This window comes from Artibeus jamaicensis, unplaced genomic scaffold (genome assembly GCF_021234435.1).
Source record: "Artibeus jamaicensis isolate MK-2021 breed Jamaican fruit bat unplaced genomic scaffold, CSHL_Jam_final contig_452, whole genome shotgun sequence".
Classification (NCBI taxonomy): domain Eukaryota; kingdom Metazoa; phylum Chordata; class Mammalia; order Chiroptera; family Phyllostomidae; genus Artibeus; species Artibeus jamaicensis.
The window spans coordinates 156-137738 of record NW_026521837.1 but is presented as its reverse complement, the minus strand read 5'-3'; the positions used below and the strand labels follow the sequence as shown (position 1 = coordinate 137738).

The 137583-nt window shown below is 38.8% G+C and overlaps 1 protein-coding gene across 6 annotated transcripts; it reads left to right on the top strand.

Annotated features, from left to right (window-relative positions):
• The first annotated feature begins 17160 nt into the window (after positions 1 to 17160).
• Positions 17161 to 98751, top strand: LIN54 (lin-54 DREAM MuvB core complex component). Of its 6 annotated transcripts, none has more exons than XM_037154810.2 (13): positions 17161 to 17308; positions 33864 to 34575; positions 38938 to 39061; positions 48930 to 49072; positions 75329 to 75545; positions 81123 to 81193; positions 81782 to 81979; positions 83144 to 83235; positions 84474 to 84545; positions 85334 to 85436; positions 85593 to 85730; positions 93454 to 93656; positions 95781 to 98751. In XM_037154810.2, exons 1-13 carry the CDS (start codon positions 17172 to 17174, stop codon positions 95980 to 95982), a joined length of 2412 nt encoding a protein of 803 aa, XP_037010705.2. In that variant the 5' UTR covers positions 17161 to 17171; the 3' UTR covers positions 95983 to 98751. The 6 variants fall into 6 exon arrangements, with proteins under 6 accessions (XP_037010705.2, XP_037010710.2, XP_037010707.1 ...); XM_037154815.2 differs by having other exon boundaries at positions 33864 to 33915; positions 95781 to 98750; XM_037154812.2 differs by lacking the exon at positions 17161 to 17308 and adding an exon at positions 17493 to 18057.
• The last annotated feature ends 38832 nt before the right edge of the window (positions 98752 to 137583 follow it).

The window sequence follows — 137583 nt, the reverse complement described above, 5'->3', positions numbered from 1 at the left end:
ACAGGAGAATACTCTCACCCCTAAAGAAAAGAGTTCAAATTCCCATTTAGTTTCTATATCAGCTCAAAATCCAGGATGTCTGATTATGTACAATATTCTCCATCAGGTCAGGTTGTGGATTTGCATGGTCCAGAGACATATAGACTATAAAACAAAGTATCTGCCTAATGCCCCCATACAGGTAGAACAAAATGATAGTGGACCAGGAATAGGATAATCACAGTTAAAACTCTGAAAAGGTAAGAATGGTAAATAAAGCAGCTATTTGTTGATAGTAAAGGTGGAATCCCAGGTAGGAATTATGAACAGCCACTATCCTGATAGTGGAGTAAGTTCCTTGGTTAAACCCTAGTTCAGCTCTTTGAGAGGATCTCTATTGTGTATTACGTTCTGTTGGCCCAACCTTTGACCTCTGAATACAGATTAACTGGATGTTGGAGAGTATTTCCTCTTTGGGAGAATGCCTTGAGTCTTAAACAATTGAAGGCTTTTGTGGACCAGGTTCTTCAAGGTTTTTATTTTTATTTATTTATCTTATTATTTGCTTGTTTGTTTTTTAGAGATAGGGGAAGGGAGAGAGAAAGAGAGGGAGAAGATAGTGATGTGAGAGAGAAACATCAATTTGTTGCTTCTTGCAGTGCACCTGAACTGGGAGCTGAACCCACAACCCAGACATGTACCCTGAATGGGAATTGAATGATGACCCTTTGCTTTGTGGGACAATGCCCAACCAGCTTAGCCACACCAGTCAGGGCAGTGTTTTTATTTTTTCAAAAATATAATTCCCCCCAACTGTAGGCAACTACCTAGGTTGTCTTATACTTAGGCAAGTGTTCCACTGTTGGGAGAACAGCAGCCAGTAGCTGGCTGGCATGCTGAGCCTGGTTCGTGCCAACACTGTTGTTAAGTATAGCAGAATGCCAGCATGGTTGCTTAAAAATATATATAAATAAATAAATAATTGAAAATTTAAAAAATACAGTTTCATTGAACATTCAGTAAACTTTGTTTGCTTCCAGTTTCAGGTGTCAGTAACCATACCCAAAGTTGCTTCTAGAAGTAGTTATTAAACTAGCCCTATTCCCTGTTTTTATACTCAACCTATTCTCTTTCTTTTGTTATTTTCTGTGGTTTTCAACCCACTTTAAAAATTCTCCTTTTTAAGTATATTTTTTAAGATTTTATTTATTTATGTTTAGAGACGGGAAGGATGGGAGGAAAAGAGGGAGAGAAACATCAATGTGTGGTTGCCTCTTAAGTGTACCCTACTAGGGACCTCGCCTACAACCTAGGCTTGTGCCCTGACTGGGAATTGAACTGGCAACTCTTTGGTCCTCAGGCCAGCACTCAATACACTGAGCCCCGCCAGCCAGGAATCAAACCATTCTTGCCATCTTTTCAGTGATTGCAGCCTTGAAATCATCTGAAACAATAGACTTAAATGAGAAGAGAGCTCTATTTTTTTCTCTCTTGAGAAGAGAATTCTATTAATTTAGTTTTTGCTTCACCTTATCTTTGTTTTCTGCTCTGTGTGTGTGCACACACATGCCAGAAAGTCTTAACGGATTATGATAAATCTCTAACCCAAGCCTTCCTGTCTGCTATTTAGGGGTACATTAGCATTTGGCTTTTCAACTTAATGAAGCCCAAGAATTTATGCACATTGTATCCCCTTATTACTGTGACTTCAAACTTTACTTGTAATACATCACTGAAAGCAAGAAGAAGCCATGAGACACAAAATTGTCTCCTTCTAGATATCTCCACTAGAGCTATATAAGCTACGGAGGGAGGTTGCCTTCCTAATTATTGTAAGCAGCAATTTTACTAAAATTTTTGATATAACAAGGCTTCCCCTTTCTAGACTGTTAATTATCACTGCCCAATTGAGACAGGATAGTAAGAAGCTAGGAAAATTCCTGGGCAAGTGGAATGGGGAAACTGAGACAAGAAAATTAAACAAGGCCAAACAAACAGTTTGAACAATTACAGCCAGCTGGTAATCACAAGACCATATCTCCCCCAACCAGGGACACTTCGAGAGCAAATGGCTTATACCTCTCCTCCCTAGTCAGAGAATACATAACCTCCCTGGTCATAAACTGTGGTGTCTGGGGAAGAGGGGAATGCTAATGCAAACAGAAGAAATAACATAAAAAAAGGGAGCCAGCTTCGGAAGAAGCTGCATGACTCCCCTTTCAGCTCCCCCTCTCAAGAGAAACAGCATGTCTGTGCTCCCACTAGGAACACAGATTTCCCCCTTCCAAATCCCCATGTTTCCCTTATATAAACTTGCTTCTGAAAGCTCAAAGTAAGGTAGATGTAGGGTTTTTGCAAACCATCTTCTCAGATTGCTGGCCTCTGATATTAATAAAAGCACAATTATAATCCACTAATCTCTGTTTTTTGGATGAGCAGTGACAGACAGCAACAAGCCCTGGACTTGGTTGTCCTCTGGTTTTACAACCTCTGAGAGAAGGCTACATACTTTTTTTAGGTTTTGCTTATAGCAGTGAAGAAAAATTTGCATGGCACTCAAAGCTTATTCTCACCCTCTTTTCAGTTGCTTAGCAGGAAGTTAGCTAAGAATATTTGAATTAATTCAAGGGAAGCGCACAAATCCTATTTCTTTTTCACTGTGCAAAACTGAGTCCCAGCCCTGACCTACTGAGTAAAAATTGTTATTTTAACAAATCCATCTAACAATTCCTTCACATTAAAGTTTGAGTGGCCCTGCTGTAGCAGATGCCAACACTACTGGTATAGGATCTCTTCTCTCTAAACCTTTTTTGGATAAGGCCATTTCCCTAGTTGAATATGTAAAAATGAGGTGGCCAGGACACCTCATTTTTACATATACAACTAGGTGGTCTCTACACCCTCAATTTCCCAACAAATGTGCAAAGAAAGTCATCCTCCGTCCTTTTCATGGTGCAACTTCCACTCTATGTCCCATGTGTCCAGCTCATATATACCTAGCTAGAGAAAAAAAAAAGAGCATTGTGAGTATTCTGCTGTTTTCTGAGCATTAATCCTTACTGTACATTTATTCCACATGTTGCTAATGTTGCATGACAAAATTGTTTCACAGTGATCTTGTGTGTTTCCTAGCCTAGACCCAGAATCAGCCCAGAAACAGGGCTTTTCAAAAAGCCCTGTTTCCATTTCCTAAAAAGATATTTATAGATATCAATATGAGTGCTAAGGATTTTCATTGGTACTGTATTGGCCATCTGGGGAACTCTTCATAGGATAGAACTAGGAAATGTCTACATATTTGAAGGATAAAATAACTCATGAGTTCATACTGATACTCCCAAATTCAATTTAGGTGATTTTACTTAACCTCTTCTGTATTACATTTTTGTATCTCCTTCCACATCTGGGATCCTGGTTCACAAGTACATAGGGTATTATAGAATCAGTATATTCCATAATTATTCATTTCATTCATTTCATGTTATACACACAACAACCTCAGTATAACAGTACTAATACTACCACCCCCAAGATGATTGCTGAAAAGAGCTCAATATTTCCCTGCTATTCCTCCCCTCATTTCCTCTCATTTTTAATTGTATTGTATCTATATTGTGAGAACATATAGCCATTATAAACAAGGCAATTCATCTTAATCTCATTTAATCTTAGCTTTATAAGTAATACATATTTAATGGTCACCATCAGCTCTTATATTGATAACTCTCCAGCCATCTTAGAAGTCTGAAACTAGTTCCTTAACAGGTTTCTGTGTGGAAGGGCTCATGGAAATCACATTCTTGCATGCTTTTGTATGTTGGTGACATCTTGTTGGCTTGGTTTTTTTTTTTTTATATTTAAACATCAGTTTTAGCCCTGGCTAGTGTGTCTCAGTGGATTGAGAACCGATCTGCACACTGAAAAGTTGCCAGTTTGATTCCTGGTCAGGACACATGACTGGGTTGCAGGTGAGGTCCCCAGTTGGGGATATATGAGAGGCAACCAATCGATTAGAGGCAAAAATCAGAGCATACCTGAATTCCTTTTTCAATGAAACTATACATTTTTTCCATTCCATGCCTGCCTTAGACTCTTGATCAACACAGTAATGGTGGCTGAGTCCATTGCTATACAAAAGTCTATATAAATAGCCTTTGCCTGATTTATCTTCATGTTTATTTCCATACCTGCCCCTCTGCCTTTCCAGTTTGTTCCCCTCTCCCTTCCCTTTTCCTCTCCTTCCCCCAGCTTCCCGTCCTCCTTGTTCTTCTTGCTTTTCTTCTTTTTATAAGTAACTTGTTCTTCCCACCTTGAACTTTTAGGATTTCTTTACAGAGGTTTTCCTTGAGTATGCTTAGGTGTGTCTCTCATTGATCTTACCTGAAACTCAGTGTCCATTTCATCTGCAAAAGCAAGTCCTTAGGTCAGGAGAACTCTCTATTATTATTTGTTTAATTGTTATCTCACTTTCTCTCTTTGAAAAATAGACAAGTAAATTTATTGTTGACTAATATTCTTTACTAAACTAAAATTATACTATGTATAAAAGAGCAACATATACAGAGGGATTAAATGCCATAATATATACAATTATCTTTAAAGTCAGGATGCAAGTTACAATGATTATGAATATAAAATTTACATTAATACTTTCTCCATAGTGAATCATTTGCCTGTTCTAGCTTGAAATCATCATTTGAGAATCAGATTATCATTTTTCTTCACTTTATGGTCCCTCAAAATCACTTGGCCAGCTATAGCAATAGGACATGAAGTTTCATTTGTGCCTAATTTCCGTTTGGCCCATTTTCGTTGAGATGCATTCTCTTTATGTGCTTCTATATCTGAGAGCTTTGATGGGCTCATTGTTTCAATTATCTTCTTTGCTTTTGATTGAAGAAATGTTGTAGAACATTGTAAAAAGTCTCCAAATTTTTGTAGCATTCCTTCTTTTTTTCCTTAGTGTCCAAGTGTACATTTATTGCAGATGCCTGACTCCATAAAGAATACATTTTCTGAGATGACAATCATGTGGAAACCTTCTGTTCCTTTTGTCAGAAAAATTTCTATGCTCAGAAACAGGGGGCTTCAAATTAATTCTGGATGCAATATTTTTCTTATTTTCACATTTCACCAAGTTCTTCTCTATTTCATTACTCTTCCTCTTTTGAGCCTAAGGTACAATCGAGGTGTTTTACTGCCATTTTGTGTGGTCATAAAGGTGTAAACTGAATTTAGGTTTTGGAAATCAAGTGCTTTGATTATTTTCTGTTGACACTTCACAAGGGTTAAGGATTACACATTCCTCCTCTACTTCATTACTGGAAATTTCAAAACTTGTTGATTGATATTCAATTTTAACTCCACCAGGATCTGTTGAACTCATAGGTCTGGGCTTGATTGATATCCATGGTTTCTTTTTCTGTTTTAGAAGCCTGTAATGTCATCCTTGTTTAATTGTTCAATTTCATTATCTTTTTTTAAGTTACTGGAGATCGGTGCTTTCAGCTGTATTTCTAAAGCTACAAGCAGTTGATCCCATTCTTCTCACCACTTTTGAAGGCTATGATGTTTCTCTGCCAGCTGTGCTGTAAATATTTCCTGAAAAGACTGTCATGAATCATATGACAAAGCAAGGTATCTGGCCATTTCTCGATGGGGCTCTTGTTGGCTTTGAAAGTCAATCTTAATTCCTTAAAGCTTTTTGGTGACATCCAGAGTCCAGGCATGACTTCATTAAGAGTTGCTGAATTCAATCTCCAGCTGTGTAGCTTGGTGAGGAGGCTGTCCACAGGGTCTGAAGAGATGGAAAAGGATTAGAATCCTCTCTCCGAACCTCTCAGAGATAGGGTTAGAGGGTCAGCCACTGTCCACTGCTCCCCTAATTGCAAGTCTCAGAAGGCAGAGAAGAGGGAGAAATAGAGAATGTCCATGTACAGGCCACCAAAATATTAGGGTGGTCAGTGACACAGGCTGTGAAAGAATTCACTAAGAGATGAAAGTGCAGAGAGTGATGTTTTCATTTTACTTTCCCAAAAGATGGAAAGAGCTAGGTGTGGAGATATGCACCATCCCATCATTACCTCTATTTTATCTGTTTCTTTCTCTTCTTCTGGAACTCCAACTAGTAATACATCAGCTCTCTATATTTTTGCTCTGTGCTTTGAGATATCTTTTACATTTCTCAGGCCACTTAGCAAGATTCATTCTTCCTCAATATATCTTCAATGTCATGTTTCTAAAATCATTACTTTCATATGTTACCTGTGTAAAAATGTTATTGCTGCTTTATTTATAACAGCCTCAAGTGAAAACACCTCAAATGTTCATCATCAGGAAATTGGATAATCAAGGTGTGGTATATTCATTAAATAGAATACTACTCAGCATTAAAAAGAAAAAACTTCAGACACATGTGTTGAAAAACAAAATTCAACTTGGTACACATGAAGATCTAATTGGCTTTATTAGGTGACTCATGAATCAGGCAGCATCCCAACTAACAACTGAAAGGACACTCCAAGGAGTTGTATAAAAAAGGGGGAAAAAGGAACATTTATAGGCAGAAGGAAGGTGGGAGAGGAAAGTTAAAAATTGTTGATTATTTCAAGCAACTTCACCTTCCTTTAGGGGAAATCTTAACAAGCAGATGACTTTACTAATGCTGACCAGGAAATTTTAGACTGATTGGTTTAAAATTCTACTCCTGGGACAGGGTGAAACTGTAATTTGGTTAGCTATTAAGTATTTGCGGGACTTGGCACAAGTGACTCCATTTTGAGTTTGTTGTTTCTTTTGAAGTATGTAATAACATGAATGAATCTCAAAAATAATGTACAGTGAAAGAAGCCAGGCATTAAATGCATATGGTAATATCCCCTTATTCTTAGGAGATATAGTCCAAGACCCCCCCCCCCACTGGATGCATGAAATAGTGGGTAGTACTGAACCCTATATATGCTATTTTTTTCTTATACTTATATACCTATGATAAAGTTTAATTTGTAAATTAGGTACATTAAGAGAGTAACAACAAAAAGAAGCAGTTTCTTCCTGGGAAAGCAGAACACACAGGATTTCAGGGAGCTGGGCCTGTACATGAGGAGGATGCTCTGAGCACTCTGGCAGTGTGACAGCTCTAGAAGCATTGTGAATGTGGCCAACTCAAATGATCTGGGGAGAGCAGGAAAATACTCAGCTCGGGTTTTAGAAAGTTGCAAGATGTGGCGTTCTCCTTGATTACCCGTGCTTTCTCAAATCAGGGAGGACCAATCAGAGAGGAAATATAGATTCCGTTCTAAAGGTTGGAGTAGAGCACTGGTTTCCTGAGGATATTTAGGTCTTAATTTTTCTGCCCTGGCATGTGGAGCTCAGTGGATTGAGTGCCAGCCTGTGTACCAAAAGGTCGCCAGTTTCATTCCCAGTCAGGGCACATGCCTGTGTTGCAGGCGGGTCCCTGGTTTGGGCCATGCAAGAGGTGACTGATCAGTGTATCTCTCACACATGAATGTTTCTCTCCCTCTCTTCCTCCCTTCCTTCCCTTCTCTCTAAAAATAAATAAATATAATCTTTAAAAAAATAAATAGATCTTAATATTTCTGAGCAATAAAATTGTCTGAAGCCCTGGCTGGTGTAGCTCAGTGGATTGAGCGCGGGCCTGCGAACCAAAAGATCGTGGTTCAATTCCCCATCAGGGCACATGCCTGGGTTGCAGGCCAGTTCCCAGTAGGGGCCAGTTCCCAGCAGGGAATGCACCAGAAGCAACCATACATTGATATTTCTCCCCTTCTCTCCTTCCCTTCCCTTCTAAAGATAAATAAATATATATATATATATATATATATATATATATATATATAAAATAAAATAGTCTCAAACTGACATTGTGAAGTTGTGCCCAACTTTCCTGACAGTAACATCTGAGTTTTTGTTCAATAATATTAGCAATAGACTTTCAGTCAAGGTGGAGACATAGACGCACTTTGCCTCCTTGTGCAACCATAAAAAAGAATTACAACTAGATCTCAAAACAAATAACATCTAGAGCTGTCAGAAAATTGGTCTGTACGTAAGTCCAATGACCAAGGATTTAAAGAAGCCACATCAATCTAAAAGGTAGGAGGGGCAGAGTCACAGAGAGACGTAAAGAGGTGTTGATGCACAGTGTGGCACAAAGAGGTAGTGCCAGTATTGGAACATATAGTCCCACATTCACATATGGTGAATAAAAACTGGGAGGGATACCTTGAGAGTGAGCAGTCCCAACCCAGGCCAGACCACACAGCCCAGTGTTCCAGTGTCAGGAAGATAAATCCCCATAACTTCTGACTGTAAAAACCAGAGGGGGTTGGGTCAGCAGAAGGAACTTCCACACTTTCAGGACACTCTTTTTAAAGGGCCCACATGGATTTAGAATGTATCCAAACCTACCAACTTGAACATTCACCACCAGGGCAACAGCTAGAAGGGTGCCAGTAGCATACAGGAAATGGGTCAAATGACTAGAAATGGGGTGAGTGCGAGGCAATCCTCCAGAAGCCAGGCTTTGGCATTGCCCCCTTCAAGTCCTCTCCCAACACAGAACCACAAAGCAGTGAAGCAGGTTGCCCCACCCTGGTAATTACCTAAGGCCAGGTAATTATTAGGTAATTTATTTACCTAATAAATTACCCCCACACAATTTATAAGTACCTTTTTAATAATAGGCCACCCTATTAGGACAGAGAGTCAAAGCAGCCCTAGCTAAAGAGAGAAACAAACACAAGGAGGCTGCCAAATTGAGGAAACAGAAATATGGCCCAAATAAGACCACAGAACAAAACCCCAGAAAAGAACTAAATGAAACAGAGATAACAACCTATCAGATGCAGAGTTAAAAACACTGGTGATCAGGAAGCTCAAAGAACTCACTGAGTATGGCAATGACATGAAGAAACAAAGGTTACGTTAAGTGAAGTAAAGAAAAATCCACAGAGAACCCTCAGTGGAGGGGAGGAAGACAGGATTCAAATCGACTATTTGAAACCTAAGGAAGAAATAAGCATTTAACCACAACAGCAAGAAGAAAAAAAGAATCCAAAAAGTGATGATAGCATAAAGAGCCTGTGGGACATCTCCAAACATACCAACATCTGAATCATATGGTTGACAGAAGGAGAAGGGAAAGAGCAATAAATTGAAAACTTACTTGAAAAAATAATGAAAGAAAACTTCCCTAATTTGGTGAAGGAAATAGATGTACAAATCCAGGAAGCACAAAAGAGTCCCAAACAAGTTGGACCCAAAGAGGACCACCCCAACACAAATCATAATTAAAATGTCAAAGGTTAAAGATAAACAGAGAATCTTAAAAGCAGCAGGAGAAAAGCAAAGAGTTACCTACAAAGGAGTTCTCATAAAATTGTCAGCTGACTTCTCAAAAGAAACTCTGCAGGCAAGAAGGGACTGGCAATCAGTATTCAAAGTGATGAAAAGGAAGGACCTACAACATATATTACTCTATCCGGCAAAGCTATTACTTAGAATTAAAGGGTAGAAAAAGTGCTTCCCAGACAAGGTAAAGCTAAAGGAGTTCATCATCACCAAGCTATTATTACATGGAATGTTAAAGGGACTTATTTAAGAAAAAGAAGATCAGAACTATGAACATTGAAAGGCCAAGAAATGCACAACTGTCAACAACTGATTCTAAAAAAATTAAGTAAATAACCAAAACAGAAACAAAATCATAGATATGGAGATCATATGGTGGGGTATCAGCTAGGGGGGATGGAAATGGAGGAAAATATGCAGGCATTAAGAGGCACAATTGGTAGGTACAAAATAGACAGGGGGAAGTTAAGAATAGTATAAGAAATGGAGAAGCCAAAGAATTTATATATAAAACTCATGGACATGAACCAAGGGGAACTGCTGGAGGGCCATAAGGGGGAAAAATTGGGACAACTGAAATAGCATAATCAATAACATTTCAAAAAGGAGATTAATAATAATAACTAATACTACAGAACAATTATAATATAAAAGTTATGTGAATGTGGTCTCACTCTTTTCAAAATACCTTATTGCACTGTACTTACCTTTTCACTTAAAGGAAGCATTTTACAGCTACTTTTTGGCATATCCAAATTGCCAGCATCACTACTCTTGTGCTTCACAGCCATTATTAAGTAAAATAAGAGTTATCTTGAAAGGATTATGCAAAAGAAACAAAACAGAACAAAAACAAACCAAACCCAAAAACTCATAGGCAAAAAAGTAGTATGGTGATTACCAGAGAGAAAGGGGCATAGGGGAAAGTAAGACAGGGTAAAGGTGGATAAATGGTGATGGAAGGAGACTTGACTTTAGGAGATGAACACACAACACAATATACACATGATATGTTACAGAATTGAACACCTAAAACCTATATAATTTTATTAACCAATGTCACCCCAGTAAATTCAATTAAGAAAAGTTCCTTGATCACAAGCACTCTGGTCTCATCTCAATCAGGTAACCCAGACATCTACTAAGTAACTCACGGGCGATAGCATATACAGGTTGAATGAGTTGGACAAAGGGATGATTCATGTCCTGGACAGGATGGAGCAGATGACAGCACGAGATTTCATCTGGTACTGATGATACAGGGTGCAGCCGGGGGTGGGGGAGCAAAAAAAGATTTGGAATGGTGTCCAGAATTCAAAGTGTATAAGAATATTGGAGAGACATGTAAGATGTCCTCAAACACTCCCCCCAGGGGGAAGGGAAGAATGGGGCAGGGCCATTGAGAGCTGTTTTGCATAGCAATAGTTTTGCAGCTAACCTCTGGAATGATTATTTAACATCTATAACCTTCAACTGGTTTCATAGATATGTTAAATAGTAGTGGCCAAGTTTGGAGCCGGGGAGAAGGTAGTGGCTGGGACTCAGGATGAAACTAGGGGCTGCACTCCTGAGTGAGAAGGCCTGTGTAAGAGCTTGGAAAAGACTGGCTCCAAGACATGAAGGGCCCCCGCTTGGCCAGCTGAAGAGCGAGCCACACGGTTTCAGCAGAGTGAGGACCCCCCTCTTGGTGAGGTGAAAGAGGGAGCCATGTGGTTTTGGCCTGGTGCAGACCCCTCTTTCCAAGGTGAAAGGGAAAAACCACGAAGCTTTGCCAGAATGGAGATCCCTGCAGCCAGGTGAAGAAGAAAGCCACATGATTTTGGTGGAGTGCAAACCCCTGCAGCTTTGGTAGAAGAGGCCCACCTGGCTTTGGGGTGCCCCCTTTGGCCGCGGGGCCTGAAAAGCAAGAGAGACTTTGACTGGAACTTGGTACAAAGAACTCTTGCCAGTGGACCATGGGAGGGTACCACAGTACTTTGGATTAACTTGAGATCCTGCACAGTGACACAGCTGACGGTGCCAGCAGCCTGCAACACAGACGTGTGCTCTTTTCCTGATTTACGGTACCCGGAGTTGGGACAGTGGGAGAAGGGAGAGCTGTGTGGGTGTAGGTGTATACCCTAAAGGACTTTGATATTTTAGTGGTGGCGTTAGGCCTGAATAGCATTAAATAAACATTTTGTTTCCTTTTCACAAATCTCTGGCATTGAGAGATGTCTTTCCAATTGGTGGTGAACAGAAGAGCCCAGTAGATATTAGTATTTTGTCCTTGGGAGGGGCCCCTGTTGTATAGCAGTTTTTGGCATCCCTAGGTGGGCCGAATATTGTATTGCCCCTCCCTCAGACCTCTTGTTCGGTAACACTGAGAAGGGCATGTAATTTAAAATTTAAGAATTGTCAGAGCATTTGAGATCTTTCTTCCAGGCATGTCATCAGTTTGGCTCAAATAAATTCTTATAATAATTCTCTAGAAAAATTGAAAATAAAATTTATGAATTGTTTATTTCTGGAATTTTCCATATAGTATTTTTGGATTTGCCTATATATTATCATAGCTTGATTGTCTCAAGTTGCATTCTCTGTTACTTTCAAATAAACTCATTTTGCTGGCAAAATAACTGGCTATTTTATTTTTGAGATTGCTATTATCGTTCCATCTACATGTTCTAAATCAGACAAAACTAATCTATGGTGACTGAAAGTCAGAAATTGTCAGAGGCGGCAGGGATGGGTAGGGTGGGAATTACTGGGAAATAGTAGGAGGGAGGTGATAGAAATATTCTATGTGTTGGTAGTTGTGTAGGTTTTATGGGTGTATAGATTTATCAAAATTCACCAAACTGTACCCCTAAGATCTGTGCATTTACTGAATATAACACCTTAATTTTAAAAGGAAACAAAACCATGCCATTTGTTTCATAATCTTATGTATGTATTGAATTTAGTCTTTTGAGGTGTTGATTTGTGCTTTATTGTATTTATTTATAGTTTAGATCGTCTTCTGTCTTCTGTACCAGTTTCAAAGGCTAGTGCTTATCCAGCCTCAGAGGAAGAGAAGTTTCAGTACAATTGTTCTGCTTCCCCAAAGCTCCACAAGTGTCAGGATCAGCAGGTCCTCTTATAAAAAGGTGCAGAGCATAAGTCCCCTGAAAATAGGAGAACAACCCCCATAATCCTTGATTGGGTGAAGTGGGGGAATGGATGTTACAGCGTTTAAAGATACATTGCATAACAATGGCAAGTTAATAGCCGTGACTTTTTGAATGGAAGAGGGCTGCAGCCCAAATACACAAACTGTGAATTGTGTATTTGACTGCAAAAACCTTCAGGGCCTCATGACAAGCTGGGATCCAGTGCCTGTGCTAAAGGCAGGGAGTAGATGCCCACCCAGGATGGTCGTGCATTTCTGGGAACTTTTGCCCTGACTAAAGATGGCAGCAAAGAAGGTAAAGGACATGGGGAAAATGGCAGAAATAGTGGACACTAACACGCCAAAGGAAAGGCTGGATATGAGGCCACGCAGGAAGTTTCAGGCCAAGCATTTAAATCAGGATGGGCTGAAAGTGGGGAGAAGCCATGTGGTCCGGAGTAAGAGAAAGGGTCTGAAAGCCAGAAGTCTGGTGAATTGCAGGAGCTGGGGGTGGGGAGATGGGGGCAGTATACTTGCCCAGCCACCCAGATTCGAGTCTGCTTGGAGAAGATGGCAGCAGAGCTGATGGAGCTGCTTGGGACCTGCCTAACCATCCAGAGTCATAAGGGACACTTGGAGCTGAACTGTGACCGGGAATGCTGAATTGCAGATTTCTGCTTTTCTGAAAGACAGTATGTCGGACTTGTATATCTCAAAACTGAACTGGTTTGACAAAAGGAGGCAGGACTGTGTGTTTGGGGCTGGTTTTAAAGGGAGTGGAACTTAATGGCAGAAATCGGCCATTATTCTAAATCTGTATAACCTTTAAATAAATAACCCCTTTCTTTTTTCACCAAACTCTGGCATTGGGAATCATGCTTCTTGGTGGCAGGCAATTGAACCTCACAGCTGTTCCCAAACAGCATTGGCAGGATTCTGTAAACACTCTTGGTCAGGTCCTATCCCTCTTCTTGGAGGTCCATGAATCTTTACAAGCTATACTCTCTCTATCTAGTGCATTATGATCCTCTTCCCTTTCTATCTCTAGACTTGTTATATAACCTTATGTTTCATTCATGCCATCTAGTGCCCACTGCATCTGTCTGCTGGTTCCCACATAGGCAAGTGTGGTCATATAGTTAAATTGTAAGTGGGGATAATTGTGAGAGAGTTGTGATAGACTGATTAATTTTTGTAAACTACCTGGTACCTAGATATGTGCACTTTATATTTAGTTAAGTGCTCAAAAAATACTTGTTAAATTCGTTAAAGTGTAGTGGCCTGCCCAGGAGGGGAGCTAGCCGCTGAATCAATAGGATGAATGTAATGGCTTAATAGCCTGCCCAGGAGGGGGCTTGCAGCTGAGTCAACAGGATCAGGGAGAGCAAGTAAGTAACTGAGGAGTTAGAACAAAGAAACTCGTATTAACTCTTATCAGCAGTTCCGCTTTCTTGCTTTTGAGCCAGAAGCAACAGTCCAAGTGGCAGACCGCCCCTCACCCTATATAGACAATTGTTCCCCACTGATTGGGGCCCAGAATTTGGAGACTGACTCCTAGGGGTCTGTGTGAGTAAAATAAAGTTCCACTCCATACACCTGAAAGCGCCTGAGTTGTTTTCTGTAACAAAAGAACATAGTTGGATAAAGAGGAAACCTAGAAAATCCCAGCCTCATTGATTGTGATGTTGTGTCCATCTAAATCTCACTTCTCTGGGGGGTGGCATAAAATAAAGGAGTACACAAATCCAAAGACTGATTAGGAACTAATGTCAGTAAGGTGGGGGTTATGGTCTGAATATGCCACCAGCTGTGACAAAAAACAGAAGCAGATAGTGAAACTTGGATTATAAAGCAAGAACTCTGAGAGATAGATAAGTAAGAAGGGATGGGTTAAGAGAGTTAAGTGGAAGGACTCTCCTGGATAAAAACTGATGAGAGTTGTGGTCCAACAATAGAGACCCTCAGGTTCTCTTAATAAAAATAATACCTGGAGGAGTTCCAGCTCTTGCCTCAGTGTAGAAAGCTAGAGAAAGCTTTATTCCCACAATTACATAAATAAGCTAGGTAACCTACAAAATAATTACTTTTACTGAGTCAATCAGGGAATTGAGGTCATAGGGCAACAACTAGCCTGAAATGTAAGGAAAGACTAGTGCTTCTAAACAACAGAAGAGGTGCAAAAACTGGGTCATATTGATACAGGGTGCAGCCAAGGGGGTGGTCCAAAAAAAAGATTTGGAATGGTGTGCAGAATTCAAAGTGTATAGGAATATTGGAGAGACATATAAGATGTCTTCACCCCCCCACCCCCAGGGGGAAGAGACAAATAGAACCAGGGCCATTGAGAGCTGTTTTGCATAGTAACAGTTTTGCAGCTAACCTCTAGAATGATTATTTAACATATCTATAACCTTTAACTAGTTTCATAGATATGTTAAATAGCTGTGGCCAAGTTTTGAGCCAGGGAGAAGGGAGTGGCTTCTACCCAGGATATAACTAGGGGCTGGGCCCCTGAGGGAGAGCGCAGGTGTGAGAGCTTGGAAGAGATGGGCTCTGGGACATGAGGGGATAACTGCCCAGGTGAGGAGAGGGCCACGTGGTTTGGGGCAGAGTGAGGATCCCTGCAGTCATGAAGGGAGAGCCACACGGTTTCAGCAGAGTGAGGACCCCCCTCTTGGTGAGGTGAAAGAGGGAGCCATGTGGTTTTGACAGATTGCAGACCCCCCTCTTTCCCAGGTGAAAGGGAAAACCACGCAGCTTTGCCAGAATGGAGATCCCTGCAGCCAGGTGAAGAAGAAAGCCACATGCTTTTGGTGGAATGCGAACCCCTGCAACTTTGTAGAAGAGGCCCACACGGCTTTGGGGTGTCCCTTTGGCTGCATGGCCTGAAAAGCAGGAGAGACTTTGACTGGAACTTGGTACAAAGAACTCTTGCCAGTGGACCATGGGAGGGTACCACAGTACTTTGGATTAACTAGAGATCCTGCCTGCACGGTGACACAGCTGATGGTGCCAGCGGCCTGCAACACAGACGTGTGCTCTTTTCTTGATTTACGGTACCCGGAGTTGGGACAGTGGGAGAAGGGAGAGCTCTGTGTGTGTGTGTGTGTGTGTGTGTGTGTGTGTGTGTGTATACCCTAAAGGACTTTGATATTTTAGTGGAGGTGTTAGGCCTGAATAGGATTAAATAAACATTTTGTTTCCTTTTCACAAATCTCTGGCATTGAGAGATGTCTTTCCAATTGGCAGTGGACAGAAGAGCCCAGTAGATATTAGTATTTTGTCCTTGGGAGGGGCCCCTGTTGTATAGCAGTTTTTGGCATCCCTAGGTGGGCCAAATATTGTCCCCCCCCCCCACACACACCTCTTGTTTGGTAACAATCTTAGCAGAGCATGGAAAGTAAGGTGATGCAGCCTTATGAAAAAGAATACTGCTAAATTTTTTAATACATTGTCAGAGACAGTGTGGGCTGGTATGGGAATCTCATAGGAGCCACAATTATAAGGGGAGTTCACATCCACTCCCAGGCTTTTCTCCAAGGACCTCCACTGGGCACCCAAGACAAAGACTGGGAGCTGGGTGGCAGGCAGGCATAGAGAAGAGGACTGGCTGCCATTGCAGGAAAGGTAGCATGAAGCTAATTTCATGCCACTTGCCTTGCTAAATCCTAACTACTGAATTTGAGGTGGAGGTAAAGGGTGCTGTTGATTACGGCAGAATAGAACAAGCATGTTAGGCAGAGACTGTGTAGCAGCTTGATACCCCTCTCTTCATTTAACCCTCAGGACGCTGGGAAGCTTTATTTTTATTCCGTAGATGAGAAAAGTAACAATAAGTGTTGTACACTAATAATTGGAGTTGCCAGAATTTAAAATCAGGACCGCTTGATTCCAAAGTGAGTGCGCTTCCACTGCATCTCCCCTCCTCCATTGTTCCAGGACTACTGTACGTTCACACGTTGACCTGTATGTTCTCCAGGCTTCATTAGCAATTACAGACTGTACCACACTATTTTGCATTACACTCTTTTGTAATTTCTGTTGTTTCTCCTGTTTAATTCTTGTCTTACACGGAGTAGCTATTAACTGATAATCTCTCAGGGACTGTTTGTCCAACTCCAAATGTAGGCATCTTATTTTATAATAAAGGATGGGGGGAAAATAAAATGACTAAATACAAGGAATTTGATTGCTAGTCTTAGCAGTATACTGCAAAAAAAAAAAAAACTCCCTTTCAAAATAAATATAACTTCGAGTGGTCTCCAGGGGCTTTTCAGCTACCTCTACAAAATTAGTGCCCAAAAAACGACGAAAATTGGCATTTATGAATATTGATCATCTTTCCACGCAAGCGCATCAAACCGTGGCGGGATGCTTAAAATTGCCAAGAACCCTACTAGATCAGGGAGGCCCTCCCCATTGCAAACGCGATCTCGTCCTTGCCCCTCCCAGCCACCGCAGAAAAAGAACGTTCGTTGCAAAAGCTTTGACAGATATCCCACTCAGAGTCACGTGAAGCGGGAGCGTACCTACGGCGCCGTGCGGAATGACGCAGGACCGGGTTGGCAGGGCGGGGCCGGCGGCGCCTAAAGGGCGGGGCGGAGAAAGCCTGCCGGGGAGGCGGGGCGGACGGAATGGAGGGGCGGGCTGAGAGGGGCGCGCAAGCGGGGAGGGCCTAGCGTATTATGGGATGCGGCGGCGGAATGGCGCTGGGCGCGTGATTTTGAACAAACCCGGGTCTGTGTCTCGCAGGCTCCGCCGCTACCGCGGCTGCTGGAGCTCAAGGAACGCGGCCGCGAGGAGGAGGCGGCGGCGCCGCCGGCTTTGGTGAGTGTCAGACCTGGGGTGGGGCATCTGGGCGTGCGGGCGGGAAAGGGCAATGGCCCCAGCTGCGAGTGGTGGCCCGGGCGGAGGGCGCCGGACCACCCCCTCCGGGAACCGGGGCTGCTGGGTCGCGGCGGAGAGCGGGAACCTGCAGGCGGGGGGTTGCGGCGCCCCACCCCGGGGCCGCAGTAGGCGGGAGGATCCTCCGGGTTCTGCCCTTCCCGCCTGCACCCTGGAGGGCGTCTGTCACCCGGCAGCCCGCCCTTCCTGGCGGTCTGGAGGAAGGGCTCCCGCGGCTGTTGACACGCAGACTGTGTGGCTGGAGAAGTCGGCCGTGTCGGCCCCGGTTTTCTGGGAACCGGTTTTGCTGCTGTGTCATTTTGTACGAGCCCCTCCTTTCCCTGCTGCTCGCCGTCCCGTTCTTCATACGCCCCTTTGTATGGTATCTTAGTGTGTGTCCGTTTTCCTCGCGAAGCCCACCAGCCAAATGTCATAAGGTTCCCGAGGTGCACGGGGGAAGGGAGCGGGCCGGGACTTAGCTTGGCCAAGCAACGGTAAATACCAAGCAGGGTTCGGGTGTACGTGGCTGGCGGTGGGCAAATAAAATTTAAAGATGAAGACGCTGGAAAGACTGGATACTTTCAAAGCTCCAGCAGGCTGCATATAGACACGGCGATTACACACTGGTGGTAAATAACACTAATTTAAGCCTGAATCTACCGACTTTTATATGGAGTTGTCATTCAAGCAAGGTAAGGAAATGGAATGTCTTTTTCAGCTTCTACCTCATTCTTCTTAGACTAACTTAAAAAAAAAAACAATATAGTGGCCCTATTTGAAACCTTGAAATTCAATTTGTTCATTTCAGATTGGTCTTTTAGAGCTCATGCTGTAATAGATGTAGAATTCAGACTTTGAATAGGTGATTATCAAATCTTTCTGAAATTAACAAAGGTAGCAAATTTAGGGGTTTTTTTTAAGTCTGATTTTTGTCAGAAGCCTTCCAGCTTATGTTTTCTTGGTGTTTCTTTGACGATTAAAAAATATCTGTGTTCTGTTTTACTTATTCAACTTCATGATAAGAGGGGCTGGTGGGGGTGGATGGGTAATTCTGGGATCTTATTCTAAAGCAAGCTGTTTTATTTTCACTTTATTGAACAGCAGTAGATTTTTAAAAATTTGGTAACAGACCTAAAAATGTAGCAAAGAATTTTAAATGAAAGGTATATTTTCTCTATTGTAGAAACTGTTCATCCATGAATAGGATCAATACATTTTAAACGTAGTTGCGCTTTGCCGTCTTAAACCAGTGATAAACTGGAAGTTACACTTCATTTCATGGACAGAAATGATCAGATGAAATCAAGTGGAGAGGGAAATAGTTCGGAACTTTGTTTAGACTACAGGATCTGCATAAAAATCAATGCCTGTAATTTGCAGATGTGTCAGAAAGGTCAGGTGTGACTATGGAAATAGCTCGTTCTGATAAAGTAGTGCTGACAGTGGAGGAAAATGTCAAGAGTTGGTGCGTAACACTGAAGGTTTTGATCTTGTTTTTAGTGCCTGAGATGAGCATAGTGAATACAGTGCATTCCATCACTTCAAGTTGCTATTTTGAAAATGAAGTAATTGGGTTCCTTATTGTCCTTATGCCGCTTTCCGTATGGCTTTTGCTCTTCAAAACAAAAATAGGCCAGACTGGGGACCCCGCAGATGTCGCGACTTCCTTTGGCGTGGCTGTGGGCCCGCAAGGAGCACCATTTTTCGTTGTGGGGTGGGGAGGTCTCGGCTTGGGCTCCGTGTGTGCATTTGTATCCCCCTGTGCATTTGAAGGTTGGCGGGGCCAGCGGGAGGCTTCCCGGGATACGTGGGTGTGCGCCTCTCTGGAGGGGAGGGTCAAGAAGGGGGAGGTTACTGGCGGCGGCTGCGGCTGCTGCGGCTGCTGGGGCTTGGGCTGTCGGGGAAGCTGCTGAGCTGTGATGGTGATGACGAGGTGAAAATGGCGGATCTTTCGAAATACAATCCCGGCCCCTGACATACCAGAGGCGGCGGCAGCAGCGGCGTCGCCGCCACCCGGGCTCCCTCCTCAGCCCTCAGGTTACCTGTAGCGCTCCACTTCGGGCAAACTGGGAAAGGAAGCATCTGGCCAGAGCTACAGTGCACAAGCAAAACAAACACCACCCGGGGCTCGGAATTGCCTGGGATCTTCTGGAGCCCCCACCTCGAAGCTGGAGGGAGGAGAAAGCAGCAGCCGCTGGAGGTAGAGAAGGGGGTATCCGAGGGCTTCTCTATCTTGAGATCTCTTTATTTTGGGGGTGGCTGGTAAGAATTGCGTTGTGGATCAAGGAATGACTAGTACGTAGTGCAAAGAATCAGTAGCCTCGGAATGACATCAACATTAGTCTTTGAGTGTTAAGAGGGCTCGAGTTTGCTCTGATACCTAAGGCTGCTGCTGAGGCCTAGAGGAACCGCTAGCACTTATCATGATTTCTTGATTTAATATTCAAAATACCCACTCTGGCGGTTATTGGTATGATGATGTTCGGCAGTTTATGGGGTTGTATGTTTCTTTAGGGAAGCAGAACATTGGCATTTTATTTTGCATTTAATTAAGCTCTTAATTTAGATCATAGTCTATTAACTTGTTGGGGTGTTGATACTCACATTTTTTGAACATATAGATCAGTTCTGTAGCAGTTAAAAATATTGTCCTTTTTTTATATGGCTCTGTCGTCCACAGAATGATCCCCTTTGCCCCTTCCATTAACAAATAACAATTGAGATACTGTCACGCGTATTTTATATTTATATTTTTCTCTTCCCCCTCCCCCAACCATTTCATCAATTCAGAGAGTAAATTTATGAAGGATTTTGCAGTAGATTTTATAATCCAAATGAATTACACCTCTGGGAGTTCTATTTTGGTTCACAAGTTTTGCCTTCATTGTTAAGGAAGTTGTGATGGCCTGATGCATGTATCTGATATGAGTCATTAAGTTGGTAAAGATGAACTGTGAATTTTTATATTAAAAAATTCTGGACCCCATTGTTTAAAGAGCTGAAGAATTGGATTGACTTTATGACAGCTATAATTTAATTTTGTTAGGTTACCTAAAGATTCATGTGTCTTTTAGATTGTGCTGCAGATCCCTACGGAGTAATTTTATAGAAAAGTTACAGGTGAATCAAATATTTATATATTAATTTCAAGCCCTGTTTTCTCCCAGATTTTATAGTTGAGGATTTGGGTCATTGTGATTGAGTATATAAGAGGGAATGGAGAGATGAATATTTAAGCAATGCCTACTGGTAATTTCATGATTAGCAGTAAATATCATAAACATCATACATGTATTTTATTCAGAGGGGAAGTGTTTTGTGTGTGTGTGCGTATTTTGGACATTTGGTTTTTGTTCATTAGAAGACTAAGGGACCCCCCAAAATTTTAGGGGAACTGAGAGGTACTCAGAAGGTTTAGTTAATGACTTACTTATTTATGGTCTTCTCTTTTTCTTTATTTTTAAAAAGATTTTATTTATTTACTTTTAGAGAGAGGGCAAGGGAGGGAAAAAGAGAGGAAGAGAAACATCAGTGTGTGTTTGCCTTTTGTGTGCCCTGGCCTGCAACCCAGGCTTGTGCCCTGACTGGGAATTGAACCAGCAATCCTTTGGTTCACAGACCCATGTTCAATCCACTGAGGCACACCAGCCAGGGCTAGTTCATGAATTTTAAAAAATCATTTGATGTCCTTGTATCTAGTAGGAATTTGCTTCTTTTTTTTTTTTTTAAGAGATTTTATATTGCAATTAGTTGGTCTATGCCAACCCAGCTGTTACATTGGAAAGACTAAGAATTTTTAAAATGAGTCCTGGCTGGTGTAGCTCAGTGGATTGAGCACAGGCCTGCAAACCAGAGAATCATGGTTTGATTCCCAGTCAGGGTGCATGCCTGGGTTGCAGGCCAGTTCCCAGCAGGGGACACACTAGAGGCAACCATCCATTGATATTTTTCTCCCTCTCTCCTTCCCTTCCCCTTTAAAGATAAATAAATAAAATCTTTTAAAAAAGAATTTTTTAAATGATCAAGGAGGGGGATTAAATTTTTTTCTCCCATTGGCTTTCTTTTCCTTTGAATCACAGAGGGCTGTTGTCTTTTTTGTGATTCTTTGTGTCAGTGTTAGATTGTTGTGGTTAGTACAGTTGTCTGTTAATAATTAGAAGTGTGTTAGAAATGAAGGAAGATTATGTCCAGTGGCTTTTGGGTGGGAGAGGAGCATTACACATTTCCATTACTTCTTTCAAGTATTACTATTGGTTATCTGTTATCTATTGTGCTTACATACTACTTTAGGGATAGGGGATACCTCAATATCATTCATTGCCTCATGAAATTTTTAGTTTAGGAATTGTTGGAGGTAAGTTGGAAGGATGAAGTTCAGTAGGGCCTTAATGCAGAAGGCCTTGAGAATTATAGAAAAATTTTAAATAGGACAGTGACAGTCTCAGAGATGCACTTGAGGAAAATTAATCTTGTAGCTTTTATGTAGGATATGTTGTAGGTTAGAGGAGATGGAGGTAAAATATTAGGTTAGACAAAAAGTCTGTTACACTTTTTTTCATATGGTGGCTCTAGTAGCATTTAGCTGTCTTTAACTTCATTCAGAACAATTTTGTTAGATTGTACTGTGACATCTGTCACATCCACATGCATTTTAAAAACTTACCAAAATGGGTGAATTTTTGTGCATCCATTGTGATATTGAAGATGGAAGAAGATAAGCAACATTTTTGGCTTATTATGCTTTATTCAAGAAAGGTAAAAATGCAACTGAAATACAGAAAAAGATTTTTTTGGTATATGGAAAAGGTGCTGTGACTTACTGAACATGTCACAAGTGGTTTGTGAAGTTTCTTGCTACTATTGACATTTTGGCCAAATAATTCTTTGCTGTGAGTCTGTCTTATGCATTGGAAGATGTTTAGCAGGAAACCTGGCCCCTACCCACTAGAAGCCAATAGTGGCAGATAGTTGACATACTCAAAATATCCAAGTCAGTAAAGGTATTGGTGAAAATGAAAAATGTGTCTTTTATCTTATGGAAAAAACATAACGGACTTTTAGGCTGAAAGCTTTGGAAATTTGGAAATGTTGGTTGCTGTGGGAAGGAGACATTGTGATATATGACTAGTTCTATAGAGAGACATCAAAGATGACAAGAAATTAAACCCTAATGAATTTTTAAAAATCATTTGTCTGATATCTTTGTATCTAGTAGGAATTTTATTCTTTTTTTTCTTAGAGATTTTATGTTGCAATTATTTGGTCCATGCCAACCCAGCTGCTAAGTTAGTAGTAAGACTAGGAATTTAAAAAATGCTTAAGGAGGGAGATTAAAATGTTTTTTCCATTGGATTTCTTTTCCTTTGAATCACAGAAGGCTGTTGTCTTTTTGTGATTCTTTCTGCTAGTCTTAGATTATTGTGGTTAGTACATTTGTCTATTAATAATTAGAAGTGTGTTGGAAATGCAGGAAGAGTTATAGGATATTGAATGCTATAAAAAAATCAGAAGAAGCTAATTTAGAGAGAGGAAAAGAGTCTTTGAGATATAGTGTACCACATAACTGTCTTCACAGTAGTCCCACAAATAAATGAGGCTTAGACATTACTGCTTAGGTTTACATGTTAAGCTACTAGGAGAGCCAAGATTCAGAAATGGATTTGGTGGGGGGTGTCTTTTTTTTTCCTTTTTTGGTGGCTATTTCTGATTTGAATCTCCATGGTTTTTCCTACTATGTTAGTCTTAGGCATGAATCCAGTCCCACTTTAAAGGGGGAAAATAAATTGTGAATCCCCAGCATTGGACTAAATAATTTTATTAAAATACTTAATTTTAGCCTTGGCTGGTGCAGCTCAGTGTATTGAGTGCCGGCCTGCGAACTGAAAGGTCACTGGTTTGATTCTCAGGCGGGGCACATGTCTGGACTGTAGGCCAGGTCCCCAACTGGGGACCTGCGAGAGGCAACCAATGTCTCTTGCACATCCATGTTTCTGTCCATCTCTTTCTACCTCTCTTCCTCTCTATATAAAAATAAATAAAAATAAGTTTTTTAAAAAAATTATAAATCACAGAAGAAATGAAAAACTGTAAGAAGAACCAGCAGACCAAATAGCAGCAGAATCCACACTCTAAGAGCTGCAACTAAACTTAAAGGGATTTAAACAAAATAACAAAATAATTTTGAAAAAACTTAATTTTAGATATACGTATGTATAAAATTCTTATGCTTATTGTATGCAAGTAACAAAAGCAAGTTTATAAATGCAAAATTATTAAACCAATAAAACAAATTAAAGTTAGAGTGATGGATGATGTTTGCTGAAATGAAATCTTTCTTTGCACAGTGAATATACTGTTGTCTACTTTAGCATGGCATTGGATTTTCTATACACTGTATAGCCTATAATAATTTCTACACCACTTTTCTGTATTTGAATATGCACAGGTCAGGTGGTTTGGCTTTTTCACTTGCATAAATGTATCATTTATCTTGTAAGACTCTTCTGTGCCTTTTTGTTTAGCTCATCCTAATTCTAGTATACCATTGATTGCAGATATGAGGTTGTTATCCAAATGATTCAGAATATACTTTTAAAAATATATTATCAAGATGAAAATATAAACTTTTAAAGTCTTTGTCAGGACTCATGGCTTAAAGTCTACTGCTTTTAGTTAAGTTTGAGAAACATTGTTCTGTATCTAGTTTTTGAGTTGTTGATGTTTGATTTTAGAAATCAAAGCTAAAATCCGAATGGTAGAGTGAACCACTTAGTGTTGAAATTATAGTTCTTGAACACTCAAGATATTTCTGTCTAAACATCTGCAAATTATTCATCTGTTATTGGTGATAGGTTATCACTTCATATTATTATGTGCAGAATGAAAGTTGTCCACCAGGTTGTCCTCCACCTGTAACTAAGAAAAGAACAGTGTTTCAACACTGGTAATATTCTATGAGAAACTCTTAAAATATATAAAAATATAGAGCATTTGTCATTTCTGTCTTAATGTTATTTTTTTAATTCTCACCCAAGGACATGTTTATTGATTTTAGAGAAAGGGGAAGGTGGGCGGGGGGGAGAGAGACAGACAGACAGACAGACAGACAAACATCTGCTGCCTCTTACACACACCCTGACTGGGGACCAAACCAGAAAACTAGGTATGTGCCCCAATCAGGTATTGAACTGGCAACCTTTTGGTTTAAGGGCAATGCTCCAACCCACTGAATCATACCAGCCAGGGCTATCTTATGTTATTTTTCATCTTATATTTAAATCATTCATTTTAATTGTTACTGTTCTAAATAAGACCCTCCATTTGTCTCTGTCTTGAACCTAATTACTGTAATTACCCCCTAACTGGTCTCCCTGCTTCCAGCCCAATAAAATACTGAGGTGAAGCTAACCCTCCCAAAGTACAACTGTGATCATGCCATTCCTCTATTAATTTCTAAGTTCTGTGAAGGCAGGGTCTTTGGTTAATTTCCCATAATGCCCTCCACAAAGTTGGGAAGCAATTGGTATTTGTTAATTAAATGACTGATAAAAAGTCATAAGCTTGTTAAAAGTTAAGAGAACCTTGTAGATTTTCAGATGGAATGTGATTGGAGAAGATATTGGTTAAAAACTTAAATCTAAGCATTTAAAAACATTTGAAAGGGAGTTTGTTATGACAGTATGTTTGTTATTTTAAATATTGTGAAGACTCAGAGCATTGTAATAACCTATCCTGCCCAAATACACAAACCAAAGTTACCTATCTTTCAGAGCCCATTGTAAATAATGCTTGAGTTTTAGATGATACCCATTTTCCATGATTAATTTATTCATCCTTCAGATTTGTATAGAGAGGTTATCATTTGCCAGCTCTGTTCTAGACATTGGGGAAAGGAAGTACAGTGGTGATGAAGACAGACAACTTCCTATCCGCATGGAGCTTGCATTCTAAAAAGTGGGGGAGGAAGAATCAGACTAGAAACAAAGGTATATTCTAATTGTTATAGATGCCGTGATGAAAATACTGGGTAATGTGATAGAATGCCTAGGGCAATGGAGATGAGAGTGGGAGTGCTATTTTAGATAGATCTTAGAAATGTAATACATTTAGGCAAATTTAGAAATCATTAGACCTTTTGAAATGAATAAATATTTTAAATTTCATTAGGCTTATATTATTCAACCATTTTCGGCTGTGAGGGGGGAACCTCAATGTACTGACTTTCAGAATCGTACTTTGCCTTTAGAACATTGTTTTATAAGCAAAAATATTGAGGCATGGGAAATGCATTATATATTCTGTATTCTCTTCCTGCCATCCCTTCATAAGCAATCCTTTAGATAGCCAAGGTGAGCTAAAGCTCCTCAGTCCTGTCGGTTTGTGATGATACTTTTTTTTTTCTTGGAGTGGTCCACACAGCAATGATGAGATCACATGTGCTATTACATATCTTCCATTCCTAAGGGATAAAATTAGAGTGATGATTCATGTAACTAGATGGCCATACCCTTTCTGGCCATGCCCACAAGCTCCTTTTGAGAATTTCTTTTAGCATGGGCTGCTCTGCCTGTGACCATGATTGAAACAGATATGAATGTCTAATCATAAAGTAATTATTGTAGTCTGCTTAGGGGCCCAGGAGGTGTTCTGACTGCAGAACTTTGCACAGCCCCATACTACAGAGACTGGCTAAACTAATCAGACCTTTTCTTGTTAGAAGTTTGAACTTTATTCCAAGTTCAAAGGGAGACTCAGTCCTGTAACTTCTAGTCTTTTTTAATAAGACAAAAAGAAATGTTCTTCCTAATGATAGAGCTTCAAAATACACAAAGTAAAAATGCACAGAAGAGGAGAAATAGACAAACCATAATTGCATTGGGGATTTTAACAGGCTTTCACAGTAATTGATAGAAGAGGAAAAAATAAGTATATAGAAGATCTGAACAACAATGTCAACCAACTTGACCTCACTGACATTTGTAGAACACTACCCTCCATAACTACAGAACACACATTCTTTTCAAATGCGCACGCAATGTTCAAGATAGACCATATACTGAGCCATAAAACAAGTCTCTAATTTCAAATGATGGGAATGTTATAGAGTGTTATGTTCTCTGATAATAATAGGAGTAAGGTAGAAATCAATGTGATAGAAAATCACCAAGTATTTGGAAATTAAATAGCACACTTTTTCATTTTCCAGGGTCAAAGATGAAATCATAAGGAATATTAGAATACACTTGAAATTAATAATAAGAAAAACATTCAAATAGAAAGCAACTAAAGCAGCATTGGAGCACATTCTTAATGTTAAGTGCTTATTTTAGAAAATAGGAGTGTATTGACAAACTTTTTCTCTAAACGGGCAAATAGAAAATATTTTAGGCTTTGCAGGCCATGCTAAAAAAACTTATTTAAAAAATATATATATATTCCCAAGTATTTAAAAATGTAAAAACCATTCTTTGTTGGAGAGTAATATATAAGCAGACCATGGCCTGGTTTGGTCTGTAGGCTGTAGTTTGGTGAACCCAGATTTATTCTTCCATTTTAAGCTTCAAAGAACAAATTAAACCTAAACTAAGTAAAAGGAAGAAGATAAACACAATAGTGAATTAAATGAAAAATGGACAATTGAGACTATCAATGAAGCCAAAATACTTCTTTGAAAAGATTAACGAATTGCTAAATCTCCAGCCAGACTGTTCAGGAAAAAATGAGAAGACAGAAATTACCAAAATGAGGAATGGAGGGTTGAAATTTTGACAGAAATTAAAATAAAAGAATATTATGTGTAACTTTATGCCAATTAGTTCAACAACTTAGAGGAAATAGACAAATTCCTTGAAGGACAGAAACTTGCAAATATCAAAAGTCATTCCCCTGACGAAAGAGGGGAGTCTATTTAGTTGTAACCTAAATAACCTGACATTTATTGAAGAAATTGAATATATAGTTAAAATCCTTCCCACAAGAAACTATTACATCTAGGTAGCTTTACTGGTGAAGTTTAATGTGTTATTTCAGGAAGAAATAGTAACAGTTCTTTGCAGACTTCTGAAAATTGAAGAGAAAGGAACACACCCTTACTCATTTTATTTAGGCAGCATTATCGTGAGACAACCACTACAAGAAAAAATCCTACAGACAATATCCCTCATGAGTGTAGACAGAAATGCTTAAGAAAATATTAGCAAATAGAAGTTGGCAATAATATGTCAGTTGGGATGGAAATCCTGTTCCCATGCAGCATCTACATGGGACTCTCCAGATCTGCTCATTAGGACTTGTGGGCAGTGAGGGAACTGATAAACACATAATGCTCATGTTCCTTGCTGTACTGTGAGTCCTGTGTCTCTGACCTAGGACTACTGTGTGGTCTGCCAGTGTCCATGAGAAACAGTAATAGGCTGCTTCGTTAGCTTGCTTAGAGGATCAAAAATCTGACTCCTCCCCCTTCTTGTCAGCTCTGGGGAGTGCTGACGGAGACGTACATGGCTTTCTGAAAGAGGAAGGATGAGGCCTGTGCCGGCTGAATTAAGGTATAGGAAAAGACTCTCTTGCATCTGGTAGCAATTGTTCTTAGCCAAGTGGTGGGCAAGGGTGAACTGGGTCAGGGAGAGTAAGAGTCCTCCAGTGTTTTACCTCTTAATGAACCTTTAGGGGCTGAGCTGACAGGTAGCCAGGATGGTGCTTTGCGTCTGTTGTACACTTGCCTCCATGGCCTCACATGACTGCAGCAGCTGAAAAACGGAGTCTCCAAAGGTGAGAAAGTAGTGTCAGAAATGAGGATAGAGAGCTTTAGGTGGATTGAAAACATTAGAAGTTCGTTTAGTTGAGCTGCAAGTGTGAGTGCTTAAAACTTAAAGTAAATGTACTATTAGGTCACTATCTCCCTTATGGCCTGACCTTTCCCTCTTCATACCTGTTAACTTAAGGTGCTTTAAGTAGAAAGATGAATAGGGTTGGGCTGAAGTCTCCCAGTCCTTAAGGGAGACTCAAAGGCCAAACTAACATTTCTAAATATACTGGGGGAAATTCAGGGAGAAGTGGGAGTTAACCTTGTATGGCTCTGTTAGATATTGGCACTCAAGTCATTGTCATACTTTATTTTGTGGAGTTTATTGCATGGAGTGTTCAGATGCAACTGATAGGGCTTGAGCAAGGGTTGCAGTTGGGAAGGAAAGGCAGTGACACTTTCCAGGGGATGGGGTTTGTTGTGTGCTGCTGTAGCTTCTATTGCTAAGATGTAATTGGTGTTGATTTTACATGTCTGTACTAAGTGCCAGAGTGTATTCTCCTGGTCAGAAAGAGCCACATGTAGAAAAGTGGCTAGTACTTTGGGGTCCCAAAACCTTAATGATCCCTTTGAGCTACAGATTACTGTGACTGATGATTTTGCAGGGTGTGTGTGTATAACTCATCCAACTCAATAAGAAGACGGAAAAAACAAAACAAAACAGTATTTTAAGAATGCCAAAGATTTTAATACTTTCAAGAAAGTATGCAAATAGACGATACCCATATGAAAAGATGCTCAACATTATTAGTCAGTGGGAATTGCAAGTTAAAACCACAGTACAATATTACTTCATATCCACTGGAATGGCTAAAATTAAAAAGACTGATCATATCCATTGTCGGTGAGGATGTGGAAGAGTTGAAACTGTCATACATTTCCCATGGGTGTATAAAATGGTACAGCCAAGTTGGGAAATTGTTTGGCAGTTTTAAAGTTAAAAATAAACTTACCTTATGATCTACAAGTTTGCTTCTAGGTATTTTTCAAAAGAAAGGCAATTATATATCTATAAAAAAACTGGAACTTGAATGTTCATAGTAGTAGAACTTGAATGTTCATAGCAGTATTATTCCTAAGAGTTCCAAACTGGAAAACAAATGAAATATCCATCAGTGAATGGATAAAAACCAAGTCATGGTAGATTCTTACAGTGAAATATTACTCAATAGTAAAAAGGAACAGAGCTACTACTAAGTGCAAGAATAAAGAGAAATCTCAACATGCTGAGGGGAAAAGCTCATGCCATATGATCCCTTTATGTCAGGAGTAGATAACATGATTCCATTTATGTGAAATTCTAGAATGGGCAAAAGGCAAAACTCATCTTTAGTGATAGAACAGATAAGTGGTTGTGTAGGGCAGGATTGTCTGTAAAGGAGTAAACTTATTTCTTTGTCCACTTAAAAATAGCAGTGGTAAAACTTAAGGCAATACAATATTGTGATTAAAATTATGAAATGGTAATAAAACATATCCTGAGTTTTGAGCCCTGGCTCTTCCATTTACTAGCTATGTGACCTTGGTCAAATTATTTAACCCAAGTTTCTTCATCTAAAAGATGGGGGTGATAACAATACCATCTCGGAGTTTTTGTGAGGGTAAATTAAATTGCCCTCACTGATAGATAGTAAGGGCTTAATAATGATGATCAATTTTGGCAGTATTACTAATTGTCAATGCTAATTATTATAATTTGCAACTCTTCTCTGTTACTCTTAATCTTGGAACAGGTCTTGCATTTTTATATTTTAAAAGAATAAGAATTGGTGATTAGGTTCCTATGGATCTTTGATATTCTACAGACGTTTGATATTCTAACTTACTGCTATTTAGTCAGTCATAAACATGATGTACTTTCTTTAATAAGTAAAGGTAATGATACTGACTCTTATTGGAAATTTTGCAGGACTTTTGGCTAAAAACACAACAGTTCTGATTTGTTCATAATCTGCATTATTATTATTATTTTTTAGAATTTTATTTGTTTATTTTTAGAGAAGGGGTAAGGGGGAGGAGAGAAAGAAAGATCAATCGTTGTGAGAGAGAAACATCAGTTGGTTGCCTCTTGCATGCACCCTGACCGACTGAACCCACAACCCAGGCATGTGCCCTGACCAGGAATCAAACTGGCAACCTTTCGCCTTGCAGAATGACAACCAACCAACTAAGCCACACTGGTCAGGGATCTACTTTATAATTATTACCATTTTTTATGGGGATCTCTCAAGTGGAGCCCTTTTGATACTTTAAATGGCTGAGAGGGATTTGAGAATCTTTTCCCAAATAAAGGTTTCTTTGGTATGACTCTAATTGATCATACTTAGGCCAGATAAGCCTTCTGATGTTCAGTTGCTGACATAGGTTAATCTAGAAACTCTTTTAACATTGAGTATTTAATGGATTTAAAACATAAATACTTATTTTTATTTTACTGATTTTAGAGAGGGAGGGAGGAGAGAGAAAAACATTGATTTGTTGTTCTATTTATTTATGTATTGATTGTCTGATTCTTATATGTGTCCTGGCTGGGGTACCCATAACCTTGGTGTATCTGGGCAATGCTCTAACTAACTGAGTTACCTGGTCGGGGAATTTAATGGATTTTATGAATCCTATTATGCCATCATTTTAAGACCTAGCTCCCTGGAGATTTGAAGATATTTCTCCAATATCTGTTTATATTTTATTTTGTTTTAATTATATTTTATTGATTATTCTATTACAGTTGTCCCAATTTTTCCCCCTTCCACTCTCCATCCTGTATCCCACACTCCCTCAGGCAATCCCCACACCATTGTTCATGTCCCTGGATCAAGTGTATAAGTTCTTTGGCTGCTCCCTTTCCTGTATTGTACTTTACATCCCCATGGCTATTCCGAAATTACTAATTTGTACTTCTTAATCCCCTCACCTCTTCACCCACTCCCTGACATTCCCTTCCCATCTGGCAACCATCAAAACACTTTCCATATCCATGATTGTGTCTCTGTTCTTCTTGTTTGCTTAGTTTGGTTTTTAGATTCAGTTGTTGATAAGTATGTTTTTTTGTGTGTGTGCCATTTTATTGTTCATAGTTTTGATCTTGTTTTTCTTAAATGAGTCCCTTTGGCATTTCATATAATAATGGTTTTGTGATGATGAACTCCTTTAGTTTTTTTCTTATCTAGGAAGCTCTTTATCTGCCCTGTGATTCTAAATGATATCTTTGCTAAGTAGAACAATCTTGTCTGTAGGTTCCTGTTTTTCATGACTTTGAATATTTCTTGCCAGTCCCTTCTAGCCTGCAAAGTTCCTTTGAGAAATCAGTTGACAATCTTACTGCAACTCCCCTGTAGGTAACTAACTTCTTTTCTCTTGCTGCTTTTAAGATTCTCTCTTTAGCTTTAACCTTTGGCATTTTAATTATGATGTGTCTTGGAGAGGGCCTCCTTGCATCCATCTTCTTTGGGATTCTTTGTGCTTCCTGAACTTGCATGTCTATTTCCTTCATCAAAATAGGGAAGTTTTCTTTCATTATTTTTTCAAATAGATTTTCAATTTTTTGTTCTTTCTCTTCTCCTCTAGCATACCTATGATGCAAATCTTGGACATCTTGAAGTTGTCCCAGAGGCTGCTTACACTACCCTTATTTTTTTTCTTTTTTTCTTCTTGTTGTTCTGATTGGTTGTTTTTGCTTTCTTATGTTCCAGATCATTGATTTGTTTCTTGGCTCCATTCACTCTTCTGTTGTTTCCCTTTAAATTGTTCTTTATTTCAATTAGTGTATCCTTTGTTTCTGACTGGATCTTTTGTATGTTGAGGTCCTCACTGAGTTCCTTGAGCATCCTTATAACCACTGTTTTGAACTCTGTACCTCATAGATCGCTTATCTCAATTTTGTTTAGTTCTTTTTTTGGTTATTGATCTGTTCTTTAATTGGGGGCATGTTTCTTTGTCTCTTCATTTTGGCAGAGTCCCTGTATTAGGTAGAGCTGCTATGACTACATGTCTTGGTAGTGTAGTTTAATGTAGTAGATGTATAGGGTCTAGTGGCACAGCCTCTCCTATCACCCAAGCTGGGTACTCGAGGTGATCCCTTTGCATGGGCTGAGTACACCCTCCTCGTGTCATTGAGCCTTGATTGCTTTTGGCAGGTCAGTGAGAATGGTTTACCCAGGCCAGTCAGCTGTAAGGATTGGCTGTGATCACTGACCATTAACCTCTGCCCTTCATGGAGGATCGGCTGTGCAGGGGCAGAGTTGGGGTGCTCTGAAGTGGTCTGTAGCAGTCCAATGAGGGTGAAAGATCCAGGGTGTCCCAAGTGGTATAGGCCAAGGGCAGTCCCCACCTGTGTTCTGCCTGGGGCCACCCTGCATGAGCTACAAAGCGATCTACATATGGATGCTACTTGTGCTGGGCTTGGAGGTTCCCAGGTAAAGCCAAGCTGTGAACCTAGGCTGGCTGCTGCTAGTGCTGGATCTAGGATCACTTAGCAAGTGGTACTGGGGCTGTGGGCTCACAGGCTAGCTGTTGCTTATTTGAGAGGGTTTATTTAGTAAGTTATGATACATGAAGAAAGAGCAGCATTCTTAGGGGAAAACCACTACGAACTGCTGTAAGTTGGGTGGGATGGAGTCTCAGATATGACACCCTCCTGCCCACTCTGTGGCTCCTTTGGGGGAGGGTTCAGAAAAGGGACAATGGCCTCTGCCTGCCTTTCTGTCTGGGAGAAAGCCTTCCCCCAGCTCTCGCCTTGATGCCAGACACTTCATTTCCTCCCTGTATGCCACTGGTGCCTTTTAAGCTGCTCCCCTGTTGCTGGAGCTCAGGAAAAGTGAGTCTGAGTAGGTCCATGTGTGTGTTCTTTAAGAGGAACTGCTTGGGTGGGGCTCCAGAAGTTTCTTCAACCAGCTCAACCCCTGCTGGTTTTTGTAGTCAGAAGTTGTGGGGACTACCTTCCTGGCACCAGAATCTTGGGCTGGGGAGCCTGGTGTGGGGCTGGGACTCTTCTCTCCCCAGATATCCCTCCCAAATTTTTAGCGACCACAGGTGGTTGTTGGACCAGACCATTCCGTGCTTGTGCCCCTCCTACCAGTCTCAATGGTCATGGTTTCTTTAATTCAGTAGTTGTCAGACTTCCATTCAACTCAATATCTGACAGTTCTGAGTGATGATTGTTCTATCAGTTAGTTATAATTTAGATGTGGTTGTATGAGAAGGTGAGCTGTGTTTTCCTATGCTGCCATTTGGCTGGAAATGTACCCTGGTTATATTTTTAAAATCTTTATTTCTTTGTATGCATCAATACTTCCCAGGTCTATCAATGGCGGGGGGGTGGTGAGCTGGAAAGAAAGAAGAGGATTAGACATGTAAAAATTTAAGTTTATGAGTAGACATTGGAAAGGAGTTTCCTGTAATTAAGTGATTTGGTGTTGCCTGAATGCAGTGTACTTTTGGAATGAGACGTGGTGAATGAGGCCGTTTGGTTCTGGTATTATGTCTTGTGTGACTTATAGTTCAGATTCTTCAAAGTTGAAGATAAATTAAAATGGTTTAACCCACATCTGCATCAGGAGTATTCTTCATTCAATTATACATCAATTTAAAAATGTCATTTTTTATTTTGTCATTTGTATTTTTCTTGAAATTTTTTTCTTTCTCGTAAATTTGTTCTTGAAATCTAGTAATTTTTTTATTTTTCAACTTTTATTGCAGTGCCTGGTCAACTTCTAGCAGGAGAACGATCATGGAGGTGGTGCCAGCTGAGGTGAATAGTTTGCTTCCAGAGGAAATAATGGACACTGGTATAACTTTAGTGGATGATGATAGTATTGAGGCTGTTATTGTTTCATCCCCAATTCCCATGGAGACAGAACTGGAAGAAATTGTCAACATAAATTCTACTGGTGACTCTACAGCCACGCCCATTTCCACGGAACCAATCACAGTGTACAGTAACCACACTAACCAAGTTGCAGTGAATACAATTATTAAAGCAGATTCTAATACCACAGTGAAACCAGCTTTTCCAAGTGGCCTTCAAAAACTTGGTGCTCAGACTCCTGTGACTATATCTGCCAATCAGATTATTTTAAACAAAGTATCACAGACATCTGATCTTAAACTTGGCAATCAGACCCTTAAACCAGATGGACAGAAGTTAATTTTAACAACTTTGGGCAAGTCTGGTTCACCAATTGTTTTAGCACTACCCCATAGCCAACTACCCCAAGCTCAGAAAGTTACAACTCAGGCCCAGTCAGGAGATGCTAAGTTACCACCGCAGCAAATTAAAGTAGTTACCATTGGAGGGAGGCCAGAGGTGAAACCTGTCATTGGTGTCTCAGCACTGACCCCAGGAAATCAACTGATTAATACAACAACTCAGCCCTCTGTGTTACAGACCCAACAGTTAAAAACAGTACAGGTAAAAAAAAAAAAGGGGGCTTATAAATTAAAATGCATGTTAAAAATTAAATTGATTGGTAGTTGTGTTTGTAGGGTGATTAAATGCTTAGTTGTTACTGATTTCTTTTGAATGTTGCATTTAGGAATTGTGTGGAGTTTTGGGGTTTCTTTTGGTGGTTTTTTTTTCATTTTTGTAAAGTTTGATATATCTAATTCTTTGAAAATTTTGATAGAGAACTTTGAGCAAATGTGTTTTGGTTAAATTTCAGATGAGTGTATTTATAGCTTTTTACTCCTTTTAAAATGCATTTTATTCTTACTAGTTCTGCTGGTATAAAGGATATTCTGCTGGTATAAAGATGCCAGAATTTCTGATGGGCTGTCAAAAAATCATTCAGACATTTTTTTCAGTTAATAGATGGCCAAAGTCTAGGAAAACTTGCTGCTCTGAGAAACCCTTGGAGCCAGAAATAGTGCATATTAGCCAGTTTGTGCTTTTCTTTGTAGTTCATGGTCCATTGCCATCACTCATTGCCATCACTTTTGGAAAAGTCAGTGCAATGTGTTGGAAGGTAACATATAGCCATTCAGACAAACTAGATTTGAGTTGTCCCTGCTACCCTACCACCTGTGGAACTTTGTATAGGTTACTTATCATCTTTGAGTTTTTTGACTTTAGCTAGAATGATTATTTGATCACAATGACATACATAGCAACATAAAGTACTGGATGTACTTCTCAAAACTTTGAGGATCCTCCAAAATGGTACCTACTGTTAGTATGATTAGGACCTTAACATAGAAGGTTAACAGAACATTTATTAGATAGTTTCACGTTTTTCATGCCCAGATAGGCCTTTTTTAGTCATCACTACTCTTAGAAATACAATGATTCAGTTAAGACCAGGGAACACAAATTCATTCTCTGTTTGAAAGAGTCACGTTTTAGGAAAAAAGGAGAAGGCATGGGTTAGAGAACTAAAGCAATTGTATAACAAAATAGGAAGGTTTGGGGAACTATCCACTCTCAGCTGATATTAGAAATATTGTTTGGCAGAATATTAGAAACTTATCTTTCATGGGCTTTTATTCAAGAACTTTGTAAGATTTCTTAAACCTTATAATTTGACCATGTTCCTTCTGCCACTGGTAAAAAAAATTTTTTTGGGGGGGTACATTATCATCTCACTTATCTCTGGCTTCCATTTACTTTATTTTTTTAAAGTATTTACTTATTTATTTTTAGGGAGAACAGAAGGGAGGGGAGAAAGAGAGGGAGAGAAACATGGGTGTGCAAGAGAAACATCAATATAGGTTGTCCCTGGCACGCCCCCAACCGGGGACCTGCTTCACAACTTAGGCATGTGCCTTGACCAGGAATTGAACTGGTGACCTTTCAGTTTGTGCGATAATGCCCAACCCACTGAGCCACACCATTCAGGGCCTTTTTACTTATTTTGATGTGGGTTTCTTCAGTGAGATATCCTATCATCATCAAGCATCCTGACCTGTCTCGAAGAGTCTTGAAATTTGTCTTGAAGTTTGTTTTTTATTGGTTTACCAGAGTATATATATGGCTTTGGTGATGTAGATCATAACCATGTCACAAGAAACTGATAATGTAAAGCAGAAAACAGAATGTCATATTTCTCATTTATAAGAGCAATGTATACATACTGCTTTAATGACCAATTTATTTGTTTCCACTAATGTTCTACTCTGATCACCCAACTACTGACCAAAAAAAAAACTGAAACATAATTCTAATAGCTTCTTTTATTGTGTTACTTTTATAAATCCTGATTCTATGTATTAAAAGAACTTTGCTTTAAAAAAAAAAGTACACAATAACCAAAACAAAAGAAACTCCATTTAGGATATTGTTCTACTTGTCTAGTTACTTTTAGGCAACCCTAATCTTTCTAACTCAGAAGTACCCTACAAAGTTTGGAAGCACAGAAAAAACAGATAAACTACACATCTATATGTTTCCTTTTTAGGCACCAGAATATTTGGTTTATTATTACACGGTGTATATGATTCTCTGGTTTTTTTCCTAGACAGTCTTCAGCGTTGTCTTAAGTTTAATGAGTATTGAAACTGTTAGGGTATGGACAGCAGGTAAGGGTGGAAGAAGGAGACCCATCTTGAAAAATGAAGGAAAGAGGTGACAGTTGAGGCCAGAGGCAGTAACAAAGAGGTATAGTTATACTTAATTACAGATATATAAACATTTTCCCATGTTTCTTTTGTATAGTATTTAAGAGTGATAACTAGCTGTCTGGAGCAGCATAACTCCTGACTAGTTCTTGTATCTATACAATGCAGTGCCAAAAATTATCTGCTTGTATTATTTGATCAAATATTTAGCTATTTTATTTGTAAATTACCTTTTTGATTCTTTTTTGTCTTAATCTGGTGATTAGATAAATTTGTTATAAAATGATATTTTATGCTTTGTTTTACTTAAAGTAATTTTGTTCTGGGGTAGTTTGGAATTCATAATGCAAAAAATCATGGTTCCTTAATAGAATCAGAAATCATTTTTTAGCAAATCTCCATTAAAGAAACCTAATAAGAGGGGAGGTTGAGATTGTTCATTTGACTGATGACTGTGATTTGGGTTACTGTTTACATTATTTTTGTGATTGCAAGTATTCATAGAGTCATAATTGTGAAAATCAGTTAAAAATAGGTAAATACTTTAAACTCCTAATCTTTACTTTGTAGCTAAGATGGTTTATTTTGAGAAATGGATTTTAAGAATATCAGTACTTTGACATCTTGAGATTATTAATACTAAGTCAATAGATGACATATTCTGACGTACTGAGTTTTAGGCCTGTAAAAACAGTTGAGGAATATATCTTCTTTATGTCTTCCCAATTACATCAGTTTCTTTAAGTACAATTATGAATTTATTTGGTGTATCAGAGTTTTGCAAGTTGAGTATTTTTTAATATAGTACTAGATTCTCTTGTTATCTAAAAAATGATTTATATTTTGTTTTGTCAGTAATTTATTGAGTGTAAGAAAGTGATACATGCTAAGTGTAACAAAATGTGTTATTTAGTTTGTAAGTTGAGCACAAAGCTGATATTTATCTAGGTCTGTGATCTGTTACAGGTTCTGGTGTATTTCTGTCATTCAAGTTAGTCATGTTTATTCATTTTGAGTCATTATTTCCAATAATAAGTAGTACTTTCAGGGCCTCAATATCTTCCCAAAGATAAAATTAGTATTTAATGTCCTTTGTGCTCTAAAAGTCTCTGATTTTTTTTTCTTCATCTTCACCCAAGGATGTTTTTCATTATTTTTAGAGAGAGGGTCAGGGAGCCAGAGAGAGGGGGGAACAATGTGAGAGACATTGATTGGTTCTCTCCTGTATGTGTCCAGACCAGGGGTTATACGTGCCTCAACCAGGGCTTGAACCTGCAACCTGCGTGTGTGTCCTGACCAGGAATTGAACCCACGACCTTTTGGTCTATGGGACAATGCTCCAATCAACTGAGCTACACTGGCCAGGGCAAAAAAAAAGTCTGATTTTTATCATACCTAAATTTCTGCATTAAACTTTTAGAGGAAGTTATGTCTTTGCATGTATTGCTAATTTCATTATCAAAACATTGCTAATTCTTTCCTTCTTGACTGGTGGAGAATTTTAGTTTAAGTCAACAGTGTGCCAGTATAAGAGATGTGTAAAATACTCTCTCTTCAAGGAATTTATAGTCTAGTAAACAGTATCTTAGTAAATAATATTTGAGAGGTTTTGCCTTTAGAATAATTTTTGTTTTGCCAAAGTTGTCTCTTTGTGTCCTAGGGCATTAACATGTTCAATTTTTTGTTTACTACCTACCCCTGCTGTATAGATCTAAAGCTAAACATCTAATCATAAGCCCATCTTTCATATGTATTTACATTTTGCTTCCAGGGGTCAATCTAATTATATTTACAGGTGGCTTCGTCATTTGCACTATTTTTTCTTACCTTACTCTATTCCATCTTTTTATTATTGAATAATTTTCTCTTTTGAAAGACTATTGCTCTGCCATAGTGTTTTATTATTACTATTAAATGTTTATTAAATAAACTTTATTATTAACATTACTTTGGTTTTCATCATATGTTTATATACCAGAGACTAAAATAAGGATTTACAATGAAATGCAAAGGTATTACTATATATTGGCCTAAGGGTGTTATTTTATTAATATTTTTATGAATGGCTACATTTTTAATGTTTTTAACATTAGTACTTAGATATATTTTGTTAAATGAGCTGATTTCGTATGTACTTCTGTATATCAATCTTTTGTCTGATTTTGATTGAATAGGTATTTTATACAAACAAATGGTCTTCATAGTTATTTATATATTTCAGATTGCTAAGAAGCCTCGAACACCGACCTCTGGTCCTGTAATCACGAAGCTGATCTTTGCAAAACCAATTAATAGTAAAGCAGTTACAGGACAGACAACTCAAGTATCACCACCAGTCATTGCAGGTTATATTTCTTTATAGTTTATTAAGCTATATATTTACCCTATAGTTTAAGCTTATATTTAGGTTTAAGAAAAGGCTATTCCTGTCTCTTTGAAATGTATTAGTGAAACAAGTATAGCTTATTATAAACCAAACTCATTAATAAGAAATGTTACATTTAAGTGTGTACTTCAAGCAAAACGACTTGTCTCAAAATCAGTCCATTACTGTAGTTTCCTTAGTTTTGGGTAGAATTTTACCATGAAAGTACTACAAAGTCTTAAACTCTAATAATAGTAGCTAATGTGATGTTTACTAGGTGCTTCTCACTATTCTTAGCTCTTTACATATAGTGACTTCTATAATTCTCTGGCCATTCTGTGAGGTAGGCACTGATACCTGCCCCTTTTTGCCAGTCTGTAAATTGAGGTACTTATCTAGTAAATGGCCAAGCTGCAGTTTGAACACAGGCAGTGTCTCTAAAGCACATGTACTAAGTCTAATAGTTTTACATTAATACACATGAGAGTGTAGTATTTCGTGGTTTCTCTTTGAATTCTTGGTTTCAGTATTTTAATATTTTCATTTTGTTATCTAAATGTAGGGTTTTTACTATTTTTTTAATTGACTTTAGGGAGAATTAGAGAGAAAAACATCAATTTGTTGTTCCACTCATGCATTCATTGGTTGATTCATGTATGTGCCCTGACTGGGGATCCAACCCACAACCCTGGTATATCAGGACAGTGCTCCAAACAACTGAGCTATCGGGTCAGGGCTATATTCGGGTTTCTGTGAATAGTAGATTGTCACAGTGATCTAATTACTAAAGTGATAACAGGATTTTAGCTGTTTTTACCACCAAATTCCTTTAGTGTGACCCAGTTCTCTAAAGTTTTTATCATCACCCAGTAATTGTAAGACCCCAGAAATTTTAATTTAGTATTTCATTCTCTTTATTCTAGATTATCAGCCTTTGTACTCCCAATCTGGCAATTCTTTGACTTTGAAATCTCAGCTCTATTAACCCTCTCACTTTCTCATTGATAATTATCCTCTTCCTGTCATTACATTCTTCCTTACTAAACATTGAGTCCATAGCCCATCATTATCACTTCCTTGTAAACACCATTAATTATCTTTTTTCTATTTCTGCAATAGCTTGGTTAAGTCCATCTCTCTTCTTACACCTTGCCTGGCAAGCAGCTCAATATTTGTAGAGAAAAATCATGTACCTGTGGTGACTGGTCTTTAATTCATAGTTAAATTGTACTCTTTCCACCAATTTAGAGTTCATTTTTTCCATTGTGCTATAAGGAAGCACTTCTGGGTTATATACTTTGACTAGAGAATTTTATATGCTAATTACCCATTGCTGTGTATATTCTTTTTTAAAATTTTATTTATTGATTTTAGAGAGAGAGAGAAACATCAATTTGTTGTTCTACTTATTGATGCATTCATTGGTTGATTCTTTATGTGTCCTGACCAGGAATTGAACCTACATCCTTGGCGTCTAGGGACAATGCTCTAATCACTGAGCTACCCAACTTGAGCCACCCAACCAGGGCTCCAGTTTAAGATTTTATTTATTTATTTATCTTTAGAGGGGAAGGGAAGGAGAAAGGGAGAGAAATATCAATGTATGGTTGCCTCTCATGAGTCCCCTGCTGGGAACTGGCCTGCAACCTAGGCAGGTGCCCTGACTGGGAATCGAACCTCGATCCTCGGGTTCGCAGGCCCACACTCAATCCACTGAGCTACACCAGCCAGGGCTCCAGTGTGTATTTTTGATGAATGTGCTTCAGATGTTAACTAACTATGGGTGGGGGAGGCAGTATATATTAAAACCACCTACTACTGTCTTTGTTAAATTTATAGACAATATAACAGTAGGCAACTCTGAAGTCAATGGTATGATTTGCCATTTTTATGAGGTTTGGAATTGTATGTGTAGGGAAGCTTCTCATTTTAGCAAATCAGAGAAGGCATGAAAAGATTGTGGTTTGAGGACTGTTGGGTGAATGAATGTTCTCTTTCTCTTTGGTCCTCAGTAGAGATTTTGTGATGGCTATAGGAAACTGGTATCTTGAGGACTTTGTGGGAGACAGGTATAGCCCCAGAGGAAAGATTGGGAAAGGGTTGGGATTTGGAGGTGGTTTCAAAAGCAGGCTTCAGTTGGCTGAAAGTGAGCAAGCTTTGGATGTGTTGAGGAAAAGGGGGCTGGCTGTTAGTCACCTGGGAGGTTTTGAGTAAGTGGAAAGAGTTAACCAAGAGGAATGTCTCAGTGCAATGCTCTTTACTGGTTTTGAGTTTGAGACAGAGTCCCTTACAATTTTTTAATTATGTGGGGAAATTGTATGCTAAAACAGTTGTGGTGTTTGCTGAAGTGTCTGAATGCATTTTTGGTTAATGTCCAGATTTCCTCTCTTACAATTGACTATAATAGATGTCATTGCTGAGTCTTTGGGTCATTTATAATGTGTTGCACACTAATCATAGCTTCACCTTTTTTTAAAGAAAATATTTATTTATTTTTAGAGAGGGGGGAAGTGAAGGACAAAGAGAGGGAGAAAAACAATGTGTGGTTGCACTTGTATGCCTCCCTACTGGGGACCTGGCCTGCAACTCAGGCATGTGCCCTGACTGGTGATTGACCCTTTGGTTTGCAGGCCAGCACTCAATCCACTGAGCCACACCAGCCAGGGCTGCTTCACCTTTTAATTACAGATTTATTAGCCCTACCAAAATGTATAAGCTTCTATAAAATTTCACCAGAATTGTTGGCATTAAGTTCAGTTTGGAGGGATAATTTTTACTGTTAACTAGTGCTTTATAGCCTTTTAAATTCGCGTGAACCAAATTTTAAACCACCAAAGCAGCTCTCCTGTTGAATGCTTATCACAGGAGGTTCCATCATCTTTATATTGCAGCTAATGACCTTTCAAAGTACATTTAGATTATTTCTTAATGACATTTGGTATTTTCATTGAAGATGGATTTCTTTTCTCTTTTTGCTTCTCAGTCAAGATAAATTTGTGTATCAATGATTTTTCTAAAAATGGGAATCTGATTTTGTCATAACCTTGCTTAAAATTTTCTCGGCTTCAGGTCATTAAGATTAAGTTCAAAAGCTAGTGCTTTCTTAGCATTAAAAACATTTATTATCTATACATATCTTCTTCATTTTACCTTCCATCAGCTCCAGACCTACTGATTTAACTTATTTTAAGAGGTTAACAAATGGACCACGTTCTCTCAGAACTTAGGATCTTGGCACTGTCTCTTTTCCCTGAAACGCCTTTCTTTGCTAACTCCTCCATTGTATTTATTTGTTTGTTTGTTTGTTTGTTTAATTTCTGGGTTCTTTTTTTAAAAATATATTTTATTGATTATGCCATTACAGTTCTATTCCCCCCTTCATTCCCCTCCGCCCTGCACACCCTCTTCCCCACCATTCCCCCTTTAGTTTATGACCACGTGTCTCAAGTTCTTTAGATTCTATGTTTCTCCTACTATTCTTGCCCTCCCCACTATCTATTTTCTACCTACCGTCTATGCTACTTATTTTCTGTACCTTCTCTCCCCTTGTCTTTCTCCCACTCCCCTGTTGCTAACCCTCCATGTGATCTTCATTTCTGTGGTTCTGCTCCTGATCTAGCTGTCCTCTTAGTTTGCTTTTGTTTTAGGTGTGGTTGTTAATAACTGTGAGTTGCTCTCCTTTCACGGTTCTTTTTTTTATATTCTTTTTCTTAGATAAGTTTCTTTAATATTTCATATAATAAGGGCTTGGTGATGATGAACTCATTTAATTTGACCTTATCTGAGAAGCACTTTATCTGTCCTTCCATTCTAAATGAAAGCTTTGCTGGATAGAGCAATCTTGGATGTAGGTCCTTGCCTTTCATGACTTGGAATACCCCTTTCCAGCCCCTTCTTGCCTGTAAGGTCTCTTTTGAGAAATCCACTGACAGTCTGATGGGAACTCCTTTGTAGGTGACTGTCCCCTTATGTCTTGCTGCTTCTAGGATTCTCTCCTTCATTTTAATCTTGGCTAATATAATTATGATGTGCCTTGGTGTGTTCCTTCTTGGGTCCAACTTCTTTGGGACTCTCTGAGCTTCCTGGATTTCCTGAAAGTCTATTTCCTTTGCCAGAATGGGGAAGTTTTTATTATTTGTTCAAGTAAGTTTTCCACTTGTTGCTTTTCCTCTTCCCCTTCTGGTACCCCTATAATTTGGTTGTTGGAGTGTTTAAAGATGTCCTGGAGGTTCCTAAGCCTCTCCTCATTTTTTGAATCTTGTTTCTTCATTCTTTTCTGTTTGGTCATTTTTTCCTTCCTTCTGGTCTACTCCCTTGGTTTGAGTCCCAATTTCCTTTCCATTACTATTGGTTTCCTGTGCATTACCCTTCATTTCAATTAGTTTAGCCTTCATATGTTCCTCTAATTTGTGACTAAAATCAACCAGTTCTGTGAGCATCCTGATCACCAGTGTTTTGAACTGTGTATCTGAAAGTTTGGCTCTTTCTTCATCACTTAGATTTATGGGCTCTGGGGCTCTGAGTTGTTCTTGAGCCATGTTTTTATGTGTTTCTGCCTGTTACATATGAGGAGCAGAGCCTTGGTTTTTTACTGGGGCGGGGCCACCCAGGTCACTGGTTTGTGACGCTGTATGTGGGGATGGGGTCAGAGAGGGACAATAGCAGTCCCCTCTGCCGCTTCCTGCCACTGGGCCCTGCCTGGTCTGTCTTACCACTCACTCACTGGTTTATCTGCACTTGAATGTGTGACTGTGGTCAGCCCTCAGTGGGTCCGCCCACTACTCCACACCTGGGATCTGCCTACAGCTGCCAGCATGCCTGAGTCACGTGCCTGGGTCTGTCCGGTGGATCTTTCCTGCACGACCCCACTCTGCTGCTGGCTCTGCCCCTCTTACCAGTTTGGCTGAAGGGTTCGTTGTTGTCAGACTTCTGTACAGTTCAACTTTCTGTGGTTTGGCTGCGTTTTTGTTGCTAAAACTTTGTTGTTTTTAAACTTGGTTGTGTGAGAAGGTGCAGTGCTTCCACCTATGCCTCCATCTTGACAGAAGTTAACACCTCCATTTTATATTTGAATTACCTCTGTCTGTCTTGAAATGTTTTTTTTTTTAATTAATTTATTTATTTATCTTTTAGAGGGGAAGGGAAGGAGAGAGGGAGAGAAATATCAATGTGTGGTTGCCTCGTGTGTCCCCTGCTGGGAACTGGGCTGCAACCCAGGCATGTGCCCTGACTGGAAATCGAACAGTGATACTCTGGCCCACAGGCCCGAGCTCAATTCTTGAAAGATTTTTACCCCAGGCTCCCTTTTTCTGACCATCTCCTATGTATTTTCATAAAACTTGATTATACCTACTAAATATTTAAATTTAATTAAAATTCATTAAATTTCATAGAATTCATAGAATTTTAAGTTTTGTTTCACTCACACTGTATTGCAATACTGTCTTTCTTGTGTGCCCACTAAACTCATTGTTTCTCTTAATGGTAATTTTTTTTGTTTTGTTTCCCATCTACTTTTTAAAATTGTGATAAAATATATGCAGGGTCTGGCACAAATAATGCCCTTTTTTATTACAAAATCATAAGCATGTAATTCTATAACATAACGATATCACACTCAAACACACCATATGACTTTATAGATGAAATGTTCAAATTACAACTATAAATTATTACACCCATGTTATTGCCTTAAGAACCACACTCAAGGAGGCGTTACTTCTGCAGAACCCTGTGTAGCATAAAGCTGACCATTCTAATCACTTTTAAGTGGATAATCCAGTGGCATTAAATATGTTCACATTGTTGTGCAACCATCACCACTCTCCATCTCCAGAGCTTTTTTCATGTTGCAAACTGAATCTGTGTGCCCATTAAATAATAACTCCCCATTCTTTCCTCCTCTAGCCCCAGTGGAGGCTTTCTGTCTCTATCACTTGAACTTTGTCCTTTTATGACTAGCTGATTTCCTCATGGTCCATCTATGTGATAGCATGTGTGTATATAGCACATTGATGGCAGTTGTTTAATCTTTATCTTTCCAGTACCTGGCACATAGATATGGTTCAGTGAATGTTTTTGAGTGAAGGTATATTTCATGGAAGTAGTGTAGTGGATGGAAGGAGCTATTGAGAGACTTGTTTGTTAGTCATGGCTCTTCCTTTGATCTTCAGTAAATATACTGTCTGTTCATTTTATTTATTTCTGTAAGATGCTAATACCAACCACTGCACCAGACTTTTGAGATGGTTAAGTGAGACACAGAGGTCCTTGCTATTAAAACTCCCAAGGTACAAAGTTGCCTCAGTGGAGCAAACTTCACTAATGTGAAAATATTCACTAACGAATTAATTTCTTACAGAATTAGTCCTTACTCAGGTATACTAGCTCCCAGCCCCAAGCTGCCTCATCTGTAGCTTTCTGGAATATGTTTCTTGCTTCAGGTGGAGACCACCTGACAGTAGAATGTAAATGCCTTGCAAATTGATTTCAGAATGAAACTGTATAACTTACATACTTGCTTGAATTTGTCTACAGAGCTAAGGATAAAAAGAGATTTGGATGTTAGATAATCAGAAGTGCTATCTGTATGAAAAACAAGCAGGCCCCTCTGGATTTGGTTATCCAGCATCTGCTTGAAACATTTTTCAGTGAATAGAAAGTTAATTGTGTTGAAACAGTCATTCCTTTTTTTTTTTTTAAGTATATTTGATTATGCTGTTACAGTTTTTATTCTCCCCTTTATCTCCTTTCCTCCAACATTCCCACTCCTTAATTCATGTCCATGGGTTGTACATACAAGGTCTATGACTTCTCCTTTTTCTAAACTATTCTTAACTTCCCCCATCTATTTTACATCTACCATTTATGCTACTTATTCCTCTACCTTTTCCCCCATTCTCCACCCTTCCCTCCCCACTGATAACCCTCCATGTGATCTCCATTTCTATCATTCTCTTCCTGTTCTAGTTGTTTGCTTAGTTTGTTTTTGTTATTTTAGGTTCAGTTGATAGTTGTGAGTTTGTTGTCATTTTACTCATCATAGTTTTGATGATCTTTTTCTTAGATAAATCACTTTAACATTTCATATAATAAAGGTTTGATGATGACGAACTCCTTTAACTTGACCTTATCTGGGAAGCACTTTATCTGCCCTTAGATTCTAAATCTAAAAATAGAGTAATGTTGGATATATACTTGCCTTTCATGACTTTGAATATTTCTATCCAGCCCTTCTTGTCTGCAAGGTCTCTGTTACGAAATCAGCTGATGGTCTTATGGGAACTCTTTTGTAGGTAACTGTCTCCTTTGCTCTTGCTGCTTTTAAGGTTCTTGCAGTATCTTTCGTTTTGAGTGATTTAATTATGATATGCCTTGGTTCCTTCCTCCTTGGGTCCAGCTTATTTGAGATTCTCTGAGTTTCCTGGACTTCCATGTCTATTTCCTTTGCTAGATTGGGGAAGTTCTGTTTCATTATGTTTTCAAGTAAGTTTTCAATTCCTTGCTCGTCCTCTATTGGCACCCCTATGATTTGGATGATGGGACATTTCAAGTTGTCCTAGAGGTTCCTCAGCCTCTCCTCATTTTTTTGAATTCTTGTTTCTTCATTCTGTTCTGGTTGGGTGTTTATTTCTTTTGTTCCAAATCATTCATAGAAGTCCTGGTTTCCTTCTTGTCATGTTGGTTTCCCTGAATATTTTCCTTTATTTCAATTCTTCCTGTATTTTCCATCTCTACTCAGCCATTTCTTTCAGCATCCTGATTACCAGTGTTTTGAACTCTGCATCTCATAGGTTGGGTATCTCCTTGTCGCCTAGCTCTTTCTCTGGAGTTTTGATCACTTTCATTTGGGCCATGTTTCTTTGTCTCGGCACGTGTGCTACATTGTAAGGGGCAGAACCTTAGGTATTTGCTAGGGCATGGTAACCCACATCACTGTCTTGGGGCTCTGTATGTGGGGGAGGCGTCGGACAGGGAACAGTGCTGCTTCCTTGGCTCTGGGCTGGTTTTCAGTCACTTTATCTGCCCTTAGATTCTAAATCTAAGAATAGAGAAATGTTGGATATATACTTGCTTTTCATGACTTTGAAAGTCTACCCACAAGTAAACTGAGCCCTTCTGGTGCTGATTCCCAGGTCAATGGGCTTGTGTACATTTTTAGGACCCTGTCAGCCCCTCCAACAGACAATCCTGTGAGACTGACAGTTTCTCCTGCCACCGCAACCCCCAAGGTTTTTACCACCAGAGGTTTTGAGGCTTTATTTCCCCATCCTGGAACCCTGGGTTGTTCAGTCTGTCTTGTTCCCCAGTTGTTCCTCCCAGTTTATCTGCATGTAAATGTGGGACTGCCTAGACTGCCAGCCATGGCCTTGCCTGCCCAGAATGCTAGCCATCACCTTGCCATGCTTCCTTTCTGGCCCAGCTGCCCATCTCTGCCCCTCCTACCTGTCTGGATGAGTGTTTCTTCTTTAGCTCCTTGGTGTCTGGACTTCCATACAGTTTGATTTTTCTGGCAGTTCTGGTTATTTTTTGTTTTGTTTTGTCATTGGTTGTTATCCTTTTGGTTGTGTAAGGAAGCAAAGTATATTTACCTATGTTTCCATCTTGGCTAGAAGTGAAACAGTCACTTCTAACAAAAATTTCTAAATTGTTCTTAGTGCTCAACTGAACATTTTTTTATTTCTATGCATTAATGCAATGCACCTGATTGTTGTAATCCTTCAACTTGTTGGCCTGGAACAGTCAGGATAATCTTGGCTTTCCTGCCACAATAAAGAATCTCTAAATTCAGAAGTTTTTTTAAAAATCCCCCAGTGTTTTTAAATCATACTTAATGATTATCTCCCTGTCCATTGTGGATTAGAAGGAGGTTGTTCTCATGAGTCTCACAAGGTCTCAGGCTGACAAAGGAGCCATCATCTCAGATGTGGCAGAAAGAGCTTTGTAAAGCCTTCCATAGGTGTTAAATATTCTGGCACAGAAATGACACACGTCACTTTTATCCATAATTTGTTGGCTAGAACTAGTCAACCATCGAAAGTGGGGAGGGTTAGGAAGTACAGTTCTAGCAGTTGCCCAGAATGGAAGAGAACCAGAATACTTGGTGAATGGCACTAATGACTATCACAGTCTTTTAAGAATTTAGAGGTGTATCACGTTTTTATTCCTTTCTTGCCTAGGATGAAAATTACTGATATTTCAACTCATTGTGATATGATTTCTCATTCTCTAAGTCATCCAGACATATTATGATTTTTCTGCATTGTACCTGAAGGTTATTGTCAAGAAGAGAATAGAGTGTTTCTTTATTCTTTTTGGGAACTGACCAGGAAAAAGTTCTTTTTTGTCCTTTTGTCAATATTAAACTAAATAGTGTTCAAGTTAGTCCCATAATTATATGTTTTATATATGTGGGTTTAACTGTATCCTGTGGCATAAGTTCAAATAGTAAGACAACTATGGTAATATAGTGAAAACAGAGATTGAAATTTTAAGACTTCAAGTCCTAACTTTCAAGAGCTGTTACCTAGGGCATGTTGCTTAGTTATCCTGAGACTATTTTCTATAGATTTAACAAGATTGTTAAGAATATTACCAGAAGTGTTTTCTTGGGCTTTATTTAAAGTGATAGAAGTTACTGTTACTAGGAGATACTTTTGTTTCTTTCTGTTTATGTTCATCATAATTCATCAGGGACTCATTCGAGTATTTAAGTTCATATGTAGATACATATAAAATAGTAAACATACTATAGCCCTTGTGAGTATAGATCATCATCACATACATTTATTATTATTATTATTATTATTATTTTAAAGTCAAACTGATATGCTACCTCTCATTTGCAGGTAGGGTTCTTTCACAGTCTACTCCCGGGACTCCCTCAAAGACCATAACAATATCTGAAAGTGGTGTTATTGGATCGTCTTTAAATTCTACAACACAGACACCAAATAAAATAGCCATCTCACCTTTGAAATCACCAAATAAGGTAAAGAAATTAACCATATGTGCAAGGTATTGTGGTTAATGCATTTATTTTCTTACTAGTCACTCCAGATACCGAATATATTCCCAGGCAACTGAATAGACATTCAGCGAATACTAGATTGATTTAGTAATCAAGGGTATATGACATCAAAAACTTACTCTAAAACACGTAGTAACCTAGTGATCATTTCACATGCTAAGATGGTTTTCATGGCCCTTATGAAAATGAGCACAACAAAACTCTTTTGAATTAGGTATATTATGTGTTTAGTTCTTCAGTTAATATTTGTGCAAGGTTACTGTTTGTGTAAGTCACATGCATGTATGGTGACTATATAAATCTAAAATGTTAAATGTAACTCTTTTTGATAATACTCTGTGTTCTGCTTAGGTTGTCCTGGATTTTAGGGAGATCTGAACTTTTGCTGGGTAACAGTATAAAGAACACTAGAAATTGGCATCAAATGCTGGTAACCATATTATTAGAGTTTTAAGGTGGCAAAGTACCTACTATTTTACTCTTAGGTTAAGTAAGAAGTCTTAGCTCACTTTCTTAAAACATACAGATGTCATTATACCACCATAACGTTTTGAAAAAGTTATGTTTTAAAGGACACACTAAGTTGGAAACCCAAGTTTCATCATTCTCTAAGGTACCACCCTTATGATGCCAGAAACATACTGCCCTTTGTACTTGCCTTTTCCCTTAATTTGTTACTGTTCACAAATAGAACAGACATTTGCCTTACATTAAAAAAACGTTAGGCTATTGGTCTCTATTCTAATGAGACCTGAATATAATATATAAATATGATGTCTCTTACAGCTTGTTAAAATGAGATTCTACCTGCATAATAATATAGATAATTATTTACTTAAATGAATTCAACAGATACTTGAGTGCTTATATATATTACGCATGGTGATAGGTACTGGGGCTAAAAGCATAAATCAGATAAGTTTTTAATTTCAAGTAGTTTAATAGGAAAGTTAGACTTAAACACTTAAGAATTGCTGTGCAGAATCATTAATGTTCACAGGTAGATTAATGAGCTTTGCTTTGTGTGTCAGAAAAGGTCTACATAAGGGAGGCTATTCTTGAAAGATACTAACTTTTAAGGTGGTTTGGGTCTTAACTGTAAATGAGCAGAGGAGGATTTCTGGGTTGAGGTAATACTTTAGAAAAAAGTCTACAAGTGTGTCCCTTTCAGGAAGCCAAGTTACTTTGGGAGTGCGAGAGCTGAGGGTACTAAAGTTAATGGAAAGTCTAATTATCTTCAGAGGAGTATTGTTCTTAAAGACTTACTGTTTCTTCCTGTTACTACTAGGACAGTGGTTCTCAGCCTTGTTTGCACATTGGAATCATCTAGGGAGCTTTAATACCATTGCCTGGCTTTTATCCCCAGAGACTCTGTTTAATTTTTTTTTAATTGATTGATTTTAGAGACAGAGAGAGGAGAGAGAAACATATATTTGTTGTTCCACTTATTTATTGCATTCATTGATTGATTCTTGTATGACCCCTGACCAGGTTATGTACATAACCTGCAACCCTGGTGTATCAGGACATCACTGTAACCAACTGACCTATGGGAGATTCCATATTTTTTAAAAGATTTTATTTATTTATTTTTAGAGAAGGGGGAAGGGAGGAAGAAAGAGAGGGAGAGAAACATTAGTGTGTGGTTGTCTCTTATGTGGAGCCCACTGGGGACCCAGCCCAAAACCCAGGCATGTGCCCTGAGTGGGAATTGAACCGGCAGCCCTTTGGTTTACAGCCTGTGCTCAATCCACTGAGCTACACCAGCCAGGGCCTTTTTTTTTTTTTTCTTTTTAAATTTTAGAGAGAGAGGAAGCAAGGGAGGAAGAGAAGAAAAACATCAATTTGTTGTTCCATCTAACCAGGGATTAAAACTGCAACTTGTATGTATCAGGACTATGTGTGCTCTAATCAACTGAGCTGCTTGTCCAGGGCCAGAGACTTTGTTTTAATTGGTCCAAAGTTTGGCCTGGAATCAGAATTTTTGAAAGCCAAGTAATCCTAAACAACCGCCCTAGGATAATATGAGGTTTGCATTTTTAGAGAGATGACTGCAGTGACATTATGAAAGATAGTTTGGAGAGAGGTAAGCCTAGATTCTGAGAGAGACCAGTTAATGTTAGCCATTCTGAACCTTGACTGAGCTTGTGAAGCACCTGGGGACCTCTTGAAACAACTAATGCTGTGGGCTACCTGGACCCCTTTTAAATCAGAGTCTCTAGGCTGGGGCCTAGGAATTAGATTTAATATTTAAAAAATCTAAGGTATAGGCCAGGTTAGAGAATCACCAAATGAGATTGTGGTAGTATCACTGGTATGAGCTAAATTAGTAGCCATAGGGATAGGGAGGAAGAGATGTGTTGGAAGAGGTTTAAGAAACAATGAGTGGACATCAGGGTCTTAGGAAAGGGATTAATTGATTTGAGTCCCAATTTCCTTCCCTTCCCTTCACTGATCATTCCCTGTGTAATTTTCCTTTATTTCACTTTGCATAGCCTTCACTTCATGTATTTTGCGACCATACTCAGCCATTTCTGTGAGCATCCCGATTACCAGTGTTTTGAAGTCTGCATATGATAGGTTGGCTGTCTGTCTCTCCATTGCTTGGTTCTATTTTAAAGTTTTGATCTATTCTTTCATTTGTCCCATATATTTTTGTCTCCACTTATCTGTTATGTAGTAAAGGGTGGAGCCTTAGGTATTGCTGGGTGAGGCAACCCATGTACCTACGTTGTTGGGTAGGGGTCTGAGAGGAAGCAGTGCTGCTTGCTCATCTCTTGACAGGCTTTCAGTCACTTTTCCCACTACCCACAAGCAACTTGGACCTTTCTGGTGCTGATTCCTGGGTTGGTGGGTTTATGTACATTTTAGGACCCTTTGGATCTCCCCAAAGGATTCTCCTGTGAGACTGGGAGTTTCTCCCACTGCCGTAACCCCCACAGGTTTTTACAGTCAGAGGATTTGAGGCTTTGTTTCCCCATGCTGGAACTCTGGGTTGTGCAGTTTGTCTCACTCTCCAGTTGTTCTTCCCAGTTTATCCGTGCGCAAATGTGGAACTGCCCTGTCCACCAGCTGCCACCTCACCCACCCCAGTCCTCCAGCCACCAACTTGCCTCCAGTCTTCTCTGCCCAGGCTGCCCACCTCCACCCTTCCTACCATTCTGGATGAATGTTTCTTCTTTAACTCCTTGGTTTTCGGACTTCCATACAGTTTGATTTTCCTGGCAGGTGTGTTTTTTTGTTTTGTTTTGTTTTTAAATTTGTAGTTGTCCTTTTGGTTGTGTGAGGAGGCACAGTGTATCTACCTACACCTCCATTTTGGCTGGAAGTCCAGTTCCTTTCTTAGTTGTGTGGAGTTTGCTAGTGGGCCCATTGAAGGAGTTTTTCATCTCTGGTAATTGTACGTACTTTATTTCTAGCATTTCCATGTGACTTTTTCTTAAAGCTTCTGTCTCATTGCAGTTCCCCTCTGTTCATTGTATGTTGTCTTCCTTTCCTACTAGGTCTGTTAACATATTAGTTCTAGTTATTTTAGAGTCCCTTATCCAGTGGTTGCAACATCTAGGCCATTTCTAAGATTGCCTCTCATTTTGTTATTGGAATGATTATCTGGGTTTTTTAAACAATTTTTGCATTTTTAAACTTACACATCTAGGGTAGAGAAAATAATCTATTAAAGGTAAGTGACTGATTCTTGGGACTTCCGCCAAGATGGAGGTTTAGCTGGATGTGCCTGCCTCCTCACACAACCAAGTTTAGGGACAACTAAATATTAGCATCAGAAAACACAACCAGAACACGGAAAACTGAACTTTTCGGAAGTCCGCTAACAACAAATTCTTCAGCCTGACCGGTAAGGGGCGAAACCGGCGTCGGGTGAGGACTTACAAAGGAGGGCTCGGTCGGACTGGGCGCGGAATCCAGACGCGCGAATCCAGTCGTGAGGGTTCCAAACCCAGGATTGGACCTAGTGAGCCACCGAGCAGCCCACCGGGGGAGCGACTACAGAGGACACAGTGGGGAGGCGGTGGCAGCGAGTTGACTGTGGTTGCCTGGTTGCGCGCGAGTGAGGGAGTGAGCGGTTGGCCCGGCACCAGCGGCGGCGGGCGCCATTTCCCGCTCTGACCACGCCCCCACATACAGCGTCACAACCCAGCGACCTGGGACTCCAAGGCGCCGCTTGTCCCACTTAAAGGGCCAGAACAGACCAAAAATGTCGCACGCAGAACTCAAAGCCCCAGAGATAAATCTAAATGACGAAGAAATAGCAAATCTCTCAGACGCACAGTTTAAAACACTGGTCATCACCTTCCTCACAGATCTGGTGGATTACAGCCACAAATTAGAGAAACATATGGAGGCTAAATTAAGGGAAATGAATGGAATTCCACAGGAATCCCATAGAGATGAAAAGGAAACTGGGACTCAAATCAATGCAGTGGACCAGAAGAAAGCAAATAATGGCCAAACAGAAAAGAGTCAAGGAGCAAGAATTCAAAGAAATGAGGAGAGTCTTAGGAACCTCCAGGACATCTTTAAACGCTCCAATATCCAAATTATAGGGGTACCAGAAGGGGGGAAAGACACAACCACCAGTGGAAAAACTATTTGAACAAATAATAAAAGAAAATTTCCCCAATCTGGCAAAGGAAATAGACTTCCAAGAAATCCAAGAAGCCCAGAGAGTACCAAAAAAGTTGGACTCAAGAAGAAACACACCAAGGCATATCATAATTACATTAGCCAAAATTAAAATGAAGGAAAGAATCCTGGAAGCAGCAAGAGCTAAGGGGACAATCACCTACAAAGGAGTCCCCATCAGGCTGTCAGCAGATTTCTCAAAAGAGACCTTACAGGCAAGAAGGGGCTGGAAAGAAATATTCCAAGTCATGAAATCTAAAGACCTACAACCAAGATTGCTCTACCCAGCAAAACTTTCATTTAGAACGGAAGGACAGATAAGGTGCTTCTCAGATAAGACCAAATTCAAGGAGTTCATCATCACCAAGCCCTTATTATATGAAATGTTAAAGGGACTTATCTAAGAAAAAGAAGTTAAAGAAACATGAACAGTGAAAGGACAGCAAACTCACAGTTATTAACAACCACACCTAAAACGAAAGCAAACTAAAAGGACAGCTAGATCAGGAGTGGAAACAGAAATGAAGATCTCAAGGAGGGTTAGCAACAGGGGAGTGGGAGGAGGAGATGGGGGGAGAAGGTACAGAAAACAAGTAGCATAGACAGTAGATAGAAAATAGATGAGGGGGGCGAGAATAGTTTGGGAAACATAGAACCTAAAGGACTTGAGACACATGGACATAAACTAAAGGGGGGTAATGGTGGGGTTGGGGGGGCAGGGTGGAGGAATGGAGGGGGGAATAGAACAACTGTAACAGCATAATCAATTCAAAAAAATAAATAAATTTAATTAAAAAAAAAAGGTAAGTGACTTAGCACAAAACGTGAAGCTGGGGTATTAATTTACATAAAATCTGATCAGACAAGCTTCAGAAGAGTTGATCTTTTGGATAATTGAAGTTCAGGAAAGGTAAAGTCACTTGATAGTGAATACACAATGCAATATACAGATGATACATTATAGAATTGTATACCTAAAACCTATATAATTGTATTAACCCATATCATCCCAGTAAATTCAATTTAAAAAATTTTCTAATCATTAGAGAGGGGACAAAAGAAAAGTAAATGTTTGCAGACCTTGGAAAACTAGATCAAAGTAGCAATGGTTAGAAACCTTGAAAGTCCTTTTTTCTCATGAATTTGGTTAGTAAATATTCCTAAAATGTAAGGCCTCGTTATACTTGATGTATGATGTTGATGGGTACTTTTTTCCCCCTTAATGTCTTTTTTTTTCCCAGTTGTAGTTTACCTTCAGCATTATTTTATATTAGTTTCAGTTGTAATTTTCCCCTTAGTGTTTTAATGATTAACATGGATATCTTCAAAATATCCTCCTCTTCACTTTTGAGAGTTATGCGAGTTATCCTGAACATCCTTGAATTCACCTCACTCTTCTTGCCAGTTTTGCTTTTCTGTCTAGGGGAGTGGGGTTTTTTGTTGTTTTGTTTTGTTTTTTGGTTTTTTGTTTAGTTTTGGGGTTTTTTGTTGTTGTTGTTTTTTGCCGGAGGAAGGGAGTGCTATTATTTAGCAAACACATTTTCTTGTCTGCCCTATCTGTGCTAAGTAATTGAACCATCTTGTAGCCATTCAGAATGCAGAATGTACTTGATTACAATGTGAGGAATTTTGAAGCATAAGCAATGTATATGTGGTTTAAGAAAAGTTTCTTACTTTTCTAATTTCTATAACTTCTTGAACTTTTCCTACTTCTGGGTCTTCTTAGTTTGGGTAGAATTCTATTTTGCTTGTATAATTAAATTCTAGATTCAACATTTTTTTTGAAGATTTTATTTATTTATCTTTAGAGGGGAAGGGAAGGAGAGAGAGAGAGAAATATCAATGTATGGTTGCCTCTCGTGAGTCCCCTGCTGGGAACTGGCCTGCAACCCAGGCATGTGCCCTGACTGGGAATTGAACCATGATCATGTGGCTCGAAGGCCCGAGCTCAATCCACTGAGCTGCGACAGCCAGGGCTAGATTCAACATTTTATTGTAGTTACTTTATCATTTATCTGTCCATCTCTCTATCCATTAAACATTTTTAAAATGCATTTCAAAGAAAGTTGCACATGTTCAACTTTCTTCCCAATTATTTCATCTAGTATACCATTAACTAGAATTCACTGTTTGTTCAGGGTTTTTTCTCTTTTGAAGTAAAATTACATATACTGAAATATCCAAATGTTAAAGACACCATTGAATGCGTTCAGATGAAATGCAGACATCTGTGCAATCCAAAACTCTGTTAAGATAAAGGACATCATCTTGGCAGGACGTTAACATTTTTTTCCTATTTCTGAATGCATCAGGATAAACAAAGCACCTGTCTTTTGATAGGTTTTAGTAATAAGTTTTTTTGATATATATCTTTGAAATTGAAAAATGAGTAATTACAGATTATTAAAAATACTTTCCTTTATAGTTCAGATAGGTTCTAATTTTTTTTAAGTATATTTTCTTGATTTTGCTATTACAGCTGTCTCATTTTTCTCTCTTTGACCCCCTCCACCCAATAGGCCCCTTCCCTTCAGCAGTCCCCCCTTTAGTTCATAACCATGGGTCATGCATATAAGTTCTTTGGTTTCTTCATTGCCTATACTATTCTCAACGCTACCCTATTTTGTACCTACCAATTATGCTTTTTATTCCCCGATGGGTACTTTTTTCCCCCTTAATGTCTTTTTTTCCCAGTTGTAGTTCGCCTTCAGCATTATTTTATATTAGTTTCAGTTGTAATTTTCCCCTTAGTGTTTTAATGATTAACGTGGATACATCTCCAAAATATCTTCCTTATCCCTGATTCTCCTGCTTCCCCTCCCAGCTGATAACCCTCCAAATGATCTCCTATCTATAATTCTGTTCCGTTCTGGTTGGTTGCTTAGTTTGGTTTTTTAGATTTAGTTGTTGATAGTTGTGAATTTGTTATCATTTTAATGTTCATAGTTTTGAACTTCTTTTTCTTAGATAAGTCCTCTTAACATTTCACATAATAAGGGCTTGATGGTGAACTCCTTTAGCTTTACCTTATCTGGGAAGCACTTTATCTGCCCTTCCATTCTAAATGACAGCTTTGCTGGATAGAGTAATTTTTGATGTAGGTCCTTGCTTTTCATCAGTTTGAATACTTCTTGTCAGTCCCTTCTTGCCTGCAGAGTTCCTTTTGAGAAGTCAGCTGACAGTCTTATGGGAACTCCTTTGTAGGTACCTGTCTTCTTTTCTCTTGCTGCTTTTAAGATTCTGTGTTTATCATTAACCTTTGGCATTTTAATTATGATGCTTCTTGGTGCATTCCTCGTTGGATCCAACCTATTTGGGATTCTCTGTGCTTCCTGGACTTCTATGTTTATTTCCTTTGCCAGATCAGGGAAGTTTTCCTTTATTATTTTTTCAAATAAGTTTTCAATTTCTTGCTCTTCCTCTTCTCCTTCTGCCATCTCTATAATTTGAATGCCTGCACTTTTGGAGATGTCCCAGAGTTGTCTTATACTCTCCTCATTTTTTAAAATTCTTTTTTTCTTCATTCTGTTCTGATTGAATTTTTGTTTCTTCCTTATGTTCCAAGTAGTCGATTTGTTTCTTCCTTCCCTGAAACTATTGTTTCCTTGTGGGGTTTTTTTAATTTCGCTTAGTGTAGCTTTCATTTCTTCCCTTATCTTTTGCTGTATTTGATGAGTTCTCAGAGCATCCTGATCAGTAGTGTTTTGAACTCTGCATCTGATATGTTGGTTATTTCCATTTTGTTTAGTTCTTTTTCTAGGGTTTTTTGTTTGGGTTTTTTTTTTTTCATTTGGGCCATATTTCTTTGTCTCCTCAGTTTGGCAGCCTCCCTGCGTTTGTTTCTGTATATTAGGTAGAGCTGCTTTGACTCCCTGTTTCAGTGCACCTGCTAACTTGTATGAGGCTGAGCGTTCAGTATTTGCCAGGGTAGGGCAACCCGCTTCACTACTTTGTGGTTGTTTTGTGGGGCAGAGGTGGTCAGAGAGGATACAGTGCTGCTGCCTTACTGCTGTAGGCTTGCTTGGTACTCACCCAGTTTCCAATCAATTCACCCACTTCCTACATGCAACTGGTGCTCCTCTAACTGTTGCCCTGATGATGGTTCCCAGAGTGATTGGGTTTGCTTACAGTCTAGGACCATGCAGTCCTGTTAAATAGACTCTCCTGAGACATCAGCAGTTTCTTCTGCTGCCCCAACCCCCACTTGTATTTTCAGCCAGAAGTTATAAGGCTTTATTTTCTTGGCGCTGGTACCCTGGGCTGTGTGGTTTGGCCTGACACTGGGATTGCTCACATCCAAGGTATCTCACTCGATTTTTATCCACCGCACAGGAATGCGGGATTGCCCATTCCCCAGGTGTCTGCTGCCTTGTCCCCGCCGCTGCCTTTTGTACACCAGCACTGCATCCTCTCCACCCCAGCTCCCCATCTCTGTCCCACCTACCCATCTGGATGAATATGGCTTCTTTAAATCCTTGTTTGGACTTCCACACAGGTTGATTTTTCTGGCAGTTCTGGGTGTTTTTAGTTTTGAAGCTAGTCGTGATCCTTCTTGTGGTTGTGCCAAGGAGGTGAAGCATGTCTGCCTATGGCTCTATCTTGACTGGAAGCCCCTAGATTCTCATTTTTTCTTTCTATTATATTGAAGAAGGACTTAAGTGAGTTTCAGATCATTATAGTTTTCAATGGTAGAATATAGTATGATTTTTGGTATAAAATTCAGAAAGTAATTCAAGGTATTAACATATATTATTACAGTTAATATATTTCTGTTAATATATGTGTATTTGTGAAAGTATTTTTGGCATTTATATTTCTTAAAAAAATAGAAAGAGAATTGGTGCTAAAACTCACTTTAGCAATATTAAGATTCACCTATGGGTACAGGAAGCAGTCTTTAAAAATGAGTCTTATTCATCTTATTAGAAGATGCATTACCAAAAAAATTTGTATTATAGTAATTGCAATTTGTAATATAGTTATATTGCTTTGATTAAGTATATACAATAATTGTATTAACTCACTCCAGATGGAATTATTTAACATTTAGAACTATACATAAGAGTAATAAGAAATAATGTTTTTAAATTTTCAGTTTATGTATAATTATGATAAAAGAAAAGCATAAAAGGTTATACTGAAATATACAGGTTTTCAGAGGAAAAGGAATAATAAAAATGTCTGAAGACTAAAGAATGGTTTCTTGTATTAAAAACATGTATAATAGATACCACTGAGTATCAGATCATTATGTTGACTTGATTCCAAAGAATACATTTCAGAAAATGATATGACAGTTTTATTTTAAAATTGCTCTGGCTAATATTGTTCTGGCCAGTGTGGCTCAGTTGGTCGGAGCATCATCCCATATACTGAAAGGTTCCAGGTTCAGTTCCTAGTCAGGGCACATCCATAGGTTGGGGGTTTGATCTCTGGTCAGGGTACATATGGGAGGCAACCAACTGAATTCCCCTCTCTGTCTCTCTCACTCTCTCTCACTTTCTAAAAGCAGTGAAAAAAATGTCCTTGGGTGAGGATAAAAAATAATAATAAAATAAAATGCTAATATTTATAATAGGCTAGAAATAAATAAAAGCTGAATGATGTTATCAATCTCTCTGAGGGTTATCTTCCTTCCAGCCAGCTGGAATGGAGAAAAGCACATGTGGGAAGTTTTTAGGGGCCAGACATTGCATCTATTCACTTCACTAGCTAAAACTCGAATCACATAGCCTTCTTACCTTACTGCAGGGGAGGCCAGGGAGTAGAATCTGGCAATGTATCTATGAAGCAGAAAAGAATTGATAGTTTGGTTATTAGCAGCAATCAGACTGTATCATTATATAGTATTATAGTGCTGTTTTAACACAGGTAATTGGCATTAGGGAGGTAGGAAACTGGAAACTTGAATAAAATGGTTTCCTATAATAAAGAGATACTCTTTTTATTCTGTGTTTGTCAGTTTCTGTCAATATTTACTGAGTTCTGTGTGTGCCCTGGGCTGAAGCTTTGGGAACTACAGAAGAGCTTACAGTGGTTGGGCATACAAAATTGAATGAAGTAGGCCAATAATGAATAATAATGAAACAGGTGCTAAGTTGTGTGGTAATATGATATAGTAAGGTGATATGAAACTAAAGAGAAAGAGGTAAGTCCTCGCATCCCTTCATTCACCAATCAGCAAATACTTATTGAATGCCTACTATGGGATGGGGTCGTACTTTTGGGGAAAACAGTTGAGACCAAAAATAGACAAATGGAACCAAAGTCTGTGGAGGTGTAGAAGGGAGTGTGACAAATGAATCAAATAATTAAACATGTAAAATTGCAAAAATAAGGAAAGATGTGATGGCACAAGATCATATGTAAGAGGGATTCAGCCACAATTGGGATGAGTAGAGAGCTAGCATCCTTGAGCTAAAGTTTTGGATAGATCTGAATTAGAGTGGATGTCAGCCACAAGAGTAAAAGGACTAGAAGTAAAATAGATGTACACATGGGAAAGTAAAATAGCTACTCTATTTGGAATTAATAATATTTTAGAGGGAGTGGAAAGCACATAAAGACAGGGTTATATTATGATAATTTTCAAAACAAAGCCAATTTAGGCTTAAATGTGTCATTAAATGGAGACTCGTGGAATGTTTCTGAGGCAACAGGTACTGAAGTTTACAAAAAAGGTGGTATTTGTATGGTGGATTCAAGGCAGGTGAAGACGAATCATGAAGCTGATTTTGAATTTGTTTTGCAAATATCCAGGCAGAAAGTGATATGAGTAATGATAATATCAAAAAGCTGAGAGAACACTTTTGGCACACAGGTTTTAGAAGGTGATAGCTTTTGCTGTGAAGCTCTTACATGTTTGGGTTGGCAGTAGTCATGGTGGTAATGAGTACAATTTGAAGGGAAAGGAATCTGTTTTCTTAATAAACTTTGACATAGATTGTTGGATGAATTGGAGGTGAGGTAACTCCAGGTAGCAGGCTCCATTGATTTTGTTATCTGAATTGTTATTTAGTATATAGCTCTTTATACCAGTACCCATTAGCCAGGATAAACAAGCAGAAGGAATAAATGATTGAGACTGTAGTCTATTTTCTATATTAGTATATAGGTTTTGTTTTATGCTTTTATAACTGTGTTGATTGAATACCTGTGGGGTACTGTTATCATGTTATTAAAAACTTTTTATTACAGAAATTAAAAATATATAAAGTTAGAATAGTATAATTAACTCCTTATACCCTTCATCCAACTTTAAAATTATCAACTTACTTTATTCTCATCTATAACCTTCTCTGTACTTCAGGCTCCTTTTCTTTTAAAGTAAATCATGTCATTATATCTATAGATGTTTCTTTGTGTATAGAGGTCGGTGCAAAAGTAGGTTTACTGTTACAAGTACTTGAAACAGTTTATTCTTTTATTGTTTATGAATTATTGTATTATTTTCCATATGAACAATTGTAAACCTATTAGCCAAACCTTTTATAATAGATATGGACACTTTTTTTAACTTGCCCATATTACTTTAATGCCTTTAAATACCTACTTAATTCACATTTCACCAATTATCTTTTTTGTTTTCACACTATGTTTGGATTGGTAATTCAGATAAGTTTACGAATGATTGATATTTTTCTTATTTTCTTCATCTTCCTTTTTTCCTTCCACCACTTCTCCTTTCAAAAACAAAATTGGGTTATTTATATCCTATAAATTATTCAAAATGTTGTATAGTATCTTCATGTATGAATCTTGAGTTTTTGAGCTATTCTTAGACAAGTTTTATTTACTTCAGTATTTTAAACTATCCATTTTTAAAATCATTTGATTTTAATATTATTTATTTTACTTAAAAGTTTTTATTACAAATTAAGTACAAAAACATAAAGCTTTATTTTTATTTTTTCCAACTTCATGAAATCGTTAAATTAATGCTAGCATCTATATCATTTTAATCCTGACTGATTTCCATAAGCCATCTTGTAAGGCAGATACCTGTAACCATTTTTAAGTATATAGTTTACTACTATTAAGTGCTTTCATATTGTTTTGCAATCATCTCCATCATCCAGTCTCCACAACTCTTTCCATATTGGAAAGCTGCAAATCTGTACCCATTACATGTAATACCCTACTTTGCTTCTTTCAGCCTTTGGCAACAACCAGTATACTTTCTGTCTCTAAGTACCTCATATTAGTGGAATCATACAGTATTTATTCTTTTGTGACTGGCTTATTTCACTTGGCATAATGTCCTCAGGGTTCAACAGCAGTGTATAGCATGTTAGAATTTTCTCCCTTTTTAAGGCTGAATAACTCCATTGTATGTATATTCATCTGTCTGGATACTTGAGTTGCTTCCACATTTTAGCTTGTGAATGATGCTGCTATGAAAAAATAACTCTTGGAGAAACTGCTTTCAATAATTTTGAGTGTATACCCAGAATTGGAATTTCTGGATCAAGTAAAAATGCTCTGTTTAATATTTGGAGTAATCACCATACAGTTTTCCACAAATGGCTGTACCATTTTATATTCCACCAACAATGCACAAGGGTTCCAATATATCCATATCCTCGCTAACAATTTTTCTACAGTAGCTATTCTTATGGGTATGAGGTGGTATCTCACTGCAGTTTTGATTTACATTTCCCTAATTATTAGTGATGTTTGTGTATCTTTTCATGTGTTTATTGGCCATTGTTATCTGTCTGCTTTGGAGAAATACCTATTCAACTCCTTTGCCTATTTTTTAATTGATTTGAGTTTTAGAAGCTCTCTATACCTATGTATTCTGGATGTTAATTCTTTGTCAGATAATATGATTTGCAAATATTTTCTTCTATTCTTTGAGCTGGTGTTTTACTCAGTGGACAGTGTCTTTTGAGGCACAAAATTTTAGTTTTCATGAAATCTAATTTGTACAATTTTTTTAAATTGCCTGTGCCTTTGCTGTCATATCCAAGAAATCATTCCCAGATTCAGTGTCATTGAGCTTCACCCTTTTGAGTTAACTTTTATATTTCATGTTAGAAAAGGGTTTAACTTCATTCTTTTGCATTTGGCTTTCCAGGTTTTTTTTTTTAATGGATTTTAGAGAGAGAAACATCAGTTTGTTGTTCCACTTATTCATGCATTCGTTGGTTGATTCTTGTATGTGCCCTGACCACAGGTTGAACCTGAAACCTTGGAGTGTCAGGACAAGACTCTAGCCAACTGAGCTACTAGGCTAGAGCAGCACTTATGTTGAAAATCATCTGAATATATATGCACAGGTTTATTTCTGGACTTTTCTAATCCTTTTGTATATGTGTCTGGCTTTATGCCACTGTTGGTTTCATTTTTTGTTAAATCTTTGATCTATTTGGAATTGTAACAAGGATTAGGTTATTAGGGATCCAGCTGTTTTTCTTCACATTAAATGGCTAATGTGTACAATTTATTGAACTAGCTCATCAATTTCCATTGATTTGAAATGACAGCTTTCCTCATGAATTATTCTTTACTAAGAGGGACCCCAAAAAAACTGGAAGTTAGACTTCCGCCAAGATGGAGGCGTAGGTGGAAACCCCTTGCATCCTCGCACAACCAAATCTAAAAACAACAAAGTTTTAACAACAATAAATGCAACCAAACCACGCAGAAAATCGACAATACGGAGTCCGAAAACAATAAAATGCTCAGCTAAACCGGTAAGAGGGGCGAAGCCAGCAGCGGAGCGGGTTGGCCAAAAAGATCCCCGATCCGGGGTGGTGCACAGGAAACCTAGGGCATAGATCCCAGGTGTGGGCTAGCTATGAGCAGGCACAGGGAAGAGGCGTGGCTGGGCTGTCTGCAGTCGGTCAAGCATTTGTGTGCAGATAAACCGGTGAAGAGGCGAGCATTGAGACCGCACAGCGCTGGGTGGTGGGCTCACACATTTCTGCTCAGATAAACAGGCGGGGTCAAGCGGTGGGACAGACTGGGCGAGCAGAGAGGACCACCATTGCTCCCTCTCTGACCACACCCCCACATACAGCGTCACAATCCAGAGACCTGGGTGGCCCCGCCCTGGTAAACAACTAAAGCTCCGCTCCTCATATGTAACAGACAGAAACAGATAAAACCATGGCTCAAGAACAACTCAGAGCCCCAGAGCCCATAAATCTAAGTGATGAAGAAATAGCCAAACTTTCAGATGCACAGTTCAAAACACTGGTGATCAGGATGCTCACAGAACTGGTTGATTTTAGTCACAAATTAGAGGAACAAATGAAGGCTAAACTAATTGAAATGAAGGGAAATGCACAGGAAACCAATAGTAATGGAAAGGAAACTGGGACTCAAATCAAGGGAGTAGACCAGAAGGAAGGAAAAAATGACCAAACAGAAAAGAATGAAGAAACAAGAATTCAAAAAAATGAGGAGAGGCTTAGGAACCTCCAGGACACCTTTAAATGCTCCAGCATCCGAATTATGGGGGTACCAGAAGGGGAAGAGGAAAAGCAACAAGTGGAAAACTTATTTGAACAAATAATAAAAGAGAACTTACCTGTTCTGGCAAAGGAAATACACTTTCAGAAAATCCAGGAAGCTCAGAGAGTCCCAAAGAAGTTGGACCCAAGAAGAAACACACCAAGGCACATCATCATTATATTAGCCAAGATTAAAATGAAGGAGAGAATCCTAGAAGCAGCAAGAGATAAGGGGACAGTCACCTACAAAGGAGTTCCCATCAAACTGTCAGCTGATTTCTCAAAAGAGACCTTACAGGCAAGAAGAGGCTGGAAAGAACTATTCCAAGTCATGAAAACCAAAGACCTACATTCAAGATTGTTCTATCCAGCAAAGCTTTCATTTAGAATGGAAGGGCAGATAAAGTGCTTCTCAGATAAGATCAAATTCAAGGAGGTCATCCTCACCAAGCCCTTATTATATGAAATGTTAAAGGGACTTACCTAAGAAAAAGAAGATAAAAAAGATGAACAGTGAAAGGACAGCAAACTCACGGTTATTAACAACCACACCTAAAACAAAAGCCAACTAAGAGGACAGCTAGATTAGGAGCAGAACCACAGAAATGAAGATCTCGTGTAGGGTTAGCAACAGGGGAATGGGAGAAGGAGAAGGGGGGAGAAGGTACAGAAAATAAGTACCATAGACAGTAGATAGAAAATAGATAGGAAGGAGGGTAAGAATAGTAGGGGAAATACAGAATCTAAAGAACTTGAGACACGTGTTTATGAACTAAAGGGGGGAATGGTGGGGGAGGGGTGTGCAGGGTGGAGGGGATGGGGGGGGAATAGAACAAATGTAATGGCATAATCAATTAAAAAATATTTTTAAAAAACCTGGGATTTGCTTATAAAAAATTGTATGTTCTTACATGTTTAAACTTCACACACTTTCAAAGTACTTTCCATTTGATGCAATACACCTATTGAGACATTTTTTTTCCACTGCTTGTAAGAGTTTTTGAAATCGTCAGTTTTGAAGCCTTTTAGTGCTTCTACCATTTTTCATTTCACCTCTTTCACATTGGCAAAAATGTGTCCCTTTGGGGTTTTTTTTCTTCTAAGGAAAGAAATTAAAAAATTGCTCAGGTCAAGATTGGGTGAATAGGGAGGGTAGGGCATGTGGTGATGCTGTTCTGAATTAAAAACTGCAGAACACTAAGTGCGGTATAGGCAGGTGAGCTTGTAAATCCCCCATCGTGAAATGGGCAAACACTTTGAAAGAGTTTACTGAACTCTTTACTGAAGATTAAAGTTTACTGAAAAAAAAAGTTTACTGAAACCGAACACAGCCTCTCACAACAATGCCACTGGTACAGGTGGGTTTCTAGAACACTCATCTAGTGGAAGAAGCCTGTACTACAAGGGGCCTGCCCTCCAGAAGATAATTCTGGCTTTGGGGTCCCCCCCATGCTATATGATTTCTTTTATCTACTCCTTTGATCTTTAGCATTCTGTTCCTGGCCAATCCCATACTATTTTATTTACCCTATGTTGGTAAATATTTAATATGTTTTAAGCCTTAGTATGATCGGTTTCTGATTTTTATAAGGCTTATACCTTATAAAGCAAATTATCTAATTTTGTCTGAGAGGGTCATTTGACCATTTCTTTAAATGGTTCTGTCTAGTATATCATATATAAATTATTCATCTTTGCCACTATAATTCATAACTATGTATAAAATATATTGGCTTAATCCATGAAAAAAATAGCAAATGGCTGCTATAACACAAGAGCCCCAAACAGGGGAGCTGCAAAAGTGTTTGTGATATTCCTTAAAAAATTTAAAAAAAAACAAACTTACCTCATGGACTAGCAGATGTGGACATGCCGTTTATTACTCATATTAGATATGAGTATACCAATGGCATCAGGTTGGTGCCAGACACATCGTACTCCCCCTGGGTCTGAGGCTGTTTTAAGGGGTCCCAGACTAAGGAGGCATGGGTCCTGCTTGAGATTCCAAATTACATTACCTCAGTGTAAAGAAAAGGTCAAGAAGCAGTCACAGGATGGGAAGCCACTCCCAAAAGGGGATAGAGAGAAAGTTACAATCCATTTCCAAAAGAATACACATTCCTTCTGGCAGGGGCCCCTTGATCAGCCTTCAGTCATGGGAGGGGGAAAAGGACCATGTCCATTGACCCCCAAAATGCCTTAAATCTATTTAATAATATTTTACCAGCCAGTAAATCTGTGCTGAAATTTCTGGTATTCATTTCTGTTTGTCACTGTCATTAGTCATGTAATACATATAACATTTATCTCTTTATTTTCATTTGTCTCTTCCGGCTTGAAAGCATTTTATAGCTTGCAGATTTGCTTCTTGGTAGGCTTATTTATTTTAATAACCTAAGCTTAGGGAATTAAGATAATGTAAACATAGTATTTCCACGATGGTAGCTCTATAAATACTGTGTCACAAATTTATTTTACTATATTTTATTGATCTTACCATTATAGTTGTTCTATTTCCCCCCTCATCCCCCTCCGCCCTGCACACCTCTCCCTCACCATCCCCCCCTTTAGTTTATGTCCATGTATCTCAGGTTGTTTAGATTCTATATTTCCCATACTATTCTTGCCCTCCCCCCCCCATTTTCTACCTACCATCTATGCTTCTTATTTTCTGTACCTTCTCTCTCCTTCTCCTCCTCCCACTCCCCTGTTGCTAAACCTCCATGAGTTCTTCATTTCTATGGTTCTGCTCCTGATCCAGCTGTCCTCTTAGTTGGCTTTTGTTTTAGGTGTGGTTGTTGATAACTGTGAGTTTGCTGTCCTTCCACTGTTCATCTTTTTTATCTTGTTTTTCTTAGGTAAGTCCCTTTATCATTTCATATAATAAGGGCTTGGTGAGGATGACCTCCTTGAATTTGATCTTATCTGAGAAGCACTTTATCTGCCCTTCCATTCTAAATGAAAGCTTTGCTGGATAGAGCAATCTTGAATGTAGGTCTTTGGATTTCATGACTTGGAATACTTCTTTCCAGCCCCTTTTTGCCTGTAAGGTCTCTTTTGAGACATCTGCTGACAGTCTCATGGGAACTCCTTTGTAGGTGACTGTCCCCTTATCACTTGCTGCTTCTAGGATTCTCTCCCTCATTTTAATCTTTGCTAATGTAATGATGATGTGCCTTGGTGTGTTCCTTCTTGGGTCCAATTTCTTTGGGACTCTCTGAGCTTCCTGGACTTCCTGGAAGTTCATTTCCTTTGCCAGATTGGGGAAGTTCTCCTTTATTATGTGTTTAAATAAGTGTTCCACTTGTGGCTGTTCCTCTTCCCCTTCTGGTACCCCTATAATTCGAATGTTGGAACATTTAAAGATGTCCTGGAGGTTCCTAAGCCTCTCCTCATTTTTTTGAATTCTTGTTTCTTCTTTTCTGTTTGGTCATTTTTTCCTTCCTTCTGGTCTACTCCCTTGATTTGAGTCCCAGTTTCCTTTCCATTACTATTGGTTTCCTGTGCATTTCCCTTCATTTCAATTAGTTTAGCCTTCATTTGTTCCTCTAATTTGTGACTAAAATCAACCAGTTCTGTGAGTATCCTGATCACCAGTGTTCTGAACTGTGCATCTGATAGGTTGGCTATTTCTCGGTCTCTTAGAGTTATTGGCCCCGGAGCTTTGAGTTCTTTTTAAGCCACAATGATTTGTTCTGTTTGCGCCTGTTTCGTATGAGGGGCAGAGCCCTAGGTATTCACCAGGGAGGGGCAACCCATGTTGCTGGGTTGTGATGCTGTATGTAGGGGCAGGGTCAAAGAGGGGCAATGGCAGTTCCCTCTGCTGCTTCTTGCTGCTGGGGCCTGTACGGTCTGTCTCACTGCTTGCTCTTTCGCCTGTTTTATCTGCGAGCAAATGTGTGACCAAGGTCAGCCTACCGCCTTTTGCCCTCACTGGTTCTGCCCATTGCAACCCACACCTGCGATATGCCAACTACCTCCTGCGCGCCTGGGTTGGTCTGGCCAAGTTTTCCTGAGCAACCCCGCTCCGCCAGTCGCTGGCTCTGCCCCCCCCCCCCCAGTCTGGCTGAATGGTTCCTTGTTGTCAGACTTCCGTGTAGTTCAATTTTTTTGTGTTTTGGTTGCGGGTTTTTTTGTTTTTTGGGTGTTTTTTGTTTTTTACTAAAACTTTGTTGTCTTTAAACTTGGTTGTGCCTCCATCTTGGCCAGAAGTCCTGTGTCACAGTGTTTTGAAAAGCATATTTTTATGGAACCTTACAAATCCCTGGTTTCAACTATAGCACAGAGCTGTAGTAATCAAAATGATGTGGTGCTGGTATAAACACAGCTACTTACAGGGTCCAATAGAAGTAATACCTGCTCGAGTATGGTTGGTAGGATAGTAATATGGGTGTAATAATATATAGTCTTAATCTGAACATTTTACTTAAAATGTCATATGGTGTGATTGAGTGCAATAATGTTATGTTACAGAATAACAGGCTAATGATTTTGCAGTAAAAATGGGGCATTATTTGTGCCGGACCCTGTAGTTCAATATAAGAGAATGGAGAGCCCAGAAATAAATCCATGCATATATTGTTAATTAGTTTATGATGAAGCCAAGAATATCCATAGGGGAAAGGATAGTCTCTTCAATAAATGGTGTTGGGAAAATTAGACAATCACATGCAAAAGAATGAAACTAGACCACTATCTTAAACCATGTATAAAAATAAACTCAAAATGCTTTAAAAACTTGAACATAAGACCTTAAACAATAAAACTTTGAGAAGAAAACATAGGGCTTAAGCTCCTCGACATCAGTTTTGGCAGTGACTTTTTGGATTGGACATGAAAAGCAAAGGAGGCAGAAGCAAAAATAAACAAGAGGGGCTACTTCAAACTAAGAAGATTCTGTACAACAAAGGAACCGTCAATAAAATGAAAGGCAGTGCATGGAGTAGGAGGAAATATTTACAAATCATGTATCTAAGAATGAGTTAATATCTAAAATGTATAAAGAGCTCATACAACTGAATTAAAAACAATCTAGTTAAAAAAATGAGCAGAGGAACTGGAGAGACACTTTTCCAGACAAGCCAGACAGATGAACAATAGGCACATGAAAAGGTGCTCAACATCACTACTCATGAGGGAAGTGCAAATCAAAACCACATTGAGATATCACCTCACACCCGTTAAAATGACTTACCAAAAATAAAATCTTCAAAAGGAAAAGAAATGTGTTGATGAGGATGTGGAGAAAAGGGAACCCTGGTACACTCTTGATGGGGAATGTGAATTGGGGCAGCCACTATGGAGAAAACAGTATGGAGGTCCCCCGCCAAAAAAACCCTGAAAATAAAATTACCATATAATCCAACAATTTTATTTCTGGATATTTATCTGAAGGAAATGAAATCACCATGTTGAAACGGCATCTGTATCTCCATGTTCATTGCAGCATTATTTACGATAGCCAAAGTATGGAAATAGCTTAAGTCTCCATCAACAGATGAATGTATATAGAAAATATGGTGCTTACTAGTACACACATGCACATACACAATATTATTCAGCTATAAAAATTAATGAAATCCTGCCATTTGCAACATCATGGCTGGACCTTGAGAGGACATTATGCTAAATGCAATTAGTCAGACAAAGAAAGACACATACCATATACTCTCACTTATTTGTGGAATCTGTAAAAATTAAAATGGACTCATAGATACAAAGAACAGATTGGTGATTTGCCAGAGGCAGGGGGTGTAGATGAAATGTGTGAAAGTGGTCAAATGGTACAGACTTTCCGTTGTAAGATAAATACATTCTGGAGATGCAGTATACAGCATGATGATTATAGTTAGTAAAATATATTATAAAATGTATGCAGAAACTCAAAAAATAAATACTAAAAAATATTGTATGTTTGGAGGTTGCTAAGTAGATTTTTCAAGTTCTTATCACAAGAAAAAATATTTGTAATCATATGCAATGATGAATGTCATCTAAATTCATTGTGGTCATCAGTTTGCAATATATACATTTATATACATATATCATTATTGTGTACCTAAAATAAATTCAATGCTTTATGTCAATTATATTTTAGTTTTAAAAAAGCAAGCTCTTTCCTCATAATTTTGTCATAAAATTATTCCAAAATTAACTGCCAGTTATATAGATTTAAAACTGAGTCTTAAGTCATATTCTAGGTAGAAATGCATGCATGTGAATTGCTACTTTAAGAGATTTCACACATCAGACTTTTATGGTTCCAGTTGTTTAGGATTATTATTTTTGTTCTGTTGTTTATTATAACTTCTGTGAAAAGGTATTTCCTGTAAGGTATCTTTACATGAATTAATGCTATCTGCTCTTCTCTTAGCATCCAGAGATTATAAACAAATTTTTTAAAAAAGATAATTGCTCCAGAAAATGCTGTTGCTTATATAAATAAGTGTGAGGAATACCATGTACCACATCCTTTTAGGAAATTTATAATGCTCATTAGTATACTAAAGGCTTTAAGAGGCTCCACAACAAAGGCCTTTGTTTAACTTTCTTTACTGTAGAATTTTACCAATGGGTTTGACAAAAGTCAGTCATTTCATATATCTAATCCTGCAAAGCTACTGTTTTGTGAAACAAACACACTGTAGTAAACACTACCCAACCAGCACTGAGGAAACTGTTATTCTCATTTTGAAGTAGATTAAACAAATGCTGGGGTTTTTTTTTAAGATTTTATTTATTTTCAGAGAGAGTGGAAGGGAGAAAGATTAGGAGAAAAATATCAACATGTGAGAGAAACTTGGGACCTGGCCTACAACCCAGGCATGTTCCCTGACTGGGAACTGAACCAGTGACCTTTGGTTTGCAGGCCAGTGCTTAATCCACTGAGCCACACCAGCCAGGGCCAAATGCTGTCTTTAAAAAAAAATTTATTAAATGTATTGGGGTGACACTGGATAATAAAATTACATAAGTTACAGGTATACAATTACATAAAATTACATAAGTTGCAGGTATACAATCATCTATGTACTATATTGTGTATTTACAACTCCACGTCAAGTCTCCTTCCATTACTATCTGTCTTCCCCTTACCCTCTTCCACCTCCCCCACCCCCTCTTGCGCTGGTAATGACCAACAGCATAATGTGCAGGGTCCCAAAGCATTATTTGATTTTCATTTAGTGGTAATGTTCTCCCTTATACAATTAGAGAAGCAAAGGTATAAAGATGCATTAGGTTGCTTGCCGGAATGCATACAAGACTGAGACAAACTGCAACCAAAGCTCATATGTCTAAATAATGACTTATAAACTATGTTTACAAATAGACTAAATTGCAGATTGTACAAAAGGGGGGGAAAAGCAAGCACATTAATATGGAACCCTACAAATTCAGTGTTTTTGGATATTGGCTGAAACATCTATATATGTGTCTCCAAAATCGCCAGATAAAATAAGAACCCTCATTTGCAGAACAAAAAGTTTTACTCTATTTTTTCTTTTAGATAAACCTTCAGTTGAGTGAGGACTTTTGGAATTTGCTGATTGGAAAATGAACAAAAAATTTATTTTAAATATATAATGACATTAATCTGTAAATAGAAATGGCTTGAACAAATAGAAAAAATCTTTCAAGACCATGTTTTTTACAGCAGCCACTAATACCTGTTAAATATAGCTATTTTTAATTTAAGATAGATGCTCTTTTTTTATTCTCACCTGAGGACATACTTGCTGATTGTACAAAGAGGGGAAGGGAGAGAGAGAGAGAGAAACATCCATCAGTTGCTTCTTGTAGGTGCCCCAATCAGGGACCAAACCTGCAACCAAGGTGTGTGACCTGACTGGTATTGACCTTTGGTTTACAGGGCAGTGCTCCAACCAACTGAGCCACATTGGACAGGGTTGTTCATTCATTTAATTATTCATTAAGCATTTATAACAGCAAGCATTATAATGTCTAACTTAAGAGAATCAGCTTTGGAATTGGATCTGGTTCAAATCCTGGCTCTACTACTTGTTAGCTGGTATGACCTTGGAGAAGGTACTTAATTTTTCTGAGCTTCAGTTTCTCCATCAGTAATTGGCATAATTATGATGATACAAATAGCAGTTTACATTAATTGAGCATTGTAATATATGATGAGTTATTTGCACTTTATACAACAATCCTTTGATAAAGTACCATTTTCACATTCTCAGATGAGGAAACTTAGACACAGAAAAGTTTTAGTTACACAAGGTCACACAGGTAGGAAATGATATAGTCTAGATCGAAACCCAGGAACTCTGGATTTTCTGTTTGGCCTATAGAACTAGCTTGTTGCAGACTCATTCTGCCAAGAACAACTAAAAAGCAAAGTAAGGTGTATTTTAAAAATCCTTTTGGCATTGGAGAAATACCAGGGAACTGGAACATCAGAGGCCACCACTCTGAAGTAAAGGGAAGCCTACAGAAGTCCACCCAGTGTTCATTGCGACACTTCCCCTCAGTGTTCGCGTTGATTTGTTAAGTTGTGGCTGAGAGACTAGGAAGGTGATCAAAAGGTGCCCACAGAACAGTGGAGAAACTGAGATGATCTGTTAATCTTATAGTTCTAATGGATAAAAATTTAGGGTCATGCCCCAACAAGGATAAGGAACCCTGTGAACACATCAACCCTGATTAGGGCCATTGAAGTATGATGGGGTGAGAGTGAACCAGAAATAGACAAGGCTTGTTGAAGATCGAAGCTCAGCGTCAAATCAGCTCAGTTTGTAACTGGTATAGATAATCTGTCCTCACTCCTCACTGCCTTCCAGCAGTCTAAGTGAATTCTCTCTGGAGGAATATAATATTCAGATCCTCAGATTATCTCCTTGATTTTTCATAAACAGTATCTGGCACTTAGTGACAAATCATCAGACATACCAGGCAACCAGGCCAAATTATTGAAAACCAAGAGATGTAGGCAGTAGAATGATCAGACTCAGATTTTTAAAGTACCTGAGTAATATATTCAGAAATTTCTTTAACAAGATGAGAAACTTCAGCAGATAATTAGAAACTATGAAAAGGAATCATTAATATTTTTATGATAAATAGCAAATGTTTTCAAACTTAAAATGGAGATTAAAAATTTTGTAGATGAGTTTATCAGATACAGATAAAGGATTAGATGTTTTGAAAAAGTAAGTGGATAAAATTTCTCATCAGCAGAGCTACACATAAGGAAAGGACAGAAAGGGTAAATTTGTGCAGTATACATAAATGGATGTCTTGTGGAGTTTAACTTATATGTAGAATTAAAATACTTAACACAAAGGTGGGGCAAGAGTAAATGATATTAGTGTTCTATGGTTCTTTCATTGTCTGTATGATGTGTAAAGTACTAACTTAATTTCTACATTGTAATCTCTAGAGTAAGCACCAAAAGAATAGTAATATAATATGTAAATCACAGTGGGAATATGAAATAATAAAACATTTAACCAAAAAGAAAGCAAGAAAGGAGAGAGAAAAAGGAATAGAAGAGTAAGTAGTTCAAATAGAAGTATAATATTTAACTTCAAACATTTAAAGAACTATGTAAACAGACATGCTGATTAAAAATATAGTCAAATCTGATTATTTTTAAGACCCAATTTTATGCAGCTTCTCAGAGTTGTAGGTTGAAGTTGAGGATACAGAAAAGCTGAAAGTAAAGAAACAAGGAAAGGCACACACAGTACTGTGCACAGTTAACTAAACCAGCCCCTGTGCGTGTGCCATGGCTGTGGTGAGCTAGTGAAATGGTCACTAGCTTTAAATCAGACCATCTTAGAGTTTTTTAAGCATTGGCATATATACATATTAAGTAACCAATACACTTAACTGCTAGGTTTGAGGCACTTTGTTTCTTAAGACAGTATTTTTCCCCCCTTTAGAGCTGATACAGGAAGGACTGTGACTTGCACCATTGTATGTGTTTGTCTCAGGTTGCTTGATTTTTCAGTAGTTTCTTAATGTATGCATTTTATCTCTTCAAGTTTTATATTCTCATTTAACTCATCGACTGTAATGGCTATTATCTCTTTATTTTAAATCTGCTTTGTGGTCCCTCTGCCTAATGATAATATGTGAATTATTTTATGCTGAAGTAATCTCTGTTGACTATTACCTGTAGAATTTCCAAACTAAATGATATTTTTCTCTTTTTTTAATTTTTTAGGCTTTTAAGAAAATGTTCAAATTCTTAAGAATTATTCTTTAACAAATTATTATTCACATAATGATATAGATATCCTCAATCATATTAGTTACCTTTTAGCATGAGGGTTTTTTGAAGAATAGGTGGGGATGTGATTCTTTATAAAATACTATAGAAGTAGTTAAGAATTTTGTTTGGACCTTTGCTTTGTATGATAGTCTGTTATGCATTGATTAAACATTGATTAGAGAAACTTAAGAGATGATTTTTCTGTTCTGTCTCTGATGTTTCATTTAGTTTTTTTAGGAACTTGAACTGAAGGAGAAAATTAAAAATAATCTCAGATCTGAATCACCCAAAAGTAGTTAGTTTCCCTAGACAACGAAGTTGGTGTGATTCTGGGCTGAATTTGGTCTCCTACCCATGTGTTAGTGGGTACGTTTGTATCTTTGGAGTGCTCTAAGCCTTTCAGAAATGACTAGACTTAAGGGGGCTTTTGGGGGGTTTCTTTCTCCTTTAGAACATGGGAAATAGTCAATTTGGTGGATAGTGATAAAGCCAAATATCTGTATCCCTTTCTTATGTATTGAATATGAGGCTTAATTCTGGGAATTTTAAAATAATCTATTTCTCATAAATTTCACCTGATAGTAACAAAACTGTATGAGTTTTTGTAATTTAAGTAATAATTTCTTCATAGCAAATCATCTGACCTGGATTATCAAGGATGTTAACCACTAGAGATGGAAGACAGAACTCAATCATTGTGGGTTTCTCACCTGTATTCATTACTGTTCTTCTCATTTCTCTTTGAACAGGTTATTTTTTTCAACAGCTTTTGATGAAACACAGGAACATACTTTTACTTGAGCAATTGTCTTAAGTTAAAAGGTATAGGAAAGTTAAATACCAGATTAATGATAGCCATGTTGTATTGTTTAATAGGCAGTGAAATCGGCTGTGCAGACCATTACTGTTGGAGGCGTGAGCACATCACAATTTAAGACAATTATTCCTCTGGCAACTGCTCCCAATGTCCAGCAGATCCAAGTGCCTGGAAGCAAGTTTCATTATGTCCGACTTGTTACTGCCACAACAGCCAGTAGCTCAACCCAGCCAGGTAGTCAGAATCCCAGTACAAACACTCAGCCTCTTCAGCAAGGTTAGTAACCTTTTTTTTTAATATAGTAATCAATGCTTTGAACATCAGTCCTTGCTGAAATCCTGAATAAGTATGGCATTTCTCTTGAGAGTTTGAGTCAGCAGCTGTTATAGAAAGCAGTGAAATAGAATCGTGGTTTTATACATTCTGTTAGGAAGGTGGTACACAGTATGCTGTACCACCAGATAATCATAATTATTCAATAATTTGTTGAATAACAATTATTCAACAAATGGCAGTTGGCCATTTTATTGCTAGTTTAAAAGCCTACTGTTTTATGCCAGTGGGATAAATTGAGATAGAACCAAATTATTTATCTTATTTTCTAAACTATGAAGATGCTTGATAAGGTTTGGGTGAGCTGAAATGACCAGTAGGCAAGGTATAAATGATAAGTAGGAATTTATATCATTTATATTCTTATTTTGAATCTGTAATTGCTAATAAAAAGCCATTTCAATGATCCGTTATTTTGCTCACTTGTATTTTTTCTGGAAGGTATTCCTGTTTATATTCCTTTTATTTTCTGATGATGTTTAATCCTTTCTGCCATATGAAACACAGACTCATGCATATAACCTTTCTCCATATTTATACTTAAAGTGAATTTTGTGAAGGAATCAGGGCAGTTTATAATTTAGGACCTAATTTTTTTCCCTTGGAAGACTGATGTATATTCTAGTGACATCAAAAAGTAGTTGATGGCAAGTGAATGATTTATTGTTTACTGGCTGTAAATAGAATTGAAGACCTATTCTTTCCTTTTTATTAAGTAATCAGAGGTATCTATTGGAGCTATCTATTGCTGATAGCTACTTTACCTAAGGGGAAAATCTATTTTTTAAATTAGTGATGGGAGAAAAATGGAGAACGCACGAGGGCAACTATTTTAGTGTATATTCCATTAAAATTAGACATGTAATTATATTTTCAAATGCTTCTTTAAACTGATTGTGGAAGAAAATTCACAATCAGTACTCTTAATAAGAGGGAAAATGAAACATTGCTGACTAGGGGAATCAAATTTTATAATCTCTTAATATTTAAACTTATCAGGATACTAACAGAAGTATTGGGTTGGCCAAAAAGTTCGTTTGTTTTTTGCTGTAAGATGGCTCTAGTAGCACTTAATTGTCTTTAACTTCATTGGAAACAATTTTGTTAGACTGTATTGTGATAGCTGTCATATCAGCATGCATTTAAATTAAAAAATCAGAATTGGAGAATTTTGTGTAGCCATTTTAATATTGATGAAAGAAAATGTGTGACATTTTTTGGCATGTTATACTTTACTATTTCAAGAAAAGTAAAAATGCAACTAAAATACAAAAAAAAAGATTTGTGCAGTGTTTGGAGAATTGAACATGTCTTAAGTGGTTTGCAAAGTTTCGTGCAGGAGATTCCTCATTGGATGATGCCCCATGGCCATGGGTAGACCAGTTGACATTGACAGCGATCAAACCAAGACACTGAGAGCAATCAGTGTTATACCACCTGCAAAATAGTCAACATACTCTAAATATCCAAATCAATAAAGTTACTGGTGAAAATGAAAACTGTCTTTTTACAGAAAAAACATACAAGGACTTTTCGGCCAATCCAATAATGCTACGAGTTCAATTTCCTTAGATATAAAACAGTCATTAGATACAATTGATTATATTTTATATGTGTATTTGTATGTACACAATATGCTGAGTGTCCATTTTCAGTATAATGTTAAGACTGATTTACTCATTATCAAGAATAAACCTTTGGTATAAGCAGAAAAGGGAGCTGAAGATGCAGGAAGAGCAGAGGGATGGGTTAGACATTCCATAATTCTAGTGTATTTATTAGCACCTTCTTTTCCAACTTCGTGTCTGTTTTTCTGCTCCTCTACCTCTCTATTCTCTTTGCCTCCTGGAAATTCCTTATTCCACCCTTCCCCCTCTTCTACTTCTCTGCTTTTTCCTTTTTTGCTTTCCACCTTCAACTTTCCTGCTCTGTTCTCTCGTCTCTCTGGCTCCTTCTCTTTATATAACCTCTTTCAGGCACTCACACACACTTATTACTCATGTGATTTCCCTTGTAACCACCTGTATTTTTCTCTTTTTATCTTTCCTAGCCCATAAAAGATCTGGGTATATATATTATTTCACAGGAATAATGAGTTTAATTTACAGTTTTTATTAAGAGATACACTAAATAGTTTCTCTAACTTATCAAGTATATCATTATGCCTTTCTAAGGGCTTGATTTTCTATGAGTGATTTACATTTTCCCACTAAAGCCATACAAAAATCAGTATTCAAAGGCTACAACTGTTAATTGGCAGGAAGACCCAGAAGAGTACTTGGTTAACCTTTTTAAATTATAATATACCATCTTGGTGAGGGAGGAAATCAATTTAAGAAATTTTTAAAATCTTAAGAACTTGCAGGTATGGTTTTTGAAGTTTGGAAGGGGCTATTCTGAAAGTATTGTTTAGAGTTCCTGTTAAAGATTAAAAAATAAAAGGTTATGCCAGCTTCTGTGAAAACTGCAATAGTAGTAATATTAAGGAGGCTGAGAAATATGGACTGCTAACTTATATGACTCACCCCTGCAGATAATTTATAGTGTTCTGTTTTCTTCATTACCCAGGTTTCAGTTAAAACTCAGAATGCAGATGCCAAGCTAATGTAAACCCAGAGTTCCCTAATTTTCTAACTCTTTGTATGCACTGGAGCACATGGACAGTTACCCTTTCTTTATTATCCAAATAAGAATCATCTGAGCCTGAGGACAGGCCACACACTCCTTTCCCATTATTTCACAGACCATTAGGAAGTTCTTACATTCTTCTTAATTGAACTAGTTTCATAATCGCTGTTCTATGTGCTATTGGTGTAGGGAGTCCACTCTTCTATACGCCTAGCATGAATTCAGATTTTTAAAATTTCATATAGTATTGCCAAGACCAGACTATAATAGTTATTATAACTTTACTAAAGATAAAGTAACTGAGGAGAATCAAACAGAACAGGAAACTTTCAAATCAGGTGTCAGATGTCACTGCTTCTATAATTTATGGTCATATATATATACCCTTTGTATAGCAACTTTATTGAGATCAATTCATACCTACTGCAAACTTCATCCTTATTAAGCATACTGTTTAGTTTTTTGTGTTGTTTTGTTTTGTTTTTTGTATGTGTATTCAGAGATACACATTTATCACCACTAATCATACACTTTCTGGAGGTTGTTTTTCTTCCCCTTCTCCCTAAGTTGTCACCTTACTACAGGAGCCCACTCCCTTTTAGGTCAGAGTACTCTAATGTTCCAAGACTCTTACCTTTTGGTCTTAGGCCGTCAACCCTCCCAGCCTTTCTATCAAGGGAAGACTGTTGTTTTTTGTTTTATGGTTCAGAGCAATTTAGAGCCCTTTTTCTTAACCTCTGTCTTCCAGACCAGTCTCTAGACTGTCTGCATAGATAAAACCTGAAGGGATTTTCTTTCTATCTTTCTAAATCCCTTTATTTTAGACTCTGGAAGTGGCAGTAAGCAGTATGAATGTGTTTCTTTTGGTCCAAACATAACAGGTGTAGTGCCAGTCTGTCTCCTGAATTTCTTCATGGCATTTTTCTATGTCAGGTTTCATCTTTCCTTTAAACATTCTCTTCCCTGAAATTTTAGCTTTACTAACTGTCATGTTCCCAACTACTTGAAAGCTTAGCAATGACTTCTTCCCTTACACTTACATTTTCTACCATCCAAATTGTTGATAATTCATGTCCTTTCATCTCCACTATTTCTCTGTGGCTGATCTCTTTTTTCCATTCCCAGTGCTGTCACCCCAAATGAGACCCTCATTTTTTGCATTCTTCTAATTTTCCTTGTTTCTTGTAACTCCATTCTCTTACACACTGCTTCCAAACACAATTTCTTTTTGTGCTGTTTCAATAGTATTTCTGTACTTCAGAACCCTCAGAAACTACTGAATTAAAAGTACATGTTTCTGCCCTAGCTGGTATCGCTCAGTGGATTAAGTACAGGCCTAAGAACCAAAGGATTGTTGGTTTGATTCTTGGTCAGGGCACATGCCTGGTTTACAGGCCAGCTCCCCAGTAGTGGGCACACGAGAGGCAACCACACATTGATGTTTCTCTCCCTCAGTTTCTTCCTCCCTTCCCTCTGTCTAAAATAAATAAATAAAATCTTTAAAATAGAGAGAGATTTCTACCCTAACATTCAAGGTTTTCAGAATGGCTGCAGTCTGCCTTCTTTGTGCCAGTGCTTGCCTACTTTAACCCTAGACTCTAACCGAATTGGTCTGTTCACCAACATTTTGTGAAATGTTTTGCAGCTTCCCGGCATCCAGCTTCTACTTCTCAAGCTTCATCCTCAGGAAGGCATGTCCTCCAGCCTGTGTGCCCTCTCTGCAACTGTCCACTGATCAGGACCCTCCTTAGACACAGTGCCTTCAATGCATTCTTTCCATACTCCCATTCTCTGCCAGTCACCTATATTTTCTGTCTGCTTTGAACTGCCACAGGACTTTCTCTTTTTATTTTAAACAGTATTTATTTTATCTGGGTACTGTCTAATCAGCTCTACTTGTATGTTATCTCTTTGAGCAGGTATCTAGTTCTTTAGTTTCCCTGGAACTCTGTCCACAATGCCATGTATATAGTAGTAATGTAGTAATACAATGACAATGTCATCTGACATTTATTCAGTACACTTACTATTTCTTGGGCACTATTCTAATAATTTTCTTTTTAGATTTTATTTATATTTAGACAGGGTAGGGAGAGAGGGAGACAAACCTCAGTGTGTGGTTGCCTCTCTTGCTCCCCCTACTGGGGAGCTGGCCTGCAACCCAGGCATGTGCCCTGGCTGGGAATCAAACCAGCAACCCTTTAGTTGGAGGCTGGCACTCAATTCACTGAGCCACACCAGCCAGGGCCTAATAAATTTTTATGAATCAATGTATTTTATCCTCATACTCTTTAAGGGAGATACTACCTCTATATTGTAGATGGAGTTATAGGTAAAGAGAATTTAAGCATTTAGAAAGGATTTGAACCCCCAGGGTTTGATGATTTATGAGCCCATACATATTACCTTTCATGCTATGCTGCCTTTTAGTAGGTACTGTAAATAATGAATTACACAAGAATGATATATTCTCTGGCTTGAATATAAACACAGCAACTAGAAACAGTATAGAATAGCATTGTTACCCCAGGCTCCTCAAAGGCAGGTTTTTAAATTTATGCAACGTTTCATCTGACTGTATTTAGCAGTGATTGTATATGTCATCTGAATACAGATTGAAGTACTTTTGGAAGAATGTCTTAAATGAAAACAGTCCCTCATAAAGTGACTAAATAACTACCAGTAGATGGGCTAAGGAATTAGATATAAATTCCCTGGTAGATGGATTAAGGAATTTTGAAAGCTAACTATTCTGATTAAAGATTGCTCCAATAGGAAGCAGGTGGAATTTGTTAAGCTCTTTCATGAGGGTGTCTTGAGAGAACTAAGTAAGATACTTTAAATATTATTTTCTGAAAGTAAATTGTCCCTTTTTCCTCCTCTTTAAAAAAGCAAAGCCCACTGTCAGCACCACTCCAGTGCGGATGTCAGTCCCACTTGTGTCTGCGCAGACTGTCAAACAAGTGAGTGTCAGATAACTTTTTTCTCAGTCTCTGTCAGATGGAAAGTTTTTAAGTTTGTTTGTTTGTTTTAAGCTCTGGCCAGTTTTATTAAAGGCAAATTTTGCATGATTTGTTTTAAACCAGTCTGTTTGGCATGCTTCTAATAATACCAGAATCACCTTGATCAGTGATAGCAGTATGCATATCCTATAGTATTTTCCACACCCCTGTGCCCAATTCAGTATTATTGCCACTGTATTGATGTACACCAATCTTAGCCCACATGGCTTAGTGCTCTGTTTTAGATTTCCTCAAGGCAGAACCAGTTTCTCTTTGCTTTGTCTGATCATTTTCAGAGTCCTCTTGTACCCCAGCACATATTCTTTACTCTTCCTAACAAGTTGGAGTATAGAGTTGATCAGCTCCAGCAACTATTTTGTTTTATTTGCAGCTACCATCTCCTGCCTTAGGTGCAGAATGGACCCCAACCAAGAACAGCCACCTAGGTGGCCACAGGAAAAAGTTAAGATTTAATTACAAGAGATATATACTGAATTAGAAGCTATAAAATTTATTTTTGTAATGATTGATATACTTTCTTTTGTTTAGGTTGTTCCAAAACCAATCAATCCAACTTCACAAATAGTTACTACTAGCCAGCCACAGCAGCGGCTCATCATGCCTGCCACCCCACTGCCACAGATCCAGCCAAACCTCACTAACCTGCCACCAGGCACTGTGCTGGCACCAGCTCCGGGGACAGGGAATGTGGGTTATGCGGTGCTTCCAGCTCAATATGTTACTCAGGTATGAGGCAAAAATGAAGTCATTGCATTTCCCAAAGGATAATTGGGTGTAAGATATTGAGTGTTGTCACATTTTGAAAACTATTCAAACCCTCTAACTTATTTTTTTTTAATTGATTTGAGAAAGGAAGGGAGGGAGAAAGAAATACTGATTGGTTGTTCTACTTATTCATGCATTCATTGGTTGCTTGTTGTATGTGCCCTGACTGTGATGGAACTCAGAGCCCTAGTGTATGGGGCAATGCTCTAACCAACCGAGCTACCTGACCAGTGCAATTTGGTCATCTTTAGATCGAAGCTACAGATATCCGATTGGCTGACTTGGATTAGGAGTATTGCTTCTAGGAAGTGGAAGTTTTCTTTTTCATGTAAGAACCAAGCAAATTTGAACCATGTTCTAAGCTGTTGAATTGATCTACTCAGAATATAAGAGAGAGAAACTGAATGACATGTACTTGGGAGTATGTACATCAGTATGTGGTACTGATTTTTAAAATTAATGTTCAGTATTTTTATTATTAGCATCTCTTTTCTTATGTTTAGAAATCAGTGTTAAGTAGGAACTTAATTACTGTGCATGTAACTTCTCGTTTTCTATAACTTGCAGTGTGATAAATGATCAATAGAGTAAGTTTTATTTACAAGCAGATAACATAGCACTTTTTTAGCCAATACACATTGTTACAGTACTTTTAGGGCATTTATAATTTTCTGATTCTGATAACATATTCCTCTATGAAAACATGTATTATGTTTGTACCATGTTGTATTTTTAAAATTTCACATTGGCCCTGGCTGGTGTAGCTCAGTGGATTGAGCACTGGTCTGCGAACCAAAGGATTTCTGGTTCTATTCCCAGTCAGGACACATGCCTGGTCAGGTCCCTGGTGGGGGCACGTGAGAGGCAGCCACACATTGATGTTTCCCTCTCTTTCTCCCTCAACTTCCCCTGTCCAAAAATAAAATCTTTAAAAAAAATTCACATTGTTTTCACCTCAGTTAATATTAGTTTGGATGTTCAGAAAATCTCCATGAGTTAGTATGTTTACATGAAATTCTTTAATCTATTTTAGTAGATGAATTTGTGCTTCTTACTGATCATTATATCTGAGAATATTGTCCTTTTTTGTAATTATGGCCTAAAATTGTCTTTCCTTGCATGTAGCTACAGCAGTCTTCATATGTGTCTATAGCAAGCAACTCTAACTTTACTGGTACACCAGGGATCCAGACCCAGGCAAGGCTTCCATTCAATGGGTGAGTATTCAGAAAATATGTCAGTTAAGTTGTTGGATCAGGTTAAATGCAGCATGAAAAAAAAAAAATATATATATGTATATATATATACACACGTATGTGTATATTTCATATATATGTATTTAATATATATATCAAGTTATTTATTTGATTTTTTCCTTTTTTCCCCAAAGCTATGTGAGCAATGCATCTGTGGTACTTTTTATCTTGAAATACTTTAACAAAAATGTTATAGTAATAGTCAAAGGAACTCCCAAATATTTTATTTGAGGGCCACCCCTTGAGATGCCTATTTTAGTCCTATTAGCCAACACTACATCAGCGCCAACCCAGGGGTGCTCTCCTCCCTCCCCTGCCCTATCCACCCAGCCTCCCCCAGGGGAGCCCTCCACCACACATTATGAATAATTGTATTTTTGCCAACCCGGAGGGTTTTACTCCGCCTCTGTCCCACCCCTCTTCAAGCTAAGCTCTGTGCTGAAGATGAGTTTCCAGCTGAGTCTAGAGGCCTCGGGAGTTTTCCCAGGCGTGACCAGTGGTGGAGGTGGGGGAAATCTAGTGATATATGGCAGGACTTTTTAAATTTTAAGTCATGTATTTATTTTCATGTATTAAATATATCAGTAGTTCATCAAAGAAAATAACTCCCAAATATTTTTTCTTGGATTCACCAATTTTTCCACATGCTTTATTATTCTGTCTCTCCGTTCTTCCTCTGTCCTCTCCTTTCCCCTCCCCTTTCCTTCGCATCCTGAATATACTTTTCAAGTTGTTATGTTAGGTCCTTGCTTCTTTTGTTCGTTTGTCTGTTTTTTTAACTGTGAATTTTTGCCTTTGCAGTGTTGGTTGGTTCCAGTCTACCGCTCCCTCCCCTTCCAATAATTCAGTGCCACACACCCTTTTCTTCTCACTACCTTTTAGAATTGAATCTAAAATATTTTGAGGAGATAGCAACTCTAGTTCTCTGAAGGAAGAGTATTTTGGGAATCTTCTGTTGAAGTTAATGTTAACACCCTGCCCCCCAACCCCCATATCTTGGCTCTCTACCTCCCTTTTTATGTTACAATTTGCTTTTGAAATTAATGTAAATGGAACAACATAGCAAACTTTTTATTAGTGATGGATACATTTGTTAAAGCTTTATCTTAGGAACAATTTACAGGTTAGGGGCTTCTCTAATTTTGAATAGTTACTTTTAATTGATTAAAATGTGTGTCTTTTTGTGTGTGTGTGTGCAGCATAATACCATCAGAGTCCGCCAGTCGGCCCAGAAAACCCTGTAACTGTACAAAATCGTTGTGTTTGAAATTGTAAGTCTTTTTGCTGTTGTTCCTCACTGATATACATGAAAATACTTTTAAAAATAAATGTAGTTTAGTAAAATTTCTTAACAGACTATTCCATAGCCTGAGTAATTTAAATAGACATACCAATGTGTATGAGAACATGACAATGTGAAAATACTGTTTCATTTGTTTAGAAAGAAATAATTGTAGAGTCTTTATAATAGATGAAGCACAGGTATAGGGGTTAGGATCACAGCAGCGGGAGACAGACATAGTCTCTGTCCTTAATAATAATACATTTGACCTTAATTATGACCTTTATAATTTGGTCTCTTGAATGAGGTGTTAATCTGAGTGATTTTTTAAATTGTTGGATGATTAATTTATTAATACTGAACTGAGAGGTCTGATATGAAACAATTAAATGAAAAGCACTGATCTTACGAGAGTTTAGACTCCAAAGAAGCACAGCAATAGTTCAAGTGAGCAGGTTCCACTAACAGAATATAGACAATATTTCTCCTTTTTCATGATTTTGAAATAATTTACTTTGGGGGCACATAAAATTATGCAGCTCGTGTTGATAGCTGTTGCTACTGAAAGTAAGTTTCTAAACTAAAATTCTGAGAGCTGGTGACCTTAATTTTCAGCTTTATCATGTGGTTAACAATATATGTTAACTCTAAGTAGCTCTGAATACATTTCTGAAATGCTTTACCACATATATAATGATACTAGATCAAAAAATTCATAGTTGTGTTTGTTTTAACAGTGTCATTTTTACATAACTTGCATTGATTTTTATATTCCAGATACTGTGATTGCTTTGCAAATGGTGAATTTTGCAATAACTGCAATTGTACTAATTGTTACAATAATTTGGAACATGAAAATGAAAGGCAAAAGGCAATAAAGGTGATTATTTTTTGTATCATTTAACTGATAAAAATTCAGTTTTTACCTCTTTTATGTAGAACTCTTTGTTGTGCAAAGAAAATTAATTCCCTTTGCAGTATTTAGAGTTGATTTCCTGTGATTAAACTTCACTTGACGTTTGATCTGTTTTGATAGGCATGCCTTGACAGAAATCCTGAAGCTTTTAAACCTAAAATAGGAAAAGGAAAGGAAGGAGAATCAGATCGACGTCATAGCAAAGGATGTAATTGCAAACGATCAGGATGTCTTAAAAACTACTGTGAATGCTATGAGGTGAGATGCTGGTTGGGGAAAATAATCTAACCCTTTTTTTGAAAATAACATTAGAAAGGGCATACTGTAAAAATTTACTTGAAAATTGGGGAATTGCTTTGCTATGGCAGTTTGAAAATGTGAATAGTTGGCTTCCATCATTTGAGGAAGACCTGGCCTCTCAAGTAAGGTTCAGAGAGCAATACAGGCCTACCTCATTTTATCATGCCTTGGTTTATTGTGCTTCACAGATGTTGAGGGTTTTTTTTTTTTTAAATTGAAGGAAAGACACTGCACAAGTAAAACAATTACATCTTGCTTTATTGTGATACCCGCAATATCTCTCAGGTATGTCTGTGCCTTGGTTTTGTCATTACAGTTTTGGTTCTTATTAGCTGATTTACCAGTTCATAACTTCTTGGTCATTGTACCTGGAAGTATGGAAATCAGAGCACCAGTTTATTGATTTTCAACAAAAATAACAATAGCAAAGTGGATTGGAAACTCTATAGTGATTCTCAACTGAGGGTCAGTGCTACCTACCCATTCTGTCCCCCATGGGCTTTTGAAAAATACATATGGATACAAAATGGCCCTGAAAGTAAAGATTTATTTTTTCCAAATGTTCATAGTGCACTACTGAAGAATACTACTTGGTAGAAACTAAATTATGTTAAGTTTGCTTTGTGAACATAAAAGTAGGAAAGAAGGAATGTAGAATATTGCTGGAGGAAGTTATTGGTAAATGGTGAGATAACTGCATGTGTTTTTACTGTTTTCCCAACCCACTTAACTGCTGTTTTTACTTATGGGTCAAGCATTTTTTTCTGAAGAATGTAGTTGAAACTCTCCTTTGACAAATGCTGTGGTAAATCATCCCCATCTTGCTTCAGACAAAATACTATATAGTGTATTATTTTTATTTTCAAAACTTAATTATAAGAATCTAGTCATGCCTGAGATTAGTCCTAGGTTGCTGTAATTGGTTTCTTGGTGCACCTGAAGTCATTTCTATAGTTGGCTCTTCTCATCTGATATATTTTCCTTCTTTCAAATTTCATATTCACCGAGAGACCTTATTTTTAGTTTTGGCAGAAGGCCTACCCTTGCATTCATTAAGGTAATACCACAAAGGATGGCAGTCTCCCCTGGTGAGTTTCGCTCTGCTCCAGCAGTGTGCAATTGCAGTTCAGGGCCTGTCGTACAAAATGTGTCAGAGTAAAGATTTGTGTACTGAACTCCCTGTGTAGTGAAGTCTTCATTTATGTATTGCATAGGCCAAATATTCACTCAAAAAGTATAGTAACATCTTGTTAGTCCTAAAGACAGCATGACTGAAGATTGCATATAATCAATATTATTTTTGAAAGTCTCTTAAATAATGTCTCAGAGTCCCACAAGCCATTTTTCATCCAGTGTTGGGAGAGATTGACCTTTTTTGTTTGAACTTCTGATCAAATGGGGGTCTTCTGTTTGTTACCCATATCACACAAATATTGTCATGAATATGTAAAAATGTAAGCCATAGAACCAAGTCCACAAAAAGAAAAAGTGGAAATCGATGTCAAGCTGGGTCAAAAAGATGAAGAAACCCTTCTGTGCATATGGCAGTGAACAATACATGCTAGGTGTATGAAATTCAAACATGTGCAAACTAATAATTTAATTGAACTAGTTAACAAATCTGTGAATCAATAGAAGTAGAAACGGCAGTAGATTGGTTGAATATGTTGAAAGAGAGAGCCGCCCTATCTGTTGCAATAAAATCCTTGACATTCTGGACATATACAATGTCTAAATAATTTATTGTTCTAAAAGACCAAGAAATAGGAAAACTTGGAATATACTGAACTCTGACTAGTCGTGGCTAATTGGCTCACTATGAATTAGCTGCGAAGTTGTCTGACAGTTTGTGTTGAATTGTTGGTCTTTTGAATTGATTGGGTTTTTCGGTCCAATTTGTTTGCATTCCGGATAGTGTATTTATGTTCTTTTCACAGAGCTTGTTGATTGAATTTGTGACTGTTCGTATTATATTAAATGGCTTTTCTTGTGACCTTTTTCTACTCCCTCCTCCCCTTTTTTTCTTACCACAAAAGTTGAATTACAAAGCCAAATGGTTGCCTGGTCATTCTAATTTCTCCTTCCTGAGTTCCTATTAGATATTGTACCTTTCTTACGGTTCTTAAAACTTAGTCTAAATTTATGTTATTGATTCAGTGATTTTTATCTCTTCATCATTAGGTACTTCTTAATCTTGCTTTAGGTAAGGAGTCCCAGATTGGCTGTTAGTAACCCAATTAACTCATAATGTATATACATTTTCCCCTTGATAAATGGAATTTATTAGTGTATTGTAAAAAAGGAGTAGGGTAAATGTGTTCATAATGCGATCTGTTTATCTCGCTAGGTGTTATGGAGAGAAGTTGTTTATTTAAATTCCCATAGGTTCACTGAAGAAAATGCAACCAATAAAAGATACTCAAATTTACCAGGAGTCTGCAAAATGTAAATTAAAGGACAGTGCATCTCATTTTATTTTCCCCCAGTCAGATTGGTAGACAGTAAAAAGAGCTATAACATACATTGTTGGATGTAATGTAGGACAGGCTTCCCTTATATATTGCTGATGAGACATGGTGTCACAGCCTTTTGAAAGAACAATCTGGCCACTTCTACTAAAATTAAAATATATGCACCCTTCGGCCAGTGAGCCCAATTCTAGTAATGTAGCTCATAGAAATAAAAACCATTTTATATACATATTATATATACAAGAAAATACATATATTTTTTATTATCTCAACCATTTTTATTTATTTATTTTTTAAAGATCTTATCTTTATTTTTAGAGACAGGGGAAGGAAAGGAGAAAGAGAGGGAGAGAAACATCTATGTGAGACAGAAACATCAGTGTGTGAGAGGAACATCAGTCAGTTGCCTATTGCACTTGTCCCGACCATTTGGGACCAGCAAAAATATTTTTATGAATTGTTTTTGCTGCTCAAAAGCTAGAAACAAATGCCCATCAGTAGGGGAATGACCAAGTAAGATGTGGCCCATCCATACCAGGAATTAATACCCACCCATTAAATTGAATGAATTCGGTCTATGTCAGATGACATGGAAAAAGGGATTCCTTGAAGCATGATGTGAGAAAAGGAAGATGTGGAAAAATGGGAACATGATTTTGTAAAACAAACTACTGGGTTAGCCAAAAAGTCCATATGCTTTTTACCATAAAATAAAAGACATATTTTTCATTTTCACCAATAACTATTGATTTGGATATTTTGAGTATATCGGTTATCTCCCTCATGGTATAATGTTGATTGTTCTCAATTAATGTCTTGATTTCATTGCTGTCAACTTCAGCTGGTCTACCTGACCACGGAGTGTCACCAGTAAGAAATCTCCAGCATGAAAGTTTGCAAACCATTTTTGACACTTTCAATCAAGTCACAGCACTTTCTCTACACACTGCACAAACTGTTTTTGGTTTGGGTTTTTTTTGTTTGTTTGTTTGTTTGGGGTTTTTTGGTTTGGGGTTTTTTTTTTGTTTTTTTTTTTTTTGCATTTCAGTTGCATTTTCACCTTTCTTGAAATTCTAAAGCATAATATGCTGAAAATGTTGCCTATTTTCTTCCATCAATATTCAAATGACTACACCAAAATTTACCAATTCTGGTGTTTTATTTTTAATGCCTGTTGCTATGACAGCTATCACAATACAATCTAACAGAGTTGTCCTCCTGTACACCAAAAGGTTGCCGATTTGATTCCTGGTCATGGCACATACCTAGGTTTTGGGTTCGATTGTTTGGGAGCATCTAGGAGGCAACTGATCAGTGTATCTCTCACATCAGTGTTTCTCTCCCACATGCTCTCTTTCTTTCTCTCCCACTCTCTCTACCAAATCAATAAACATATCTTCAGGTGAGAATTAAAAATTATGTAGGCTTCATATGTACAATTCTATAATTAATTCAACCTGTTTATTGTATTGTGTTCACCACCCCAAGTCCCCTTCCATCATCATTTCTCCCCCCTAAGCCCCTTTCTACCCTCCTCACCTATTATCTTGTGGTAAGCACTATACTGTTGTCTGTTCCTATAAGATCTTTTATTTTTTATTTTTGTTCTTAAACCCTTCACTTTTTTCTCCCAGCCCCACAACCTCACTCCCCTCTGACAGCTGTCAGTCTGTTCTCTGTATCTATGAGTGTATTTTGTTAGTTTACGTTGTCCATTAGATTCCATATATGAGTGAAATAATGATACTTGCCATTCTCTGAGTGATTTATTTCGCTTAGCATAATTGCTCTCCATGCCTATTCAGGGTGTTGCAGAGGGTAAGATTTCCTCCTTCTTTTATTTTTTTCACTTTTACGACCAAGTAGTATTCCACTGTATAAATGCACCACAGTTTTTTTATACATTCATCTACTCATGGACACTTGAGGTGTTCTCAAATCTTGGCTATTATAAAGCTTCAATGAATAGAAGGGTGCATATATTCTTTCAAATTAGTGTTTTGGGTTTCTTCAGATATATTCCCAAGAGTGGAATTGTTGAGTCATAAAGCAGTTTAATTTTTAATTTTTTGAGGTAACTCCATACTGCTTCCCACAGTGGCTGCACCAACCTGCATTCCCATCAACAATACATGAGGGTTCCCCTTTCTCCACATCCTCACCAGCACTTGTTATTTGTTGATTTATTCACGACAGCCATTCTGACAGGTGTGAGATGGTATCTTATTGTGGTTTCTTTTTTTTTTTTTTTTTAAATTAAATAAATTTATTTATTTTTTTTGAATTGTTTATGCTGTTACAGTTGTTCTATTCCCCCCTTCATTCCCCTCCACCCTGCCCCCCAACCCCCCCATTACCCCCCCTTTAGCTTATGTCCATGTGTCTCAAGTCCTTTAGGTTCTGTATTTCCCATACTATTCTTGCCCCCCCCCCCATCTATTTTCTATCTACTGTCTATGCTACTTGTTTTCTGTACCTTCTCTCCCCGTCTTCTCCTCCCACTCCCCTGTTGCTAACCCTACTTGAGATCTTCATTTCTATGTTTCCACTCCTGATCTAGCTGTCCTTTTAGTTTGCTTTCGTTTTAGGTGTGGTTGTTAATAACTGTGAGCTTGTTGTCCTTTCACTGTTCATGTTTCTTTAACTTCTTTTTCTTAGATAAGTCCCTTTAACATTTCATATAATAAGGGCTTGGTGATGATGAACTCCTTGAATTTGGTCTTATCTGAGAAGCACCTTATCTGTCCTTCCGCTCTAAATGAAAGTTTTGCTGGGTAGAGCAATCTTGGTTGTAGGTCTTTAGTTTTCATGACTTGGAATATTTCTTTCCAGCCCCTTCTTGCCTGTAAGGTCTCTTTTGAGAAATCTGCTGACAGCCTGATGGGGACTCCTTTGTAGGTGATTGTCCCCTTAGCTCTTGCTGCTTCCAGGATTCTCTCCTTCGTTTTAATTTTGGCTAATGTAATTATGATATGCCTTGGTGTGTTTCTCCTTGAGTCCAACTTTTTTGGTACTCTCTGGGCTTCTTGGATTTCTTGGAAGTCTGTTTCCTTTGCCAGATTGGGGAAATTTTCTTTTATTATTTGTTCAAATAGTTTTTCCACTGGTGGTTGTGTCTTTCCCCCTTCTGGTACCCCTATAATTCGGATATTGGAGCGTTTATAGATGTCCTGGAAGTTCCTAAGCTTCTCCTCATTTTTCTGAATTCTTATTTCTTCATTCCTTTCTGATTGATCATTTTTTTCTTCCTTCTGGTTCACTCCATTGAGTTGAGTCCCAGTTTTTTTTTCATCTCTATGGGTTTCCTGTGGAATTCCATTCATTTCCCTTAATTTAGCCTTCATATGTTTCTCTAATTCGTGGCTATAGTCCACCAGATCTGTGAGGAAGCTGACGACCAGTGTTTTAAACTGTGCGTCTGAGAGATTTGCTATTTCTTCGTCACTTAGATTTATCTCCGGGACTTTGAGGTCCCCCTGCGACATTTTTGGTCTGTTCTGGCCCTTTAAGTGAGAGAAGCGGCGCCTTGGACTCCCAGGTCGCTGGGTTGTGACGCTGTATGTGGGGGCGTGGTCAGAGCGGGGAAAATGGCGCCGCCGCCGCCGCAGCCGGTCCCACCGCTCACTCCCCCACCCACGCACAACCGGGCACCCACAGTCAACTCGCCGCCACCGCCTCCCCACTGACTCCTCTGCAGTCGCTCACCCGGTGGGCTGCTCACTAGGTCCAATCCTGGGTTTGGAACCCGTGCGACTGGATTCGCGCGTCTGGATTCCGCGCCCGGGCCCAGGTCGATCGAGTTCTCCTTTGTAACTCCTCACCCGCCGCCGGTTTCGCCCCTTACCGGTCGGGCCGAAGAATTCGTTGTTTGCGGACTTCCGAAAAGTTCAGTTTTCCGTGTTCTGGTTGTGTTTTCTGATGCTAATATTTAGTTGTCCTTAAACTTGGTTGTGAGAGGAGGCAGGCACATCCACCTTAAACCTCCATCTTGGCGGAAGTCTCTCTTATTGTGGTTTCAATTTGCATTTCTCTGATGATTAGTGACATTGAGCTTTTTTCATATGGCTATTGGCCATCTCTCTGTATGTTTTCTTTGGAGAAGTGTCTATTCAGGTCCTTTGCCCAGTTTTTAATTGGATTGTTTGGGGTTTTTTGGTATTGAGTTTTATTAAGTTCTTTACTAATTTTGGATATTAACCCCTTATCAGATGTACAATTGGCAAATAAGTTTTCTTATCACTGTTGGTTTCCTTTTCAAAAACTTTAGTTTGATGTAGTCCCATTTGTTTATTTTTTCTTTTGTTTCCCTTGTTTGAGACAATAGATGAAAAACATTGCTGTGAGAAATGCCTGAGATTTTACTGCATATGTTTCTTCTGAGATTTTTAATATTTTCGAGTCTAACATTTATGTCTTTAATCCAGTTTGAGTTTATTTTTGTGTATGGTGTAAAAAAGGTGGTCTAATTTAATTATTTTGTGTGTACTGCCCAATTTTCTCAATATCATTTGTTGAGTAGACTCTCTCTACCCTATAGTATGATTTTGCCTCCTTTGTCAAATATTAATTGACCATAAAGATGTGGGTTTATTTCTGGGCTCTCTCTTCTGTTCCCTTGATCTATATGTCTGTTTTTATACCAGTACCTTTTAGTATAGTTTTATTGCAAGAAGTATGATTCCTCTAACTTTGTTCTTCTATCTCAAGATTGCTGTGGCTGTTCAGATTCTTCTGTAATTCCTTATACATTTTTAGAATATTAGTTCTAGTTCTATGAAGTATACCATTGGTATCTTGATAGGCATTGCATTGAATTTATAGATGGCTTTGGGTAGTATGAACACTTTAATGATGTTAATTCTTCCTATCCATGAACACAGTCTGTACTTCCAGAAGAAGGTGTTTTTCATGCCAGGAGGAAAATCTGTAGTTTACAGAAAATCTATAGTGAGGGGTAGGGGAATTGACGTGGAAGGGCTCAAACACAAACATTGCATAGCCACTCTCAGATTTAAGAATACCTACCTATTGACATGGAGAGTTACCCCATTTACTGTTTGTCAGCAAGAGATGTTTCCCTCTAATCTTATGTCACTTGACCAGTTATGTCAGTTGACTAGTTAACTTTATTATCTGTTGATTTGATCATGGAGCCTATATTACTGTGTTTTGGTTTTGATTTGAAAGCTTTCCTTCTGTAAATCTTTTAGGCAAAAATAATGTGTTCCTCAATATGCAAATGTATTGGCTGTAAAAATTTTGAAGAAAGCCCAGAAAGAAAGACGTTGATGCACTTGGCAGATGCAGCTGAAGTAAGGGTACAACAACAAACAGCAGCAAAGACCAAGTTGTCCTCTCAAATTTCGGATTTGCTTACTAGGCCAACACCAGCTTTGAATGGCGGAGGAGGAAAGTAAGTCAGTAGTTCATCTCTTTTTATAGTATGACATGAATATTCATTTTGGGTAAAGTTTCTCTTTTCAGAAAAATTGAGTTCATGCTTTTGGTTTTTTGAATATCTTGATTTTTGCATTTTCTTTGCATTATCTTTAGTTATTTGTTATGAAGAAATGTAAAGGCAATAGAAAAACCACTGTCACATACATTGTAGTTCTAAAATACACAGCAGTACTTTAGTGTACTCTGTTTTAATTTCATTGGCTTTCTCCCTACTAAGTTGAGCAATTATGTAATTTGACAAATCTTTAAGAAAACCAGATTTTCATGCCTCTTATTAGTTATGTCATTTATATTTTTGTACTTTCTTTCCTTCTCTTGCCTTTTCTGTTCCCTCGTAGCACTTTCTCCACCACATTGAAGCCCCAGTCATACAGTACATTAGTGAGCTCCGTATTTCGTAGACAGCTAAGCTCTGGAGTAGAAAAGCTGGATATTCCTTTAAAGTCAGGCTACTATCTGTGCTCTGCAATAGTTTGTGAATTCAAGAACATCATCTCTCTCTGTTTTCTTAACCTTCAAATCACCCTTACCAGGTGGCTGTGAGGAGAAAGTCATATCTGTTGCAGCACTGGCAGGGCTTGATTCAACAAGTTACTGACTTGGGTTTATATTAGAGAGTTTGTTAGAGGTCAATTTGAGGGATTATTAAATGGAGCCTTGCAAATGTATATCATTTAAAATGCCTAAGTTGATATTAACACACAATGCTTATAAAAGTAAGGTTTCTTTTGTACAAAATATCTCAGATTTCGTTCTAAAGAACTCTTATAACAGCATTATCACCAGCAAATGGATCTTGACTGATAAAGTGGAAATGGGTAGGCACCTTAATAAGGGATCCCTTTCTGGACATCTGCTCTCAGTAAGCCATCAGAATATTAAATCTACTCTCCACATGGAGATGAAATGTATTGTTACACACAAATATTTATAATTAATTTTTCAGTTCATTTTCATGAGGAACTGTTTATATTAAGAAATGTAAAATAACACAAAATTATACACTATAATGAAAACTTTGTAAAAAATTATTTTAAATGTTATACCAGCATATAACATTTGTCTTTGGCAACATTTTGAATTTTTTCTTTTCTTTTACCTTTCTGATTTCCAAATGCAATATGAGGCCTGCTATTATACAGTATTATTAATTATGTAATACTATTGCAATATTGACATAATTATAGTATTACATTTTCTGATTTAAAGTGCTTTTTGTATTTTAAAGATTTCTATAAAATTGTATAGCGGGCTAAATCCTGAGTTACCCTCTTTTGTCATAAGGCTTCATTTTTTCTTTTGTTTTTTGTAGTTTCCTGCTTAAAAGTTGTTGAGTTAATGGTTAGATTTACGTTGCTCAATTTTGCCTCTGGAAGGCTTTTCACAGTTGGCTGTGTATTGCCAGCTTCAGGATAGATTGTTTTACTTTAGTACTTAACAGTTCAGGTTTTTATGAATGAAACTCCAAATAGAGAACAACATTGGGTTTCCCATTGTTTTGTTTGTTGTGATACAACAATGCAAAATTTTGGTGTGCTTGATTTTTTTTTTAAACAAATAAAAGGAAATATGGGAAAGTGCTTTATTTTCAGTGTTGACCAGGAGATAGTGCTTTTGATTCACAATAATTCATTCATTTATTTATTCAGCAAGTATTCATGAACTGTCTCTGTGTCCGGCACTGTTCTAGACAGTGAACATAGAGCAGTAAATAAAATACTGCACTCGTGGAGCTTACATTCATGAATTGGGAGGACTTTTGTTATAGAAATATCAAGTCAACATGTAGAATTACATCTTTTAGTTAATTAGATAACTTTGTATAGGTAAGAAGACGTATATTTTATGTAAAATGTTATGTTTTCTGAACAGTATTTTTAAAATATGCTCACTCTTCAAACCAGGTGTGTTTTAAAGCCCTTTCAGATGTGCTTGTGTTCAGTGCATAAACTATGATGCTTAGTGTGCTGGTGAATCATGAAAATGTCAACAGATTCCCAAATGAAGTAATGTCATCCACTGTTGCAGTTATTCAGCACCATCATTCTCTCTCTCTCTCTCTCACATATAATTTCAGATTGCCATTCACATTTGTAACTAAGGAAGTAGCTGAAGCCACGTGTAACTGCCTTCTTGCCCAGGCAGAGCAGGCAGACAAGAAGGGAAAATCAAAGGCAGCAGCTGAACGGATGATACTTGAGGAATTCGGGCGATGTTTGATGAGCGTCATCAACTCTGCAGGAAAAGCAAAAAGTGATGCCTGTGCTATGAATTGCTAACTCTTGCACACGAGACTGATAAGTGGAACTGTACAGCAAATTGAAGGTGCAGGGACACTTGATTTTCTGGAAGATAGTTTAACAATTATTGTATAGTTAATTCAGTCCTTGTGAGACCTGAAATTATATTACTGAGAGAGAAGAAATTTTAAATGAGGAAATTAGTACATTTTAAATCTTAGTTAAATGTGCTTATGCCCCTTCTAAAATTGAATTTTTCTTTATTGTATTATATATATTTTTAATTTGCTTGGGTTTCTTAAGGATTAGATGTTCTGTCCTTCTGACTCTATTGACAAAGAACATTTATAAATTACTATAATTTATAATGTATGGTGTTGTATGACTTTGTTCAGTAGAAAAAGCCAAAGCAGCATTGATGTTACCCAGTCATTCTCTGGTACTAGACCTAGAATATAAGCAGATAGTTCGTCTGCATAAACAAATTCTTATGAAACATTGCAATGACATTGTGTTTAGAACAGTGCTTTTTAAAGAAAAATTGACTTTTTAGGGTGGATTTTAGAATAATATCCTATTGTCACTTTGGGAATGTCAGAAGGGGAAGTCATCCATAGGCACACATTTAAAATAAAAAAGTTATTTTTTTTTAAACATAAAACATTAAGGGATAGTAGATAATTCTCAAAGGATGGGCAATGTGTTTTTATAATAAGTGGTTAAGAAATGCTCTGGGATATTTCCATTTTCTTTCAGGGAAGTGGTATGTATTTGAAATGATAATAAATTGTCAGTGATTAATGGGTACTATTAAAATGAAAGTTTCCTATAAATAGAAGTTAAACATATTATTAGGTAGTGGTAAAATAGAACTTTATATATAATTATCAGGTATAAAAGTTGACTTGGATGGAGAAATAAAGAATACTGAAGCTCCAAGAGATGAATTTAGGAAAGGGTTTTTCATCTGTACAAACAGTTCTCTTTATAGAAGTTTGAATTAAGAAGTTTCAAACCAATATATGACTTGATTTGCTGAAATGGGCCTCCTAATAACAAAGCTTTCAGAATTGTAGTGGGATTTTTTTAATATAAGAGAAGCTTAATATGGCATTTTTAGCCAGTGATTTGGTAAGCTGAAGGTATGAGTGTTTTCATATAATTACTAAAATAACCTAAATCATTCTCAGAAATTTAAAAGCTTTATGAATTTATGAATCTGTTATAATAGGACTCTAGATTTTATGACAAGAAAAACCATGTTGGAATTCAGGCATTTTGTTAGGTACCTTTAATCCTCAACAATTATTAGTATATGAATATTACATTTCCTATAAGCAATCTATAATTGTATGTATTGTGTATATATGTTCATATGAACACACAAAAGATATAGGCAATAGAAATTAAGTATTCCAAAAGAAGGTTCCATTATTCATTTAAGTATCTTCCTTTTGAAATTTGGATTTATAAAATTATAGTGCAGTAAACTTTAAATGTAGATAATACAAACATTCTTACACCTCAATCTACTATGTTTAATTAAAATCTGTATAAATGTAAATTAGTGTAAGAGGATAAAATAATATCTAATCAAGTTATTTTTCAAAAGATTACAATACCTTTTTGGTCTAAAACTAAACTTTGTTCATTTTGTACATATTCTGTGTTCAATTCTAATTGCACCTTTGTGATGTGTATTTATATACAGTGTGCAGAAAATGTCTGTTAAATTTGGATTACAATTATAGATTACATATGATGGCATTGCTCGAGAATGTTTTGCTTGTAAAAATTTTAAGGTGCAATCAAATGCTACTAGTTTTTCTGATTTTCAAGAAGCTAAAGTATTAAGCCTTTTCCTTTGTGTGTAGTACTTACTAAACAACTTTTTGTACTTAGGCATTTGCATCAAATTGCTGAAGAAGATTAACATCCACATTAATTAAACGATTTTAAAAGACTATTTGGGGAGGGTTGGGTATATAATTTTTTAGCTCTATTTACATCCCAAAATAGAAAGATTAAACTTATATTTACTAGAGCTATTCAAAGAATACACTTTTCTATATTGTAAAAACAAGACAGCAAAGTAAATCATACAAAAAAATAAACATTTATACTATTCTGTAACAAAAGATTTCGCACTTTTTCTTTAATAACACTTAACCACTCAACATGCAAGAAACCTTTTAACATACCTGATTTTAGGTAAATTTAACATTACCCTTTAAAGCACACAACTAAAAAAAAAAAATCTGTCGTTTTGCCCAAATATCAGTAATGTAAATTGTTTTGAAATGAGACATTCTCTTTTTTCCACTGATTCTTTTTTTTTTTTTTAATGTATTTTTTAGAGAGAGAGGAAGAGAAACATCAATGTGTGAGAGAAATGTCTATCGGTTGCCTGTCACAAGGCCCCAACTGGGGACCTGGCCTATAACCCAGGCTGGGAATTGAACCAGTGACCAAGCCTTTTGGTTGGTAGGCTAATGCTCAGTGCACTGAACCACACCACCCCAAGCTCCAGTGTCAGCTTTTAAGGGCAGAAATTCAATCTACTTTTTCCTTTCTTATAGTGTTTAATGTTCCTGTGGTAAACAACTACTTAGAAGAACTAAAAGCAGTTTGTAGGTCTTGTCTTTGGACTATGTGGGAACCAGAATCTTAAGGTTAGATGTAATAAAACAAGCAGAGCAGCAACTTCTGAGAAAGACTCCTGCCTTAGCCTCCGCATTCTCTGATATGGACAGCTGACATTTTACTCATTTCCTGTGTAATGTGTAAATAAAAATACCTTTAGAAAAGTCTTCTATTTTATTTTGTAATAACACAAATAGCTAAGAAAACGAGCACTTGATATGTGACTATAGCTTGAAACCAGGACCTCCAGCCCTACCTGTGTGATCATATCCAATCCCTTTAAGCATTTCACATAGGAATTTCATAGCAGCAACCCAGAGAGGGAAGCCAATCACTAGAAAGCCTTCACTGTTGTAGTTATTTTCTCTCGTTATGTAGTTTTCTGTAAAATACTCAGGTCTTTTAATTTTTTGGTGACGCTTCTTTAATGCTCACTTTGTTATTCTTTATAGAGCAAATGTGACTTTACGATCCAAGTAGTATTATTGAATGTAAGTTACAAAGTTTTTAGTTTTTTAAATTAAAATTTTAGTTTTGAATAGTTTTATGAAGCATTTAAGGCATTTTTAGCTTTTACTCAAAAGCAATAAAAATATGTATATTCAGGGTAATGTTTATTATAAGGTCACAGACTTTAGCATAACTGTAATTTATTATATTAGCAAATAAAACCTAGCAATATATAAAAACAGTATATCATAATCAGAATGGGTTTATCCCAGGAATAAAAGGTTGACCCAACATTTTTTTTAAAAGCAGTGTTATGTATCAGCATGTATAACAAGAAAAACTGATCATCTCAAAAGTTGCAGAAAACAAACTTGAATATACTAAAAAAAAACTACTGAATTGTATGCCTAAAGGGGTGATATTATGTCAATTATATCTCAAGATTTTTCCCCAAAAAAGATGCAGAAAAATTATCTAACAAAGTTCAACATCCATTTATAATTATAAAACCACAACTCTTCAGCAGACTGGAAATAGCAGGAATCCTTAACCTGATAAAAGAACTTTTATGAAAAAGCCTACAGCTAGCATATGAATGGTGAACACATTGTTTTTCCCCTAAGATTGGGAACAAGGCACTTCTCTTCAACATTGTGTTGGAGGTCACTATACAGGAAGGAGAGAAAAGGCCTTAGATTGGAAATAAAGAAGACTATCTATTTGTGGATGCTGTGAATATCTATAGAGGAAAGTCAAATGATCTTTTTTTTTTTTTTTAAAGCTACTAGGGCTAACGAGTTTACCAAGATCAGTATGCAAAAGTGTCATTTGTACATAGTAGCAATCAACATTTAGACATTGAGATTTTTAAATTACCATTTCTAGCAGCACCACAAAACATGAAATGTAACAAAAATATGTATAAGTAGAAAACACTAGTTTTTTTTAAAAAATCAAAGACCTTCAAGAGATAACATGTTTGTGAATTGGAACATTCAATGTCACTGATCCGTCATTTCTCCCCAAATCTGTAAGTTCAACATCAATTGTCAAAATACCACAAGGAATTTTTTAAAAATTCAACAAGTTCATTATAAATTTCACATGGGAAGATACAACTAGAATAGCCAAACGTTTTTGAAAAAATAGTGAAGTTGGAGGACTCCAACCTGACTTCAAGACATTAAACTAATCAGGATTGGGACTTCCAGCCAAGATGGAGGCATAGGTGGAAATACTGTGCCTCCTCACATAACCAAAATTAAGGACAACAAAGATTTAGAAACAAAAACACAACCAGAACAGACAGAAAATTGAACTGTATGGAAGCCCAACAACCATTCAACCAGACCAGTAAGAAGGGCGGGGGTGGTAGCCAGTGGAGAGAGGTGGTGGGTGCCAGATCCGGGAGTGCAGGCTGCAGACTCCAGGTGTGGGGAGGAGACAAGCAGAGCGTTTAAGGCAGTTGGCTGACCACAGTGACACATTTGCTGACAGATAAACTGAGGCAAAATGGGCAGGGAAACAGCGCAACTCAGGGCTCCAGCAATGGGAAATAAAGCCTAAAATCACCGATTTAAAATGTGCCAGGAGAGATTCCCAACCTCATAGGAGGGAGCCTCACAGGAAAGACCCGCAGGGTCCTAGAGCACACACAAGCTCACCCGCCCGGGAACCAGCACCAGAAGGGCCCAGTTGGCTTCTGGGAAGAGGCAGAGGGGACTGAAATCCTAAAGAATGCGGAGCAAGCACCATTATTTCTTTTCTGACCCCACCCCCACATACAGCATCGCAACCCAGCAACGTGGGTTTCCCCTCCCTGGTGAATACCTAAGGCTCTACCACTCATACATAACAGCACGACCTGACCAAAAATGGCTCAAAGAACAAATCAAAGCACCAGAGCCAATACTTTTAAGCGACAAAGAAGTAGTCAACCTGTCAGATGCACAGCTCGAAACACTGCTGATCAGGATGCTCACAGAACTGGTTGATTTTGGTAGAAAATTAGAGGAAAAAATGAAGGCTAAACTAAGTGAAATGAAGGGAAATGCACAGGAAAACAATAGTAATGTGAAGGAAACCTGGACTCAAATCAAGGGAGTGGACCAGAAGGAAGAAAAAAATAACAAAACAGAAAAGAATGAAGAAACAAGAATTCAAAAACATGAGGAGAGGCTTAGGAACCTCCAGGACATCTTTAAACGTTCCAACATCCGAATTATAGGGGTCCCAGAAGGGGAAGAGGAACAGCCACAAGTAGAAAACATATTTGAACAAATAATAAAGGGGAACTTCCCCAATCTGGCAAAGGAAAGAGACTTCCAGGAAATCCAGGAAGCTCAGAGTCCCAAAGAAGTTGAACCCAAGGAGGAACACACCAAGGCACATCATCATTACATTAGCAAAGATTAAAATGAAGGAGAGAATTCTAGAAGCAGCAAGAGATAAGGGGACAGTCACCTACAAAGGAGTTCCCATCAGCTGATTCCCGACTGTCAGCAGATGTCTCAAAAGAGACCTGACAGGCAAGAAGGGGCTGGAAAGAAGTATTCCAAGTCATGAAAGGAAAGGACCTACATCCAAGATTGCTCTATCCAGCAAAGTTTGCATTTAGAATGGAAGGGCAGATAAAGTGCTTACCAGATAAGGTCAAGTTATAGGAGTTCATCATCACCGAGCCCTTATTATATGAAATGTTAAAGGGATTTTATCTAAGAAAAAAAGATTAAAAACATGCATAGTAAAATGACAGCAAACTCACAGTTATTAACAACCACACCTAAAACAAAAACTAATTAAGCAAACAGATCAGGAACAGAATCACAGAAATGGAGATCACATGGAGGGTTAGCAACAGGGGAGTGGGAGGAGGAGATGGGGGGAGAAGGTACAGAGAATAAGTAGCATAGACGGTGGGGAGAAAATAGGGGGAGGGCAAGAATAGTGTGGGAAATGTAGAAGCTAAAGAACTTATGACACATGGACAGAAACTAAAGGAGGGAAAATGTGGGTGGGAGGGGGTTTGCAGAGGGGGGAATGAAGGGAAGGGAACAGCTGTAATGGCATAATCAAAACATTTAAAAAGACATTAAGGTAATCAAGGCTGTGGTATTATTGGGGAAAGTTAAACTCATGGATTAATAGAACACAATTATTTCTGCTGGGTCAGAAATATATTTCAATTTTTGACAAGGGTTCAAAGGTAATTCACTGGAGAAAGAAAGAATAGTCTTTTAAACAAAAGGTGCTAGGAAATCTCTATGTAAAAATATGAACAACTTATACCACATACCAAAATTAACAAAGTAGATCATGGCGTAAATGCAAAATTTAACACTACAAAATATCTAGAAGAAATGGAAAAAAAGTCTCTGTGACCTTGAATTAGGCAAAGATTTCTTAGATATAAAACTAAGAAATATGATCCCTAAAGGAAAAATAAATCAATATATTAGACTTACCAAAATTAATATCTGCTCTTCAAAGCACACTAAGAAATAAAAGCCAGACCAGGAAAAAATAATTTGTAAAACATCTGATAATACACTTTTGTCCAGAATATGTAACTAATGGTCAAGAAAAATAAAACCAATGTTCCAAAATATGGGCAGAACACATGAGCAAACATTTCACCTAAAATTATGTGGATGGCAAATAAGCCTACAAAAAAATACTCATCATCATTAGCTATTAGGGAAAATGAAAGCCACAATGAAATATCACTGCACACCTATTTCAATAGCTAATTAAAAAAAAAAAAAACTAAGTACTGGGGAGTAAGAGCAACTAGAACTTTCATACAGATGAAATGCAGAGTGATACAGTCACTTGGGGGAAAAATAGTTTTGGCAGTTATAAAATAAATATATTTACCTTGAGACCTATTGTATGAATATAGTACATTTTTACTTCTTATTCATCAGTGGGACATTTAATCTTTTTCACTTTGTAGCTATTATGTTACTACTACCTCTTTATGTAGCTACTATGTAGCTAATTGTATGCAAATTTTTACATGGACTTGTTTTCATTTCTCTTGGGTATATGCCTGTCAGGTGAACTGCTAAGTCATATGGTAACTCCGGTTAACCTTTTGAAGAACTAAGTGGCTGGTTTCCAGTGTCTGCATTCCCACCAACAGTGTGTGAGGGTTCCAGTTTCTCCACATTCTTATCAACATTTATCTTTTTTACTGTAGCCATCCTCCTAGTGGGCATAAAGTGGTATCTCATTGTAGTTTTTTTTCCCCATTGTAGTTTTGATTTGCATTTCTCAGATGGCCAATAATGTTAAGACATATATTTATGTGCTTATAGGCCCTTTGTATATCACCTTTAAAGAATGTCTACTCACATTCATTACCCATTTTTAAAACTCGGTTTTTGGTTGCTTATTATTGAGTTATCGAATTCTTTGTATATTCTAGGTCCAATTTCTTTATCAGGTAATATTTGTAAAAATTTTCTCCCATTCTGTAGATTGTCTGACTTTATTGATGGTGTCCTCTGAAGCACAAGTTTTTAATTTTGATAAACTCCAGTTTTTTGTTGACGGTGTTTTGGGGGCCATATCTAAGAAACAAAGTATCATTTAATCTAAGTCCCAGTTCTTTTTTCTTCTGAAAGTTTCACAGTTTTACTTCTTACATGTAGGGTTTTTTTTAATTTATTTTTTTATTGATTATGCTATTACAGTTGTTCTATTCCCCCCTTCATTCCCCTCCACCCTACCCCCCTGTCCCCACCATTACCCCCCTTTAGTTTATGACCATGTGTCTCAAGTTCTTTAGATTCTATATTTCCCATACTATTCTTGCCCCACCATCTATTTTCTATCTACTGTCTATGCTACTTATTTTCTGTACCTTCTCCCCCCTTCTCCTCCTCCCACTCCCCTGTTGCTAACCCTCCTTGAGATCTTCATTTCTATGTTTCCACTCCTGATCTAGCTGTCCTTTTAGTTTGCTTTTGTTTTAGGTGTGGTTGTCAATAACTGTGAGTTTGCTGTCCTTTCACTGTTCATGTTTTTTTAATTTTCTTAGATAAGTCCCTTTAACGTTTCATATACTAAGGGCTTGGTGAGGATGAACTCCTTGAATTTGATCTTATCTGAGAAGCACTTTGTCTGTCCTTCCATTCTAAATGAAAGTTTTGCTGGATAGAGCAATCTTGGATGTAGGTCTTTGGATTTCATGACTTGGAATACCTCTTTCCAGCCCCTTCTTGCCTGTAAGGTCTCTTTTGAGAAATCAGCTGACAGTCTGATGGGGACTCCTTTGTAGGTGATTGTCCCCTTAGCTCTTGCTGCTTCCAGGATTCTCTCCTTCATTTTAATCTTGGCTAATGTAATTATGATGTGCCTTGGTGTGTTTCTTCTTGGGTCCAACTTCTTTGGGACTCTCTGAGCTTCCTGAATTTCCTATAAGTCTATTGCCTTTGCCAGATTGGGAAAGTTCTCTTTTATTATTTGTTCAAATAAGGTTTCCACTCATGGCTGTTCCTCTTCCCCTTCTGGTACCCCTATAATTCGGATGTTGGAGCGTTTAAAGATGTCCTGGAGGTTCCTAAGACTCTCCTCATTTTTTTTGAATTCTTGCTTCTTCACTCTTTTCTGTTTGGCCATTATTTGCTTTCTTCTGGTCCACTCCCTTGATTTGAGTCCCAGTTTCCTTTTCATCGCTGTTGGTTTCCTGTGCAATTCCATTCATTTCAATTAGTTTCGCCTTCATATGTTTGTGTAATTTGTGGCTATAATCAACCAGTTCTGTGAGGATCCTGATCACCAGTGTTTTAAACTGTGTATCTGAGAGTTTTGCTATTTCTTCATCGCTTAGATTTATAGGCTCTGGGGCTTTGAGATCTTCTTGAGCCATTTTTGGTCTGTTTGCTCCCGTTAAGTCTGAGGAGTGGAGCCTTGGACTCCCAGGTCGCTGGGTTGTGACTCTGTATGTGGAGGCGGGGTCAGAGCAGGGAAATGGCGGTGCCCTCCGCCTCCGCTTGCCGCAGGGGCTGCTGGCTCTCCTCCAATTGCCCACTCCCTCGCTTGTCTATCCACACACGAATGCGCAACCACAGTCAACCCGCAGCCCTGCTCCCTCGCTGTTTCCCCGCGGTCACTCGCTGAGTTGCCCACCAGGTCCAACCCTGCACCTGGATTCTGCGCGCCTGAGTCTGTCTGACCGAGTTTTCCTCTGCTACCCCACTCTGCCAGCTGCTGCTTTTGCCCCTCTTACCGTTCAGGCTGAAGAACTTGTTGTTATCAGACTTCCGAAAAGTTCAATTTTCTGTGTTATGGCTGTGTTTTCTGTTGCTATTATTTAGTTGTTTCTAAACTTGGTTGTGTGAGAAGGCACGGCGTCTCCACCTATGCCGCCATCTTGGCAGAAGTCCTCTTACATGTACGTTTTTGATCCATTTAGAGTTTATACTTTTGCAGGTGGATATTCAGTTGTTCCAGCACTATTCGTTGAAAAGTAAGAATGATAAATTTCTGAAGGGAATGTTAGTTTTCTCAAAACAAAAAAGTGACAAAGGTACTGAGTAGAATTTATAAACTAACCCTAATCAAATATGAACTTTTTTAAAAATTTCACCATGAAGCATATTATACCATGTAAATCTGATATCTCACTTTCATTAGGGCAAGAGCAATTAACTATACTAAAGTCAGTGATGGAAATATTATCTTCAATGTTTGTCCAATTTATCTAGCACTTAATATAAAACACCAATTTTTTAAAATACAGAATGTATTAGTACATTAGTCAAATGTAACAGCGAAGAACATAAAAGACAAGACACTATACGTATGAACCTAGTTTTGAGTAAAGATCAGGTACAAAACTTGGAGTATATAAATAATAAGTTAAGGTGATGACTTGGACAAACAACTTTCCTTTAAGATTTATCCTGGTGAATATAAGCTCATTCTGTTGCAAAAAATTCATATATTCATACTTCTCAGCAACAGCTCATATACAATGTAGTATAAGTGTAGTTACTTTTCAAAACATAAGCCTTTGAGGTAGAAATATAGAAATATATCAAAATATACTATTTAGGGTAAATTTCAATTAATGAAACTCAACTTTCACCTAGTCATTAATCTTTCACAATGTTCAGTTTTGATAGTAACTGGACTTTGTGAATGTTCACTCAGTAACAGAGCAGCCCACATACAGGTGACAAATGTGCTTGTTTCTTTCATCTATTAAATAACCCCATTTGTGAAAGTACACATACCTCTTTTTCATTTTATCTTTTCAAATCTGGGTGGGAGAGAATGGAGAAAATTGCCCTTAGCATATTTCCATCTTTAAGTTTCTTCTAAATTTCTGAAAAAATTATATAAGACAAATTTTCTCATACCTATTGTCTCAATATGACCATTTTTCCATTTTATTACTCACATGCTATGAAATTTCATTATTCAACACTGAAAAATATGTTTCATTATTTTCTAAAGTCTACTAAACACAAGTAGACTTCAAAAGGAGTAGAAGTTGAAGTAAAGGCTTCTTTAATATATATATATAATTGATTATGCCGTTATAGTTGTCCCATTTCCCCCCTTCATTCCCCTTCACCCTGCACAGCCCCTCCCCGACCATTCCCCCCCTTTAGTTTATGTCCATGTGTCACAAGTTCTTTAGATTCTATATTTCCCATACTATCCTTGCCCTTTCCCCTGTCTACTTTTTACCGACTATCTATGCTACTTATTCTTTGTACCTTCTCCCCCCTTCTCCTCCTCCCACTCCCCTGTTGCTAACCCTCCATGCAATCTCCATCTCAATGGTTCTGCTTCTGATCTAGCTGTCCACTTAGTTTAATTTTATTTTAGATGTGGTTGTTAATAACTGTGAGTTTGCTGTCCTTTCACTGTTCATGTTTTTTATCTTCTTTTTCTTAGGTAAGTCCCTTTAACATTTCATATAATAAGGGCTTGGTGAGGATGAACTCCTTGAATTTGATCTTATCTGAGAAGCACTTTATCTGTCCTTCCATTCTAAATGAAAGCTTTGCCGGATAGAGCAATCTTGGATGTAGGTCTTTGGATTTCATGACTTGGAATACCTCTTTCCAGCCCCTTCTTGTCTGTAAGGTCTCTTGTGAGAAATCAGCTGACAGTCTGATGGGAACTCCTTTGTAGGTGACTGTGCCCTTATCTCTTGCTGCTTCTAGAATTCTCTCCTTCCTTTTAATCTTGGTTAATATAATGATGATGTGCCTGGGTGTGTTCCTTCTTGGGTCCAACTTCTTTGGGACTCTCTGAGCCTCCTGGATTTCCTGGAAGTCCATTTCCTTTGCCAGATTGGGGAAGTTCTCCTTTATTATTTGTTCAAATAAGTTTTCCACTTGTGGCTGTTCCTTTCCCCCTTCTGGTACCCCTATAATTCGGGTGTTGGAACATTTAAAAATGTCCTGAAGGTTCCTAAGTCTCTCCTCATGTTTTTGAATTCTTGTTTCTTCATTCTTTTCTGTTTTGCTATTTTTTTCTTCCTTCTGGTCCACTCCCTTGATCTGAGTCCGAGTTTCCTTTCCATCACTATTGTTTTCCTGTGCATTTCCCTTCATTTCAATTAGTTTAGCCTCCATATGTTCCTCTAATTTGTGACTGAAATCAACCAGTTCTGTGTGCATCCTGATCACCAGTGTTTTGAACTGTGCATCTGAATGTTTGCCTATTTCTTGGTCGCCAAGTTATTGGCTCCAGGGGGTTTGAGTTCTTCTTGAACCATGTTTTGGTCAGGTCATGCCTGTTATGTATGAGTGGTGGAGCCTTAGGTGTTCACTAGGGCAGGGCTACCCAGGTCACTGAGTTGTGATGCTGTATAGGGGCAGGGTCAGAGAGGGGCAGAGTGGTCCCCTCTGCTACTTCACGCAAGCCACTGGGTCCTCTGCGGTCTGTCTCACTGCTTGCTCCTTCGCCTGGTTTATCTGTGTGTGAATGTGTGACCGTGGTCATCAGCCTGCTACCTTGTGCCTTCACTGGGTCTGCCTGTTGCCACCCCATTGCCTGGGATCTGCCAACCTTCACCTGCACGCCTGGGTCGGTCTGGATGATTTTTCCTACGCAATCCCACTCCACCAGCCACTGGCTCCACCCCTCTTACTGGTCTGGCTGAACAGTTCGTTGTTGTCAGACTTCCGTACAGTTCAATTTTCTCTGTTTTGGTTGCGTTTTTGTTACTAAAACTTTGTTTTCTTTAAACTTGGTTGTGCAGGGAGGCACAATGTTTCCACCTATGCCTCCATCTTGGCCAGAAGTTCCTGAAACAGCTGTCAACATTCTTAAGAGCTGTAAACCAAAGTTCTTTTCAAGAATGTAGTCTATTTGTAAAAGGAGTCAATATGTCGGTGACTCCTACTTGTTATTCCCTCATTTTTAAAGTAGAATAAACAAGTTTAAAGTATGTCCAGTCACATTATTCAGTCTTATAGTAGTAAATTGAAAGACAGTACCTCTTGGCTAGCCAGCTCTTAACTGCTTTGTACAGTTTGGGTAACTGAGTGCTGCAAGCATACCAAAGTTCAAGCAGATTTTATAATACGCAAATAACAGATTCTAAGTCAGAAATGCAAACGTGTCCATTGTGCAGGATGGTCTATTTTGAAAATATGGTAAGTTGAACTTCAAAACAAATGTTGACCAGTTTTCTTAATATAAATTTTAGTATATTTTAGGTCTCCCATTCAAATGGATATCCATCGTTACTTAGCAGATGCCTGAATTTATTGGTATTAGGAAAACTTGAACTTTTCTAATCCTGTAGAGGTGACCGATATTTCTTGACAATTTTATGTCAGTTCTTTCTGAATGGCATTTTATAGGGAAATGAGCTATATCTTTAGCTTTGAATTGTAAGAAACAGATTATTCTATCCTTTCTTAACTTTACAAAGTGATTGATGACACATACTTGTCCATCAAAGAGATGCTCATCTAAATCTACAAAAAGATAAAGCTCACAATATTTCCTATTGAAGGTAACATTCCCTGTCCAGGAGGTCATTCATAAACTCCATTCTTTTTTTCATATAGTGGAAATGAGATGGCACATTTATTTATGAAGCACACTTGCACACAAAGCTGCAAGTGGGCACCCAGCCAGTCTGAGTGCCCTGACTGCTGGGGTTTTATGCTTGTAACCAGCTTCTAGGTTCCCCCTCCTCCTTTTATTTCCAGACCTTGAGATTAATAGACAGTTTCAAAGGCTTTCCTGCCCTCCTCCTGTGCTATCATGATTTTTTTTGTGATGTTTGAACACTTGCCAATCTCATTGGATCAGGTTTAGGACTGCTGAGCTAATTGGTGAGACATGTCTCCTTTTTTCTAGACTTCTAAGTTTTTTTGTCAGATCTCAATGGGTGAGGACCCAGTTTTCATTTCCCCTCTGGTCATTCATTCCTAAATGCTACCTAGCAAGAGGATAGATCAAGCAGAGCACCATAAACTGTGATGTGATCATACCATAATGGTCCTTTGGACCTATTCCATAATGAGACCTATTTAACAAAACACTATTCTTACCACTTGCTCATCAATATTTATGACTCAACATAAGCTTTCTAAAGTGATATGCAAACCATTCTTTTTAACACACAACAGTGACCCAATTTTAGAGGCTTTGAAATCTAATGCATACAGTGCACTAATATAGTCTTTACAAGTTAAAAGAGCTGATAACTTATCTGTAGTATAACCAGCAGAACAGATGTGATTTCGCTTATGATCTGATAGGTCTAGCCATGCCTCACTTTAGCGAACAATCAAACCAGTCTTTTCACTTTTTGTGAAAAAGTGTTTATATTATTGACACTGTATTGATGTTGAACTGTCCAAAGGGCCATCCCTGTCCTTCAAGCAACTGAAATGTCAAGGATGCTCAGGTCACTTAGAAAAGCTTCATCTTGTAATCTGTACCTGGAATGTCTGTGCAGGTGGGGTTAGAACTGGTTGCTAATATCTGTCTAAGAATCTTTTAAAATAATTCCAGATGGTCCTCACTGAATTTGTAAGTCATAAGATATGGAAAAGGCAATATATTTGGGAAAGTATAATTTTGGCAGAGCCATTTTTAGCTCTCAGCATTTAGCAAAAATCCCAGGAATTCTAGTTTTCACTTACCTTTAATTATTTGATTATTGCTAGTGTCAGATAATGTAAAAAAAATCACCTTAGTTTCAATTACATGAGTTTTTAAAAATTTCAGGCATTAGAGTTCCTCTAAGTCCCTTTCCATAATAGTTCCTACTATTGAAAATGTCAAACAGGTTATTAATTAAGTATTAAAAAAATGGATGGTACCCACAGTTTTGAAAAGGAGACAGGCCTACTGACAGCAGACATTCTGAGGTGCTGGCCATGTCCTCACTGAAGAGTTGTGCAGCTAAGTCCATTTTCAGTACATGGTTTTTCAAACTTGCATATTTTCTTGGGATTCTTTCCATGTTTGATAATTCCTGTTCCCCCAGTGCTACAGACTCTGCAAGGTGTTGCCAATGTGCTGTGCCATTAATAAACTGAAAGGTTTGAAAATTCTGAAATGCATTTCTTGTTAACAACGATAACGTAATTTAACAAAAAGAAGAATCAAAGACGTATGCTATGTGTTGACCAGAAGGATGCTAAAATGTACACTTCATTTTGTCTTCATCAGTGTGTATCCCCAGTGCTTTTGCCACCTGGATGCTGTGAGCTGTAGCATCAGAGGTAATAGCCACAACCGTGATCCCTGTGTCACTCAGTTTGCCAGTAGTGAGACAAAGCAGCTGAGCTTGCAAATACCCAGACACCCTGTTTACAAAAAATAACTAAGAGGTGTACCCCAATGGCCACCAATACCCACTGCCATTGACAAAACAGTTTCTGAGGCAAGTGGCATTTCATCAGCATCAAGTTTGCCAAGACCAAAGTTCGTAAACCCTTGCAAATGATGCCTACTGGGGTCCCTCTGAAGCTGTTTCTTGAAAGATACACCTTTTATTATCAGTGAACAATACTGATAGAGCTGGTCTCCATTCTTTACTCTTTGTTGAAGAAAAGAAAAAAAATGTTGCCATTGAAACCTGGACTGGGTTTGCATTTGGATAACCAAATGGAAAATATAAAAAATGAAAAAATATAAAACTCGAATTTAAAAAGAAAATGCCTTAAATGGTACTGAAGTCACCTCAAATCCCTGTAGAAATATGACCAAGTATAAGTAGCCAAATTCTGCACATATTTTCAGGTAAATATTCAGAGTTATAAAATAGTAAGATAGAGAAAGAGACACAAAGGAGTATTTTAAAATGCAAATATACTTTAATTTTTAATTTCTCATTTACTTTTTTTTAAAGTATACAAATCAATTACCCAGTTTGTTCTAATTGAGGTGTTTAGAATTTAGATCATAAACTAGTCTTAACTGTAAATTCACTGAAATGAGAAAATTGTTAAGAGGAAAGGTAACTTTAGGAACATTTAGTATATCTACCTCATTTTGTAGTTATGAATCTGGGACACAGGGAGATGTTAAGCCTCTTGACCTATATCGTGCTGCTAGTTCTGCACAAACGTGAAGCCCAGCTTTGCTGATCCCTGTCAAGAGTTTTCTCGCTATTCCTTATGGCCTGAAAAGTATGCCCTTAGGTGCAATGAAGGCGTCTGCATCTGTTTGTACCTACACTACTACCTAAGGAGTTCTTTTGTAGTGTCCCTGATCTTCCCAGACTGCTGATTATTCTTTCCTATTACCGTTAGTGTCAGCCTTCAGAATTCTTTTCACTTAGTTCTACTTTCCTCTTTCTAGTTTGTTATAGATCAGGGAAGGAACAGCCAGCTTTAATAATTGTGTAAAATAAGACTACGATGCCCTGGCTGGTGTGGCTCAGGTGGCTGGAGCATCGTCCTGTAAAACCGAAGGGTCATGAGTTCCATTCCCAGTCAGGGCACATGCCTGGGTTGTGGGTTCAGTCCCAGTTGGGAATGTGTGAGAAGAAACCAAATGATGTTTCTTTGCATCAATGTTTCTCTTCTCTCTCCCTCCTTTCCCCTCTCTCTAAAATCAATAAGCATGTCCTTGGGTAAGGATAAAAAAAATAAAATAATTGTCTAAAATAAGATTAAATGGATTCTGAAGTAAAGACTGACATGCTCATCTTAACTGAAATTTATTTCTGTAATTCAAATGACTGTCTTAGATTAAATTTCTGATTTGAGGGCTGAACTCTAGGCTGCCAAGATTTCTTTCTGGACAGCTGACTTTTAATTAACTGAGATTTTAAAGTTCTTTCCTAAGTACTTTAGCACTGGACTTTCCAGATATTTTGCTGGAACCTATAAGTTTAATAAACATAATTTACCTTTATCACATGCCATGCACTTATATAATGTATATATAAATATGTGTGTATATATATAATTTAATGCCAATTGTGACCCAGTCAATTGATTTCAAGATACACTAATGGGTTCGAAAAGCACAATTGTAACATGCAAAAGATACACTTTAACTATAAATAGCTTATAATCTATTTAGGAGACAAAAGTACTAATCAATTGTTTATATTTTAAAGTAGGGCAAAATACTAAGACAATGAGAGAACCACGGCACAGTGGTTCTCCACCAGGGCACTGCTGCCCACGCTGAAAACTCTTAACTAGAGTGTCATCAAATTTTAATCAATTGTTTAAAATGTATTATTTTGCATTAGGATTCTCAAATGAAAATGAAGGTACTGTGTTGTGAGTAGTGAGTATGTAATGAAACTATTTAATTCCTCTATGTAAAACTTTTAAAAAAAGATTTTATTTATTTCTAGAGAGAGGGGAAGGGAAGGAGAAAGAGAGGGAAGCATCAAAGTGTGGTTGCCTGTCACACGTTCCCTGCTGGGGACCTGGCCTGCAACCCAGGCATGTGACCTGACTGGGAATCAAACCAGTGACCCTTTAGTTTGCAGGCCTGCACTCAATCCACTGAGCTACATCAGCTAGGGCTAGAACTTTTCTTTTAAATAGGTTTTTTAAAAGCTTATGTTCTCATTGAAATTAAAAACAATCTGACAGTAACCACAAGGGAGGTGGGAGGGCATAATAGGGGGAAGGGTTCTCAGGAACTACTATAAAGGACATATGGACAAAAACAAGGGGGAGGGTGGAAGCAAAGTGGGGAGGTGGGTTTGGCTGGGGTTGGGGGAGTGGTGGCGCAGGGAGGGATGCAGACAACTGTAATTGAACAATAAAATAATTTTTTTAAAAAGCTTATGTTCTGGTGAGCTTGATTTTTAAATGGAAGTCTAAATGGTATCTTAATGTCCACAGTTACCTAGAGTGATGTTTTGAACAGCAAGCAGAATATGTGGACTGCTGATTTCTTTTTAAGTGTTAAGAATTGAGAGAGGTACCCAAGTCATATTTGTGAGTTAGAAAGTATGGAAATGACTGATTCCTCTTTTAAACTTTTTCTCCCCCTAAAATGTTTTTTAAATATTCTGATTAAAAAGAAAATATCAGTGTATTTTTTAAATATTCTGATTAAAAAGAAAATATCAGTGTACAAAGTGAAACAATACAGAAAGGGAAGTGAATATCACTGTTAATATTTCAGGGAAATTTGTCCAGATCTCTTTATATACAAATACCTAAATATAATTTTTTAAAATTATACTGAATCATTTTTCTTAATAGCAATGTTATAGACATGTTTTACATGTCCTTAACTGCTGACTTACAATATTTTAAATGTGTCCACAGTATACCACAATATAGTTAAACCATAAGTAATTTAACCAGACTGTGTTAAAGGACATTTAGGTTGTTCCTGTTTTCTAGACAATGTAAATAGCACCAGTGTGTGTACACACATCCACACATACATATTCATGTCATTTCCGCAATGCCTAGGAGTATGGTGCAGAGGTAAGTTTATTTATGCATGTAGGAGTAAATGGACTTATATAGGAAAACAAAAATAAACTTGGACCTCAGATACACATACATGGATGAGTCAATTTAAAAATAATTTGCATTCTTAAATTGTCCTTCAGAAAGTTTATACCAATTATAATTGATATTCTCACCAACACAATTTTTTTAATTAAACAATAGCATAGTTAAATGGATGATTATAGGGAGTCATTCAAGTGGATGAAAACTCTGCCTGGGAAAAATACAACATTAAAGAGCCATAATGCTGAGCTGAGTGTTTTTCTTTAAGATACTAGCTTCTCTATCCCTGGCTGGCATAGCTCAGTGGATTGAGCACAGGCCTGCAAACCAAAGGATCATGGTTCAATTCCCAGTCAGAGCATATGCCTGGGTTGCAGGCCAGTTCCCAGCAAGGGTTGTATGAGAGGCAACCATATATTTATATTTCTCTCCCTCTCTCCTTCCCTTCCCCTCTAAAGATAAATAAATAAAAATTTTTTTTAATTAAAAAAAAAAGATACTAGCTTTTCCCACTGTCTTACTTTCCAATTGCTCATACCACCTCACCTTTAGAGGAAGCTAATTCACTAAATTGCAATGAGTACAAAAATAGAATATTACAAAAGGAAATCTACTAAGATTGTACTAAATGGATCACTATTACAAAAGGAAGGCTGGGGATGTTATGACATCAGCTCAAATGACTTGTGGAAACAAAAAATACCTCAAAGACCCAAAGTACTGGAATTATAAGAAGCCCAGCTCTGGAAAAGTTCTGGATATAAAAAATTCAAGGGAGAACCGTAAAAGGACTCAACATCAGTACAGAGAATTAGATAAAGTAGAGAAAGATATAACAATCAGAAATTAGTGAGGTACCTATCTATCAGAAGCAAGGGTTTTATAAATGTTAAGTTGGGCTTAGTCTGTCATCATGTAATTGTTTACTGTGTAATTGTTTCTCCATCACCAAAGAAGAAAAAAACTATTCACATTTCCTCCTCAAACTTCTAATGCCTTCTTCCCCAGCTCTCAGCTATTTACATCACTGAGACCCAAGAAACAATCCGATAAAACTCATTTCCCTACAACTAAATCTGTCTATCTACAGAATCTGTATTTTCCTTTTTTCTGTTCCAATGTGTGAATTGTCCCTGCTCCTAATTAAGGTCAGACTTCCCTCCACTATGGTGTTGGATGTTAGCCTCCTGCAGTTGTTCTTTCCCTTGAGCATTGCCAATTTTCTTCTGTCTGCCAGATCATTCCCATGAGCAGGCAAACATGTTGGAATCTTATCTGTCACCTCAGCAAACGTTGGCCTTTCCAGCTGCAGACACATTTTTCTACTCCCTTCATAACAACTCTTTGACAGAGTCCATAATCATTGCCTCTGCTTCTTCTCCGTCCAGTCTCAGTTGATCTCACTTTAACCATGCTTACCTCTCCACCATTCTTAGGAACTGCTTTTCCCAAGGTCACCAATGGCCTCCATCTTGAAAAATCTACTGGTCTCTGTGCTCATCTTACTTGATCTCCCAGCAGCATTTAACATAGTGGACTACTATCTCCTTAAATACTTTCTGCACATGGCTTCCACAACCTCCTGGTTTTCTTCCTGCCTCACTGGCTGTTCCTGATCAATAAATACTTATTGGATAAATGAATATTAAATATAAAGAGATCTGATACTTATGCAGAGATGTGTTAAAAGCACAATTTTTTAGAAGTACAAATTCACAGTCATAGAATAGCCAAGGGGATGTAAAGTACACCATAGGAAATGGAGTAGCCAAAGAACTTACATGCATGACCCATGGACATGAATAATGGTGAGGGACTGCCTGAGGAAGGGGAAAAATTGGGACAACTGTAACAGCATAATCTAGAAAATATAATTTTTAAAAATAGATATATCTTTTAATTGGAAAATGAATGGAAATGTAATTGGAAGTGTGAATGGACATGTTTGACAGGTCAAATGATTTTTAGGATGAAATTTAGGTACTTCTAATGTATTGGAATAATAGTCAGCCATTAAAACAAAATTTTATTGATAGCTAGATTTTTAAATGTCTGGGAGAATATAAACCAAACTCCTAACCATGGTTATCTTGGAGAATTAGGAGTATAGAAGTATTATGAATATTTTTCACTTCCTGGTATTTACATACTCACATGTTATTTGAATGTTTTATAACAAACATGTATTGCTATCACATTGAATAAGGTACCTTAGTTTCAGACAAAGTATCCAAAGCAATGAGCAACTTTTTCAGTACTAAAATTATAAATCTAAATAGGTAATGTCAGAGCAAAGGTTACAAAATGCAAAATGACATGAAGAGAAAAAAGATCAGTGTGAGTTGGAATTCACAGAGAAGACTATCCAGGAGTTGATGCAGAACTATAAGAAATGAAGAACCTCATGGGGAAAAAAGATAGGTCATGTGGAATTTCTTACACAAACCAAACCAGTGTAGAAAAGAGAACTTGACTTAAAAAGGTATAGGAAGGACCCTGGCTGGATAGCTCAGTTGGTTAGAGCATGGTCCCTATACACTAAGGTTGCAGGTTTGATTCTGGACCAGACACATACAAGGACCAACTAATAAATGCATAAATGAGTACAACAGCATATCAGTGTTTCTCTAAAACCAATCAATATAATTTTTAAATAGGTGTAGGAAGAAGAATTATCACCATAGCATCTATAAAAATGTCTCCTTCTTAGAAGAAAGCTGATTTTATGAGAAAGTATTAACCTCTCCCCTTAATGGTAAGATAATATGGAATAAAATGAATAAGACTATACACAAATGTTCATCTCAATATAGGAAATAGCATTTACAACCAAAAAATAGAAGCAATATAAATGTTCAATAGTTGAAGAATGCCCTTGTTAACAGAGTACAACTACTTCCTATTACAAAGCTATTAAAGATCATAATTATATAAAAAACTAGTAAATCTAAGCACAGAAAAAAGCCTGGAAGCAAACTTTTTGAACATTAGCCCTGGCCAGATAGCTCAGTTGATTAGCATGTGGTCCCTATACACCAAGGTTGTGGGTTCAATACCATCAGGGCACATACATATAAGAATCAACCAATGAATTTATAAATAAGTGGAACAATAAATCAATGTTTCTCTCTCTCTCTTTAGGATTAAATCCAGATACTCTCTCTCCCTGTCTCCCCTTCTTTTGTTGCTCTAAAAAAGTTAAATAAAAAATTTCACCCTGGCTGGTATAGCTCAGTGGATTGAGAGCAGGCCTGTGAACTACACACACAATTGCAGTTTGATTCCCAGTCAGGGCACATGCCTGGGTTGCAGGCCAGTTCCCAGCAAGGGACGCATGAGAGACAACCACACACTGATGTTTCTCTACTTCTCTCCTTTCCTTCCCCTCTAAAGATAAATAAAATCATTAAAATTTGTTTTAATTTCAAAATTCCCTGAATGTTAATAGTAATAGTTTACAAATAATTTAGAAGAACAGTTAATGCTTTTTCTTCCTTTTCTCTCATTTCTAAATGATTTAGTAGTAGTATTACCTTAATAGTATATATGAAAAAATTCTCATTTAATTTTTTAATAGGAGATATAATGTACAATATGGTGACTCTATTGTATATTTGAAAGTTTCTAAAAGGCTAGATCTTAAAAGACCTCATCACAACAAAAAAGAAACTATGTGTGTGATGGGTGTTAACTACACTTGTGGTGATCATTTTACAATATATTCAAATATTGAAAAAATATTGTATAGGGACTTCTGCCAAGATGGAGGTGTAGTGGAAACACTTTGCTTCCTCGCACAACCAAACCTAAAAACAATAAAGTTTTAACAACAATAAATGCAACCAAACCACAGAAAATCGAATAATACGGAGTCCAAAAATAATGAACAGCTCAGCTAAACCAGTGAGAGGGGAAAAGCCAGCAGTGGAGCGGGTCAGGCAAAAAAGATCCCCAGACCCCGGGTGGTGCGCAGGCAGCTGAGGACGAGGATCCCAGGTGCAGGGTAGCTACGGGCTGACCCAGGGAAGGTGCTGCAAGGCTGGCTGTCTGCGGTCGAGCATTTTCATACAGATAAATCAGTAAAGAGATGAACATTGAGACAAACTGTGCAGGCCCCTGCGCAGGGCGGCAGGCTCGCAGATTTACGCTCAAATAAACAGACAAGGGCAAGAGGTGAGGTGGACCGGGCAAGCAGAAAGGACTGCCATTACTCCCTCTCTGACCCTGCCCCATATACAGCGACACAAACCAGTAACCTGGGTGGCCCTGCCCTGGTGAACACCTAAGGCACCTCTCCTCATACGTAACAGGCACAAACAGATCAAAACATGGCTCAAGAACAACTCAGAGCCTCAGAGCCAATAAATCTAAGCAATGAAGAAACAGCCAACCTTTCAGATGCACAGTGTAAAACACTGGTGATCAGGATGCTCACAGAACTGGTTGATTTTAGTCACAAATTAGAGGAACATATGAAGGCTAAACTAATTGAAATGAAGGGAAATGCACAGGAAACCAATAGTGATGGAAAGGAAACTGGGCCTCAAATCAAGGGAGCAGACCAGAAGGAAGGAAAAAGTGACCAAACAGAAAAGGATGAAGAAACAAGAATTCAAAAAAATGAGAAGAGGCTTAGGAACTGCCAGGACATCTTTAAACATTCCAACATCCAAATTATAGGGGTACCAGAAGGGGAAGAGGAACAGCCATGAGTGGAAACCTTATTTGAACAAATAATAAAAGAACTTCCCTGTTCTGACAAAGGAAATACACTTCCAGGAAATCCAGGAAGCTCAGAGAGTCCCAAAGAAGTTGGACCCAAGAAGAAACACACCAAGGCCCATCATCATTACATTAGCCAAGATTAAAATGAAGAAGAGAATCCTAGAAGCAGCAAGAGATAAGGGGACTGTCACCTACAAAGGAGTTCCCATCAGACTATCAGCGGATTTCTCAAAAGAGACCTTACAGGCAAGAAGGGGCTGGAAAGAAGTATTCCAAGTCATGAAAACCAAAGACCCACAACCAAGATTGCCGTATCCAGCAAAGCTTTCATTTAGAATGGAAGGACAGATAAAGTGCTTCTCAGATAAGGTCAGATTCAAGGAGTTCATCATCACCAAGCCCTTATTGTGTGAAATGTTAAAGGGACTTATCTAAGAAAAAGAAGATAAAAAAGATGAACAGTGAAAGGACAGCAAACTCACAGTTATTAACAACCACACCTAAAACAAAAGCAAATTAAGAGGACGCTTAGATCAGGAATGAACCATAGATATGAAGATCACATGGAGGGCTAGCAACAGGGGAGTGGGAGAAGGAGAAGGGGGGAGAAGGTACAGAAAATAAGTAGCATAGACAGTAGATAGGAAATAGATTGGGGGGTAATAATAGTAGGGGAATTATAGAATCTAAAGAACTTGAGACATGTGTGCATGAACTAAAGGGGGGATGGTGGGGGAGGGGAGTGCAGGGTGGAGGGGAATGAAAGGTAGGAAATAGAACAACTGTAATGGCACAATCAATAAAATTAAAAAATATATTAAAAAAAAAGAATATCTGTGGTAAAAAAAATTTGTATACCTGGAACTAATATAATGATATGTATCAGTTATATCTCAATAAAAAAAAAGATGTTTTTCCCAAATCAGAAACACAATGTCATAATTAAGGCCCTTCCTCCCATCAAGCCTCAATTTCCCCCTTCTTTACAGTGAGGGGGTTGGCCTCCATGATCTCTAAGAGTTTTCCCAGCTCAGAGTCCCTGGGCATCTGCTTCCAAGTTGAAGCCATGAGAAACCAAAGGCACCTTCCAGGAGAGATGGCTCCTGCCATTCCTAGATGGTCTCTGCTGCTTTTTAGACAGCAACTTGAGATCTACTGCATTTCTTTCTTATAACTATTCAAAATCCTAAATTGCCATCTAGGCATTTCTATAAAAAAAAAAAACAAGGGACTGTTGTGTTCCAGGCAGCACTCAGGGGTTAGCGTATGTGGGTATGACAAAGAACCAGATGCAGGCCTCATATCTGGGCAGTTCACAGTAGAGTGGGGAAGATGGTGTGGAAGCACTAGGATTTGGTTCAATACTGTAGATGCACGCAAGGTTCCTAATCCAGAATTGGTAGAAGAATGGCAAGTCAGGCTCCTGAAAGGATATGATAGCTAATCTGAGTCTGAAAGCTGAGAACTAATCACCAGAACTAGCATAGGGACAATGGGCATTTCAGGCAGATGGAAAAGTAAGTCCCTAAAACAAGAAGCAAGAAATGTCTAACAACTAGAGCATGGAATGCAAGGAGGCATGTAGGGAGGGAAGAGATAAGCTGCAGAGCCCAGCAGAAGGCACATCACTGGAAGGTCAGTAAGCCTCAGGAAGGAGTTGGCTTTAAGTTTGCAAGTAGCTGAAGGAAAGTGACTGGTATAGGTTAAATTGTGTCCCTCAGAAAAGTCATATCATAATCCTAATACCCAGTACTTCAGAATGTTGTTGCGAAAAGAAACTCACACCAAGAGGAGACAGCAAAAAACACGAGAAGTTTATTACGTGCACAGGCCTAGAGGAGTCAGTCTCCAAATTATGAGCCCCGAACAAAGGATTCTTGGGGTTTATATAGCCTACAGGGTCTTCCTGTCTACGTAGCAAAGTGGGATACAGAAGCGGAATGCGGAAGTTAGTTCTTCCTATAGGGCTCCCTATACCTACATGGCAGAAGCAGAGTACAAAGGCTAAATTTGGAAATTAGTTCTGACTGCAGGGGGCTAATCTTAGTCCTGGAGAACATCCTGTTGTTTGCTTTTCACAGACGGCCTTATCACTTTCCCAGGGCACTTGGGGTTTGGGTGAACAAAGGTTTTCCAAAGCTTTCCGAATCATTTCCCCCTTTATGCTAAACAACAGTAGTGCTTGTTTTAGCATCACCATCTATATCTGAATGTTCACCCTCGGAAAAATCTATCCTTTGATAATGATGCCTCTGTAAGGAGAGGAACTTTGTGGTGGCTTTTCTGGTTACAGTAGCTTCTAGCTGCTGTACTATTGTCCACACTAAGCTTGGCCCTAAGGTTAAGGCTAGGAACAGGATAAAGAGGGGCCCTAGAATTGGGGCTAGCAAGGAAAATAAGGCAGATTGCCACCAATTGCAGCCCTCAGTGAGATTATCAGTATTTCCTAATCTCTTATGGATTTCCTTTAATTTATTAATGTTTTCTTCTACTATCCCACTTTTATTTATATAGTAACAACATTCTTCTTGTAGGAATAAACAAGTCCCCCCTTTTGATGCTTGACAGTGCTGTTGACTGCTCTAGCATCACTTTATGGTTATTCTTGTACGTCAGGGGGCTGTTGTAATATCTGATAACAATATCACTAGAGGGACAAGATCCTGGCAGTTGTCCTGTGGGTAACTGTTGCTTCTAAGTTCTGGACTATGATCCGCATGGTACAGGGGCTGAAGCTTAAATCTAAGAAGATAATAATTAGGGGTCCTAGAAAGGGAAATAGCTACTGGAGCCAGGCTTGAGGATTTATTTCTCAATTTCTCTAATTCTAACTTTCTGTTTCTTTGGTGCAGCGGTTTATATTCTCTCTGATTTCTTTAAGTTTCTTAGCTATGATCTCTGACTGATTTACATAGTAGCAATATTCCTCTCCTAGGAACGTACAGGTCCCCCCTTCCATGGATTCAGAGTATTAATGAGGTTTCTTTTTCTTCTGGAATTATATACAGGACAATGGACGAAGGTGTCATCTTTTTGTAACTGCTTCCAGCTGGAAATGGACGCTGTCCTACCTACCCCTGGGTCAGGGGTACCCTGAAAGGGGTGGGGGTTGCAGCATGGAGAGAGTCCTTCCTGCAAGGGGAAGGACCTTACAGTGTCCTGGTCAGTTGGCTATCACCAGGAGGTCGCAGGCTTGGCATCCAAAGGCTGGCATTACTGGGCTGTTGGCATCCTGGTCAGGTTGCATTCTAGAGGTGACAGACTAGGCAAGAAATTGGAAGTACAATTAAATGATAACTATTAAATGACAAAGACAGGGACTTCAGTAAATAATGGCTTAACTGGAGGAAGGTGTACAAGGCATGCTACACCTATCCCAGACTCTTGTGGCCGACTATACTTTACTCAGGCTGAGGGGAACACATTAGGATTTCCCTCCTTTTAGATTTCTGAGTCCTTTCTGTCCAAGCTATCAAGACATAAAAGGGAAAATTAGTTCTAAAGTGAAGCCCACAGACTGCCCCAACCCTTTATCAACTTAACTACTTAGTTCAATCAAATCATGGAGTCTCAGGGGACGATGACAAAGATGGGCTCCTTAAGTGAGGCCAATATTGTAACTAATCACTCATAGGCATAGGCAGGTCATAGGCATACGCCCTATGAAAACAGAAGAACACACAGCTTAATTCACACAACAATCTCTAAACCAGTCTATGCACCTGTGAGACTGTCTTTTGGGAAGACATTCCATTGCAAGGTCCTTCCTGCAATGACATTTAACGCTAGTAATTTGACAGGTCCTTTGCACCTGTAAATTGTACATCTTTGGTGACATCACAAACCTGGTTTCAACTCTTTAATAAAAACAAACTTTCAAGACAGCTGCGCCATTCTGATGTCCAATACTGAGCATAGTGATTTTCTTTGAACTATAGTTTTTCTCCTTAAGATCACCCTCACTGTTATTACAGGGACTACTTTGGCTCCCGCTTTTGATTTTGGCTGTTTGTTTGCCTAAACACACTAAGAGCAGCCTGGATCACTTACGATCCTTAAGTCCACTTAGGTGGAACTCACACACAGAACCCTCATATTAACTTCTCAGTCTGCCCCTCAGGGCACAGAAGCAGAGCCACATATCTGCCATCTGGCTTCACCTGTACTAGTCATTTTATTCAAATCCTTGAGCCTCCATTGTGCCTACAGGTTCCTTTTTAGCCATCTTTCAGGAAAACACCCCTTGTTCCTTCCCTGGAAAGTCTGGCATGAACCGCACAACCAACTAAAGTACCAGGCTTTTCTCATGAGCTTTCGCTAGCTTCACAGGTCAATCCCAGGTCCTTAGGGATTTCTGGTAATGACCAGAACCCATACGAGCTTCCTTCAGGTGTGACATTCCAGTCAAAGTCCTGGTTAACAAAACCACTATTAATGACTGGCCTTATTGGTTTTATGCAAAGAAACTTTATGTCATCATTCATTCAGAGTTTCAAATTCTGGAGGGATCAGGTAGGGAGAAAAATACAAAGTGTGATGGAAAATCCTTTTCCTTCTGATACCCACTAAGATTGCATCTCCATGCCTTATACTTTCTATTACTAACTTCACATAAATTTTTTCTAAAACTTTTGCAAATTTTTATAACCTTTTACACACCCTCTTCTATCTGCACAGCTTTCCATAGACCTTCAGCAACATCTAAAAAACTTTTACACCTTTTCATATACTTCTTTATTTACAAATCTTATATTTTCTATTGTTCATTTTCTTACAGAGTATGAAGTTTCAAACTTTTATGGAATACTCAATCTCCTTTCTCAGTGTAGATACAGAGCCAAACCTGAAACACAGAGTTCTGAGACAATACACAGTTAGAGGCATTCTCTTGCACCAATGTGTCCACTGGTGCCTGGCAGAAACATGCTCCTTCAGGCCCGGTCTCATGGCAGAGACATGCTGCTTTGCCTCGGGCTGAAATACTTATCAGCCCCTAATGGCCCTTCCTGGGTCCTGGGTGGCAAAGGCATCCTCTCCAACTGGCTACAGTGTCCTTTTCTAGGTCTACAGGTACACAGGGTTTCTGATCAGAAACAACCAATGGGAGAGAAATTCACTCTTTTCCCGAAAAACCAGAAAACAAGTAGTTGAGGTTTCCTTTACTCTAGGTTTAAAACTTTCATATCCTTTATACATGTTTCTACTCATCTAGATTTAACCATCATTTTCTTTTAATCTTGGTTCCTTTCCCACACTGGGAAGGACTATACTTAAACTCAGTGCTTAAACTCAGTATGTGGCAGCTAAAAGTCCCTAGCACTATACGTACCTTCCACTAAAAGTCCCTAGATTTGCAGGGACATTTTGTATCTTTCTGAAGCTTAGACCTTGCAAATACCCTATAAATCAGGTGGTCACTCTTGGAGCTTAGTTCATGACCTTCAAAACCAGAGCCATTACTATTAGAACCAGTTACACAGAGAACTTGACTGCTGCAGTGCCCACACAGCAGTAGCATGCAGCCTATAATCTGAAGAGAAGCCTTATCCAGGTACAAGATGGAGATGCCCATGCATGCTCTGTCCTCCAGGTGGGGCACTCACGTGGCTCATCCATTTTACCTACAATGGCAGTACTCCGACTCTGGTCCCGCCCACCTGCAAAGGTCCCAGGACTCCGATTTCAGGAACCCCCAAAGCCCCCAAGGCGCCTTCCACCTGTGGGTGTGGAGGTACACAAAGCCACCCTCCACCCATTGGGGTGGTTTACTGAGGCTGCAGTCACCAGTGGAGGCAGGGCAGAGGTCCCGCCCACCTCTGAAGGTGGGGGCCCTGTGGCTCCATTTTCGGGAGTCAAGGAAACCTCTGCAAACCCCTGGTTGAGCGTGTGAGCAGAGCCTACTTGCAGAGGCTGCAAATCTATGGTGGAGACTTCTCCCACTTGCAGGGCAGGAGAGGCCGTAGTGGGCCTCATCTCCCTAGAAGGCAGCATCACCACCGGAGTTCCCGCTCTCTGGGGTCCCCCATTGTCTATTCTGAGAATGGGAGGAGGTCTCCTAAAGACAAACCTGTACGGGGTGTAGCCTGAAGGTTTAGGGGCATTCCTAAGTCTAAGTAGTGCCAGCAGCAGCAAGTCAGTCTAAGGCAGTCCAGTCTCCTGGTGGGATTTTGTTAGAGTTTCCTTGAGAGTCTGGTTCATGTGCTCTACTTTTCCCAAGCTCTGGGGTCAGCACGCAGTGTGCCCACCCTGCCCCGACCTGCGCCCCTTCTTCATGGACACCCGGCACCCTGTCTTCATTAGCAGTTCAAACAGCTGGCAAGGGCCCTCCCAGCACCGGTCTCAGGTTGGTGTGGCTGAAAGGAGGTTATCTACACACCGATAACACTGGGTCAGTCTCCTTCTCAGTAAATGATTTTAGATCTCTGGCCTGGGCCTCTCCAAGGGGAGTGGGAGAGTTTCTGAAGCCCTGTGGCAGTCTGGTCTGGGTCCAAGCCAGCTAACCTGCGGACTGTAGGTGCTTGTAACCCTGGTGTTTGTCACCCGCCAGTGGGCTTTTTTCTTTTTCCTTTTTGGAGCACTCTCTTTTCTAGTACCCCTTCTCTCTGCAGTAGGCGCATTGGTCTCATTCTATGCTCCGGTGCACTGGTCCTTTTCCTTTCTTAGGCAATCTGGTGGCTCCCTGCTCCCGGGAGGTATCTGGTTTCCTAAAGGACCCACTTGCCAATGCCACCAGCACAGGCTCAGGAGGTCTTCACAGCTCACTCCTGGCTCAATCACAGGGCTTGGCTGGGGTAGCCCTGCTTGTCTCCTTGGCAACCCATTTAACAGGACCAGGTACAGTGGGCCATGTGGGCCTCAGCCACCTCCTGTCCCTCCAGTGGCGGGGTGGTGGTCACTGCCTGCTGCCTCACTGCTCTGTTATACTAGGGCATATTTTAGAGAGGCCGACCCCTTTGAACAAGGTCCCTACTCTGCCACCAGAGACCAGCAGGAGCCGGAATCTTGGTCACAGATGAGGGTCTTTGCTTCCCCGGGTCTGGCCGAGAGTTTCCAGAGCATATAGGGGAGGCAGACTGATAGGCGGCTCTTCCTCTGGCTCTCCTTTGAAAATGGGGAGCAGCATGTTCCTCTTGACCGGGAGACTAAAACACTGGATTGTGCTACTTTTCTCCTACTGCCAGCCTTTCCTACTGTCTTAGGCTTCTGACCTGCACCCTGACAGCATGTCCTGCACTAATTCCTGCCAGCGGTCTATATAAACATACTGATCGGGGTGTCCTGGCTTGCCCGTTACTATGAGGTGCACTGCCCTAATTATACCTAAGTTCAGTGTTCCTTCAGGGGGCCAGCCTACCCCAAATGTTGGCTACTCAGAGGTGCAAAAGACCTCTTAACTGACTGGCATCTATGGTTCCTGGCCCCGCAATCAGTCAGTTTTGCAGCATGCAATCTAACATAGTGGAAAGTCCCCCGCCCACGGTGATCCTCCCAGAACGATGCAGACAAACAAAGGGAAGGGGGTTTCATTTCACCCGCCTGGCCTCGCCCCTCTCGGGGTGCTTGGGTCTGTCTTTGCTAAGGCTGCCCGCGTAGAATCCAGGTTAAACTCCCAGCCGTTATACCATATGACAGACCAAGGAACCGCAGGTTGGGGCCCACTCTTGCTCCAGAGATTTTTCACCCGTGGAGCCACAAACACAGTCACTTCTACAAACACACAAACAGCTGAGAGTTTATACAGTCCCGCCCGAGTAGTACTGCCCAGGTGGGGATACATTTCCCCTTCCAGATGGCCAGTTGGCCTCCAGAGGACTTACGGCTAATTGCCTGCCTGAGAGGTGATCAGTCTCTCTTTCCACCCCAAGGGGTGGATCTGATCTCGGGCTCTGGTCCGCGGGGCACTTACTGATTTGGCACCTCCGACAGGTCGTGGTCCACTTCTCCCATCTCGCCCGGTTTGGAGCAACCAAGGGTGCAGTGAAAGGGTCCCCTGTTCCTGGGAGGCCCGAAATCACCAGGGCACATGCTCCTCCCTTCACAACCGGGTCTCCCCACCAAACCGCCGCTGTCCTCACTGGAAGCAAATGCCTGCTTCGGGTGAGCTCGATTCCCGGTCAGGGAACCAAATGTTGCAGGAAGAAACTCACACCGAGAGGAGATAGCGGAAAACACGAGAAGTTTATTATGTGTACGGGCCCAGAGGAGTCAGTCTCCAAATTATGAGCCCAGAACAAAGGATTCTTGGGGTTTGTATAGCCTACAGGGTCTTCCTGTCTACGTAGCAAAGTGGGATACAGAAGCGGAATGCGGAAGTTAGTTCTTCCTGTAGGGCTCCCTATACCTACATGGCAGAAGCAGAGTACAAAGGCTAAATTTGGAAATTACTTCTGACTGCGGGGGTGGGGGGGTGCTAATCTTAATCCTTGAGAATATCCTATTGTTTGCTTTTCCCAGACGGCCTTATCACTTTCCCAGGGCGCTTGGGGTTTGGGTGGACAAAGGTTTTCCAAAGCTTCCCGCATCAGTGTGACCTAATATGGAGACAGGGTCATTACAGAGGTAACAAAGCTAAAATGAGGTTGCTAGGATGAATTCTAATCCAACATGACTCATAACAGAGGAATTTAGACAAAGAAACACATGTCTAATGGAAGATGAGGTGAAAACACAGGAAAAGACCACCATTTTATAAGCCAAGGAGAGAGACATGGCACAGGCCCTTCTCTCACAGCCCTTAGGAGGAACTAACCCTGCAGACACCTTGATTTTGGACTCTAACTGTGAGAGAGTAAATTTCTGTTGTTTAAGCCAAGAAAATATTAAAATAAAAATTAAAAAGAGTCTGTAAAACCAGTGTTAAAACACAGTAAAAGTTGAGTATTAAATTCATTGATGTGGGAAGCTTTGGAAAACCTTTGTTCACCCAAAACCCCAGGCGCTCTGGGAGAGCGATAAGGCCGTCTGGGAAAAGCAAACAGCACGATAGTCACTAGGACTGGGGCTAGCATCCCCGCTGATAGAACCAATTTTCACATTTAGCCTTTGTACTCTGCTCCTGCCCCTTTGATAGAACTAATTACCGCATTCCGCTTCTGTATCCCACTTTGCTACGTAGACAGGAAGACCCTGTAGGCTATATAACCCCCAAGAATCCTTTGTTCTGGGCTCATAATTTGGAGACTGACTATCTTGAGCCTGTGCACGTTAATAAACCTCGTACTTCAGAATCACTCGGTGTCTGGTTGCTTAATTTTCCTATAACATCATAACATATTAAAATAGAGTCTGTATGTAATTTTCCTTAGTGTCTAAATGCAATAAAAGAACAAATGATTATATCTAAAAAGTATGTTCACTTACATTCCCAGAATGGAAGAATGAGGCAGTTTAAGAATCTTTCTTATATAATCATAGACTTTGCTATTACAAAGTGTGTAACAGGGTACAGAGCATGTGTCCCCTAATAATAGAGGAACACCCCAGCAATCCTGCCTTCAGTCTGGATGTTACTGACCGGACAGGGGTTGGGGGACGGGATACTATTACTGAATGGGCCCCCCTTCTCCCAGGGTTCCCCTGTACTGGGTCTGCCTTGCCTGCTGCACGGAATTATAGCTTTCAATACCAGAGTTTGGTGAAAAGGAAAGGAATTGTTTATTCAAAAGTTATACAGACTTAAGAGTAATGACTTAATCTCTTCATTAAAATCCTGAAGTCCCTTAAAACACCCACAAACATATCTCAGGAAAAGAAATAGAAGTCTGTGGCTCAGGTAGCCCCTGGTCCTTCCCAGTAATCCATGCTTTGGCTGACAGGCCTCCCTTGGTTCCCAGCACCATCAGCTGTGTCACCAGGATCTCAACAGCAACCCACATGGCCCCTCCTCATGGCCCACCAGCAAGAGTCCTTTTGCCCCTTTCCTTCCTGCAACATCTCTCTTGCATTCTTCCAAACTGCTAAGAGAGAGCTGTGCATCACTGCTACATCTTGCTGTCCAGCTTCCCAAGCTGCGTAACAAAGGGAGCCCCAAAGCCACGTGGTTCTACCCTTCATGGCTTCTGTGCCTGGGTTTAAATCCCAGCACCAGTCTTTCTCTGCATCCCCATTTCTGACTCCTCCCACATTGCCTACACCTGCCAGCATTCCCATATTTTTCCAGCTTTTCTGAGTCCAGGCAGGCATGGCCCCGTGGCTTGAAGTGAGTCATCTCCACATCTCCAAGCTCTCACACAGGGGCTGTAACCAGGGGGGAGCTGCCTCCCAGTTAGGTACTGCTTCAAAGTCAGTCCCACCTTCCTGGCTGAAAGCAAGGCCACATCTATTAACATATCCACGAAACTGGTCAAAAGTTATAGATACGTTAAATGACCATTCCTGAGGTTCTTTGCAAAATTGTTGCTATGCAAAACAACTCTCAATGGCCCTGCTCCATGCATCCCATCCCCCAATTCAGACTATAGGGTGAGGACATCCTATATTTTTAATATTTCCTGGACACCCTGAGTTCTGGACCCCATTACAAATACCTCTTTGGGGTGCCCCCAGGCTGCACCCCATTACAAGGACTGGGGGCAGGGAATGGCAGAAAGTATAGCATTTAAGACACATTGCAAAAGAAAGGCAAACTCAATAGCCCTGCCTTCCTGATGGCAGGTAGGCTGCTGCCCAGGGTGAATTGTGTACAAGACTATGAAAATATGCAGCAGTTCCTGACATAGCCAGGGGGCAGATGAGCACCTCAATGCCTGTGTGTCACTGCCCAGGGAACTCTTGCCCTGACAAAAGATGGCAGCCAAAAAGATACTGGGAAGCTGACAAAAATGGCAGACACTATTGATGACGGGAGAGACCTGGTTCTTCTTGCTGACACATGTAAAGAATTACAGATCAGCAGATCTATTAGGGTGTAATCAGTTTATTAGTGACCCGTTCCCATGGAAGAGAACGGGACTGGGGAGGGGAGGCGGTGAAAGGCAAAGTTTCAGGGCAAAGGCAAGCAACAAAAGTAGGAGCAGCTGAAGACCAGGGTGGCAAGCCCCCAGGCAGCCTGAGGCCAGGTGACCAGAGAGGCTCAGTGGCCTGAGGGTCAAGCCAAGAGGGTCAAGAGTGCCCCAAGCCCGCTGGGGAACAAGAGTTAGAGTCCTTTGTTCTGAGGACCTGTATAGTTGGTGGAATAGGAGAAAAAAGTTACATATTGATTAACAGGTAAATGTGGTGCCAGCTTTCCTGCGGGAACATGACTACCCAAATTTAGGTATGTGTGATAGCCCAAATCCTTATCTTGCTCCAGACTCCAATTGCTCATCTTGTTGTAAAACAAATACATGACAGGAGGCAGTTCATTAAAATTGAGGCACTTTCCAAATTTGTTTATGGGTTCTTCCTGTAAGCATTAGGGACTCCCTTGTAAAACAGATAGTGACCAGAGATAGACAATTAACCAAAGTTGTTTTATAAGGTTCTTCTTTGGGCACTGTGGACCCTCTCCTGCATTCCAGGCCATGGGATGAAAGCAGTTTCAAGGCTTTCTTTCCCAGATAGTGGAAATGCTACATAGAATTTCGAGGACTTGAAATTCTCTCTTGCTAATGTAGTGTTTCTTGTGATGTTGGAACAGCTGGCAATATTATCAGACACCAGGCTCAGGACTGCAGAGTTACTGTGTGAGACATGTCTCCTTCCTCCTCCCTGCCTTGGTTTAGTATTTAATCTACCTAATCTGTAAAAGGTGTTTCCTGGCAACCAGGATGCTAGATGCCAGCCAATAACAGTATTTCAGTCTCAGAGTTCTTCCTATGCTGTCTCCTGCCTCACTACTGTTACTGAACAAGAGGTCCAAGGGGGGGGGGGCAATACAATATTTGGCCCACCTAGGGATGCCAAAAACTGCTACACAACAGCGGCCCCTCCCAAGGACAAAATACTAATATCTATTGGGTTCTTCTGTCTGCCGCCAATTGGAAAGACACCTCTCAATGCCAGAGATTTTTGAAAAGGAAACAAAATGTTTATTTAATGCTATTTAGGCCTAATGCCACCACTAAAATATCAAAGTCCTTTAGGGTATACACCTACACACCCACACAGCTCTCCCTTCTCCCACTGTCCCAACTCCGGGTACCATAAATCAGGAAAAGAACACACGTCTGTGTTTCAGGCCGCTGGCACCATCAGCTATGTCACCATGCAGGATCTCTAGTTAATCCAAAGTACTGTGGTACCCTCTCATGGTCCACTGGCAAGAGTTCTTTGTACCAAGTTCCAGTCAAAGTCTCTCCTGCTTTCCAGGCCACGTGGCCAAAGGGGGCACCCCAAAGCCGCAGGGGTCCGCACTCCACCAAAAGCATGTGGCTTTCTTCTTCACCTGGCTGCAGGGATCTCCATTCTGACAAAGCTGCGTGATTTTCCCTTTCACCTGGGCAGTTATTGCCTCATGTCCCAGAGCCCATCTTTTCCAAGCTCTCACACCGGGCTCTCCCTCAGGGGTGCAGCCCCTAGTTCCATCCTGAGTCTCAGCCACTCCCTTCTCCCTGGCTCAAAACTTGGCCACAGCTATTTAACATATCTATGAAACCAGTTAAAGGTTATAGATATGTTAAATAATCATTCCAGAGGTTAGCTGCAAAACTATTGCTATGCAAAACAGTTCTCAGTGGCCCTGGTCCATTCGTCCCTTTCCCCTTGGGGGGGGGGTGAGGACATCTTATATGTCTCTCCAATATTTCTATACACTTTGAATTCTGGACACCATTCCAAATCTTTTTTGGGGGGGGCTCCCCCTTGGCTGCACCCTGTATCACTACCGCACCATAGTAAGAGCTAGATATGAGATCACATAGGAAGTTCCAAGCTGAGCATTTAAACTAGGGTGGGTCAAAGGTCAGGAGGGTGCCACAAAGTCGGAGGAGGTCTGTGGAGGGGACAGCCACAAGGCCTGCCTGCCTGGAGAAAACAGCAGCAGAGCTGATGGAGCTACAGGGACCTGCCAAGCCAAGCACAGACACATGAGAGCTGCTTCCAGCTGAATTGTCACCGGGAATGTTGAGTTGAAGAATTCTATTTCTCTGAAGGATGTACGGAGGAGTCACTCTCTTGGTATGGGACTTCAGAGCTTGGTGCAAGCTCGCTCGCTCTCTTTCTCAGTTTTTGGCATTTGGACACTTGGGACCTCTGGCCCTGCTCCCCACACAGACAAGAGCACTCATGGGACTAGGATATGAAGGGCCCACCAGAGGCTTAGACCTTGCAGAGGTGGGGAGCCCACACCTGGAGGCAGTGCCCCACACAGGGGTGTGTGCCTCCCTGGGCTCCACCCTCTGGGCAGCGCAACAGGGCACACTGTTTCTGGGACTGCTACATGGAGGCCGAGAACAGCGCACCCCAGATCCTGAAGGACAGCTGCTGACAGAGGATGGGGACTCTGAAGCCCACAGCACACGTTCCTGAGAGGACGGAGATCTGTTTGAGAGACCGGCTGATGGACAGATAAGGACACAGGGTACTTCTGGGTTGGTTTTGGCTTGCAGCCTTTTGGGGAGCAAGGGAGGTTCTGGGTCTTATGGGAGAGGAGGGCTCTGAGCCCGAGTGGAACCCTGTTACTAAAAACCTGTTTCCTTCAACACTAATTGTTGAGTCATGGAGAGTGAAGGTGGCAATGGCCAAGTCCTGGTTTTTGCACAGTGACGAGTATACATACAAATTACTTCATTTCTGCAGAGTACCCGGATATTTCTTTCCAGTTATACAATTCCCACTTAAAATCTGTTAAATTTATTTATTCCTCATGTAATAGTGATGAAAAATGTGTACAGTGACATTTTCAGGTATAGAGCATATCACTTGTATATAAAAGGCACCGGGCACCAAAATTCAAATACAGTGAAAACTCAGTCCTCAAACTTCATTTGTTCTGGAAGGCTGTTCCAGAAGCAATTTGTTCAAAAACTGAATCTCCTTTGTTTGTCACTGGAGAGACGTGTGACTGATCACGTAAGTAGCAGCATGGAAACGGCTGTTAGGGAGAGAATCGAGACCCGAAGTTTTGTTAGACAGCTGAGACATTTTTTCCATGAACAGCTTGGTCGAAAAGCAGTTGCTCAAGAACCGAGGTTTCACTGTACAATCACATTTTAACTGAGTTTGTACTGAGATGAATATCTTATCTTTGAGCCTGTTGACAAATTTATCCTGTTCATCTTGAATTATTCCACTAGAAAGAAGAAAGAAAAAAGTTTCAACTTCAACTACTATGTTTAACTATTCACTGACTGCCTGAGTGGGATTTTTATAGGAACAGGAAAAAGACTATAATGCGTGGATAAACTTGAGCCTCTTAATTATGAGGACATTTATTGTTTCACTTTGTTGCCTTGCTATATTTATCTGAAAACAAAGATTAGACATGAGAAATATTTCTGGGGATAGGGCACTATTCAGATGGAAGAGACAATCTTGCCTACCATTCAGAGGGAAAACAAACAAACCAAATATACCCAAAACTCTGTTCTATGTGAGGACATGTATTTATTACCTGTGTTCCCCTCTTGGAAAAACACAAAATACTCTCCTTCTTTAGCAATACATACTCTTCTCCTACTGACAGGTCATGCTTCTTATCTACCAGAATGTAAATCCTTAATCTCTGCTTTTTTCATCAAAAAATAAGTTGGCAATTCTTATTTTGCCCCTCTTCAAACATCCTGATTCACAAAGAAGACAAGTTAGTTTTTCAATGAATGTACATATTTACTATATGGAATATTTTAGAAAAAATTGGGAGATTCAAACTATTTTCAAGCTCAGAGTGATTCTGCATATCATGCAGTCCAATTCCATATTAAAAAGACTTTAGTGATAGATTATTTAGCAGTTAAAACTGTGTATAAAGATTTGGAGTAACATGGGGTAAATGCATTATAAGATGAGAAAGGTATAGTATATGGTATAAACCATATGATCTCAACTCCGAGTAGTAGGATTATTGTTGTTTTTTAAATTTATATATTTCCTTGCTTTTCCTGTAATAAACATATTATTTTTAAAACTAGAAAGCCATAACAGGATTTTGGCAATTACTTTTCATTCTTCTTTCCTATGCTACTAAGACTTTCCACTACTCAGCCAGTGAAAAGCCAGCGTTTTTCAGCCAGTGTTTTCACAGGCAATAGCAAAGTAGTTAATGATATTTCAGAAAAATTAAGAGCTGTTTTGTAAATATTACAGGTCATTGGGGGACATGCCTGAAAATTGTGCTTGTAGCATCACTGTCTCTTCAGAGAGTAGTTTCTCTTCTACCGGTGCCTCAACTAATTGTAAGCCCTTTGTTGTCTTGAACATCCTGTAGTCTTTGACAGGAACGAGTCTTGGATTGACCATTGGTAGCATCTCTTGCACTTCAGCCTGTTTCTCTGCACCTATTGGTAAAGGTCTCCCTTTAAACCGTACTTATGATCCTCAAGAGCAACCTCTTCAGAATCACCAGGAAGTGGCTTTTTTAGGATCTTCTGTCTTGCTTTACCTTTAAGATGTACACCTTGGAGAACCTTTGACAGAAGTTTTTTAAAATAAGGTTATTTTAGAAATTATCACACAGAAGATTATCTATAAAAATACCACTAATGCAAAGCACTTACCTGGTTACTGTGTAGTTATGAAAGAAAGGTCATAGTCTCTGTAGGAGAATGCAAACAAGGTTGGGGTGGGTTTGTTTGTTGATTGTTTGCATCTATACAGAAATATTAGCATGATGCTGAAAGTTTCTAAAATGATCAAAATAACTAGAGAAAGGTGGCAATTTTGAAAGTCTTCAAGATATGCTTTGAGTAGTACTTTGAAGGAGCAGGATGGCTTCATGGACAGGAGAGGACAGTTGCTTGTGAAAAAAGGAAGGCATAGTGGACAGAGCCTGAGCTTTGGAATGAAGATTAACCAGGGTGCAAATTCCAGCTCCCTGCTTGTTAGCTATCACTTAACCTCTACAGTTCCTCATCTCCTCATTCGGTTTGAAGTTACAAGTTGTTTTCAGGACACAGGATAATTTCTGTAAAATTACAAATATATACTACAATCTAGTACAATGCCTGAATCACTGTATGTCTCAATAAATAGTAAGTACTATTGATTTTACTACACAAAAGCATGAAAGGAAGTCAGTTTAATAATATATAGTGAATAAGTGCATGTGGTTCAAAAAGATAGTTCAAAGCATTGAAATAGACAAATTGGTTAAATAGAAAGTGCTTGGAACTTAGGAGTTTGGATTCCCGACATCAACTATATTCTTTTGAATAAGGAAATAAGAAAAAACAATATCAAAAGAAGCACACTCTATTGAATAGGAGGAAGTTAAGGGTAATGGCCGGATAGAATAGTTACATGACTATTGCAGACAGTGACTGAGCCATGTACCAGGCTGTGACTAAGGGGTCAAAGGATAAAATAAAAAGTATTAAAAAAACCCCATCCATTAGAATGTTAACACCAACTGGTGACTGACTAGATCAGTCACCATATGATACTAGATCCATCTCTCAATCTTTGAACCCCCTCATAAAGCTATAGTAAGAGTGCATTAGGATACAAACGTTCAAAGCACTTTGTAAATGGTAAAGTACTACCCAAATTTTATACTCTCCTAGGTACAACTAATTCTACTTTTGGGACTTTCTTTTGACTGTTCTAGGAGGATGATGCTATTTGATCAAGAGAGTATGTACTTGGAATTGCTTCTCTAATAAAGAAGAGGCAAATCTGTCCCTTTTCTTAACTAATAACACATTTGTGAGGCAGCATTTCCACAGACTGGGTGTACTATCTAATCATGCAAGGGACTATCAAATGTCAGCTAGTCTACCAAATTATATTATTAGCCTGGTCTTCTGAAGCAAAGCTTCCCAACTTGTGTGTGTGTAGCAGGGGAGGGGACTGGGGCTCTACCAGCAGAGCTCCCTTGGCCACCGTGGATGAAAATAATTCTACCAAGACATGATCTGCTTGGGGAGGAAGACTGACCAGTCTCTCAGAGGAGAAAGGTGTTGTAGCCTTTTTTCAATGGGTTTTTATTGAGTTTAGCTTGCATATCAAAGAAAGAAGGTATGGTTTACAGATAACATTTCTGAGATCATGGGGATACTTTTGAGTCAGGGTCTGGTAGACAGGGTGATGCCAATTGGTTGTAAAACCGTAGGAAACCAACTTATTTTGTGCTTGGACCCTTAACATTTGAATTGAGGACATTCTCAGCCAAGCAGGTTTCACAGGACTCTATTCATTCTTTCTTAGGCCTGAGTGCGCACTCCCACTGGAAACTGCCAGTTCCGGCACAGGGCGGCACCCCCTATTGGCATTGTGTCAGGCCTGAATTAGGCAGGGGAAGCAAGGCAGCCATGAGATTAGGAGACTTTTTACAGAGAGAATGAGAATTCAGGCTATGATAAAACAGAGGAATTAGGGGTTTTTGTCCCTTCTCTGCAATCCCTTAACTCCTTCCCTGATGGACCCTTCATGACCATGCCTGTCTTAGCTTGTCCTTCCCTTGAGGAATCTTACCTGTCATTAACTATGCAGCCATCTTCCCAGGGCCAAGCAGGGTGAAGTAAAGGGGGCAGGGGCTGTGCTTCTGCTGGGAGGATAAGTTCTGTCTCCCTAGAGGCTTATGGTCCCAAGGTCTCCTAGCCAAGGGGCCTTTTCACCTGTCAGAGGGTTTATAGCCTCTGAAACTAGGCAGGATGGTTCCCAACACCAACTGGCATGCCTGCTGAGCACAGCCATCCAGCAATCCCCTCAGCCCATGGGCTTGCCTGGGCCAGCTAGAGCCCTTGAAGTAGTTACATCAAGCCAGTCCCAAATAGCTTGGTTGGTTAACCATTTATGTAAGTATTAAATAAATATCCCCTATGTGTAAAATAACATTAAAGGGTTAGGAAATACTGTAGTCTAACCAGAATATGTAATTAGAATTCTGGACAAAATTAAATTGGCAATAACAATTGAAACTGCTTTAGCCCTGATTGGTATGGCTCAGATGGTTGGGCATTTGTCCACAGAGAGAAAGGCCACAATGTTCCATTCGTAGTGAGGGCACATGCTTGAGTTGCAAGTTTGGTCTCCAGTTGGTCAGGGCAGGTAAGAGAGGCAACCGATAGATGCTTACCTTTCCTATCAATGTGTCTTTCCCTCTCCCTCCCTCCATTCCACTCTGTATAACAATAAATGAGCCCTGGCTGGTGTAGCTCAGTGGATTGAGTGTGGGCCTACGAACCAGAGTATAGTGGTTCAATTCCCAGTCAGGGCACATGCCTGGGTTGCAGGTCAGTTCCCAGCAGGGGACGCACAAAACGCAACCATACATTGATCTTTCTCTCCCTATCTCCTTCCCTTACCCTCTAAAGATAAATAAATAAAATCTTTAAAAAAAATGAAATCTTTTCTAAAAATTGAAACTACTTTTAAAGCATTTACCTTGTGCTATGTATATTATCTAGACTTAGTTTTAGTCTTGCAAAATCTCTGCAAGACAGGATTTTATCCTTTCACAGAAGATGAAACCAAAACCAGAGCCAAGTATAGCCACACTAAATATTCAGTTGAAATGTGAATTCATGTCTTCCCCTGCTGACAGCCACCTCTGGCAGAAGAAAAATCCCAAACCAATCATGACCTCATACACACAGTAATGAATTGGTTTACACTGTGATTCAGAATCCATATTCTTTCTCCTGTTGACTATATCTTTTGTACACTCTGGCAGGAATTTACCTTTGGCTCCCTGCACATCAAATATTTTCCACAAGAGTGGCTAACAAACACCCCTTCTACAGGAAGCTGCCTCTGGACATGAGTTGGTGGGGGTTGAAACTAAGGTTTAAGGCTTTAATTATACCTATAA

Coding starts and splice junctions, on each gene's coding strand:
- LIN54 (XM_037154810.2), top strand. CDS start 17,172: ATGCGGCGGCGGAATGGCGCTGGGCGCGTGATTTTGAACAAACCCGGG. Junction 49,073..75,328: donor CTTTGAAATCACCAAATAAG/GTAAAGAAATTA, acceptor ATTGTTTAATAG/GCAGTGAAATCGGCTGTGCA. Junction 85,731..93,453: donor ACTACTGTGAATGCTATGAG/GTGAGATGCTGG, acceptor TAAATCTTTTAG/GCAAAAATAATGTGTTCCTC.